Source organism: Miniopterus natalensis, chromosome 17 (assembly GCF_054644295.1).
Source record: "Miniopterus natalensis isolate mMinNat1 chromosome 17, mMinNat1.hap1, whole genome shotgun sequence".
In the NCBI taxonomy this organism is placed as follows: domain Eukaryota; kingdom Metazoa; phylum Chordata; class Mammalia; order Chiroptera; family Miniopteridae; genus Miniopterus; species Miniopterus natalensis.
Window position 1 is genome coordinate 43,675,482 of NC_142097.1, and position 120,138 is coordinate 43,795,619.

General features: G+C 53.0%; 1 protein-coding gene across 2 annotated transcripts; it reads left to right on the forward strand.

Moving 5' to 3' along the window:
- The first annotated feature begins 61,926 nt into the window (after nt 1-61,926).
- On the forward strand, nt 61,927-117,381 carry TNRC6C (trinucleotide repeat containing adaptor 6C). 2 transcript variants are annotated; one of them, XM_087826378.1, is made up of 21 exons: nt 61,927-62,374; nt 63,119-63,140; nt 77,614-77,937; nt 82,862-85,444; nt 89,210-89,425; nt 91,049-91,215; nt 93,805-93,885; nt 95,112-95,169; nt 95,982-96,124; nt 97,579-97,725; nt 98,915-99,055; nt 100,219-100,338; nt 102,638-102,721; nt 102,976-103,207; nt 105,309-105,476; nt 106,379-106,570; nt 106,981-107,124; nt 111,462-111,656; nt 112,380-112,450; nt 112,963-113,102; nt 114,525-117,381. In XM_087826378.1, the coding sequence occupies exons 1-21, from the start codon at nt 62,234-62,236 to the stop codon at nt 114,883-114,885; spliced, it is 5,730 nt and encodes a 1,909-aa protein (XP_087682504.1). In that variant the 5' UTR covers nt 61,927-62,233; the 3' UTR covers nt 114,886-117,381. The 2 variants fall into 2 exon arrangements, with proteins under 2 accessions (XP_087682504.1, XP_087682505.1); XM_087826379.1 differs by lacking the exon at nt 63,119-63,140 and having other exon boundaries at nt 62,282-62,374.
- Nucleotides 117,382-120,138: the final 2,757 nt, after the last annotated feature.

Below are 120,138 nucleotides of genomic sequence, written 5' to 3' on the forward strand. Positions count from 1 at the left end.
ACCCACATTGAAGGTCATGAACACCATAGGCGGGATCTTGGGAATCAGCCTAGAATCTGTTCACCACATCTTCTGTGTCTCCCATCTCTTTCCAAGAATCTCCAGCGACAGGTTGCTCACTAGCTCCCAGGGAAGCCTATTCTATTCTGATAGCATCAGAAGGTTAGAAAGTCCTTCCTAGTATCAAACCCAAACCCAACTCCCTATGACTTTGATTCATTGGTCGAGGCCCTGCAGTCTGGAATGACTCAGAAAACATCTAACCTGGCAGGTACGGAGCTCTAGGAAGGCAGTGGTTTGCTGTATTCTCAGAGAGCGGGGTGGCCAGAGGCCCATTGAAGGTGCTAGTACAAATGTGCTGAGAGAACACAGAGCACAGAGCAGTTCAGCAGAGTGGTCCCAGAGGCTTGCTGGCTGGCACCTGACACAGAAGTAGCTTCGCATGCGAGTTGCTCACCCAGATCTCGGAGGACAGACCTTCACTGTCTGCCTGAGGACCCTCGGGAACTTGGTGCTTTAAGAGGATTCAGCCCAATCCCATTATCAGAAAAACCACGACTCGCTCAAGGTCACCCAGCTGGTACACAGCAGAGCTGATATCCAGAGCCAGGCCCCTTGTCTCCTCGGTCTCTCTGCCTTTATCTTTGCACGTGACTGACTGTGGGCCAAGGACACCAGATGGGCCTGGACGCTGCATCCTGGGAGTTTGCACCCAAGGCGATTTCTCCCCTTCCTATGAACTGTCTTGATCCCCAGCCAGGCCAAGCAGATGTGGTCCATCACTTCCTCCCTGTCGGAAACAGGCGAGCAGAGGGCCCCTGCGGCTGTCACCAGGATCTGAGGATCGAGGCTGCTCACTGTGCCCCTGCTCCCATCACCAGCACACGGCCTCTCCCCCAGGAATGGCCACACCCAGTGTGTTTCCTGGGGTGCCCGGCCTCCTCGGTCTCTCGGGCCTCCACACTCCCTCTGCTCTGCGGGTTCTGCAGGGGGTCCCCCGGTGCCTTCCTCCCTGCCCCCACACCTCTATTCTTTCCTGGATATGGACGTCCCTGTAAGGGTTGGGCCTCAGGTCAGAGGGCCTCGTGCACCAAGGGGGGCAGCCTCCCTCCTTCTCTGTTCTCTGAGGCAGTTAGGGGAAGGCTGTTCCCATGGGCGTATTCATGGTTGACTTGGGGAAAGGCCCACACAGCTCATCTTTGTTGGGCCTGGGGACTGTGCCTGGGGTCCTGTGTCTGTGGTCTCTTCTGCCTTCTGAGCATGGGGGAGGGGCCCTAGGGTCTCGCCTTACGAACACCCCTGACATAGGCTTGAACAGGAGGGCGGGGCTGCCCCCAGGTCCCTCTGGAGGCCCTGCTCTGCCTTTTCTCCCTGCTCCTCAGCTTCTCTCGCCCTCGGCTTCCAGTGCTTTCCACTGCCCTCCCTGCTTAGCTCTCCTGCTCTCTTCCTGCTCCCTCGAGGCCTTTAATCTCCTCTCTCTCTCTCTCTCTCTCTCTCTCTGCCAGGACTGTGTGTGTGTGTGTGTGTGTGTGGCCAACAGCAGTGCCCGCTGTGCTGGGAGATGCTAAATGCTGTTGCTCCACCTGCCCTGGTCACAGTCACTCACCTGCTGTGACCTGGACTCAGGCCTGAGGCCCCCTCCGTGCCCCTCCTGCGCCCCCTGCCCCCGCCCCTGCCCCCGCGGCTGCTGCCCCGGCCCCTCCGTTTGTAGGCTCTGCCTGCAGCGCCTGTGCTGCTCTCAGACCGTCTGCAGCACCATGAAACATTCATGAGGCCCAGCGTGCGCATGTGCTGACTGGGCAAAGGCTGGCGCTGGCTCTCAGTGGGCAGGAGGGCGCCCTGGGCCATGGGCGCGGAGCTGGGAAGGGCAGCCTGGCACGGTCCTGGCCATTAGAGGAGGGGAACCACACCGTGGTGCCCCCAAGTCAGCACATTGCCACTGGGGGGATGGGGCACCCTGTCACTGAACATCAGGCGAGCGTTCCCTGACCAGGAGCTGGCTGGCTGTCCCCAGGGGTCCCCCGGGAAGCCCACCACCTCTTGAGAGTGTCATTCCCTTAATGCTACTGAAAGGCTAGTGAGCCAGTGTGTGCAGCCGCCCGATGCCTGTGTGTCTGATGAAAACGCAGCTCTGCCATCTCAAGGATGTACCGAGGGTGGGCAGTGAAGCCAGGGGGTGGATGGCTGCTCCGGGAGTCGGGAGCCTAGACAAGGGAACATGTTCCAGAGCCTTCTGCACTGGACTCAGTGAGCTGCAGAATGAGGCAGCTTCAAGTGTGAAAGTGGCCCCCAAAATGCAGATTCCCAGGCCCCACAGGGGTGAGACTGCTGGGAAGGCAGGTTCGGAAACTGCAAAAGAGGCGCAGGGGATGTTCAATTTGGCCCACGAGGCCACTACAACTCCCAGCTCGGAATCTCTGCTCACCCGTGAACCTCACCCGTGAGCTTGGGCAGCCCTTGAACTTGGCTCCATCTCAGGTTTTACCCCTGAACATGGAGACCGTGTATCGGTCCTGACAGCCGGTCAGGCTGCTGCAGGTCGGGCGAGAAACCGGGCTGTGAAAGCACTTTATAAACGGTTTCAGCACCGAACAAATGCAAGGTGCTGTTGGAATTACGTTGCGTCCCATGAGCTGTGTTGAGGGCTCAGCCTCACCTGCGTCAGCCCCGGCCAGCCCTGCCATCTGCGGTGCCCGATGCCCGGCCTCCCCCACGGCTGCCTCCTCCAGTCTCCCCAGGGTCCCGATTGTGTTGATCCCACCCCTGTGGTCCACCCGCAGCAGCCGATCGGGTATCGATGATAGTAGCCGACCTTCCCTGAGCACATTGCAGGCGTTAGTACATCCACTCTCCCGGCAAACCCATTTTTCAGGGGAGGAAACTGAAGCTTACAGAGGATGGGAAATGGTCCAGAGTTGGTGAGGCTGGGTCGCCACCTGGGATGCGTCCGGTGGCCACTGTGCCAGGCTTCACGGGCATTTGCTGTTCACCTTCATGAGCTTTGCCAGGTAAATGTCCCACCCACAATGCCGTGTATAATGGGGCACATAGTAGCTTACGGACAGCCGTTCACTCAACGCATTTTTAATGACCTAATATGTGCCCGGCGCCATTTCAGGGACTGGAGATAGAGTGTGAACAAAACAGACTAAAATACTTACCTGCGAGGGGCCGACCTTCTAATACTGTTACCTCTTTACTCAATGGTTTTTAATCACTTTTTAAAGTGAAAACCCGGTCTTGATGATTCCACTTATACATGGAACCTAAAGAACAGAAACGAACCAACAAGGTTGAAACAGACTCGATGGCACCGGCAGTAGGCGGACGGTTGCCAGAGGGGGGGTGAAGGGGTTGAGAAGCTCGGATCGGCACTTAGAGAGCAGTCGAGGGGGTGGAAAGTGCGGCGTAGGGGATACAGTCAGTGATACCGTAATAACCACGCGCGGTGCCAGGCGGGCACTGGAAATAAATATCAGAGGGAACGCTTTGTAAAGTGTATGATTATCTAACCACTGTGCTACACACCTGAAACCAATACAAAATAGTACTCAGTGTAAACTGTAATTGAAATATATATTAAAAAAGAAAGAAAACCCAGTCTTAGATTTTTCTGATCCGCAAATATCAATACCACTAAAATCAAGGTCATCGATATTTAGCCGAGTGAGCTCACCTGCTGAAGGCTTGGAGCCTGGAGCCTGCCCTTATTTGATTAGAAAGGGAGATTTCCATTCCTCAAAAATGTAAACAGAATGGACGTGGCCCAAGAACTCCACTCTTAGGTATATACCCCAAAGAACTGAAGGCGGATATGCCAACAAAGGCGTGTCCATGGCAGCCCTCGTCACAACAGCCAAAAGGTGGAAATAGCCCCCGATGTTCAACAGAAACATGAAAAAACAAACCGTGGCACATTCACACCATGGAATATTTTAGGCCATAAGCAGGAAGGATGTTCTGACATGTGCTGCAACATGGATGGAACTTGGAAACATTATGCCGAGTGAAAGAAGCCAGACACAGAAGGTCAAGTATAATATAATTGCATTTCTATGAAGTATCCAGAATAGGTAATTCCACAGAGACAGAGCGGACTGCTGGGTTCAGGGGTGAGGGACAGGAGAGTGGGGGAGGGGAACGGGGAGGGGGGCTTTCCTTTGGGGGTGATAACGTCTTAGGACGGGACAGAGGTGTGGCCCCACGGCATCGTGAATGCGCTACACGCCACGGAGGCGTACAGGCACTTTACAGTAGCTCGTGGTTAATTTTATGCTATGGGAATTCTATCTCAATTTTCTTTAAAGGGAGATTTCCTGGTGTTAACAAGGCAGTGAAGAGCTATCTTTGCTAAATGAGATTTTCTCCTTAGTGGAATCGAAAGGGAAGGAGGAGAATTGCATTTTGCCCTGTAATCCCCACGCTGCTTTTGGCTGCAATATCTCGGGTCTTCGCAGTGACCTTGGGCTACGCTCAGGAGGGTGACGGGCTCTGTGTTACTCGCTCAGGTCGCCAAGGGTGCTGGCCTCTGAGCAAGGCAGTGCCCAGCCACCGTGAGGCCTGGGAGGGGAGAGGGGACGCGGCCTGCACGTTATGGGAGGCCTGGCTCAGCCACACTGGTCCCGGGCATGTCTGTCCTTTTGGTGTCGAGCTCCATCCTGGAGCCTGTGCCTCTGTGGCCACCCTCAGAGGCTTGGCTTCGGGTCACCCTGCCTGTCCCCATCAGAGGGCTGGACCCGTAGCACTAGGCCAGCAGTGCCCGGGGGGGGGTGTCCAATCGGACAGATGGGGTGGACCCCAGCATTTCCTCTGTGACATCGCGGGCATGTTCTGAACCTCCCAGAGCCTCTCTTCTCTCACAAAAAATGGAGATGACAACGGATGGTGCCTTAGGACTAAAAGGGACACGGGGTGGGAAACGCCCCACTGAGCCGGCACCAGTGGTCACTGCTTCTTTCTCGCTCCCCGGCGTTTCCTGCAGACCCGGGGAGCTACTGAGGGGTCCCCGGCCCCAGGCAGCCCACCCATCATCTCACTGTCATCTGAGGGCCCTCCGCTCCTGGCGCCACAGCTCCCCCGAACCCCGGCCCCGCTTGGCGCTGAGGGAGCTCAGCCCGCGGAAGCATCCAGACCGGCTCCAGCCCGGCCACCCCGACCACGCGCTCCCGCTCACTCTGCCAGAAAGACCAGCCTGTGGTCAGGAGGAGCAGCCATTATGGTTTCCAGAAAATTCCTCCGCGCAGGGCGAAGCTGCTTGCCATTCCTGCGGCCTCCCGGCCTGCGCGAGCGGGTTTTCCACTTAGGCCGGGGCTGCTCCCACGGCTCTGCCTGAACAGCCATCGGCCGCTTTCCTTCTAAAGAGACAAAGATCCTCCAGCCGCGGACACTGACTTGCTCTCATTTTAAAAACGACTTCTGGCTCTTTCCTGATGACCCGAGTAGCGCCTGTTCTGCCGTCCGGGGTGCCGGGGGCCTGGCTGGGTGGGAATTGGGGGGCGGGGGCGAGGCCACACTGCTCACCGGGTGGACTGGGCCGGGGGAGATGGGTCTGGGGGGAGGGTGCTGAGCTGCTCTCCAGGTGGGATGGGCGAGATGCTTCTCTGAATTCTTCATCCCGCCTCCGGGCAGGAACATCTGGGAGCGGGGTGGCTCCCCGGGGTGGCTCCCAGGTCCTCGGTCCGAGAGAGGTGCCAGGGGCTGGACCCGAGCACAGCGTGGGCGCCGAGTGAGAAAAGAGATAAGAAGGGGACTCACCGGAGGGGCCTGGAGGGGGTGGGGAGGAGGGAGAGACAGGCCGGGGAGAGGGGGATGTCGGTGGGCAGGGAGGGCAGGCAGCCAGGTCACGTGGCCAAGTCCATTTAGCTGTGGCCTCAACGGTACTTCAGATGTCACTGGACCCCCGCGAGGTGCTGCGCCAGCCCTGGGTCCAGCCTCTAAGAGGACTGCAGCTTCCAGTTCCTCCTTCCTGAGATGACCTCTCTCCGGACACTCCCTAGGAGAATGAAGCCACCATGCTGTGAGCCCAGCCTGGGACTCATGTGGCCTCTCAATCAACAGCCCCAGCTGAGCACCCGGCCCAGAGTGGGCATCGAATTCCAGTCATGGGAGTGAGACATCGGGGGGTTCAGAGCCAGTCAAGTTCATACGTGACCACATCCCAGCCAGAGACACCCGCCCCCCCCGGCTGAGCCCAGTCAACTCGTAGAGTCAGGAGACTTTTAAAATACAGGGTATCCCCAAAAAAATGTATGCACACTTTTGATGATTATAAAGTCAGTGTTTATTAACATACAGTGCATTTTCAAAATAAAGTGAGTTAACAGCTGTTGACGTGTGTATACATTTTTTGGGACACCCTATATGTCATCAGAGACTTCACCAGGACAAGTTTAATGGCTGTGTGGGGCTATCCCCCCACTACTAAGAGGGACAAGCGTGAGCAGGCGTGTGTGGTGTGTGTGTGTGTGCGAGCACACAGGGACTGGAGACAGCATTAGAAGCTCTTCGCTGAGGAACTTGGCCGTGGAAGGAGGAGAGGGCTGGGATCTGCTCTCGTCTCTCACCACTCACAACTTCGTTCTTCCCTGGGGATGAGCCTGAAACGGAGGTGTGTGCCCTTGGTCGGAACTGAACCCGGGGCCCTTCAGTCCACGGGCCGGTGCTCTAACCACTGAGCCAAACCGGCCAGGGCATTTATTATTATTATTCAAAGGAAGGAGGAGGTGGGTCCACCCAGGAGCTCACAGCCTCCTTCAGTCTACACAGAGCATTTAAGTGAAAGAAGGCTCTGGGGGAAGGTCGAGGCTGAAGGTCACAGAGCTTTGGATCTCACGGCTGCGCCGAAGAAAGGCCCCAGTCGGCTGGATGGGACCCCGTGCCGAGAGCCCGCCCAGCCCTGGGCCCCGGGGCCTGCTCGGATTTACAGGTGAACTGAGCTGCCTCTGCCACCGGGGCCGACAGCGGTCTCTCTGGCAGCTGCCAGGGGAGCTGCACCCTCTGTTTATCATAATCCTGTTTTCTGCCTCCAACATCTGCAGCTTAAAATCCGAGCTGCCTCCCGGGGAGGAGCATCGGGCACCAGGAAACGAGGCTGGAAACAGCATCGAGTTTAAACAAACGATTGGCCCCGGTACCCTGCCGACCTGCCCAGCGGCCTGCGTGAGCCTGCGAGAAACCCGGGAGAGGGGATGCGACACCCAGGGAGAGAAACAAGTAAAAGTCACGCATCGCGTTAGGGACAGGGTCCAGGTGGCCAACCAATGGCGGAGCCGCCTCCCCTGGTGGCTGCCGCTTTCGGGGCTTTCCGAGTGGTTTCCATGGCACCCGCGGCTTCGTAATCCTCCCCAAACAGCTCTCCTTCTGCTCACCTGTGTCACCGAGCCAGGGGAGCAGTGGGCGGGAGCGACAAAGATGCTGTATGGAGAAAGCCGTGTGTGTGTGTGTGTGTGTGTGTGTGTGTGTGTGTGTGTGTGTGTGAGAGAGAGACAGAGAGATAGAGCCTGGGCCTCTAACGGTGTCCTGGGTCTGGTTTAAAGGCGCCGTGACTCAGGTGCCCACAAGGCTTGGAGGGCACGGGGAGCCCCTGCCGTGGGGGGCCAGGTCTCACACGCAGGTCACACGTGAGCGCAGACGCTGAGCTCTTCGCAGCCTCGGAGCCCCTCAGAGAAAGAGATGCGGAAGGTCCCCGGAGGGCCCAGCCGCCTGCCCCCTGATGTCTTCGCCCAGCCATTCGTTGCAGCCCTAGGCGCCCGCGCGGGCGGGGCTGGGCGCGGACAGGGTGCAGGCAGAGTTCCCGCGCCGACGCTCTCCTGCCACCTCTCCCCGCGCCCGGCTCAGCGACAGGAGGGTTTGCAATGAAATCCTGCCCCTGAGCATCCGCCAATTTCCTGCCACTCAGCTCGGAGCCCCAGCGGCTCCTGAGAGGACTTCCAGGGGCTCCTCTCTCCCGTTCACCCGCCTCGCTCTCTGCCTTTTCGTCTCCTTTTAAACACACTCTAATCGTGGGAAAGTTCACGTGAAAGGAGGGGAAAGGCTCAGAGAGAACGTGTCTCATGTGCGCCGATTTGTTCACCCGCGAGTTCTTTCTCCCCGAGCCTGGACGCAGGTGCCGGAGGGCCCGGCACTGCCCGAGCCGAGGGGAGGCGCCGGAGAGGGCCTCCCTTCCCCCTCCCGAGAGCAGAGGCATCTGGCCAGGACCGGGACGACCGGGGCCTGCTGCCGGGTCCCTGCTGTCTCTGTTGCACCCGCAGGAGGACCTGGGAGAGTCTTCTCCATAAGGCATTGTTCTCTGATGTCAGGGGGTGGCCAGGAAGGGGGAAGGGCCCTAGACTCAGGGCGTGTGCCCCAAACTGACCAGGTCATTCCAAGGACTCGGGCCACGGCTGCCCCTCCTTCGCACCTGGCAGCTGGCCGTGTGTACCACGTCCTCTGGAGAGCCAGCCGGGGACCTATCGTGGGCTCCCCCAGGACCCCAGCTGGGCAACCCCCTGAACCGACCCTCCTGCCCCCCTCTCCACACAAAAGCACCAGGACCATGTCTGAGAAACAGCAGGCAGAGAAGGCCCCCCCCTCAGGCCCTGCTTTCTGGGGAGGGGGCTGGCTGCCCACCATATACGACTGGGGTAAGCAGGCTACTAGAGCTCATTTCCTTGGGAACCACTGGAAGGGGGTGACACAGGTGAGCCTTGAGTCTGGAGAGAGGCTGGATGGACCAGTGGTTAGAGCGTGGGCTCCGGAGCCCACCTGTCTGGGTTCACATCAAATTCTGTCCGCTTCCCGCTCATTAGCTCTGTGACTTCGTCTCCAGTTTCCTACCCATAACCCGGGGCAGCAACGGCATCATCTCTGAATGGTGCACGGGTTGCCTAGCACAAGGAAAGCACTGTGATGATCCTGGCACACAGTAGGTGCACAGCAAAGCCGTGGGGACAGGTGCACTCAGCAATGTCCTGAGCTGGGCACCATCACAGCCTCACCCTGAGGGCCCCTGCCTCGCTGCCTCACTGGCAGGACACGGGGATGGAGAACAGGATTTCCCTTCATAGGCCAGGGGCAGCGCCTGACTGGGCTGAGGGCAAGCCCTGGAGGAGGCAGGCAGGACTCACCTGAGGGCCATTTGCCCAGCTGAGGTTGTTTAAGGGCCCAGAGGGTGAGCCCAAGAAGGGAGAGGGGCGGGGCGGGGTGAGGACTGCCTGGGAGTCCGCTTTGCCAGCGGCCCAGGCTGGGGGTACACGGGGTTTCCCTTCTCCTAGAGCCCCATGGACTATTTGTCTTTGGGACTAAAAAGGGACAGTCTGCAGAGGGCAGAAGCCGCGGGCACCTGAGGGAGAGCATGGTTTCCTCTCGGCCTCTGCCCCTTGGAGACTTCTGCTCAGCAGAGATGCTGCTGGGATGTGTCAGCCAGTCCTCATGAAGCCTTCCTGCACTGGGGAGGACAGACAGAGAGACAGACAGACAGAGAGACGGGGGCCAAGGCCAGGCCCCTTCCAATGGAGGGACCACAGGTAGAGAAGGGTACCTGGAGGGCTGATACAGGGGTGTGTGCACGTGCTCGCGGGTGAGTGAGGCTGTGTGCACGCACATGGGAGCGTGCATGTGTGTGCAAATGTCCATGTGTACATGTGTGTGTGTGTGTGCAAGCGTGCATGTGGGGGGAGGGGTCCTGGGGAGAGGAGTGAGTGCAGAGCAAACACCCACAGCGAAGGCCCAGTGGAGGCAAACAGAAAGCCCTGGAGGCAGGCACAGCCAGGCTCCTGTCCTCGATGCTGGTCCCATCACAGAACCTGGTGCACAGTAGGGGCGTGTGACTAGCTGAAGTCCTGGCCCCCCCTCCTAAGTGCACTTCTCCCCCTCCCTTGGTCATCCAGCCCCCTCCCTCCCTGCCAGCCTGCTCCCAGCCCCCCCTGGCCCTGAGGGGGCCCAGGGGCCCTCCTCCTCTCCCAGGAACAAGGGGATTTCCTGACCATTCCTCAGGGGGTGATGTAAGCCTTTTTCCTAGCCTTCCGCCCAGCAACCTCGCAGGCCCATTCATCTAAACGCGAGGCCTTCCTCGGGGAGCTGGTTTCCCTGGCTCGCTTCCACTCCGGCATCTGGGAACAGCTGCTGCCTCCAGATCACTGGGACCTGAGAACAGGGCCCTGCAGCGCGCCCGGTGAGACCAGATCCTGCCTCAGACCAGGCCCTGTCCCCACCCCAGCCCCACCCCAGTGGACGGAGTTTCCATGTGACAGGCGTCTGGAACTGAGCCTTCAGAGGATGGGGAACCCGGAACCACAGGCTGCAGCCCGACTTCTGGGTGCACTGCCCGCCCCGCCCCTCTGCATAGCCTCCTGCCCCCCTCTGCATAGCCTCCTGCCCCCCTCCGCCGCCCCCTTCATCCTCAGTGCCGCATAGGCCTTCCCTCTCCTGGATGCCTTCCCTGCCCGACTCTGGGTGGGGCGCCCGTCCTAGGGGCTTACACTGCGCCCCAGCCTTCCGCTACCAGCATCATCACGGCGACCAGGAACTGCTGGGTCACCTGCCTCCCTGGACTAGAACATCCTGCGAGCAAGGCTGGGTCCCGCAGCCGGTTGCATGGCCAGTACCCGGCACGGGGTGGGCGCCCATTAAATGTACGAGGCGTGAGCAAACTTCCCCAGCGCATAGAGGGGAACCCGCCCCAGAACCGATGACCCAACCGAGATGGGACTTGGGCGTCTACGCAGGGTTCCCCCACCCCTTGGGCTCCTCTCCCCTCCCCCACGGTCCTGCCATCCTCGAAGCCCGGCTCCCACTCCCAGGCAGCCCGGGATGGCGGCCCTGCTGCTGGCTGATGCAGACTCCTCAGCTGTTGCCATGGAGACCAGCCAGCCATCAGCTCCGAACCCTCCAGCTCCACGAGGTGGGCAGAGCAAAGGTGGCAGCCGCCTGCACACAGAGAACCCGCCAAGCAGACGCCCGATCTGGGCTCGGACCAGCCTGGGTGCGGAGCTGCCCCCGCTCCCCTTCCCACGGCAGTGACCCCGGGCAGGTCACGTCACCTCCCCAAGACACACAGGTTTTGAGGGACGAGATTGGCCATGGGGGCAAGGGCTGTCGCCGTGTCATTTTGCTGTGCCGGCCCCTGCAAGGCCACTGATGTGGTCTGGTCTGGGGCCACGACCGTGTGTCACGCTGGCCGCTGGCTGAGAGAGACTGCGCTGCTCACCCCTCAGCCCACAGACACCCTCCCCCTGCTCCCCAAAGGGACTCATTTCGAAGGTCTGAATGCAGAGTGTGCCCACCTCGGGGCTGCTGTGAGTGTCAGATGGGAAAATGCCTGGGCAGCGACCTGAGACCACTGGGCCCCCAATTCTGCTCCGGGCCAAGAAGGAAGCCCCTGCCAGCTCCACTCGTTTGCAGAAGTTGGTCAGTTTTCTAGTTTCCTTTTCCCCCTTCCGAAGCTCTGCTCACCCGAGAGAACATGTGAACACCGGCGACAGCGTTTTAACCGGCCCGGGGGCACTGATCATCATTGTGAGTCTGAGAATGGCTGAGTTATTATGTCCGACCACACAGTCGCGGGGGTGATACGTCGTAAAACCTTAAATGCCGAAAGCTGCGTTCATTTTCCAAGCTTTTCTTCAACCTCAAGGGGAGGAGTTGTGATCTGACAGCAGGGTCCGAAGATCTGAGCACCTGCCCGGGGAGCAAAGGGATCAGCACCCAGCAGCTGTCTCTGCCTCCTGCTGGAATCCTCACCCCCAGCTCCTCAAAGCGCTTGTCTCTCTGTCCTTCCTGTCCCACCTTGATCCCCAGACATGTGTCCTGGTGCCTGGGATTTGCTCCAATTAGCTCTCCAATTAGCTCTTTCCCATCTCCTGCCTCTCCCTCTGTGTGACCACCATCCTGCCTCTGTGTACAGATATGTTCACGCCTCATCCTCCCAGACAATCTGCTCTCCATACAAATACCCCCTACAAACACACGGGTCCCCTGCAAACACACAGGTCCCTCCTACAAACACACAGGTCCCCCCTACAAACACACAGGTCCCCTGCAAACACACGGGTCCCCCCTGCAAACACATAGGTCCCCCTGCAAATACACAGGTCCCCCCTGCAAACACACGGGTCCCCCCTGCAAACACACGGGTCCCCCCTGCAAACACATAGGTCCCCCTGCAAATACACGGGTCCCCCCTGCAAACACACGGGCCCCCCCTGCAAACACACGGGTTCCCTCTGCAAGCACATGGGTCCCCCTGTAAACACACGGGTCCCCCCTGCAAACACATAGGTCCCCCTGCAAATACACAGGTCCCCCCTGCAAACACACAGGTCCCCTGCAAACACACGGGCCCCCCCTGCAAACACACGGGTTCCCTCTGCAAGCACATGGGTCCCCCTGTAAACACACAGCCCCCTGTGAACACTCAGGTCCCCCTGCAGCAATGGCTTAGGCTTCCCCAAAAGCTGAGTGAGGCAGGTTCTTTGGGAGGTGACTGCAGGACGCTGGGAAGGGGGCACAGGGAAGGAGAAAAGAAACAGGGGGTGCATTGAACGGCTGCACCTGGACACCTGGGCGCAGCCCCTCTCAGGGCCTTCTGAGGAACAGGTAGCATGGACTCCGAGCTGTCTCTTGGAAAGAACCAACCACCATGCAACACAGTAATCATTTTACTCAAAAAATGGGGTATGGGGGTGGTTTAAATAATTCACAGGCCTCTGGCCACTCCGGCCTGCCCTCCGGACCCACAGGGCCCTGCAGTCTCTCTGCAGCTTCTAGAAACACCTAGCCCTGCCCGAAGCACCCTCACTCTGTGTGCCGGGCCGCCTCTACCTCCCTGCAGGCCCCACTCCAGACGCCAGGCCCCCTCTTGGTCCAGGGGAGCTAGTTCCCAGCCTGTGAGCAGGAGGGAGCCTGGAGCTGCGTGGGTGGTGCCTGGGCCGCCGCTGAAGCCACAGCCCAGCCTGAGACACGAGGACACCAGCCATTAATCATTGCTCACCAGTGTTGTCGGCTGGTGACCTCCAGTAGGTGCCATATAAATACACTTAACCTTTAAAGGGCCGGGTGGTGGCCCCGGGGAGGGGGAGCTAAAGATCCTCAGCCACGGGGATGAGCCACCGGCCTCCTCTGCTCCCTGACTCTCCCGGTCACAGAGGGGAGAGTTTAGAAGGGGAAGGGCTCGTTGTAAGTCCAGCCCCATCCATCACCCTGCCCGAGCTCTGGCCTCGGGGAATCCAGGGAGGTTTTCCAAGGAGGGCAAAGGCCAAGGGGTGGTGTCAGCCTGAGCGGCCAGCCTGTCTGTCTAACTTCCTGGGGGGACCCCTGAGGACAGGGCCTCTCCTGCCAAAGGGGCAAGAGGCTGGGAGGGTCCTGGGCTGCCTGGCACCGAGGGCTCTGCCTGGGCCTGGCACCCGAGGGCCTGCTGGGCTGGAGGACGGCGTCCCAGCTCCCCTCCGCTTGCCCTCGCTCCTTCATCCGTTCCCGGCTTCTCCTCTGTGGCAGAACCACCTGAGATGCTCATTATGAAGATCCCTTTCCAGCCGCCCCCCCGCCCCCCGACACTCTAGGCTTGGGGCCGGTCCAGGTGACTTTCGGCACGGTCACCTTTGAGAACCAGTGGTGACCAGCATGAGCTCCTGGGTCAGGTCTAGGTCAAGTTCACCATCAGGCACTCGGCGCTCACCTGTCCTAAGCCTCGTTTCCCCAGCCTGTCCAGGAGGAATGATAGCCATCAGTAGCTACCTCACACGGTTGCTGTCGTCATTTTAATAACAGCGTACTTGCAAGGCCGGGCAAATGGCAAATGCTCAAAACAAGGTATCCTTTATCATTGTTATTATTGTTATTATTACCAGTAGCTTAATCCCAGTCCCTGCCTCGTGGGAGTGTGGGGACAACGTGGGTGCACTCCCCCCCCTCCCCTTCTCTCTCCATATTTGTCTAATACTCCGGTTCTCAGAGCGACACTGAGGGTCAGGGGTGGCCAAGGGCTCCAGCTCAGAGGAGCTGGGACAGCGAGAGACAGACCGACAAGGACATTCCCACCGCGCCCGAACCTTCCCGACCCTCAGCCACTCCAGTGGGAGAGGCGTTGATGGCAAACTCGGCCCCAAGGCCGGGCGCCCTTGAGTTTCTCTGGAGAATCTTCTTCCACGACAAAGGAAATGAAAGCTTCAGGGACAGTGGCTGCTCCTGTGGCCTGTCCTCACACCTTCGTTCTCTACATCGCGCCTCTGAGAAGCAGCCAAGCGGAGGATGCTGAACCGGTCCAGCCCTCTCCCTCGGGCCGGGGCCTGCAGGGAAGGTGTGACCCGCTCCATCCATCTCGCCTACCCAGGGGCAGGTGGCTCACCAGCCCCTAGCAGCCCCCACTTCTCACCTTCCAACCCGGGACCCCACCCCAGGCCTCTCTTGCTAAGACGCCCCTCCCCCACAGCCCCCCACTTTCTGTACCTGGAGGCTGCCCCGGGAATGAACAGAGGTCATCCTGACTCTCCCCTGCTCCGTGGCCCTGCCACCCCATCCCTGTCCATTCGGGGTACAGGGCAGACTTTGGTGCCTTCCTTATAGACCAGAGCACAGAAAGCGTAATAAAATAAAATGAATCTTTTCTCAGTGAAAACCCATTAGATGAGTTACTGTTGTAATTTAATAATGCGATGGGAAACTACAGCAAATTACCGAAGTACATAATTAAAGTAAATCTATTTTAAAGTCCTTTCTTGCTTGGTGTTTCTCAGATCTCGGTCTCACCACTCACACCCCCTCGCACCCCTTCCCCTCTTCCGAGTGTGTGGCGGGGTATGGGAGCCGTGGATTCCTTTGAAGCTGTGGGTACCTGGTGGCATCTGGGACTCCCTTGATCTTTCCGAGGGAGAGCTGCGCCTGGCAGTGGCTGGGCCCCCGGCGGCCTCCCCTGGGCAGGGCAGGGGAAGGATGATTGACATGTGCAAGCCGAGGTCGGATCCCAGGACCTGCCTCTGCTAGATCCTCAGGAGTACAGCTTGATTTTTGCCCTAAATGCTGAACAGATTGAACTGAGGAGTGGGTGGCGAAGAGAAAGGGGAGGCGTGTGCCCTGAGAATACCCTCCCTGACCCCTGGACCTCAGATTGGCTAATGATTGTCAACTTCAAGATCGTTTGGCGGTTAGGAGGCGAGAGGAAGCTAACGCTTAGAGAGGTGCCATGTCCTTCCAGGGTCACCCAGCGACAAGGGCAGAGCCGGGATTTGGCCCATCAAGCGCTTGGCACCTCCTGTGAAGCTCCAGACAGGGATTCCTACCCGCTGGGTGTCTAAGCCCTCTCCGATTCCTCTCCACCCCCAGTCAGTTACGGCCATGGTCAGAGGCAGAAAGAAGAGAGGTAAAATGCTCAGCTTGCTTCCAGGGCTGTTTCCCACTTTCTGGGGCTCAGTGTCAGAGGTGGGGGGTGCCCAGGGTGGGCACAGTCAAGCCAGGCCTGGGATCCCACATACACAGCTCTCTGCCCCCACCCCTCTGCTTTCAAAACTGGGAAAAGCTATAGGCTCAGACCCTCTGGGATGAGTCCCCTTTGTCAGAAGGCCAGGGGCCGGTCCTGGGGGCCTCCCTGAAGCCCCCAGACCCCCAGCTTGGCCCGGCCTGGCCTGGCCTGCCTTGGGGAGGGGGCTCTCTGGGGCCACGGAGTCTGTGGAGCCTGGAGGATCGGGATGTAAGAATTTCTGTGGTGCGTTCAGACCGAGGATGGTGCGCCGCCCCTCTCCTGAGCACCTGGTACCTCTGTGCTCCTGGCGGCCGCAGAAAACCAAGTGACCCGAATGGAGATTAAGCCACAAGGCCACTTTTTAGCACCCCCGAGCCCGCTCTTGGCTTAAGAGAGAAAATGACCCCCAAGGAAAGAAATGAGGACCCCCCTGCCCACTGGCAGGTTTTCTGGAGAACACTGGACCTCAGAGAGCGGGTCCTGCCCACAGCCGCCTGGCCAGGGGCCCTGTCGTCTTCTCCAAAGGGGAGGACCTGGAGGGACCCCCTGCCACCCCCCACCCCCACAGGAGGATGAGTGAGAGGTGTGGGCTCACCGGCTTCGGGTCCTATGCAAATGAGATGCAAAGCAGATGCAAATCGGAGCTGCTCCCTCTGAATCTCCAGTTGTCATCTGGTAGTCGAGACGCTGAGCCCTCCGGGCGCTCTGAAGGCCGCTGTCTCCTTCCAGCTTCATGTCCATCAAGGACATGAAGGGAGCTCTGGCGAAGGGACAGGCGAGCGGGGCTTCAGAGACGGCAGGGGGCTGCCCACCCACCGCGGGCCTGGCCAGCCCTCCCAATGCCGCCTTACCTGGGGCTCAGGCGGCCAACACTCCCTTCTCCACAGCCATTATTCTAGCTCCGGGGCTGTGCCCAAAGATCTGCACCCACAAAGTCCCAGGGAACACCCGCGTGGAAGGCACAGTGACTCCCGAATGCAATGCCCCCGTGCCGCCCTCGAGCTGTGCGGGCCGCTGTTGGGCGTGGCAGTGTTGGGGATGAGCCTCCAGCGGGGTTTCCCAGATGGGAGCCCTGGGAGAGTCGGGTGGGGTGCACCCCTGCTCGTCTGGGACCGCGCCTCGAAACCGCTCTTCAGTGCTGCCCAGGCCACACGCTCAGCCGCATTTAGCACCTGCTTAGAAAGTGCTTCGTATTGTGTCCGAGAGCTGCAGAGCTCTGTCTTGGAGAAGGAGTCAAGGTCCCATGACCATGTTCATGGGCAGAGAGAAAGGAGGTAACGTGGCCAAGAGGAGGGAGGCTGGCCTGGGGTCAGTGCTGGCAGGATTGGGAAGGGGAGGCCCCAAGGGAAGGGCTCTCAAGGCAAAGGACGCACGAGACTGGGAGAAAAAGCCAGAAAGTTTACAGGGGAGCAGCCCAAAGACAAACTTTTTCCCCACCCCACAGTGTAGCAGCGATGTCACTGACCCGGTGAGGGTCCGAGACCCCTCGGAGAAGCCCTGCAGCCCAGGCCAACTCCTGCTCCCAAGCTTGGTTAAGGATTCTGGCCTTTCTCTAACCCCCTCCTGCCCCAATAGGTCTGAGACGAGAGAGCAAAGGGGACAGAGGGGAAAGAGTGGAATAAACAGGCCGGTTTCCCTCTTTGTATCTGCAGCCCTCCTTGCCCCCCATGGTAGTGGGCTAGAACCCAGGGCTGGGGTGCTGTCAGGGACGCAGCCCCTTCCCCAAGCTCCCCCAGCTGGCACCGTGTTGTTTTGCGTGGCCTGAGCCATTTCCTGCCCTCTTCCAAAGGCTCCAGGGGAAGAGGGACCTGCTTCGGAAATCGCCCTTGGGGCAGTGGATGCTGTGGCTCTTTATACCCACAGAGCTCTGTGCCAGGGCGAGATGCGCTTATCGGGGGGAGCAGGCGAGGGCGGGGCTCCGTGCTGGCTCCGGGGTCAGGGCCGGCGCAGCAGGAGAGTCTGCTGCACCCCTTCCCTCCCCGCCATCGCCCACGCTGGTTCTGTGCCTGCTGCAGTCAAAACTTCCAAAAACAGGAGGTTCCCAGTTACTCCGAGGTGAGGCGCGCCCTCCAAGGTGAACGGAAGCCGAGACCACACAGCCCTGGCGAGAGCAGGGTCACTCACTAAAGTGGCCGGGACAGCCAGAGTCCTGCCGCCGGAGGGGCCCTCCTAACCCGAGGGGGCCGGCTTCTCCACCCAGCCTGCGGCAGCCTCTCCGGATAACCCTGGCTGCCGCAGACCGAAGAGGACTTTTTAGAGCAAAATGAACACAGACATGGGAATAAGGGTTGATCCAGAGGCCACACATATCTCTATAGAAACAGAACATACAAACAAGACTCTAATCTGCCCGGACCCCGGGACAGGCGATGTCCTGGAAGCCTAGAGTCTCCATTTCCCGCCTCCCTCCCGTGGGCCCCTGGCGGGGTCTGGCGGGGCTGCGGTCTGCCTGGGTCAGCTGCTGGCCGGCCCGCTGCGTGCACAGCCCAAGATTCGTGTCCTTGGCCAGCCACGCGGGGCTTTCCAGCCCGGCCAGCTCTGAGCTGCGCGGCAGACAAAGAACCCACAAGGGCAGCCTGAACCGTCCTTCTCGCTGCCCCGAGTGCTCACCCCACCTAGGCAGCTCCTGGAAATCCCACCAAGTGCACGCGTTGGTTCAGAAAATGCCACAGTTGCCACCATTACAGACAGGCGGGCTGCGGGAGCCTGCTCAGGGAAGCACACACCTGTTAAAGGGTGGGGATCAGGTCCTTTGATTAGCTGTGTGACCTCGGACTTGTTCCCTAACCTCTCTGAATCTCCGTTTCCTTGTAAGATAGAAAAAACCCATACCTTGCAGCTTTGTTACGTAGATTGCGTTATTTTTTATGTATCTATTACATTATTATTTATTTATCACTGAGAATTCTATGGACCAAGCACTCAGTTCAATGCTCTCATGCACAGCATCTCGTTCATCCGTTCAATGAGGAGGTGGTCCCTTGCACTCAGCCCCAGGCGGTCCTACTCCAGGCCCCGCCCTCTCACTCACTGTCTCCTGGCGCCGTCCTCGCGGCTCAGCGCCTGCAGCAGCCTCGGGTGCGTAGACGGCTCTCAATAAACAGCAGCCACGCTCTCACCCCAACCTTTGCTATCCTAGCATTGCCCATTATTTAAAATTAACCAACCTGTGTACCCACGTAGGTATCTACGTGGCCTTTTCAGCGTCCTATGGCTGCATAACCAATTACTCCAAAACGTATGAGCTCGAAACAATACGTGTATTCTCTCGCAGTTTCTGCGGGTCAGGAGTCCTGGCACGGCTGGCCTGGGCCCTCCAGGCCAGAGCCTCACAAAGCTGCCACTGAGGTCAGGCTGCGGCCTCACCTGAGGCTGGACTGGGGAAGGATCCACATCCAAACTCACGTGGTTGTGGGCAGAGTCGTCTCAGTTTCATGCTGGAGGTTACAGCTTGGAGCAAGGCCCAGCAAAGGCAATTCACAGCATGGCCACTTGCTTCATCAAAGCTGGCAAGGGACAGGGAGTCTCCTTGCTAGAGGACATCACAATGTTATGTAACATAATCTCATGCCACAGGGGAGGGGCCACAGCAGGACAAGAACACTGGGAAGAGAGGATCCTGCCCCTGAGAATCCACCTGCCACACCGGACATGACAGTCGCAGAGAGTCACGTCCCCGGTTCACGGGTGCAGGAGGAGAGCGCAGCAGAGGAAAGATTCGCCCGAGGCGGGCACAGACTGTGCGCTCAGGGCCACCTGTGATGTCGCTCAGCGGCACAGACACAGCCGATCAATGCCGGCCGTGTCTCCATGGAGTCCCGGCGTCGTGGGCAGGGCGGGGCCAGAAGCGATCGGGGTGACTTGCAAACAAGCTCCGTGAGAGGGAGAATTCGGGTTTGACTCCCCGCCGCATCCCCGGCACCTGGCAGAGCACAGCGGCCGCGGGTGCCGAGGAGCATTCGCAGAACGAAGGGAGCAGTGTGCTGCTGTGTTGATGTGCTGGTGGCTGTCGGACTGGCGTGTACCCATTAATTTTTTGGGGGGGGGAGACAGGACTCACTTCTGTCCCCGTGCCTGTCTTGTCATCACGAAAGGCTGAGTAAACGAATGGCCGTCCAGGCAGCCGGGTGTGTTCACCCCGCGCCTTGCAGCTGGCTGCCCGGCTCGGGAAGAGGCCACGGCCGCAGAGAAGGCGGGTGAGCTCCGCTGAGGAGGGCACGTAGGCAGCTGACCCCCCCCAGGCCCCCTTCCAAGCCACGGCCCTTAAGAGGAAAGAAACGGCTTTCGTTACAAGAGCCTCTTTAACGGGAAGGAGAGCAGTCGTGTCCAAAGCCCAGGGTGGTAACCCGTCCCTGACACAATGCGGGCGGGCCACAGCGTCTAATGAAGACTTTTACGCTAGGAGCGTAATTGTGAAAGAAAGAAAAAAAAGTGATTAAGAAATTGGTTTCAATCTTGGCGATCCAAGAGTTCATGTGTTTCTTATCCCTGCGCTAAATAAGCCCCTAATGAATCCTGAGCCTCGGAGAAAGGAGGCGAGACTGCCGTTCGCTCCACACGCACACCCGTCACGTTTGGGGAAGCTTGAAGAGGCTCTCGAGCGTTTTTTGCTCTGGTGCTGTTTTATCAGCGGCTCCGAGCGGCTTCGCCAGGCCGCCGGGCCTGCTAACTGCATTCCCATATTTTTAAGCCTGGTAGGTGCAGGTCAGGTTCGGCCTCCTCGGGGGTCTCCTGTGATTTGCTGGTTTGAGGCATCAGGGATCCGGAGCTTGGTTTGCTTCCCGGAGGAAGGCAAGGTGAGCCCTGGGCCGCTGCGGGCTCCTCAGAGCTGCCAGCTTTGTGACCGCAGAGGACAGAGGCCACCTCTCACACCGGCAGGGACCCAGCTGCTTTCTCTTCTAGCAGAAAATTTAGCTCCAGGAGTCACTGTGACGGCGCTGTTCCTAGAGAGGAAGAAAAACCCTCCAAGGTGCCAGCCAAGAAAAGAGAAACAAAGTAAGCATGTGCATGTCCATGTGCTCACGTGTGTGTGTGTGTGTGTGTGTGTGTGTGTATGAGACGGCCCTGAACCAGAAGGAGCTCCGCGCGTCGGAAGGGCAGAGAGTGGGCAGTGGGCTCAGACAGTGGGATGGGGAGTGGTCCCAGCACAGGGCACGCACTCCAGAAGTGGGGTTCCATCAGGATGCCCCGGCAAAAAAAGTGCCTGGCAACCACTGCTCCCCTGCCACCCAGCGGGCCTCCCGGGGGAGCTGTGTCCCTGCCCCAGGATATAGTCACAGGAGACAGAGCACCTGGCGCTGCAAAAACTCACGCTCCGTCCATGCCCGCCACCCAGCCTCAGATGGGGGCCAGGGTCTAGGAGCACGGCCCCTGCTGGGGGGTGGGCAAAGGGCCAGGCCAGGAAGGCGGGAAGGAGGGAGTGAGGGGAGGGGATCATGATCTGAGACCAAGACGCAGAGGCTGAGACCCCGGGAAGGCGATGCTGGGGGGTCCTGACCAGGAAGGCCACCGAGAAGAAAGCTGAACCCAAGAGCTGGGAGCCGCACTTGGGATAGGATTTCACCTGAAAAGCTGAGGGAGAAACTGAAGTCTTAAAGGTTCCCTGTGGACATTGAGATTCTCTCAGCTTCTCGGTTAAAGAACCGGAGACAAACTGTGTTCAAGGCTGGCTCCCAGGCGAAGCTCTAATTTTATACCGACATGGTCTTCATTTCCACGAGCTTTGGCCTGCGGAGCCAGAGCCAAATCGAACAGAGGACCCCACTTCCCCAGCCACCTCTCTTCTGCGCCCCCACAGCCACACTGTGTGCCGCCGGCTGAAGGAGCCTAGACAGCCAGCCCAGCCCCACCTTCCTCCCTCACCCCGTCACTGTCTGCCACACACGCGTCCCCCGAAGGTCCCCAGCTTGTGGCTCTTTCATTACCAGATGACGTTGAGAAGAGAAGGAACTTTGCTGTCTCCTTGCCCCCCTGCCCTGCCTCTTGCATTTGGTTCTCAGAGACCTGTCCCCTAAACCCAAGGAAGACACATAGTGCAGGGTGAACCCAGGGGCTCTCGGCTCTGGCTGCGCATTCGAACCCCTGGCGACCCTGACTTCGCAGGTCTGGATGGGCCTGGGCCTCCCTGCAGGTCCTGGGGGGTTGGTTCTGGGGCACAGCTTAGTGAGAAATGTGGCACTAAAGGCCACTTAGGGGACCGTGTTAAGGAACTACCTCTCAAGATTTGAACTCTGGGCTTTGGATGGCTCAGAGCAGGGCAGGGTGACACTGGGGGGCGGAGGCCTCCTGTTGAGGAGTCGCCCACCCACCGACCCACCGAGGCAGGTGCTGAAGGGACAGAAGGGGCCTGTCCTTCCTTCACGTGCATGTCCCATTCCCAGGCCCTTCCCTCCTCCCTCCCTCAGTGGCTCAGGGCTGGGGAGTTGTCTGGACTGGCAGCTGGGGGCTGGCCTCCCCTGTGCTCATTGTGAGAATTAAAATGGGACGTCCAGTGTAAAGCGTGTGGCACATGTGGGAGCTTCGATCACCTCAGCTCCTCTGTCTCGGTCCCCACTGTGGGCCTGGTCGCTCCCGCAGGCACGTCAGCTCCAGGAGCCGTGTCCCCAGCCCCTTGCTGCTGCGTCCCAGCACCTGTCTGTGGAGTGACACAGGCACACACCCAGCAATTCCAGCTCCCTGTGCTTAGCACTCAACCGCAGAGGCAGAAAAACCTTCTAAGACGCACGAAACAGGCCTGCTGGCTGCGGGGTGGGGGCAGGACAGAGAACGTAAAGGAAAGAACCATCATCAGAGTGCGGGAGCAAAATATTACCCTAATTAAGCGTGGGGGAGGAGCTAACTCGTAAGGGTGAGAAATGCACGCTTTCGCTTTCACTTTTTTTTTTTTTCCTTGCAAATTGTGTTCCCGTGTGTTTCGTGGTGACTGATGTGATGTATTCTGGGCTTTCGGAGCACGAGAAGTCATCAGGGTTTCATTTGTTAGGTTTATGCCGATGGAAATAAATCTCGGCCGTCGCGGGAAGGTTGCTCACGCTCGGAGGGCGCCTGGGGAATCCGCGGGCGTCCGGGACAGGCGGGCGGGCTGAGCCGGCGCGGGGAGCACACGCTCTGGCCTTATTGATCACGGTGCTTCTTCATTACTTCTGTGGGGCTGCAGATCGATGGACAGGCCCACAGAAACAGAACCGATTTTTTCTCGGAAAAATCAATTAAACAGAATATTTTTTTACAGACTTGAGTTTGCATGGCTGTTGTCTGGGGTGTGCCGTTTAACATTTTTTGAATGTGGTTTCTCTCCAAAAGCTGCCTTATAATGACCAAGGGGAAAAAGCCTCATTTAAAAGGTCATATCTGGCCCTGGCCAGTCTGTCTCAGTGGTTAGGGCGTCAGCCCAAGAGCCCCAGGTTTGATTCCAGCCAAGGGCACGTACTCTGTTAAAGGCTCCATCCCAGGCCCTGGTTGGGCTCGAGCAGGAGGCAACCAATCGATGTGTCTCTCTCCCGTGGATGTTTCTCTCTCTCCCCTCCCCCTTCCACTCTCTCTGAGAAAGCAATGGAAAAAATATCCTTGGGCGAGGATTTTTTTTTAATTAAAATTAAAAGGTGGTACCAGAAAGGAGAAGAAGGAGTTCTCGGGGGAAACAGGGCGCCCAGCGCAGCCCCGAACCCCTGGCTTGGACCCTCTGGCCTTGCTAGAAAGCACTGGCATTATCCTAAACCCTGTGTGTCATCCTGTGGGCAGAATCTGTCAGCGTGCCACCTCTCGGGCTCAGAACGTGGAACTGAAACTTCTTTGAAAGCTCCGACTGACGGCCAAATGTCCTCATTCTGAAAGCAGAAGGAAGCTCAGCAGGCTCAAAAATACAATATGGCCAGGCTGTGGCTGCCCAGATGGGCCACAGTGCCACACATGTGCCCTTCTCCCCCAAGGACACGGAGGAGCCGCTGGAGGTTCCCGGGGACACTGAGCTCAGGCTTCGGAGCAACGACGGAGGCAGCCAGAGCCCGGAGCCTGGGCCAACTGGCCGCACACATTTGGGCATTTTTAGTTCACAGATATTCAAGCAAATCTCCACCACGCCAGGGGGAGTGGGGGGGTGGGGGCTGGACAATGCCGCTTGCAGACACGGGCACCTCCCCATCCTGGCCCCTAGCAGACAGAGGTGGACACGACCCCTGTTCCCGTTGCTTCCGGTTTTTGTCGTTTTTTAAATATGTCTTCATTGATTTCAGAGGGAGGAAAGGAGAGGGAGAGAGAGAGAGAAACATCAATGATGAGAGAGTCATTGATTGGCTGCCTCCTGCACACCCCCAACTGGGGATCAAGCCCACAACCCGGGCCTGTGCCCTGACCGGGAATCGAACCGGGATCTCCTGGTTCCTAGGTCGATGCTCAACCGCTGAGCCACGCTGGCCGGGAACCTTTGCTTCAGTTTTCTTGCCTGTCACTGTCTTCTGGGCTGGCATGATCCCAAATGACATCCATTAAAAGAAAAAAGAAAAATTCTCCTTCCACTTAGAGAATCTCCACGAGAATGGCTCGCCCTGTGCCAAGCCCAGCAGGACGGCCCGGCGGACAGCGCTCCAGCACCCGGAGCAGAAGGAATTAGACGCTCCCGACGGGCTGTGATAGGTAACAAAGCTGTGATTCCACAGAGCAGCCTGGCGGTGACGTTTTCAAAATCTCCCCTGGCTTTGTCCTGGCGGTTCATGTCATCGGTCACCAGGCTGGGATCTCAGCCGGAATTACGTCCATCGGGGAGGGTCTGTGTTTTAGTCTCGCCCCCTTTCCTCTGCCTCTTGTCTTGGGCTTGTCTTTCGGTCACTCGGGTGTTCCATCTGGGCCTGTGTCCCTGCACACTGCGCCCGGGGCAGGTGGCGCCAGGCTGGGACCTGGAGTGTTGGGATCACCCGAGGAGGGGAAGGCTTCTGCTTTGTCCCGCCTCTGTGAGCTCTGCCAGTTCTGTCCCTGCGTTTCCCTCTGACTTGGAAAGATTCTGAGTTGAACTAGGAGAGCTGGGCTGAAGTACGAAGCCTGACCCCTTTCTGCAGGACCACGAGGATCAGGAAGATCCCCAAACAAATCTAGAGCCACGGGCTGGCCGCCTGGGGAGAAGCAGCCACCTGAAGATGGAGACTCCTGTCCCCTTGGGTCCGGAGAGTGGGGCGGGTGGGGACCAGGGGTGTTGGGGCAACATCCCTAGTTTAGGGAAAGAGGAGCGTCGGAAACAGCGCAGGGCCTGAGGCCAAGCGGAGAGTTTTAAAGACCCAGGGATTTGGGGGAAATTACTTCTTCCGAGACCATGCTTTTGGCTTGTTAGATTGCTGGTCTCAGCCAAATGGCGAATGGGCCGCCAAAGGCCCGCTTTCAACCTTTCGAGTGTAGCTGGTCAGAAATTCGATGTGATCCACAGCAGACGCTCACTTCCAAGACTTTGAGGAAACATGAAAGGAGAGGCAAGAGCAAGGCCTCGATAAACATGCAGAAACAAGGAGACCCACGTGTATCACCTGCTGGGACGTTTTCACCTGGAGGCCCGGAACCCCGAATCCCTACGGCCCAGAGACAACCCAACAGGACGTTAACCCACGGGGTGAATGGTCACCGAGGCCCGCAGCCCGCCGGGCACTCCTCTGGGAAGCTAAGGAACAGGGAGAGGCCCGTCCTCCAGGAGCGTGTTCTCTGATCTGCACGGGCAATGCACAAATGCACACGCTGTGACGTCGGCTCCACGAGTGCAGGGATTGTCCATGTGTCCACTGCTCGTCTCCAGGGTCCAGTACCTCCAGCCCTTCTCCACACGGTCACAGCTTCCAAGGCAAGTGGTGGCCAGTCTCTGATCACTCCCCCACCCCTTCTCCCCTGAGACCCCTGGAGTGCAGGTGGCCTCCTGCTGGCCTGCGGGCTTTGGAGTCGCAGATCCGGGATTGGAACGCTGGGCCTGCAGCGGTGCAGGGGGGGCGCCCCACCCAGGGTGGGCTGTGGGCCGGCCCCTGCTCCCCTTCCTCTGCTCCTGTGGGCCTATGGAAACATCCCATGGTAGGGCACAGTGTCATTCGTCCCTACTGCACCCCCCCTCTCAAACAGAAGAGGTCCCGCTTGCCCTTCAGAAGGAGCTTTGACATTTTACAGGAGACTTTTGGAGACGAGCAGATCATTTTCAGCAGTGTGGGGGTGGGGGAGCGGGTGTTGGAGGACCTTAGGACGCAGCTCAAGGTGGCCCTGGGGCGGGCAGCCACTGGGAGTTGGGCCAGGATGGGAACCTGGGAGGAGAGGGGAGAGGGGAGCAAAGAGGGAGGTGGTTCCCACCTGTCAATATGCAAATCGCCTGAGCTGAGACGAGAGCTCTGGCGGGAAGGCGGGGAGGGTTCCCAGCGGGAGCCGTTTGTCATTCCTACTCCCGGTGGGGGTGGGGAGAGTCCCAGGCCGGGGAGCCAGATTCCTGGGCAAGGACGGCCAGGGGAGCAGCCCCAGCCCAGGACCTTGCTGCTTGTTGGTGGCAGGCTGGAGCCTAGAAAAACCACCCAGGGGCGATGTGTCTGGAGACCACGGAGCCTCCTGGCGTCCACTGAGGAGCCACTGTGGCCAGAGCCAGACATGACCCCGAGTGGGAGCTGCAGACACACGACTGGGGCACCAGGAGGGAGCCAGCGACCAGACGTCAAGTTTCATAAAAAGACTCTAGGCCCAGGGCTTAGTGCCCAGTTTGGAGGCTTCTCCACTCCCCTCGCTGGTCTCGGTCTCCTGCCCTGTTCTCTCTTTTCCCAGCTGCCTCCCTGGAGCAAAGGGAGGCCCTCGGGTGAAGCATGATGCCCCTGCCTTGCCTCAGTCTCCCCTTTTGTCAAATAAACCATCCTAAGGCCCAGCATGAATGAAGAGCTTGAAATGTCTCCATTCTCTAGTCCCTGGTCTCGGCTTTTCCCAGCCCGTGACGCTCTGCGGAGAGGCCTGGCCTTCCCGCCTTCCCGCCCAGCCCCCACTCGGCTCCCGGGCCTCCTGCAGTCTCCTCTTGCACGCGGAGGGCCTGCTGCAGATCGTAATTACCGCGTTAGCCCAGCGGCCTGAGGAAAGGTGGGGGTGCGGTGGGGGTGGGGGCAGGTTGAGAACGGGGGAGAGGAAGGTTCTTTATTAAATGCAGATGTTTTTAAATCACTGTAATTAACTGGAATGGACACTGCGAATCACAGGCATAAAAGCTAAATGGGCTTTGTTTTAACTGTTTGTCATTTATCTAAAAGGGTCACTGGAGACTGCAATACGCAGAGACGGTCTCCTGCGCTCCCTGTTTGCTTCTCCCTGGCAAAGGCTTTCCCTGGGCCCATAGGTGAGCATGCGGGTGCGCACCCCCCCACCCCCACCCTCTCTCTGTGTCTGTTTCCCGTGTGCACACGTACATGCGCACACACACCCCTCCATCCTGTCTGTCCCTCTCTCACACGGGCGTCACACCCCTCCCTGTCTCACACACGCATATGCTCAATGGGCTGTCCCGATGGGTCCCGGCTGGAAGGGGGATGGGGTTCTAGTCATGCAGGGGCCACAGCTCTTTCCATACTGGAGACCTGGGGCAGGTGGCTCTCAGTGGACACAGAGGGTGGGGCTGAAGCGGCTGCTCTGATCAGCATGTGCAGGGTCTGTATCCATGGAGACTGGCTGCCTCCACCCCTCCCTGTCCCGTGAAATAAGTGGGGAGACAGGTGCATCCCCCTTTGGGGTCAGACTCCCCTCTTTTCTCCTGGGAATGCCTTTTCCACGGGGCAGTCCTTCCCAGCTTCACGGTAGCGGGGAGGCAGGGTCAGGCCCCGGTGAAGATGACAGAGGTGCTTTGAGAGGCTTTGAAAGGTCTCCCTGGCCAAACACCAGTCCCTCCCCTTCCCCCCTGGCCTGTACCCAAAACACGGGGACACAAGGTCTGTAGCTTTTTTGTGTTTCCTGGGAGAGAGAGAAGAGTTAGGACGGGCCGAAGAGTCTGCAGCAGGGGTGAGATCTGCCCAGTTTCTTGGGGCAACCCAAGCCCTCCCTCCCAGCAACCCCCCTGTAGGGGGTTCAGCCACTGTCCTTTCCAGGAGAGCCCACCCCATCGAGTCCACATAGCCAGCAGCTCTGCTGAGGGAGAAACTGAGGCTCTGGGGCTCGACGGGCGCCCACCTCCAACCCAGCCACCAGGGCCCTGCCCGTGTCAGCTAACATACATCTTGCAATCATGGTAAACTGGCGCAGGGAAAAATACGTGGCTCAGGGCCATCCCTGAGGCTCTCAGGTGCCTGTCACCTAAGCAGCCTGGACTCCACTGGGCAGCAGCTCTAAAGCACAGCGCGTGTGGCTTCTCTGGTTGTTATGGGAACGGTGGCACCGAACCTGGTTACCACGCTTTCCACCACTCCAATTTACAGGGAAGGCAACTGGGGGACTACAATTAGATTTCTTTCTTAAAAAAATGTTTTTATTGATTTTAGAGAGAGAGAAAGGGAGGGGGAGAGAGAGACAGAAACATCGATGAGAAACATCAACACCGATCGGCTGCCTCCTGCATGCCCCCCTCTGGGGATGGAGCCCGAAACCCAGACACGTACCCTGACCAGGAATCCAACCGTGACCTCCTGGGCCATGGGACACCACGCAGCCGCTGAGCCACACCGGCTGGGCGCACAATTATATTTCTGTTTGCACAGTCTCATGTCTCCATTTTCAAATGTATGTCCCCGGCGTCGGAAGCTTGTTTGTTTCCTCGCTGTTTACAGTAACAACTAACCTAATAACTGCCGAGTGGATCAACCACTTCAGAGAATATCATTAAAAGCTTGGAGCTTTGCATTCGGGCTGAGTGATGGGGGCAGTTTTAACTCCGCGATCCCAGTAATTAGAGAGAAGAGGCCCCTCAGGTGACTGCTGGGAAAGGCTCCTTAATCTGACCCTGCTTCACACAGTCCAATTTCCAATAAAATGAGGAGCTCCAGCACCGTCCCTGGGGAAATCACCCCAGAGCCCATAATCCCCGGGCCTTCCTGGGCTGATTCCGTCTCAAGTCCTCCCTCCTGAGCTGTTTGCATCAAACCCTGGTTCTGCCTCCCGCTTGGCGTTTACCCAGGACCCGGCCTCCCTGCCCCGTGGCAACATCATCAGTCAAGCGCAGGGTCCTCCCTCCTCCGCTTGGCATCTCCCTCCCTATCTCTGCTTTGATGACCCACTTGAACTTGCCTCTCTTCCTGGCTGTCAGGGGAAACCCAAAGCAGCATTTGATGGTTTACCCATTATTGACCTATTTACTTATCGAGCGGTATTTCTATTGCAAATACGCTTTTACCAGAGGTCAAAAGAGAAATACACTCCAGCTTTTCTCACCCCCAAACTCCCCTCCCCGGACCAACTCTGAACCCAAAACCACCCAGACTCACTGTAAAATCTCCTCTACAGGTGCATTCGTGCTAAATTTGTTTTTTTGTCCCCAAATTTCCCTCCTTGAAGTGTGATCTGGCAGGACCTTCAGGCAGGATTCCCCTCTGGTGGTGCATAAATTTTCCACTCTGGTACCAGGAAATGCGGGTGCTCTCTGGGGAGCCCCCATGCAGGCTTCTCTGCCCACATGTCTCCCCAGGGCCTCTGGGGTCTCTGGGCCAGGGTACCTGGGAGCTGTCAGGGGTCCAAGCCCTAACCACTTCGCAAGTTCGACTCACTCCCCTCCTGCAGAACTTAGCTCAGGCATCACTGCAAGAGTCTGCCCAGCTCCCTGTCCTGCAGGCCCCTGACCAAACACCCCACCCTCACCTGCACTCACCTGTCTGTCTGTGTACCCCACAGGACAGAGGCTCTTCAAGGGCAGTGTATTGGAAAGTGCTCCTCCTGCTGAAAACGACAGAGAACCAACCCAGTGGGTTTCAGCACGAGAGAAAATGCACCGGCTCCAGAGGCTGCAGGTCAGGCGGGCTTCAGGTGTGGCTTGATGCAGGAGCTCAGACGGTGTGATCGGGACTTGCTGCCATCCATCTCTTGGCTTATTTCCACGGGCTTCATTCCCGGACAGACTCTCCCTCTCATGCTGTCAGCTTCGGATCCAGGGAGTGGGATAGAGTCCTGCAGGGCTGGGTGGGCTCCCCTGGGCCTGCACCTGCCTCACAGCAGCGCAGGGGGCCTGAGGCCGGGGGGGAAGACGACTTGAGCTGACCGGATCCAGGAGCTCCATGGGACCACAGAATAGTCATAGTAATAATAATAACAGCAGCTCACTCTTAGTCTAAAAGTAGGGGGCAGGTCTTCAAATAAAAATGGGGTGATATTACCACAAGGGGGGCAGAGCTGAGCCACAAACCACAGGCCCACCGTCACCGGCGTGGATGGTGCTAATCCACACCTGCCGAGTTGAGAAGATTTTGAAATCACACACAAAATGGAAAACAGTGGCCAATAATGTCATTGTCAGAAGACAACTATTTGCAGGCGGGCGCGTTTCCATCCAGCCTGTTTTCGGGGTGGGGGGGTGGGGGGGGTTGTGTAGCTATGTGTTGATGTCCTGCTTTTTCTCACTTAACCTGCAGTTTTGTAAACACGAAACAACTGCGTGATAATGAAACAACTGCGTGATAACACATGGAGAAGATAGGTATTAATCTATTTAATCGTTTTATAATGGGCTGTTTGGTTAAATATGTGCTGTTCTAAAAATACAACCGGAAGCATTTTTCCAGTTTTGAATGGGGTCTTAGAGGCAACCCTTTCAAAGGCGGGTGATAACCTGACCTCGGGACCCCGCCCTGCTGGTCCCAGAGCTTCCAAGCCTCTTCCCCCGTCTCCCGGCTGCTTCTCTTTGGACCGGCGGCGGGCGGAGCTCGCTCGGCCTGGCTTCTGGACTGCTTGCCGCGCACCCCAGGAAGCGCGCCGGGCCCTCTGGCGATAAATTCATCTCCGGGCTGTGCCTGCCCTCCTGAAACCCTCTTCAGGGAACAATTTCCTGAGGCCTCACGTGGTGCCTGATTGAAGACCCTCTCTAATGGGCTGGGATGACCGTTCTTTCTTTAAGCCACAGATGATGATGGACGGAGCTCCAGCCGGACGAGGTCCTCACTTTACTTTCACCTTCATGATTTGCATCTCTCTCTGAATCGTTGCCTAATGGGGCAGTGTTGCTGTAAAATTCTGAGAATGGTAGGCGGGTGTCTATAAATCCCTCGGAATCACAAGAGGTCCCCCCACTTGATCAAGGGAGCCGCGGACAGGCTCAGATCGAGGGCCGCCTGCCCCGCGGACGCGGGAGGGCGAGGACACCTGGAGGAGCCAGTGTGGACCCGACCAGGAGGAAGCGGCGTGACTTCACCTTCCCGCAATGGCTCAGAGTCAAGCTATTCTTACTCCTGTGGGAAGGGGTAACGAGGGGAGGTTGAGATGGCAATTTGGAGACTGTCAAGAGTACAAAGGGTTGTGAGGAATTAATTAAGAAGTTGTCCACTGATTCATTCAATCATTCAGCATTTTATTGAGCTGCTTGGCCTGTGCCAGGCTCTGCGCCGGGCACTGGGAAATCAAGATAAATGGAGTGGTCCTAGCCCTCCAGAGTCTCACAGCCTCTGTGTGGAAAGGAAAATCTGCAATCCAATAATGATCGGATTGAGCAAAGCGCTGTAAAAGCGCCATCAGCTAGCAGGGCGGCTTCATGGACGCGGGACCCGGGCAGGCACACATGGCCCATGCAGCAGGACCTCAAGCTTGGTTTCATGTTCTGCTGGTGGGTATTGCTCCACTTCAGAGTCATTCATTCTGCAAAGATTTATTGAGTGCCTACTATGTGCCAGGCACTTCTCTGGGCACTGAGGACCAAATGGACACAACCCAGGGCAAGCAAGAGCAAAGAACTATGTAAAACACATAGGGTGTCAGATGGGAGTACGTGCCAGGGAGGAGAGCAAGACTGGGGACAAGGCGAGGGCAATCTGAGTGACCCCCCGCCATGTGCCACCACCTTGGGCCCCTAGATGGTTGTGATGGTTAATTTTACATGTCAACTTGCTGGACTGTGGCACCCAGTTGTTTGGTCAAACGGCAGTCTAGATGTTACTGGGAAGGAATTGCTTAGATTTTTTTTTTTCCACAGGAGATTAACAATTAAATCAGTAGGCTTTGAATAAAGCAGATTACCCTCCATAATAAAGACAGACTTCATCCAATCAGGTGAAGGCCGTAAGAGAAAAAACGGAGGTCCGCCTGAGGAAGAAGGAATTCCTCCTCCAGAGGGCCTTCCATTCAAGATTGCAACATCGGCTCTTCCCCAGGTCCCCAGCCTGCCAGCCTGCCCCGCAAACTTCAAAGTGGCCAGCCCCTGCAATCACCTGAGCCAACCCCTTAAAATCTATCTGTCTATCTATCATCTGTCTAATCTCCCTCCCTCATCTCTCTCCCTGTCTCTCTCGTGCTATCATGTATCCGCTATGTATCTATGTATCTATCTATGTATCTATGTATCTATGTATGTATCTATCTGTCTCTCTCCCATTAGTTGTTTCTCTGCAGAACCCTGACCAGCGCAGCGGTGCACAGGCCTGGCTGCTGGCTCTGCTCCCCTCCCTGCTCCAGAGGAAGCTTCTACCACAAACAGCCGCGGCAGCTGCCCCTACCTGTGCCAGTGGTCTGGCGCAGGTGCCCTCTCATTGCCCTCTGGCTCCAAAGCCCTGCCCACAGCACCTGGCAGGGTCCTCCGTGGGCTGTTTGTGGGGAAAGGCGGCTTGCTCTCTCCCTGATGGTGACTGCGTTTGGCTTGAGTTGGGCCGGGGTGGAGGGACTCTGTGGCACATAAGGCCCCTGAATCAAGCCCGGTAAAGCCCTGCAGGCTGCTCATCACAGCACTGTCTGGCACTCACGCCCGGCGCTCGCACAGGCCCCACACGGGGACGGGCTGGCCGGGTGGTGGGAGGTGGCCACTGCAGCCATCTGGACATGAGTAACAAGGTCTTTCAGTGATAAGTATAGGATTCTTCAAAGCGATTTTTGCTGGAATGTCCAACTCTGCTCCTTTTTTTTTTCTTTGACATGGAAACGCGTGTCATTGCTCAGAACGCTGTTGTCTTCTGGGAACAAACACAGAGGCCCATTGTTTACACTGCCAATTAGGAGCCACGGCTGACCCCGACACACAAAGGCCCGGTTGTGCCCTGACGGCTGAGGGAAGCATCTTGGGTCTTTGACACGAGTCTCTGGACAGAAAAGCTGGGCTCGTCGTTTGTGGGGTTCGGAGGAGCCACCTTCTCCTGCTCAGCCAGCCGGCGGTGCAGCAGGAGCTGGGGCTGTGGGTCCTGACGCTGGTCCCCAGGGCTTTGCTCCACTGGGGCCTTCCAGGGGCTCGCGCCACCAGCTCCGGGCAGCTCGGCTCAGTGCAGAGCTGACTGCGGGCAGCAGAGAACCGCTTCGGCTCAACTCCTTTCAAAGCCAACCTGCTGCCTTCATCTGCTTTAAACGCGAAGACTAACGGCAAAAGGATTCTCCGAAGAAATGCAAATTGCGGCAAATTCGTCTGATAAACAGTATGTCTGCTATCAAGATGGTTTTTAAAGAGTTTATGGTAATAAATGAAAAATTATAACGTGAACAAGTTTCTTGCTCCGAGACAGAGCAGGCTCCTCTTTCCCGAGAATAACTGAAAAACAATTCGTAGAGCTTGACCGTGTCTGTGGCTTTTCAACTTAGGCTGTGGTCTGGGAGGAAGCACTTTTTAAATATGAACGTGGGCTTCTTGGAGGATTGGGGCCGTGTGATATTTTCCTTCTTTTCACCTTTCTGTATTTTCTCTCTCTCTTTTTTTTTTTATAAAGAGCATGTATTATTTTATAGTTGGAAAGACTAAAATAAACAAAAATAAACCGACAAGCGGTTGCTAGGATGAGAGGATAGGGTGGGAGCTTCATTATCTCCCTTCTCCCCTGGTCCAGGATCAGATTATAGCCGAGCTCTGACAACTGGTGGCTGGAACCCTGCCCGGGCTGTGCGAGAAGATGCCCAGGACCTCTTGGCTGACACCAGGTCATGCCAGATGCCAAATTTAGAGGTTTGGCAACCTCTGAATTTCACCAGGTTTGGCTCTTTTTTTTTTTTAAAACCACTTCTGGCTACACACACACACACACACACACACACACACACACGTGCACACACACCCCAGAATCTGTGCATTTTGGTTAGTGAGGTTCGATAGGGTTGGATCCCCTGTGGGAAGGAGGTTCCCGGGGTACCCAACACAGTCTCTGCGGGAAGATGGACTCCTTTTGTCAATGTTGGGATTCCAATTCGGTTCTTTTCCAGGGGACACTGACCCTTGAAGCCCAGCTGTGCATGAGACAGATGCTGCGATCACTCCCAGAGTCACGCCGTCTAACACAAGGCTGTGTTCCAGGGGTGACTTTGGGAATCAGCACAGGGCGCCTCCCCAAGCTCCCTCCCCTGGATCTAAGGGCAGGACCGGTGCCCAGGAGGAGGGAGCACACTCATGTCCCAGCAGATTAGACATACTGTGACAGGCTCTGGGGAAACCTGCCTCGTTCCCACCACATCAACTGATTGAAATCTGTGGCTTGGGCAGCTGCAATGAGCGTGTGAATGTCTCCCTGGCCTTGCTCCTGTAATTATTCACCCTGTTGATTTTAGCAAGAATTGCAGCCGAGAGTCTGAGGTCAGAATTGTTTCCATTACCTAAATCGCCAAGAGGAATCTGCTCTGTTCCCCAAACTGGCTTCCCCACCTTCCAGTACCTGGAGCCCTGAGCCTAGAATGCCGGACCCTCCCTTGTTCCGGATACTCACCTATGCCTTAGTCCCAATGTCATCTCCCAATGACACCTCCTCTGAAATCCACGGGCAGAGGTGAACCAATAATACCTGGTACAGAAAACCATTCCTTCATCCGACAGATATTTATGGAGTACCTGTTATGTGCCACACACCGGGGACACAGCAGTGATCAGTCTGACATGATCCTGCTTGTGCGGAAATGGTTAGGCCCTTAATCAAACGGCCAAAAGGAACCCAGGGGGTACCCAGCCCCACAGTTGGAGCATAGCAGGCTTCCAAGCCTAACGCCGTGCCATCTGGGATCACAAGGTGAGGAAGTATCTTGGCTGAAACCAGGTCGAGACTCCCTTGGGTTGAACTTAATCACAAGACTTAAACGTGGTTGGCAATTTGTTTACTCAAATATTATTACAGATGAACTGTCACCTGAATGCTAACCACACCCCTACACACACCCCCCAACCCTATTTCTGCTCCTGGCACTGTTCCATGCACCCGGGCTCATCATCTGAGTCACTTGGACCCCTCCAGTCTCCTGTCCTCCAATGAGTGGCCAAGTTCATGTCTCTCTCTGAAATGCTTCCGGTTCTTTCATCATGGCCACTGACCTACTTATCTTCACATTATCAACATCTGTCTTTCCTTCCTTTCACAGACATCAATTAAACACCTACCATGTGCCAGGCACTGTGCCGGTCCTGGGGTAGAGCAGCAGACGAAAGAACGAGCCCTCGCTGCTGTCACGGAAGGTCCAGCCCAGTGGGCGAGACAAACACTGACCACGTGCAGAGGCACATGAGGAAGCTGACGAGTAAATGAGTGGGTGCACGAATGGCCAGTCGCTCGGGCCGCCAGGATCCCAGCCTGACCCGTGCTGCCTGAATGACCATCCCCTAGCGCACCCTGCAATGCTTCCCGCTGCGCACCAGGTACGCTCTGCTTCCCGAGCCCGCAGCTCTCCGCGCCCTGGTCTCAACCGACCTTTCTAGCTGCGCTTCCTTCTAACCCTCTAGGACAAACTCCGGACTATCCTCACTGTTGCTGTTTCGTTTGCCCGCCCACAGAGCTCACCTCGGAGGGAGGGGAAATGTGTGGGATGGTGGGATTTGGGGTAGAAGAACCAAATCCTCATCTTCTAAAGTAAGTGAAAATAGAAAAAAAAAATGAGGAAGAACAAGAATAAGCATGTTATTTTTAGAAATATGAAGGTAAACAGCTAAAGGACTTGAAAATAGTTGCTCCTGGGGGTAGAATCCAAGAGGGAGAAGGGATGGAACATGAGACTGGGATTTGTTCGTTTGTTTGAAGGCCAGCAGTGTGCAATCGCCTTTTAAAGCTGTATACATGGATTAGACTTTTAATGTTATGAATGCCTACAATGTAGCAAGATAAAAATTGAAACAAGAACTAAAAATATTAAATGAGGTAACATGTGTCAAGTGCACAAGGAATGCCTGGCATGTAATAAGCAAAGGAGAGAAGGTTCGCAGCTCTTTTGTCTTTTCAAGGAACCCTTGCACGACATTGGGTCACGTGGAGGTCCCAATGCAACAGCTTCCTACTAATTCCTCTGCCTTCGGTGTTTCCTAACCAATCGATGGCATGGTCATCTTCTGAAGAGTATTTCTCTCTGGAAGTCCCTGTTGAAAGGCTTTACAAAGGTTTCCTATGTGTGTTAGGGTGGTGGTAGCTGCTGGAACACACAACTCCCAAACTCTAGAAGCTTCACCTAATACATTCCCGCTCATCTGGCGTTCCTGGTTTGTAGGAGGTTTTTCTCCTCTTGACTTTTCAGGAGCATAGGCCCTTTTTATTTTGAGGCTCCTCCCTCCCCTGGGGCCCTGAAGTCCTCTGCATCCCCGCTGAGGGAGGAAGGCGTGAAGGGGAAGGTACAAAGGCTTCTCAGTTGCCTAGGTACCCAGCCCATCCCTCCTGCTCGCATTCCATTGGCCAGAACCAGTCATGTGGCTCTACCTAGCTGAGAAGGGGGTGCTGGGAAATGTAGTCCCTGGCTGGCCAGCCTCTTGGTGAAAACCAGCAATGGGGAAAAGCAGTATGGATTTGGGTGGAGGCATCTCTGCCACGTTCACAACTTACGGAACCACATCCAAACTCTTGGCTTAGCCCAATGGTTCACTTATTTCTGCAAACCCTGTGGTTCCTCCCTCCCAACTGGAACCTTCCATAGTCCCAGCCGCCAGATCTTGCCATTGCCTCTGCCACTTGGTTCTGTACATTCCATGGGGCATGACCCATCCATCTAAATACAGTGGGATTTTCAAGTACAAATTCTGCCTTCTCTCTGAAGACTTTTTTTATTTCTATACCCCTCTACTGACTGAGCCACTGAAACTGAATTTCTGAGCCATAGAGTTTGAGAGTCAGATGGGACCTCAGCAATACGGTTCCATTCCATTGATATGAGAGAAGAGAAAGGAGGCCCTGAAAGGCTAAGGGAATCATGGCATTCACAGAAGGTCTGTTTCTCCTTCAGGCCAACAGTTCAGCAGGAACCTCAAGGGCAATGAGAAGTCATGATCTGAATTTTGCTGAGCCATAAATTCGAGTTATACATGCTGGGAGTGAGCCTAATTGACCTCTGGGGATTTGCACCTCCATGTGGATTTGTTGGAAAGGGAGCCAGCCTACAAGATAGCCCCATGAGCTCCACCTGCTGTGCAGTCCCCTCCCACATGGAGCCAGGGTTGGCCTGTATAGCAGAAGAGATAGAACGCTGCTTCTCCCAGTAGATTATGGGGGACTTGGGCTTCTGTCATGGTGCTCTTGCTCCTGGATCACTTACTTTGGGGGAAGCCATGTCATGAGCAGGTCCACGTGACAAGAAACAGGAGTCCCCTGCCCACAGCCATGAGAGTGAGCTTGGAGAAGATGCCCCAGCCCGAGCCAGATCTTCAGCCACCACAGACCCCATCAGCTGCTTGACCACAACCTCATGAAAGATCCTGAGCCAGAACCTCCCAGGGAGGCTGCTCCCCGGGTCCTCACTCTCAGAAACTATGTGATATAGCACATTTGCTCATTTAAGCTGCTGAATTTGGGAATAATCTGTTACTCAGCAACAGATCATTAACACAGACAGTTCTGCTTTCTACTCACAATCAGGTATGCGTTTTGGTTTACTTGGGCTGGGGGAGGTTACCTCCTAATCGGGGAGATGAGACGCAATAACCACAATAAAAAGCAAGTTACACATTGCATAAGGTGATCGATGCCATGAAAAAAAAAGGAAAGAGCAGACCAGGGAGGTAGCATAGCTTCTATCTTTCTCATGTCTCCTCTCTCAGGGGTGCAGGGTGGCCGGGGAACTTGGAGTGTCTGCAGCACTTTGTATTGATAGGTAGCTGCTGAATTCATGCAAGGATGAAGGAGCCAGTCCCAGAGCGGGGAGTTCATTCAGATGGCAGCTCTGAGAGTTACTGATCATCAGATCTATGAGCAGATCTGGGCCACACAGAAGCCCAGCCAGGGGACAGCCTGTGAAGGATCCTTCTTCCTTCAACCCCCACTGAAACTCTGCCCCCTGAATCACCTATCTGCTCCCTTGGTGCACCAGATGGTCGATTTGGCAGAACTGGATCATCAAAGACACAGCAGTGCCCCCGAAGCTGTCTGCCCAGCATCACAGGACCCTGCTAAACGAGGCTGTTTGAAATACCTGAGCCCCCTGGACGGGTGACAACCTCATCATGACTCCATCAGTCATCTTATGGTCAGTACCCAGGTGGCCTGGCACAGATCTTCACCCCCTCGTCTGGTAGGAATAGACCCAGGAGAGAGAGAGGGCACTTTGATGTGCCCACGTGTGCTCACCAAGGCTCACCTCCAAGACATCCAAAGTGTCATGACTCAGACCCAGAGAGACAAAGGCAGGTGAGGCATGCCTCCGAGGATCGGATGTGTGGTTCTGCATCGGGTGGGGGTTGGCCTGTGTTTCAATAGCCGGCAAAGATACAAGGAGTCTGCTCTCCTTCCTATTAGGTTTAATACGCCTCAGACAATAAATTAAAATGCAATGCTATTAATATAGAATAAAACAATAGTTTGTATTCAAATAGCTATTGTGTTCCCAAAGATACAGGAACAGAATTTTAGACCCAGAAGGAATCTTACGCCACTTACAACATCATCAAAAAAAAAAAAAAAAAAAGGGTGGCAATGTCTTCCATTTTTTACAAACTTCCCCTCCCCCATCACACGCACACAGGCACACACATCACACACATGCACACTCACACCACACACATGCATGCACACATCACACACATGCACGCACACATTACACGCACACACATCACACGCATGCACACTCACACCACACACATGCATGCACACATCACACACATGCACGCACACAGACTCACTGTGCAGCTACCTCCTCGCCTCCCTCTGGTCTCAGTAACAGAAGGGAGCCCTCACAGCCCCTGAACACAGAGCCCCCCCCCCTCGCAAACCGGCAGACAAACTGCCTCCTCTGTGCGGTGTCCTCTTTACCGACTGCCTCTCCTTCTCGGAATATTAACATGCTCACGTCTCTCCCTCTAAAAAAGCAAAACGAAACAGCAGCAGACCGCTTTCTTGGCCTCACATCTCGCTCTCGCGGAGTCCCCTCCTTTCACCGCTACGTTGGTTTCCTGTGGCTGCAGTGACCAAGTACCACACACTGGGCCGCTTAACAGAAACTTACTGTCTCACGGTTCTGGAGGCCGGGGGGTCTGAGATCAAGGTGTCAGCAGGGTGGGTTCCTCCTGAGGCCCTGGGGAGAACCTGTCCCATGCCGCTCCCCCAGCTTCTGGTGGTTGGGGACTTGAGGAAGCAGAGCAGCCCAGTGTGGTAGGAAGTGGCTGGGATGGACCCGAGGCAAGTGCCACAGACAGAACCCTAACGAAAGTCCCCTCTTTATTATTTGCTTTATTTTCAAATTTTGGCGAGCGTCAGAATCACCTGGCAGGCTTGTTAAGAGGCACATAACTGTCCCCCCACACACACACACACACCCACTTCTGATTCAGCATTTCTGGCAGTCGGGCCCCAAGAAGCTGCATTTCTAACAAGCTCCCTGGTGGTGGTGAGGCTGCTGGCTCAGGGAACACACTTTGAGAACCGCTGAGCTAATCAACCTTTGCATGCAGCGCAAGGACCTATTATTCTGCGATATCCGTGGAGATAGGGTTGTGATCACCCCACCTTTCCGCTTAAACCAGGCGTGGACCTGTTACAGCAGACGCTGGAGAGCGGGCAGTGAGCCTGACTGCAGGCGCGCTCACAACAGGGCAGGCGAGGAAGGGAGCGCACCGGGCTCCTGGGGCCCTTCAAGGAGAAGCTGTTGTATCTCTTTCACCGACACACGTTTCAAAGCATGACGCTCGAGGTAACAAAGTTGCATCGCGAAAGCGGTGTGTCATTATCGGCTCTCTTGGCGATAGAGACACGTAGACAGGAATGGCCTCCTCCCTCCAACAGCGACTTCCCAGCGGCGCCGCCCCCGCGCCAAGGGGAACGCTGGCCCGCCGTGAACATGGAGACCCTCCTTCTCGTGACTTGAACAGAAAGTTAAAAGGGGACTTTTTAAGTTGCACATCGCCCCAGACCTTCTGCGATGGATGACTAGTGTCTGTCGAAGACGAGCGGCGGCATGGAGGACCGCGACCCGGCGCCGGGCGCGGGGGAAGCAGCCGGACGCTGTGCCAGCCGAGCGCCAGGGTTCGGCCTGGACGCTGGTCTGCGCGGTGGGGCGGATGTTCCCGCTCCCGGGAAAGGGACGTCTCCCCGCGGGCCTGTTCCTGAGCGAGGCGTGTTTGGCTCGAAGTAGGGGGCTCCCCGGGGAGCGGCGGCGCGCACGGGCGAGCAGGGAGGCGCGCGGCCAGCGGGATGCTCCCGGGCCCGGGCCGGCGGGTGTACGTGTGTGCGCACTGTGGGGAGATAGATGCAGGGCGTGTGCACGGCGCGGGCCGGACGCGCGCCGGAGCAGGGCCGGGGGCCGCGCAATAGAGGGCCTGCGCTGCCGGGTGAAAATAACGCACAAAACCCAGGCCCGGGGAACCCAGCGGACGCGCGGGGCTGTATCTGAGCCCGGTGGTTGAGCTCGCTGACACTGAGCCGCTACACCAAGGGACAGGGAAGGAAGCTGCGCGGCTCTCCACGGACCCTGGGCGGGGCGCAAGCCCCCGGGACCCTCGCGCGCCCGGGCAAGCAGAGCGCGCGCCCACTCGCTCGCACCCCGGCGCGTTCCCCGAGCGATTTGGAGAACCGCGGCGCGGGCGGGCATTAAGGGTAAGGAGGGGGCGTGGCCTGATTGAGACCAACCAATGGTCCGGCGAGGGGCGCGGGGGGCGGAGCTGAGGCACGGAGCGCCTATTGGCCCGCTCGCCTCCGGTATGCAGATGCGGTGGGGTCACGTGCCAGGGGCCGAGACGACTTCCTGTTGGAGGCCAGCGCGGGGCGGGGAAGGGGGCGCGAGCGCCCCGTCTGGCTGGAGCGGGGGGAGGGGGGTTCTTGTCAGTTAGAGCAACAAGATGGCCGCGGTGGCAGCTCCGCACCTCAGCGCGACGGCCCGGGGAGCCGCAGCCGCCGCCGCCGGCCCCGCCGGCCCCGCCGCGCCGCAGCCCTGAGCGCCGCCTCGGCCGCCCCCGCCGCCCCTGACAGGGCCGCCCGCGCCCCCGCCGCGCTCCTGCCGCCGCCGCCGCCGCGGGCCCGCCCGAGCCGGAGGCGGACGGAGCGCAGCCGGCCGAGCGCCGAGCGCCGAGCCCCGCCGCCGCCTGGGACCCCGGGCCGCACCGGAGCCGTCGTCCCGCCCGCGGGCGCGAGGAGCAGGGCGCGTCGCGGCGTCGCCGGGGCCGGACCTGGACCTGCCGGGACGCGCCGCCGCCCACCCGCCCGCGCCGGGACCTGAGCCCGCGGCGCCGGCGCTGAGCGGGCCCCCGCCGCCCGAGCGCCCCGCAGGCCTCAGCGCGGCCGCCCGAGCTGCTGTGGCCGCCGCCGCCAGGCCCGCGCCGCCGGAGCCCCGCCGAGGAGCCGCCGCCGCCGCCGCCGGGGACGGAGCCCAGGTGAGCGCGGGCCGGGCGCCGAGGCTCGCAGCGGCCGAGCCGGCGGCGTCGCCTTTGTTCGGCCGGGCCCGGAGCGCGAGGGGTCGCGGTGCCGGCGGGAAGGGGTGCGCGGCGCCGGGCGGCGGGCGGCGGGCGGCGGGCGGCGGGCGGCGGGAGGCGCTGTCCGCGGCGCGGGGCCGGGCGCGCGCGCGCGCGCGGCGGGAGAGGTTCGCCTCCGCCGGTGTGCGGGGGACCCGGCGGGGTCGCGGCGGGTGGCGCGGTGACACAGCCGCTGTGGCGTGTGTTGAACCGACGCGGTTGGTGGCCGCGGGCTCTCCCCGGACGGCCCCCCGCGGGCTCCGCACTTCCGATGGCGCGCAGGCACCGGAGCGCGCTCGGGGCGGGCGGCGGGGCCTCGCGGGGCCGCCCGCAGTCAGCCGGGCCGGGGGCTGGGCGGCGGGGCCGCGGGGCCGCGGGCGGCGCGCACGGCGAGGGGAGCCCCGCGACCCGCTCGCGCGACCCGAGCGCCCCGAGCGCCCCGGCGCCGCCTCCGCACCTTCGCCGTGCGGACCAGATTCGACTGACTGACTCGCAGCCGTTCAAACGCGCGGATGCGAACGCAGGGGCTCCCTGCGGGGAAGCGCGACGGGGAGGCCGTCCGCCCGCGGGCCCTGCGGAGCGTGGGGAAGGGGTCTCGCCGCGGACGCAGGCCCGCGGGCGGGGCCGGAGCCGGGGGCCCCGCTGCGCCTCCTGCGGTGTCGGCCCGAGACGCGGGCCCCGCGGGAACCCCGGGCTCTCCGCGTCGGACTGAACCTCCATTTGGCGCGCTCAGTTATTTCTCGGCGTGAACTGCAGATTCCCGACTCAAAATGGTGCTCCGTGCACGCTCCGCGTCCAGCTCGAGCGCCTTGGAGGAGTTGCAAGTTGGAGGCGCCTGGCGGGTTTGAGCCATTGTGTTGCCGAGGTTCGGGCGTTCTCCAGTTTCCCGTGTTCGGGTCGTTGTGCTTCGCCCGGTGTAGGGGGTCAGCTTATGGGGATCCCTGAGGAAAAACCGTTGCTGCGTCTCTGGACGTAATTGACCCTGCACAAGGCTTATTGTGTGCAAGCTCTTTCCTACGTGTAGGATTGAGTAACGATGGGGATGAGTTGAGACACTGGAAATGTGGCCTGAATGGTCTCGGGGGACAGCAGTGGCCGGTCTGAAGCTTGTAGGGGCGCGGACCATTGTGCGCACAGGTTTCAGGCTTCCTTCGGTGCCCTGGAAGGGTCAGGCCGACACAGCCCAGGCCGGGTGGACTTGCCTGGCAGAGGGCACCTTGAAGAAGTGCGCGTCATTTCAGGGCCACGGAGGGGCGAGGGCTGTGAGCACCTCTCAGCTGGCACCTCTAGGATGCTTTGTTGGAGGAAATGATGCAAAATGAGGTTTTAAAAATGACCAACCCCGTTATATTATCCAAATTAGTTTCATTGTTGCTGTTTACAGAAGACAATAGCCTAAATAATGGTTACTTTGTTTACCTATACTGAAAGTTTGTTTTTTCTATAGAAAGTTCTTAATATTAGTGTTTTCATCAGAATAGAAATTCTTAGACTCTGTTAGTAGTTGTTGTTTTTCTACAGGTTGGGTCATGAGAAATTGATAGCCTAGAAAATGGTAATAGTAAAATTATTAGTTAAGTTAAATCATACTTATGGTGATACAAAATTTCTTCTAGGCAGCACATCCTTAACCAGCAGAGTGGCTCTACAGTCCTAGATATCATATAAATGTATAAGGATTTTATTACGAGGACCTCATTTTAGAAGCCTGATTCTGAGTCTTCCATGCTTCTTGTCCAAGTCAAAGACCTTATTGACCAGTAGTATCTCTGCTTTACTATTAAGGTGTGAAATTAAGTAACGTTCATACTAGGCTGTCATAGGGCTCAGTTCTATTTCATTTGGGTTCTGGCATTTAAATATTTTAGTAGTAACCCGGGTTATATGTAAATGTTGGCTTTAGATTTTCCTCCCTACGGGGTTTATTCTTCTTCAGGAGGCATATGCTTTAACACTTTCACAAAGATCCTTTTGTAACAGGTTTATATTTATACTTAGTTGGCTCAGGGATTTGGGAACAAATAGTTGCATTAGAGTGCTGATTGTGAGGGAAACGGGGAACCGTTTCACTTGACTCAGTGATAAAACATGTCATGGAGGAACATAGGAAACTTTAAATTACAGTATTTCTCGCCACCACCACCTTTTTGTTAAGAGGCTGCTTTCCTGAGATAAATTTGTGCTTGTCCAAGTGCTGTCATCTGGCTCACTTCCAAAACCCAGCTTGGAGGGGGTGGAGGTCAGGCTGCATGGGGCAGCTTCTCCCCAGGGAGGACACCTTTCTCTGGAAAGACATGCAAGGTAAATCCTACAGTATTGGCTGGGAATGGGAAGTCTGCATTACTTCCCCAGCTCCCAGTGAGGCAGTGAGGCCTGAGTGGAAACTTATTCTTGCTGGACTCAAGAAAGTGATGCTAATTTTAAATTTAAAAAAAAAAAAAAGGTGACTAATGGAAATCTGCCTACTTGTCCGTTATTTGATTTGAGTATATAGAATGTCTGGCATCATATAACTTCCCTGACAACTTGGCATTTTAGGCCTAACAGCCAGTTTAGAGACTGTGGACCTTCCCAAGTAGGAATTACATCCACAAGATTGCACACTTATGTCTTAGATGCCTAGTTACCACTCACGCAGGGTTCATTGTGCACAGGTGATACCCGAGAAGGCTTAAAGAAGGAAACAGACTGGCTGTGAAGTCTGAGGCTGTTCCACATATCAGAATAGCTTATGAAATAATTAAGATTTGGAGATGGAGCAAGTGAAGATTACTTAGCCAGAGTAATTGAAGCCTGTGGGAAAAGCATGAGAAATGGAGAAACAAGGGACAGCAAGAGGAGGCCGTGGCACCCAGGGACGGCTGGGCTGAGGGGCAGGAGGAGGAGCCTGAGCACGGGGTGCACAGGAGGTTCTAGGCAGGTGGGAGGAACCAGGTAACTGTTTTTGTTTTATTTTGGTTTTGTGTTCTTTAACTGACATTATCTTGGCTTCTTACTCATGATTTTGAGACCATCAAATGAGTTTTTGCCTTTCATTCCAGCTTTATTTCTGAGTCTCTTGGTGTTTTAGAGATCTTGTGAAAGAGTATTGGTGCTGTGTTCTGTTTTCTGTGATGACTGATTTCACAGTGAAGGTGACTGGACTTCAGTTGCTTAATTAAGACACTTAACATCTTAATAGTTTTGTTTGAAGATGTCATAGACTTAAGTAGAGAGAGAACATCAAATGAGAGCTAGCCTTTTTCTGAGGCAGATTTCACATTTTCTTTAAGCCAGTCTAATTATGATTATGTAAAATTTTGCAAATTAAATAATTGTTCAGTCATGAGGAGAGTATCCTTCACTTCGCAAAATAATATACAATAAGCTTTCTTTAAATAGACTTTAATGCAGTGAAGATGTTCTCAATTATAAACATTCAGCTTATATACAACTTTTCAGGAATATAATTGCTTAAAAATATAAAGGTTACTTGTTGTCAGAAATAACTGTATAACCTTGTGTAGAGATTGTGTGCCTGATGTTGAAACCAAGAAATGCGTGATCCTTACCCCGTGAATTTGTTTGAATAAGCTGATTAATATAATCCTGTAAGTTTTCTATTGTGTAAATCAAGCATTTGAACTGTAACTTATTGAATGAAAGTAAAATGTGTATTTTTTAATTCTCCAACTGGGCTGTGACTAGCTTTTGCATGTTAAAAACATGGTGAACATTCATACCTTTTATGCCATTTTTGGAGTTTTACTAAAAACGAATTCTTTCGTGGCCACAGATGCTTTCAGAGAATGGAGGAGCTCTTGCAGGGATGAGAGCTGTTACAAATGTGCTCTTCCTCTGTGGCTCTCGGAGACTGTAGGGCTGTGTGCAGAGCTAGACAATCTGGGCACCCAGCCACGGAGCATCATCCCTGCTGGGGCGCAGATAGCGGCTCACCCCTCCTGAGCCCCCGTGGCTGCAAACCACAGCGGGAGGGACGGCTTTGGGAAGCAGCACCGCTGCTGCTCTGAACTCTTAATATTCTGTGCTGGCTCTCGGAGCTTCAGCCACACACCGGGACTCTGGTTTTCTAAGATACAGTAAGGATTGAGGAGGGGCTAGAATGTAGCTTCTGAAATATGTCTCTTCAAGGACAGGGGGTTTATTTATTTATTTATTTTTAAATATATCTTCATCGATTTCAGAGAGAGGAAAGGAGAGGGAGAGACAGAAACGTCAATGATGAGGGAGTTGTCATTGATCGGCCGCCTCCTGCACGCCCCCGACTGGGGATCAAGCCCCCAACCCGGGCATGTGCCCTGACCAGGAATCAACCCCTGATCGCCTGGATCCTGGGTCAGCGCTCAACCGCTGAGCCACGCCCTGCCGGGCTAGGACAGTGGATTTAAATGTCTGCTCTAGGCAATACGGAGTGGTGAGCTATCTTTGCACAAGGCCTCCCTGCTTATTTGCCTCTTTGTTGAGACACTTCTGTTGGGAGTGACAGCCCTGATCCTGGGGCCTCTGGGCAACAGCGCAGAGGGCCCCAAGCTCGCCTGGAGCCTTTCTTCCAGGTGGATGGATCTGATGTGGCTTGTTCCCACTTTACTTCCTCATAAACCTTTTCTGACACCAAAATTTTTTTAATTTTTGTACAAAAATAATAAAATTAAAGCGCGCACACTTGTGTCTGCTCATCATCATTGTACAGCGTTTTTTGTGACCAACAAATATTTGTGTAAATCAAGATGACCCCGGTGATCTCTAGAACACAAACACCGAACAGCTCTTTTTCTTTAGAGACTGGTTTCCTTGTTGAGAACGTCTTAGGAATCAGTGCTGTGCAGGCCTCCACAATGCCTTTCCTCTGGGGGCCTGAACAGGCTGTGGTTCCCCCTCTCAAGGCAGACTGTTCGGGCAGCGTGCAGCCCGGCCAGGGCCGGACGCAGGTGTGTGCCCAGGTGGTTGGGGGGACGTGCATGCCGCTGGCTCCATTTTCTGGGCACAGTCTAGTTTATTAAGAACAAGGTCTCAGAGGCGAAATCAGTTGCTGGGGTTGAGCCTGGCAAAGGTGATGTTCACTTTTTATTCCCAAAGGTAATTTCTTTTAATTACTCCTTTAATAAGTGGGGAATCTAAGTTAAAGCAGCAGCCGGGAATTAAAGTAGGATCTGAAATTAGAGCTCTCACCTCCCACTGTTGGTGCTGTGGAGATGTTAGCAGCAGAGCTGTTCGGGATTCACGGGGGGGGGGGGGGGGGGGGGGGGGGGGGCGTGGAGCTACTGTTTTGACTGCAGTGTCCTGTCTTCCTCTGGATGGAGGGGGGCGGGGCAGGGAGTTTCACAGGCTTTGTCCTGCAGGAGGCTGGTGTTGGAGGCCGTCCCTGGGTGGGGAGATGAGGCGAGGAGGAAGGGGGCCTGTGGAAGCAAGTGCATTTGAGTCACTGGGACAGCTGAGGGGCGAGTAGTTAGACAGCAGCCCCCTGGGCAACCCAGACCTTCACTTAAGAATACTCTGCCACTAGGTGCAGCTCCTGTTTGAGCACTCTGGTGATGCCAAGGGCATGCGTGTTCTCTCATTTCACCTTCACTGTGCTCCCAGCAGAGGGTTTACTTACTTCATTTTACAGATGAGGAAAGGAACCTCTGTAGGGTCCCACGGCTTGTAGGGAGGGAGGCCAGAATTTAAATTCAACAGTCCACTTCAGAGCCCTTCCCCATCAGTAAATAGCTTGGATTATTCAAATAGCTTTTAAATTAGTCTCTGCCTCTGACTTGTGTCCCAGCAACCCATCCGCTAACATTAGCTGAGTGCATTCTGGACACTTGGTGAGTGTCGTCTGTTTCTCAACAGTAGCTTGCAAGGCAGGTCTGTTACTGTGTTCATCTCCTTGGTGGGGAAGCTGAGGCTGATGGAGGTTGAGTAATTTGCCGAAGTCAGAGCCTTCGGAAGTGTGTAGGTCCCCTGCTGCCCGAGTCTGACTCTTTACCATCCCCGCGCTGCCTTCTGAAGCCCAGGCTGTGTCACTTCACTCCCTCCTTTTCTGCACAGCAGCAGTAAGGCCTCAGGTGTGCAGAAGCCACTGTGAGGAGCTCGACATCACCTGCCCCCCCAGAACCGTCCTGCCAGCGAGGGAGATGGGCACCGAGTGAACGTAACAGCGCACATGAGAGCAGTTAAACGTTGTGAGGCTTCCTGGAGTTAACAGAAGTCTGTGGTAATTAGGGAGCCATGTACCGTATCTCTCCTCCTGAAGATGCGTATTAATGGATTAGACGCTTAGAGAAGTTCAGCAGCAAAAGAAATGTGTTAGATTAGCCAAGTCTTTCCCAAACTTAGGTGACTACCAAACATTGTTTCCCTTTCATGCCATCTCCTAGTGCAGTGGGGTGGACTTTGGGGGGTGTGGAAGGAGAGGGAGGAGACCCAGTGGTCAGAGTGGTCAGGCAAGACCTCACCTGCAGCGGGTCCTGGGAGGTGGGCAGAATTTGGCTGGTTGGAAAGGGATAGTCTACAGGGAGGTGAATGGACAAGCCATATTTGGGAAACATCCTGGAAAGTGACTGAATAGCAGCTTGGACTCAGTATTTTTATTGAGAAAATGACACTGAGGTCTAGTTGTAAGTGGAGGTTCGTGTTGGCAATAAGGGTGGGAAGGGGCTTGGTGGCGGAGCCTCCTCTTTGGCAGGTCAGCAGCTATTGGTGGTGGTTGGTGGGCATGACATAAACTCAGTGGTAGATTAGGAGCTGCCACTAATCCAGGATGTAGCAGAGGGTTGGAGGCGAGATCAGAAGCGGGAAAAGAATGGCTGTTACGGCTGCCTCCGTACGGTGGTGCAAGCTTGGACGTGCACGGGGTAGCCAGGGTGGGCCTGGAGGCTGCAGGGGAGAGAGCAGACAGAACTTCGGGGTGCTTGGTGTAGGCCATGGGGGGCTGAGTTCTGCCAGCTCAGGCGTGTAGTGCTCTGCTCTCTTGGGGTGTGCAGGGAGGCTCTAAGTAAATAAAGAAGCCAGCATCACAATGTTTGCTCATATGCAGGCGGTGAGTCCTCTGTTTATTTATTTATGTCATTTTTGTGTGAACCCACAGAGAGCTTCTAGACTCCTTCCCTCTTCCCTCAGTACTTCTCCCATTATTATTATTTTAATGCTTACATTTTAAACTATAGAATGCTTTATTTAATGAGATATCCATTATAACATTACCATACAGGAAAATACTTAAGAAAATAAAGCCCGCATGATATAGATAAGTCCAGATCATGTAGAGCCTCAGACATTTGTCTGAATGTTTTCACAAGCATGCACCATTGCCAAGCCCTTTCAGCACCTTCTGTTGCTGCTGTTCAGAAACCAAACACTGTGCTACTTTCATGTCTCACAGTGAGTCCTTTCGCAGTGCTGGTGGGGAAGGTGACAGAAGATGGCAGTTGCAGGAGTTTATTGTGTGCAGTTCGGGGTAGAGATCTGACTCAGCAGAAATCCACTCTGTAATGAGCCAGGTAATAATAGGGTTCTCCTGTTAATTATGGGGATACTCTCAACAAAATCAAATTTTCTCAGTACCATACCCATAAAACCGCCTAACTCAGACTTTATATAACAGTCCCAAATATATTGTAAACTTTGTGGATATTTCCAGAATATTGACAGAAAAGAGAGAAAACAAATCATCGATGTATTTCCAGGAAACATAAGGTCGGTGTTAATAGTATCTGTGTTGAAGCTACCAGAGCTTTTTAAAGGTTAGATAAATTTAATAGATTCCTTAAACTTAAGTGTTATAGATTCTTTCTTAACAAAGAAATTAAAACAAAAATAAATGGACTTTTTAAAAAACACTCCTGGAGAGTGGGGTGGAGAAGCTTTAAAACAGACAGAAGTATTTCTTTACGACAGCCGGGTGCTGAGTGGGAACCTGAGTCACTGTCGCACCTGAGCATACGCCACGGTTTCATGTCTAATTGATGAATATTATTTTTCTCGCTGTTCGCTTTAGACCCCAGCCCCCAGAGTGGCCCTCACAGATTAGTGCTTCACAGAGACCTTCCTTGTGATCATTCCGTTAGATCTTGAGTTGCTTGACAGCAGGGTAATAATGTGTTTGTATCTGTACAGTTTTGTGGATCTTATACTAAGATTAAAATTTTCATTTTTATTTTGAATCACCTATTTCTTCAGAGATTTTGCTTCCACAAATGATAGTGGGGGAAAGGAAGAAGTTGATAAATGAGTACTTTGCCTCCTTTTTTTAGTTTTTTTAGGATGGTAGCCAACCATAATTTCAGATAGTCAGCCTTCCCTGTGGGGCGTGAGAAGGGGGCCTGGCTGGAGGAGTGGACCAAATGCCCGCGGTGCCCCTTTCTGCCGGTGCCCAAAGGAGTGGGTGGTTCCTCTTCCCTGAAGTCCCTGGGTAAGTGCCACCAACCAAATTGTGACATTTCTTAGGGACATTTGAATTTTAGGTAAGGTAAAGTTATACAAAATGCTTCCTGGTTTGCCTTTCACAGATCTGGTGACTGTCTTCAGATACTGTCCATTGGAAAAATGAGTTATAACTCAGGGATCATTCTGGCTGACCCAGAATGCCTGGTTAGCACGTATTAAACTTGCTGTTCTTGTCTCCGCTGGGGGGCTCTGTGGAAATCAGATCACATTTTAAAAGGATATTGTCAGAATTTGTTTCTTGAAATCAATTTATGTTCACTCACAACTTAAGTGCTCCTTTAGCAAAATCATTAGATGTGGTTATTTAATTAACTATACACATTCGTATTTAATAACCTTCGGTGGCAGAATTTTGATTACGCAGATCCCACAGCCTGAGAAAGGGCGGTTTCTCTTTAATTTGTGATTTTCCAACTAAATCTCAAATTAGTGGACATCGATTTCAGGATTCGGCCTTTAGCGTCACTCAGAAGTTTTTCTAGCCTTTTATTTGCATTTCCCATAACCTTTCCCTCCCCCCTTTTAAATTTGCTCTTTTCATGTTCTCAGGCTTTTGGGGTTTGTTTTGGGTTTGGGTTTGTTTTGGGGTTGTTTGTTTTTACATGTTCTCTCCTAAAACTTTGGACTTCAGGGGTGGGGGTGAAGGCCTGGCCTGAGGCGGCAGGGTGAACGAGCAGTCTGCTTCCCGTCATTTCCGCGTGTAGTTGTGTTCTGGAGCCTGTCGCTCTGAAGATACAGGTTCGTAGCTAGGGAAAGGGCTCTGAGACTTCACAGTAGCTGTAGTTTTTGAGTTCTTATCATGTGCCAAGCACAGGCTTAACGTATTATCTCATTCTCATCAATAGGTGGGGAAGCAGAGGCTCTGCTGTCAGCTCCTTCAGATGGGGGGGCTGTCCTGGCTCTAAAGATCTGAGAGTTCTTTGGGGCCCAGATATGATTGGTGCATTTGATTTGTTTTAATTAAAAAGTTATCAAATGTTAAATTACCTGTCTAGTGGATTTGCAGTCCCAAATAGCATAATTTTGGACTCTAAAAATATATGAAGGGAGCACTGACTTTGATGTGTTTTTAAGAAGCGTCGTCTGTATTGGAAAGCTGGATGGCAAATCCTGCTTCTCCCTGACTCCTCGCTGGCATCTAGCACGCAGCTTGGGCAGGCGTGTGTCTGAGACGGAGCTCTCACAGGTGGTTGTTTCTGCCACAGCAGCAGGGTTTTCTTGCAGCATTATTTGAAAATTAATGTTACGGAAAAAATTAAGCCTATTTAAAGGGATTCTGGCTTTGATCCACATTATAAAAAGTGGGAAGACAGTTCTATGAAGACCTGTGTCACCTTGAAACTGGAGTGTGTTAGTTAATGGGGTGAGCTGGGAGCAGGCTGCCTTTGATACATAAGAGCAGCATCTGAATGGGCGATAGCTGCCTTTTTTCTGTCTAATTCAGCTGCTGCCTGTTCAGTCTCAGCCTCAGTTGGGAAGCAGTTTCCCTCACTTGACCCATTTTCCTCCTGCATTATAGCCTCCTCCTGGCTCCTCAGCACAAGTGGGAAAGCGTGGCGCCTGTAAACCCCTCCAGACTGGGGAGGCGGGGAGGTGCGGACACCCCTTTAGAATGAGCCTGCCGTCTCTCCTTCATTATTGACTCTGGTTGGCGGGGTAACAGCTTTGCTCCTTTACTTAGATATCAGTTTCCAGAAGAGATACATGTTAAGTGCCTGAGGTTGGTAGAGAGGCTTATGGGTGTAGGAAAAATAGGCATGTGGAGGTAAGGATCTTGTTTGGTAAAATGGACAATTTAAGGATGTTATAATTTTAGTAAACATATATGCAGTAAGCCTGATAGTAATATATGCATTTTTTTAAATGTCTCTCTGGACACCTAGGTCTCTTGATATAATTATCTGGTAATTATTAACACCTCCGTCGGTCGCAGGTGTGCCATGCTGTCATGGGGCGACATTTGTTTCACATCCATGGCTGGCTGAGAGCTTGAATTGGCTTCTGTCCTACCAGGTTAAATTCTGAATGTCCTCACCTAACGTAATGCCAGTCTCCATGAAACCTCCTCCAGCTTTACTCGTGGGAACCTTCTCTGCGCTGTCCACACTCACGTTTTGGTGACCTCATTCAGTCCCGTGACTTTAAATGCCACACGTACCTGAAGACTGCTGAGTTTTACATCACCAGCCTGGACTGCTCCCCAGACTCAGTATTTGTATATCCACTTGCCTTCTCCACATGCCGTTTAAAGAGCGTGTCCACCTGCTCTGGCCTGTGCGTTCTGCTGCACTCCTCCTGTCTCACCTGAGAGCATGTCCCACCTTCCTGTCGCTCCAGGCGGACCTGGGGAGTCCCCTTCCTCCCCTCTCTCCCTCTCTGTGCGTAATCCATAAGAAATTAAACAAGACATTGGAGAGCTTTCTCCTCTAATATAGACACTTAAAGCTATAAATTTCCCTCTTAGTGCAATTTAGCTGCATCACATGAATTGTGATATGTTGTGTTTTCTTCTTTTTTAATTCAGTTCAGAATATTTCTAGCTTTCCTTGTGGTCTCGTCTTTGTCCTTGGGTTATTTAAAAATCTCTTGTGGAACTCGAGGAAAGCTGTCCAGGGTAAGCTCTAAATGGCCAGAAAGAGAATGTATGGCCTCTAAGCTCTAATACGGAAGGAAAGGGCATGTGAAATAATAAAATATTTCCTGGGCCAAAAGGAGACGAGAAAGGAGAGGGAAAAGTGGGGCCTAGAATAGATGGGACACAAGTGTAATGAGAGGGTCAATTTAAGTGACGTCAGACAAAATAGACCCCCAGGCAAGGCAGCCCTCGAAATGGAGAAGGAAATTTCATAATAAAAAGTGAGGGAATTGCCTGGCCAGCGTGGCTCAGCAGTTGAGCGTCAGCCTAGGATCCAGGCTATCGGGGTTCAATTCCCGGTCAGGGCACATGCCAGGTTGTGGGCTCAATCCCCAGTCGGGGGCGAGCAGGAGGCAGCCCATCAATGATTCTCATTGATGTTCCTCTCTCTCTCCTCCCTTCCTCTCTATGAAATCAATAAAGGTATATTTTTTTTTAAAAGTCAGCAAATCCACCAGGAAATTTGTACACATATGACGACAGCTTCAAAATACAAAAAGCAAAAATGAACAGAATCAGAAGGAATAAAGATAAATGTGTTGTCGCTATTTCCTCTTTTAGACACATTAGAAGGAGCAGGCTGTTTGTTTAACATTTAAGTTCCCAGAAGCAGTCTCTCACTGTCCTTAGACCTAATCACTCACTCGGAGTTGCTGCTTTCATCCTGGCAGCGTGGGCTCTGTGGGGCTTGGTGCTCTTCCTTTCCAAGTGGTGACTGCCTCCACTTGGACACAGTAGTTTCACTGAATTGGAATATGAGGCTGCCACCTACCTGGGGCTCTTTATGCCACTGAGCCAAAGGTTCCTCTACTGACTGGAGTGCTTAGTCATGATTACCAAGGAGAAATGTAGGTGACGCCACACGGCGGGGTCAAGGAAGACTGTGTCTGCAACGAGGGGGTTCCCTGGAGTGTCTCTCAGTAAGTGCTTCCTCACTCAATATTAAACAGTCACGCAGGTCTGCGAGACGCCCCCTCCCACAAGGCAGGCCTGTTGCGCCAGATCCTTCAGGAAAGGGAAGGCGGCTTGGGCCGCCCTGTCGTGTTGAGAACCCTGACTAGCCGAGGACAAGAGAAATCTGGGATGGACAGTGGGAAAGAAAGCCATGGACACCACCATGCCCTCACGACCAGGTGCACATTCTTTCTTTGCTTGTCATATCTGTATGTTTAACTTTTCCTTTTCTCTTTATTTTATACCCAAGTTGTGGGAGTTAGTTTGGCAGTGTAGTCTCTAGAGAACAGAATATTGAGTGGGACTGCACTGAACTTAAGGCATAGTCAGTGGAGCCAGTGATGGGTGCATTGGCTGTTCGGACTATGGCTCCTCACTCGGGAGAGGGTGAGCGCATCTTCATTTATAGGAAGATGGGTACATGCCATCAGGTGGAAACCATTGTTTTGATGCTCTGTCGGGTGGGGAGCCTTTTTTCGACCAAGGGCCATTTGGACATTTATAACATCATACATAGGCCATACAAAATTATCAACTTAAAAATTAGCTATGAAAAAAGTTCCTAAATGTATTGAATTTTGAGTCCCACCTGCGGTTGCCTTGGCAGCCAGACCATATGATTTCCAGTCCACGACGACACTCCCCACCCCTGCTCTGTGTAGTTAGTGTTAGAGGATGTGTATGGAAGCCGAGTGGCCAAAGCAGTGGACTGTGCCAGTGTCTCTCAGCTTCCATTCTGTGTAAATTCAAGTCCACCTAAGCCCAGCCTTGTGATGCTGGAGCTGGAGCAGGGGTGTACACCAGGGGCTGGAGTCTTGGCGGTGGAGAGGGAATCTCGTCCTTCAGAGCCGAGCTCACTTCCGTAGGAACCTGGTGCCTTCCTGACCAGGCCAGATCCTGCCCCTTCACAAATGAAGGCAGGTGTCTCTCTTTCCCATAGAATTGAGTTGGTTTTTTAAATTCATGAAGTGTAGGTATGCCTCGATGTATTATTTATGTCATGGTCATAAAGAATGGCCTAATAGGAACTGTAATAGTTTGTCTTCTAAAATTTAATTGACTTTTACCCAGTAATTTCACAGGGCAGATAAGTTTGATTTGTTATCTGAGGGGCAAACGGCATCTTCTTGGTTCCAAGAACACATTCCCACTTTTAACACCTCTGATTGTCTGCCTCTTACAGTCGTCGGCATGTCACCGTATTACGGGCAGCATTTTTCTTTCTTACTGATGCATGAAATAGCCATGCCCCTTAGAGGTGGAGGCATCTTAGACCAGATAAAATCTAATTGGTATTTTGAAACAGATTAATTCTGGAAGGTTTACTGGGAACCTGGTGATGCCCAGTCATTCTATGGAAGCATTTCTAGACTTTCATCTCCATGTAAAGGTGGGCAGGCCATCCGTCGGTTCCCCAGGCCGTTAATTTTCCCTGAATGCACTCTCCCCTTCTTCAGTTTGGAAGAAGCTTTAGGTGGGAATATCCAGAGACATTTCCCCCAGTTTTCCTCGTACCCAGCTAGGACATATGAATAAGTTCTGGTTAATTGGGTGTGAGCAGAAATAATATGTGCGCTTCCAGGGTGTGCTCTGAAAAGGAAGTGATTTGCTCTCCAGTTCCTCTTTTTCTTCCTCTAGTGAATGAAAAGAAAGTGGAGTCCTCATGGAACAAAGGTGCCCGGTCTACCTCTGGACTATGGAGGAGAAGCCTCTTGGGGTCTCTGTTATAGCAGCTTCGCCTGTACTGTAACTAATGCATCATCTCAGAGATTGTCTTGATTGGGCTCTTCAGTTTCCAAAAAATGAGGTCATCCTCGCCATCGTAGGTCCGGAGCAGATGCTCTCGCTCTTGGGCTGCAGTGAAGAGCACATGCTCTCTAGGGAGGCAGTGTGGTGTGATGGGCGCGGCACCTGCTCCAGGTGCAGACCTCGGTTCGGCTGACAGCTCTGCCGCTGACTGTCACCTCGGGCTTCTCACTGGGATCCTCTGGGCTTCAGAGCCCCCCCCTTTAAGATGTAGGTGCTGTCCGTTGCAACAAGGTTGTTTAGAAGAGAGAGTGAGACCATCTATTTAAAGGGCCTTTCTAGCCCAATGCTTAGTGAATGACAGCTATTGCTGCAATTGGTGTTTCCTAAGACTACAGCCTCACGCTGTCTGCTACCTGACAGTTTTTCAGGTGGAGCTGGTATCTTTGCAGACTTGTTGCCTTGGCTCCCCAGAATTGCTTAGTTTTTGAGAGTTCCCTGAGTTTTCCCACCAGGCTTTTGTCTGGGAGGATGTTTAGGAAAGACTACCCTTTCACATTCTCCAGGGTGTGAGAGCAGCTTCCAGCACTTGACTGTCGCTGTGAGGTGTCCCCTAAAAATGTATGGTTGGATCTGAATGCCGGGGGCACTTTTTCTTCCTCTATAGAACTGGTGTGTGTTCTCATGGTTAATGAGAAGCCATGCAGGACAGAGTGAGGAACTGGATCATAAGTAGTAATGGAATTGGCAAGCTGCTAATCGCTTTCACTACAGGGCAGATGTAGGTCAGCTCCGAGCACCCATGTTGATCTGTCACTGGGTGCTCTCCCGTTAAGGTTCTTTCTAGACTGTTTCTTCTTTTCTTCTCTTTTATAGGAAATCGGAAAGCCAGGCTGGTGGCAGCCAGCAGTGAGTTGACTCTGAGAGAGCATAGGAAACAGTTGCTTTTTCAAGCTGCTCTGTAAATACAATATCGGATACACTGTTCATACAAGTGTGCGTATTAGAGTTGATTTAGGACAGCGATTCCCAGGCAGCAGCTGAAGGTGCAGAAACCACCACCTAAGGCTAGTGAGTGCTGCTTAGTCACAGAGGCTGTGACGGAGTGGGGCCCGCTCTCCAGCCTTGGCTTGTCGAAGGGGTGACCAAAGGCTAAACCTGGCTCTGCAGGAGCCGTGTGGCAAGTTACAGGACGCTCGCTTCTCTTAATGAGGCAGTTCCCCGGGATCTCTGGCCAGAACTTTGTTTTTATCATATTAACCTGTTGTGTTTAAAAATAAAATAGAAAAGTAATGTTTTTTCTATAACTGATATTTTTGAGGTAGGTTTTCTTCCTCATCATTTCTGAAATAGGAGTTTTTACATTTTAATGTGAAATATTAATAATCCTTTCGGTTTCTGTGGTATTTTTCTGCACAAATATAATTGGTCACATAATTTTTTTCTACCTTAGGTTTTGTTATAGAATCTATTCAGGCAGGCATTTGATTCTGGTACGTTACCCTTGAGACCTTTCCGACCACCCTCACGCACAAACCCTGGACTTGGCCGATGTTTCCAGATGCGGGGACTGGGTGAAGGGCACTGTCTCTCTTTATAGCTAACGGTGCCCTTGCCCTGGTTGTCATAAAGCTCTTCTGCCCGTCTGCGTGTTTGCCTGCTCTCCCAAATAAGAATTGAACTTTGAGCAGTTTAATGGCTCCTGAAACTGAGTCTACAGTTAGCAGTCCTTTTAGTTCACAGAATTGTGGAATTTTTAAATAGAAAGTTACCCTGGGGATCACCTACAGTCCAGATCTCATTGATGGCTGCCCAGGCAGCTGGTTCATGGCTTCCGTGACTGGCCCATGGTTTTACGGTGCTGGGACTCTGTCCTTTCCTTTTTATAACCACAAAGGAGAGCCTTTTCTAAATTTGCCAAATGCCCCCCGAGTTTTAGACCACAGAAATACTGTGGAGTTTAAAAAAATACCGGGGAATTGATATTAGCCAAGTTCAGGCAAATAGTCTTCTCCTCTCAGTTTTGATGTTTTAGGTTTGTGGGTTGTTAATTACATTTAACTTGTAGTTTTATACTTTGATGTCATTTGGTATATCAGTGAATTTTACTAACTTATTGGTGTCACAGTATTAAAAAGTCTCCAGTTGATTGACAGGATTAAAATAGGCTCTAATTTAAGGATCCTTCAGAAAGAGAGAAATCACACAGAAATGTGAACAGGGATCATTTATTGAAAAGAATTGCCAACTATACCGGGGGTTGAAGTCATGAGGAGTTGGCCAGTCAGAAGCAGAGAGCTTTAAAGAATGTGGGCACAGCGGGCAAAGGAGGGAGCCGCTGCCCCCAGGCGGAGGTCAGACCTCACTGGGAGGGGGGCGCAGCTGCGACTCATGGGACAGATGGAAGCTGCTGGACTGGAGGCCAGGGTGCGGGTGGGCTGCGGGCGCTCGGCTCCCACTGCCCCTGTGGCACCCTCCACTGGAAGAGCTTAGCGTCGTGCCAGCTGGCAGAGACAGCGGTGCTTCATCGTCCCGGGTCCACTTCCAGGGCTGGGGAATCAGTGTGGAGCCGAGAGACAGCAAGTCAGCAAGGAGCACGCTCCCCATCTCTAGATTCCGCTGGAGTTGGCAGGAGGCACTTTTGGGGACAGCGTGCTTATCATTGGTTACACACTAAATATTTAAAATTTTTCTGGCAAACAGTGGAATCCTGCTCATTTTTAATAACCACTCTGTAGCTTGCACACCGGGTTGGGCAGCAGGGACTGACTGCTCTATCTGAGACAGTTGGAGACGTGCTTCTCTTATTTTAAGCCTATTTAAAGTACACATATTCAAGTATCATTATATAAATTGACTGAAAATGGAATGACATTAAAAAGTGTAGTGTCATTTTCTGACTTAATTTGAGGCAGCTTTAAACTCAGAAATGAAATAAAGAAAAAAGGTTTTAAAAAAATATTACTTATAACCCCTGTACTTGTAATTGACATGTTAATATAGTGATACTAAAGCACTTTTTATAGTGGTTAAAACTGTCTACTGAACCCGATTCGTTTTGAGACAAATCATAATTAAATAGTGCTAAATCCAGTGAGCACTTGCTGAGTAAGCCTAAACTAAATAAGCAAGACTGTTGAGAAGCTGTATTTATCAGGAACCTTGGTTATAAGCAACAGAAAGTGACTGTGTAACTTGGGGGGAAGGGCAGAGGGACTTTGGGAATGATGGGAAAAGCTGAAAAGCTCAGCAGCCTTCAGAATCCGGTAGCAAGTGCGAGTGGACGGGTTTGTAGGGGGCTGTCGGTGAGGTGAACCTGTTCCAGCTGTTGCCACTCACTGGGGATGCAAATTCCAGCTGAGGTACCAGCCACAGAAACGACTCGTTCCTGGGCCCGACTAGCATTGTCACAGAGACTGAAATCTCAGTTCATTTCTTAGCTTGTCTTCTTGGCCTTGGCTTCATTTTCAGGCGCTCTGTTGTTAAGAGATGGCACAGCTGTGGCTCACAGGATGGCGGAGAAGTCGCTGGCAGGGGCGACCGGTGAGGGGGAGCTGCTGGGCTGGGAGGCCAGAGTAGGGGTGGGGGCTCCCGTCTGCAGGGCCCTCCCCCGGGAGGCCTGACCTCTGCCCGGGAGCAGCGGCTCCTCCCTTTGCCCGCTGTGCCCACCTTCTTTAAACTCTGCTTCTGACTGGCCAACCCCTCATTTCTTCACGCCAGCACCTGGGAGGAGACTAACGGCAGTCTGCTAGAAAGGTGATCTTCTCTAGTGTTGTCAGGGAGGTGGCACTTCATGGCCTCTCCGGCGTTCTAATGGTGAGAAGCAAGTCACAGGTCCCTCCCCCACCCTAGGGGGCCACTGTGCACAGGTGTGACCTCCGGAGATCTTAGGTCTGTCGACTGCATTTTTCTTTCACCCTCCAGTAAAAACGCCTTCCACCCTCTCTGCACCCACTCATCAGGGCCTTGGTTCCCTTGTCTTGCCCCCCCCCCCCCAGTGCCACAGCAAGTGACTTAATGGTTCTTATAAGCAGCCCATCCAGTCCTCGGGCCTGCGGCTTCCTGACCTCCGTATGTGCTGTGACATTTACTTTGGAACCCTGTCCTGTGACTCGGAATCCTAACCCCACACTCTCCAGTGCATTGTTCTGTTGATCCCCAGTCTATCAAGTACTAAGGCTAATTCAACACCACAATAAGTAATCAAATTAATAAAAACAGAAAATAGAATGGTGGTTGCCAGGGGCTGGGGAGTGGGAGCAACAGGCAGTTGTTTCAGTTTTGCAAGAGAAGAGTTCTGGAGATTGTACAACAGTGTGGATGTAATGTCACTGAACTCTGCACTTAGAAATGGCTAAGATGGTAAACTTTATGTATTTTTTACCACAATTAAAACCTTTTAAAAATAAACTAAGTAAGAGGGTATTAGCAAACTCTGGCAGAGTGCTCCCAGTCCCGAGCGGGCGGGGCTGAGGGCTCAGGACAGAGTCGGGATGCAGCAGGGAAGCTCGTGTTTCTAACTGGGGGCGGATGGGGCGTAAAAATCAGAAAGAATTTTTGTAAGGAAATTAGTACAAGAGGAAAAGAGAAACAGAACTCTAGGAGAAAGAGCTCCACAAGAAGTGTGCTCTCTAGGGAACATTTAGAAAGCAAGTGACATTTATGGATTTAGCTAAAAGTCATGATGGGGTGGAAGATAGGTTACTATCGTTAGAGGGATTCGATGCTGATGTCTCAAGTCCGTGAGTCAGGAGACAGCAGTCCAAGCTGGCGTTTAGAGATGTGGCGGGATGTGTCCCCATACGTGGTGGAGGGTGTAAGAGAGTGGCGCAGAGGCAAGTGACTGCACACTGCCATTGTCCTTTAACGGGACAGGCCAGTGTGTAGTCTCAGGTAGAGGTGCTCTGGAGATGCCCGAGGAGGGCCTGTGGCCCTGGGGAGGGGAGTCCTATCATAGACCTTTTGTACCGTGTGTGTGTTTTCCATGAGCATGTATTACTGTATAGAGAAAATGTAATTTGATGTTGGCTTTTTAAGTTATTAATAAAAAGTGGCAGAAATTGTACACTGAGAGCTAGAAGTGGGAGAAATTACTGCTTGTTGCAGGGAATTGGATGAAACTTTATTGACGAGCATACACTGAGCTGTGCTTTGTCATACAAACATGAGCTCGGTGGGGGGGAAGTGTAAGACACCTCACAGCTACATGAGCCGTGAGCTCTTTATTTATAGCATTTTATTTCACTGTTACAGTAAAACCTTAACTGTACTGCTGGGGAATCGCTAACTTTAATTAATCTAACTTTCAGAGTAATAGAATTAAGTAAAAATCATTTTTATTCCATCTCTTATCGAATACCTTTTAATAATGTTGCTATGCTTGCCTGCTTTATTAGGTTTAATATCGGAGGAAATTTAAGGCTTTCGTTGTGCTGTATGTGGGTTAGGAAAGTGGAGCGGTGCATGTGGACGGCCGCTGCGTGCTTGGTTTGTATCTGTTCACCTTCCCGAGCCGCGTGGCAAAGCCTGAGGATCACAGCACCAGCCCATCCCTCACGGGGCCTGGACCTTGTGAGAATACGTGTCGCCTGGCCAATAGCTCAGGTGGCTCTGCTGGTTGGAACTTTGTCTTTACACCAAAAGGTTGTGGGCTCAAGCCCTGGTCTGGGCGTATATGGGAGGCAGCCAATCAGTCTCCCTCCCTCCCTCCCTCCCTCCCTCCCTCCCTCCCTCCCCCCTCTCTCTCTTTCTCTCTCTCTCTCTCTCTCTCTCTCTCTCAAATCAGTAAAAACACACCCTTGGGCGAGGACTTAAAAAAAAAAAAAGAATGTTGTAAATGCAGATCTCTAAGTGTCTCTGCACCTTTTAACTTGAAAATACTCCTGGAAGTATCATCTAAGATAATGAATTGTAACTGTTTTCCAAACTTGGTGAATGTATGGACCTCCTTCAAGTAGTTTTTCTCAACCCTGGTGGAACGACACGAGCCATCTGGACACTTCAAAACCGACTAATGCCCGAGTTCCACCCCAGAGACTTCCTGAGAGGGCTGCAGCCTTGGCATTGGAAGTTCTTAAAGCTTCATAGGTGATTCTGATGAGCAGCCAAGGCTGGGAACCACTGTTTAAAAGAAGGAATATTCTCTAAGCCCCTCCCCCCATGCTGATTTAAATTACTTGTCTTATGATGGCCTGTCCGTATGTACAAAGTGACCCTAGGGTGAAATTCCTTATGCCTGTGGCTGTATATGAAACACATTTACAAATTAAGAGCAAGCTCCAAAATGAGTAAATTCAAAGCCAACATGAATGGGTGGGTGATGACGTTTTGCTAAGCTTTTGTGATGTGTCCTTCTGCTTAGCCCATTACTCCCCTGCCTGCCTGTGTCAGTCTGGGTGCAGCTGGGAGGTAGAAACCATACAGTGCTATAAGCAGGGAAAATGTAAAGCATAATTAAATTTTGTAAAAGTAACTGTAGGAAACCCTGTGGTGCCTGGAGCTGAGAGAGAGTACCCGAGGGAAGGCTGACTGGACGAGCACCCATCCCCAAGGCTGGGGCCTGCTCTCCTTGAAGAAGGCATAGCTGCGGCCCACGGGAAGGGGGGCCTGGTGGCAGCCCTCCTGGCAGCCAGCTGCAGCTGCATGGCTGGACGTGCGGTGTGCAGAGGAAGTGGGGATATTAATGCAGTGGGCACGGGCTGCACGGTGTCCCGGCTGGGAGGGCCGTGTCGTTGGGAGGACCATGAGAGACGTGTCAGAGTGGGACAGGAGCAGGAGGCCTGGAGCACACAGTGTCTGTGCTGAAGAGGTCACACCTCCAAAGATGCTAATTTGGTTGGGCTGGCGTGGGACCCAGGAATCTGTGTGTCATAGGTACCCCCATGATTTTGATGACAACACTTGAAGGAGTGCTGGCCTGGGCTGACTGTAGGAACTATGTCTCCATTTTTGTGCCCTCACCGCCTGATGAAAGGCTGGTGTCAGGTGTGGGCTGAGTGGACGAGCGGCTGGCCCTGGAGGTGAGGGCGTGGTGCGGCTGGCTGGGGGCTGCGCATCTGCCCCCCAGATGCCCTAGACACCCAGGAGCACCGCCGACTTAACGCTCCGAAGGTGGTGTGTCTTACTCTGACTTAAGATGGACATTGTACTGATGCCACCTTTCTTCCTTTTTAACAGGGAGAAAGAGCGAGAAACACAAAAAGAGGAACGTTTGATGGAAGAAAAGAGAAAGAAAAGGCAGGAAGACAAGAAAAAGAAGGAAGGTGCTCAGAAAAAGGTCCGCTGACGCCCCACCCGCAGCCCCATCCTCGCGCGTCTCCTCTGCATGGCCATGGCCCTCACATTGCAGTTGTGTTTCATTACTTTTAGAAGTCAAGGCGCTAAAACTGTAATTAGCACACCAAAAAAGCTGTTGTGCTATAAAATAAATAGAGGACGACAGCCACACACGTCTTTCTAGGGACCTGAGGTGGTGGAGCTGTGTTGCAGAGACACGACTCCAGGCGTCGTGGTAGAGGGCGTCCCTGCTGCCCTACTCAAGGTGGCCGCGCCAAAGAAGCGAGGAAAGGGCCAGTCAGTGTTCTGTTAGAAAAGTTAGAAGTAGTTTTTGCAGCTTTGGCAGATGTTCTCTTACAAATCCTATTAGTAAATGTTAAAAATTAAAGGTCCTAAATCTTATAGTCATTGAATTTTATGGCATTTAACGTACCAAGTTATTCCATTCGTTTTTGTTCTTTCCTAGCTTAATGTATCTTGTAGCTTAAACGGTATACCTTTTAAACTCTATTAAAATACAGAGCTCTGGTGAGCTCCCAAGTAGATCCATTTGCCTTTAGGTCAATACTGGCACATAGTTAGTAGCATGTAGACAAGGCAACATATTCCCAGTAATAAATTTTAGTAAATGAATTGGGCAAACACTGGTTTTTAAGTTTTCCAGTATTAAAATCTGCTTATAAACTTTCATAGATGTGTACATTCTACACAGTTTTCCTAAAGAGTTTCTGATTTTTTTTTTCAGGCTGCTGATCAAAAAACCAAAGGTAAGTTTATTTTATTTGGGGGCACATTTTATGGCAGCACTAAACTTTTTATGAAGATGACTTTTTCCCTAATTGATGGTTGGAGACAAAGACTAGCCCTGCCTTTGAGTCTGCCTTTTGTCGTTCTCTGTGAAGTGCTTCCTGTCGCTGGTTTTGCATCTGCATCTCATTGGCATTTGTGTAACCTGAACGCCTGAAGAATGTCACAGTAGCTTTCTAAACAATGCTTTATAATTTTCCTTTGGTTTAATTTCCACCACATCAGGATTAAACTGATAAACTGCTTCAGTTCGATTAATAACAACCAAAGGATACGGAATTCTTTTAAAGCTTCCAGTTTCTCTTTGCCAACTATTTATGACAAAAAAAATACATTCTTTATTCCCTCTTTGCTTACTGATATGTAAGATTTCTCTTTACCCTCCAAGTCCAGCATTTGCTCACCACGGTCTTCGTGGGTGTTGGTGGAAACACGCGTGATGCTCACGGTGGCTCAGGCACCCCTATGATTTGCTGAGCGAAACGGAAGCGCCCTCCAAGCCTCTTCATTTTGTACTTGACCTGGGTAGGGACTGTCCAGTGGGGAAGAGCACATCCTTAGGAGGCTCGTGCACCAGCTCTGTTTAATTTGGGGCACTTGACTTCCCTCCTTTAAGCCTGAGGCATCTCATATCTCAATGGGAAAGGCAGTGACCTAAGGGTGCTCGCCTCTAATGCTGTTGTACAGACTGAGTGGGATCTCCCCAGAAGGGGGCTCAGTGCCTCGCACAGAGTTGGTGCTCGCTCGAGGTTTTTATTTCTGCTGGACCGTCACGTGAACACAGCTGCACACACAGGCACGTGCACTGTGGAGACTTCTGTGAGCTCGAGCTTGGGCGGAACCACTACCCATACTTGACTTTTGTTTGGCATTTTATGGTTTCAAAGTAAAGTTTATGTTCATCTCATTTGAACTTTATAGCTGAGCAAGGCAGGTGTTAGTTTACGATGAGGAAACTGAGACCGAGAGCGTGAGTTAGTGTGAGGATGGGACGTGAGGGGCCCGGCTCCTGACCCAGTGCAGCGGGCCTCAGAGCTCCTTACCCGAGGGCCGCACCAAGAGGTGGCGCTCATGGAAAGTGACTGTTAAAGGGCAGCCTAGTTGTCAGAAAGGATGTACTTTCTCTTGCACTCTCAGAAGCAGTGTGAATTCACAGTGCACTTTCACCAGGGTCCAGAGGGCTGTAGTATATGGTTGCATTGGAATTTATGACCTTGAATCAGAAACGATGACTTCTTTTAATTGTATTTTAAAAGTACAGAATTATTGCCCTGAATCTTCCATTTCCTCCTTTTTTTTAACATTTTGAGAAGTTTTTACAACGTGATTCGGTACCAGCTATATTCCATCATCGTCGTCACTGTAATTGTTTTCTCTTTGGATGGTAAGGAGTTACTGAGGTCATGTGCTGGTCGTGAATTACATTTCCACGCTCTCCAGTAATCCTGTCTGTTACTCTTCTGATGAGTGTTTTCATTGCTGACTCCAAACTCTGCTTGGCTTTACCTTCTCCCATCCTTCCTAAAGCACCACCCCTTGGGTACAATCTGTCAGCAACCGTACTCACTCTAACTGGCCTCAGGACAGACCGTAGTAATGATTAGCAATATCCTTCTAAACAAAAATGCTTTTTGGGATTATAATAATCTAACAGAGCTGCTATATAATTCATTAGTTCATGGTTTTCTCAGGCTCTCCATTACCACAGTTCACATGAACGGGAACTGCCCACAGGCCTTGGTTCCGAACTGACTGGACGCGCGTGGGCACCACCGACTGGCCTGTGTGCACATGAGCTGCATCACGGGGCAGTGCCAGGCTCATGCACATTGTGGGCTTACTTTTCCCTAGCCTGTAGCACTTGAACATGCTTTCCTGCTTGGTCTGTGCGGCAGGCCCTGCCCTCTCCATCAGCTCCCAGCACTGTGCACAGCCAGTGGGCCTGAGATTGGCACCCTCCCTGACTGGCTGCCTTCATGCCAGTCTCCATAGGGAGTTAACTATGCTTAAAACATTTTTATACCTGCTGTAACCACTGAACTTGAACATGACTTTTAAAAGGCTAATGCAGAACTAAATCTCGCTGGAAATTTGTGATGAGCTTAATCTTATATACAGCATGCTTCCCATTCCCCCCTCTCCCCCAAACCTTACAAATAAAGCAAAATTTTACCTCTCATCGTTTTTTCAAATCCCAACGTGTGATTTCTTTGGTGAGGTCATTTTCTTGCTTTAAGGTTCAGGCCAGTTGAAAAGTCGTTTGAAACCCTGGGCTCCTGGCACTCCCATCCAGCATTCTGCCCTGCTCTCAGGTGGAAACCGTGTTCTCTCTGGAGCCACTGACATTCTGGGTCTGATTCAGAGGTTTGCACCCAAACAGTGGTTTCACTCACACCTCTCCCAATTCTCTCTCCTGTGTCCCCCGAAGATGCAAGTCCTGGTGGGGTGAGGCCCTGTACTCCTGCCCAGAACCCTCATCCTTCGTGGTCTCCCAACCTCGGGGTAGTGGCAGCGGTCACCTCTTCCTTACTCTCCTTTGATGAGAAATGTAAGTGATGAGTCTCAGTGACAAGGACGGGCAGTTACGCTCCCATCAGACCCCTCCGTCCTGAGACACTTAGCAGTTAGAAGTTAGATGCGGCTCATGGATACGTACACACATACAGATTTTAAAGAACTCTGCTGCTTCCCCACTTAACACTCCCCACCTCCTGCCCCTCAAGGACCTGCGTTAAGCAATTTGGAAGCCTCTGAATGAGCCTATTTACAAACATAATTGTCCTTTGTGAATTCTGCTCAACATTGTGTTTATACTGGTGACTCAAGAAAGAGGCTGCCGAACACAGTTACCTGCTATGCCTAGTGAGACCCTAGCTGCCCTCATGCTAGGAAGGGGCTCGGGTAGAGTCCTGTTGCGGGTACTGTGATGGTGCGTTGCACCTGTGCTGTGAGCCACGTGTGTCTGTCTGGCTTCAGTAATCAGTCATCTCTGTTTGTTATTTGGGGCACTGCCCTTAATTTGGGCTCAGATAACAGCTTTATATGTGATGTGATGGTTTGTCTTCTGGGTTCTTAATGGATTTAATGTTGGTTTTTAGGATTAACTATAATAATACTCAGAAATGTGAAATGAATTGAATTCAGTGATTTTAGCCAGATTTTCTGAAGTTCATAAAATAGAAGGATATGTTTTCATATAAAAAGCTCAAAGTTAATTATTTTATGTATGAAAACGAATACCGTGATGAGCCAGTATGCCTCAAACTCCATATAATTAGTGATTTGTGATTTTAGGTCTTATACTTTTATAAATTCACACATTTTAACTAGCCGCCCAATCTTGCTGGAAAACGCCGTGAGTTCTGCAGTCAGGTGTTCCACGCTGCCATGCGTTCCCACCATAATTGTTAACTTTAAGGAAACCTTTCTGTGCCCTTGTTAATGCAAGTCACCTGAAGCCATATTTCCTTGGAAGCCTTATGCGGAATGATAAGGGTTTGGGGTCACGGGTTATATGCACTGTGCTGAGCTGCTCTTGAGGCTCATTCTAAACATGCATTTCAAGTGAATGAAGAGCAGTGACAAGTGAGCTTAAGGACGCCTTCCCTGCACAGTAACCAGCGATTAGCATTAAGAGCGTTGGCTGTGTCCTCACACGGTGTGTTCAGACTGGCCGCATTGCTTGAACTTACATGTGTTCCTGTCATATCCACGTAACCAAAGCAGGTATTATCCTGAGTGTATGAGTTACTCTCAAAGGCAGTAGACAAAAGTCTAGTCAGCATGCTCAGCACAATATATTTTATAAAACGTGGCATTTTATTTGCCTGTCTGCAAAATTAATAAAATCTTAGAGCTTGAAGGATCCTTGGAGATTAACTGATTCCTGTGTTGGATAGGAAATAAGATTCATAGAGGTTAAGTGATTTGTACAAGTTTTGACAGCTGGTTTGGCCAAACTAGAACTAGAACCCTTATCTGCTGGGTGTCAGTTATATATTTCTTCAGCTGTTGTTTTAGGAAGTAATTTAGGACCTTTTCAAATAAGGCTGAAAGAAATTCCCAAGAGATTTATAGCAGGATCTTTATAGGATGGTATCTCTTTTTTTAATTTTATTTTTGTTTAAAATATTACAGAGGTCCCTTTTTCTCCCCAATTATGGGATGGTATCGTATTAGGACTTCGAACATTGGCTGTGTCCCTAGCAGTGTTGCTCGGTGTTTAAAGTGGCTCCTGCCGGCGCTGCATAGCAGCGTTTCAGTCAGCGATGGCCCCGTGAGGTTATATGGAGCTGAAGATTCCTGTTGCCCAGTGTCGCAGCTATCGAAGGTCAAAGTGCATCGCGTTCCTTACCCGGGCGGTGATGCTGGTGTAGACAGCCAGTGGTGCTCCCGGTCCTGTAAAAGTACAGTGTGTACAGTGATGTCCAGTGTGTAACACCTGATAATGCTGATAAACCACTGTTACTGGTTTATGTATTTACTACTGTACTTGTAATTATTTTAGAGTGTATGCTTTCTACTTTAAATAAACAGTTTGCTGTAAACAGTAGGCATGGCGTGCCGGCAGCAGCCTGTCAACTAAGCAGAAATGAATCACAAGGCTTCACTAGAATTAAAGGGCAAAGCTTTATTCAGGGTGTTAAGTGAACTGTAGCCCTGGAGCACGGTTGTGGTAAAAAGCACACTCTTGAGAGGAATCAGCGCTGCAGTCTTAGCTAGCTTCCCAGAGGCTGGCCCGGGACAGCGCTCTCCCAGGGGTCCGCTGGTCCTGAGTCCCTCGGAGGGTGATCTTAGGGTTTCTGTGACTCCAGGCTTTGAGCACACCGGGAACGCTCAGCAGTGTAAGTTCCCCGGCCAGTTAGACTAAGGTGAAACCAAGTGCTCCTGCTCCGCCCACCCTGGCTCACGCGGTCTCGCAGGCCTGGCTGTCATGACTCCGTCCTGTGTCTTCCCTCCTACCTCCAGTGTCACAGGGCCCCAGGTCACTGCATCGCCTGATCGCATCATTTTCTCTTGTGCTTGATTTAACCTTGTGTTATTTTGTTCATATGGCCCCTAAGCGTTTGCACACGACAAAATCTAACGATGCATTTCTCAGAACATATCCCCATTGTTTAGTGGCTCATGACTTCACTTAATTTTACCACTAAATCCCTGGTGGAAGGACGATATAGTAAGTGCATTAATTTTTTTCCCCATGGGAACAAAAGAAAGCGTATTAAGATTATGGCATTTTCCCGCTAATTGTAGGCAGTTTAAAAGAATAAAAACGTATCCAAAAAATACCTAATCAGGTACGTAATACATATTCCTGATCAGGTTTTAGAAGAAAGGGAGTAAGCCCAGCGGAGCACACTGCTCCTCCGCTGTGAGCCCTCGGACCGCATCTTCTCGCGGCACTTCCAGTAAGTCTCAGATAGAGTGACAGTCCACGTCCCTATTTAGTATAACTTTTCACTAAAACGTTAACATAAAGGCAGTTTCCAAGTTAGAGAAAGTTCTAGTGTATGCCTCTAAAGGAAGCTTACCTCTCTGAGAAATAATTTATCACATTACCTGCTTTTGTATGTGTTATTAGCTTTATTGAGTTATAATTGACATGCAGTGAGCTGCACGTTATCTAAAGAGAACAATTTCATACGTTTTGGCCTGTGCACACCCATGAAACCATCCCACAATCAAGACAGCTCCCATCACCCTGGAAGTTTCCGCATGCCCCTCCCACCCGATCAGCGTGCAGGCCGACCCTGATCCCTTCCCATCACTGCAGAAGCTTTTCTTTCCTGGACTGTCATGTAGATGGAGTCCCACAGCACACACCTGGGCTTCTCTCGGCTGACTTGAGATCCATCCCTGTTGTTGGGTGTGTCGGTGATGCATTTCCTGTGTCGCCGAGCAGTAGTCCACTGTTTGGAATCGTCACCATTGTTACTTCCTTCACCTGTCTGTGGACATTTGGGTTGTTTCTGGTTCTTAGCTATCGTGAGTGCATCTTCTATGAACTGTCATGTGCAAGTCTCTGTGTGGACATGCACTGTCATTTTCTGTGGTAAATACCCAGGAGGAGGAGTTACTGGCAGGTGTAATGAGTGAGATGAGTGCCTGCTGCAGCTGTCACCCTTCCAGGTGCCCTGTGAGAAAAGGACAGGAGGGACGGCTCATCCAGTCCTGAACCTGACCATGAGGCCGTGGCAGTCGAGCACTCGTGACAGCCTGTGCTACCAGAAGGAGTTAAACTGGAGAGGCCGAGGGCACGGAGGCCAGCTCAGGGTCCTTGTAGCCACCCTGAGGACTTTAGAGTTGATGTTTTAGACCAGAGGGAGCCACTGGAGAGCTCCCAGTGGGAAAGCAACACCATGAGGCTTAGATTTTAGAGAGGTGACAGCACGCCAGACTGAATGGGAGTGAAACTGTTGGAGAGAGGCCTGGCAGCAGTGGGGCACAACTCAGACCCCGATACCTAAACCAGGGGTCAGGGGGACAGGAAAGGGCGTGTTGATAGATGGGAACAAGCTGGGCCAATCGTCCCATCCAGCAGATGCTTGTGAAACGCCCGCTGTTTGGCATTGTGCTGCTCACTATGGGGAGAGGAAGAGTTGAGAAAATAGACATGCTTCCCACTCTTGTGGAACTTAAAGACTGACAGGGATGGATACAGACACCTGTCAGTGCCATGTGTGTCATTACTACTGAGACAGCTTCTGTTGGGGGAAAGGGACATTGTTCCATGAGAGCATAGGACGGAGCCTGAGTGAGGCTGGGACGTGGACCGCCTCCTGAGTGATGTTTGGAGGTCTAAAGGATGGCGAGAACACACCTGGGCCTGGAGCGGAGAGGGCTGAGGCTTCCACATGGGACACATTGGCCAGGACCGGCTGGCTGAGTGTTGCATTTCAGGACCTAGAACCACAACAGCCGGCATAGCATGTGAGTGGTCAGCAAGGGGGAGAGTGGTGTCAGGAGGCTAAAGGGAGGTGGAGGCAGCCCCGGCAGGGCATGATACAGGGGACTGTGCCTTTTCCTAAGAGTGGGACGAAGGTCTTGTTAAGATCAGTTTGCATGTGGCCACTTTTCCTCCCCTTCCCCAGCATTCTCTGTCAAACTTGGGCTCCCTCTTCTGGCCGGTGGTTGGAGCCCACACTTTTAAGGGAAAAACATCCCAGGGTTATTGCTATTCCACAATTTATTAATTTATTAAAAAACACACACAATCCTACTGCAGGGGACAGCAGTGTACACGTCCCAAGAGGACAGGCCCTGGGAGGCTTAATTCCACTTCAACTGTCTGTGTTTCGAGAGAGCTGGGGGTCTGCTGTTTGGAGAGCTTGTTCAGAATGCTGCTGCGTGGAGAGATGCGGTCCGGGTGGCGAGGGGACTGAAGCTGTCACTCAGCAACTTCCCCTTCACGTCTGTCCCATGTGCGCTCTCACGGGGTGTTCAAGTTGACATCACAGACTGAAAGGTTATGGAAAAGCCAGTATGTGCTAATGCTGTATTGGTCACATGGCTTTAACACATGCTGTTACCACATTTTCCTGTTTAATCTAAATAAGCCGGCTGTTCAGAAAAACTAGAATGATTTGCCTGTGTGATAATCAGTACGTTTGAATGCCTTTTCGAGAGGGGGCCGCAGTGCATTAGGTAGGAAGTTCTCTCCAAGCGGCACTCACACTAGCAACAGACACGGCGGTAATGCAGGTAGCAGTTCATGAGTCCGTGCTCAGTTTGAGTTGTGCTCCTAAAGTTGCCATGGTGACAGATCAGCCAAAACCTGTCCACAGAACAGATAGAAGGCCACCGCTTTGCAACCCCCTGGGACTGCCGATAAGCAGGGCAGATGGATCCTTGTCGTTCATAGTTGTCCCTGCCGTGTCTCATTGTTCTGAGGGCCTTCTCGCCGCGGTGCGGGCCGCAGAAGGGATTGTAACGATGAAGATACTCCTTGGGACCACCCATTACTCTAGTGCAGAAGACTAGTTCTCTGGTATAGTCATATTTGCAAATAGTCAGGTATGTCTGATTAAATTTACATTTACAGTTCTAAGAAACTCCGAATCTTTGAGTATATATATTCTGAAATGGCTGGAATTAATGCATGAAGTCTGAACATTTTTTTCTTTTATTGTCTTGTGTGGTGTTTGCATAAGAGAAATTCTATGCTTTACATATAAAACTTCTTAAGTTGCTGTCAATTATAGGACATAGCATTGACTTAATAATGTTTTATTGGTGGAGTTTGAGGGTGAATGAGGGAACTATATTAAATTTATGCACCAATTGTAAGATGCATCCAAATTTCAGAAATAAGGCATGTTAAAATGTATGGGTTAAAATAAAATGTCCCTCTAGGTTGGCATTCACCTGTAAACAATTTCTTTTAAGATATACCTCTAACCCATTGCAGACCTACTTGTCAGCATAGGTTAAGCTAATGGTGGTGGCCTCTGACATTCTAAGTGAGGGGTGTATAGGTAATCCTGGTATTGTAAGCACCATTAGAAGGAAGCCACAGTTGAACGCCTAGCTCATACCATATACATGAGGTCCAAATGGATGAAAGATTTCAACGGGCTAGTTGCTAAAAAATCTGTGCTCCTCCCCACGGTTCAGCCAAAGGGTATAGAAACCACTCTAGCTATTTTAAGCAAAAATGAGTTTAAGTACAGAAAATTGGGCGCTTATAAACTGATTGCGAGGCCAGAGGAAGGGGCGCACCCTAGGCTGGGCCTCCAGAAAGGACTCCCCAAAGCATCCTTCCGGAGAGCTACTCCTGTGGAGGAATCAGGAGGCCCAGGGCACTGTTGATGTCACCGTACAGTGTCACTGCTGCAACCTAGTGATCCAGAAGGCGCCACCAGTGCTGTCTGTCACCACTCCCAAGGCAGTGACTGGGACCCAGACCCACACAGGAACTTTGACCACCATTTCCAGGGCTGTACTTGCCCTGGTTGTGAGCCTCACTCACCCGAGCTGTGTTCTGAGTGAGCCCCATCTCTCTCCACTGTGAGCCCCACTTACCTGAGTTGTGTTCCGAGTGAGCCCCGTCTCTCCACTGTGAGCCCCACTTACCCGAGCTGTGTTCCAAGTGAGCCCTGTCTCTCTCCCCCACTGTGAGCCCACTTTCCCGAGCTGTGTTCCGAGTGAGCCCCATCTCTCTCTCCACTGTGAGCCCCGCTTCCCCGAGCTGTGTTCCGAGTGAGCCCCGTCTCTCTCTCCACTGTGAGCCCCACTTACCCGAGCTGTGTTCCGAGTGAGCCCTGTCTCTCTCGCCACTGTGAGCCCCACTTTCCCGAGCTGTGTTCCAAGTGAGCCCGGTCTCCCCCACTGGAAATCCCTCGGTCCCATGGCCTTGCTGTTACTGAATATTTTTCCTTTACCATAATATAAACACAGTGCACTTACTGTGTGCCAGGCGCTGTTGTAAGTGGTTCTTTGTGTACATTAACACTCCTCAGAGACCCCCTCAGGAAGGTGTTACCCCGTTTTATCCCCATTACCCACATTTCAAAGGTGGCACAACGGAGGGATGAGAGTTAAGTAACTTACTCAGGGCCCCCATCCAGTAGGTGGCAGAGCTGAGGTTTCAGCCTCCTGTCTGTACTCTGCACCTCATGAGTGGAAGTGTGTGGCGTCACCTACCAGAGTGTGCGTGGCAATGGTCTCTTCGGGAAAGGTGGGGGACGCTGGAGGGGGAAGGGAAGAGGAGGGGGGGAGAAGAGGGATTTGCGTGGGATGGACGACATTTTCTCATTGCGCTGGAGACTGCGCACATGAGGTTTGATTATTTCATCTTTATGCCTTTTTGTACATATCAAATATTTCCAAATAAAGTGTTAAAGAAGAGTGTCTTGGCAGTGTGACTTGGGCGTTGGAGGTGGAAAGGCCCCAGTGCACTGGGCACCCGTGCCCCCCAGCTCCGTGGAGTCCCAGGTGAGGAGCGTCGGGTGCATCCGAGTGGAAACCTGCCACCCCAGGGTGTTTCTGCACAGTCTGGAGAACAGGCTGAGGGGGGTGCTGCGCCGTGGGCGTGGTGACTGTGGTTACTGTGTGTTCCTCACCTAGGAAGGCGATGACTGGCGGGGCTGCCTGGCTCTAGAGCCTGCATAGACAGGGTCTTAATCAAGGTCACCTGCTGTTGAGTGAACAGCAGTGATGGTCACATCAGTTCAGCTCTGCATGAGCTTGGAGGAGGAGGAGCCTGCCCCTAGAGAACTGCTCCCCAAAGCTGGAGTCTCCAGCCTTCTCCATCACTGCGGCCAGGACAGGAGCACCGTGGACCCCTCCTCCACCCTTCTGTCTGCCAAGTGATGGACTCCTAAGTGCTTACTGTCTACGCCCGCGTCTCTGGCCTCAGTCCAGCAGCTGAGTCCCTGAGCTCCAGCCACGCCAGCCTGCATCAGTCCTGGAAGACGCAGAGGCTCTTTCCCAGCCCAGCCTGCCTGCTGTGGGAGTGACGGGCATGCACACACAGCATTACCTGGACGAGTTGGCAGGCTCAGCCTGTGTCACTTCTCAGAGGCGCCTTCTCCAGGTCCCTCACCTAATTGGGGGTCTTCTGTCCCGCTGCTACTTTCATCATACTCACCGTAACTTGTAACTGTATTTGTAGAATCACCCTGAAGATATGTATCTCTTACTAGACTGTAAACTGCAGGGACAGGAGCCCTATCTGCACCCAGCGCCTGGCACAAAATGGACACCCATTAAGTACTTCCTAAATAAGTAAACAGCAGGTGAGGGAGGGTGCTGCTCGCTTTGTGAAAGAATGCAGACGGTGAGAAAACAGTATCCGCCCTGCCTCCCTGGTTCTCCCAGCGACCAGCACCTTCGGTGATTGGCTTTATGCATCGGGGTGGTCGTCTGTCTCCCCACTAAGAAGTGAGCTCTGCGGGGCGGAATGGGCCTTTTCTGTTCACCAGGGCGTCCCCAGTGCCTAGACAGCGCTGGGCTGGGGAGAGGCTTGGTGTGTGTGCGCTGGGCAAACGGGGACGTACTGCAGTAACCTGGAAGCCAAGGGCCAAGGGGGAGCTGCATGGGCTGAGGAAGTCCAAGGGCAGGGGAAGCTGTAAGTCACGGAAAGGAGGTTCTGGCAGACCACCTGCACTCACGGGCACTTCTTAGCAGCAGAGAGTGGGGCTTAGAACAGTGTGACCGGGTGGTAGACCTTGTCACTTCTGAGCCTGCGCTTCCCAGCAGTCTGGACAACAGACTGACGGTTGGGATGCCCACAGGTACGGGTGCATAGGGAAGGGACAGCTGGGGCTCGGCACCCTGGGCAGACACGCAGAGCAGGGCAGTGAACGGGGGTCAGAGTCCTCCACAGCCCTGGAGTCCAGCTGAGCTTCCTGCCCATGTGGAGCTGGTGCTGGAGGAACAACAATAGGTGGGCATTTATAAGCTGTTGGGACCCTGTTGTGACAGTGCCCTCTGAAAATTTCAACTGAAAGCAGAAAACTTTCTTGGAAAGAAAATTAAGACTTGTTTTCTTATATAATGATTTAACACACCACCTTTCACCAGCAGGTGTCGCCCTCATTTAAAAGAAAAAGGCAGTAAAAGCTATTTAGGCAAAGGAGCCTAACCAAAATTTGCAGCTTACTGCAAGTTTTTATTATTATTATTATTATTATTATTATTATTATTATTATTGGCTATGTAGTTAGTAGCTGGTTGCTATTGTAATTCTTTCTAAATACATATGATTCATTGATGAGTCATACAGAAAATCAAGCTGGCCCTGACCAGGTGGCTCAGTGGGTTGGAACTTTGTCCTGTGCACCAAAAGGTTGCAGGTTTGATTCCTGGTCAAGGTGCGTACCCAGGTTTTGGGCTTGGTCTCTGGTTGGGGCACATAGGAGAGGCAACTGATTGATGTTTCTCACATCAGTGTTTTTCTGTCACTTCCTCTTTCTCTGAAAAGCAATAAAAACATATCCTCAGGTGAGGCTTGAAAAAAAAAAAGCCAAAACTCCCCCTGCCTTCCCTTGTTCTGCTGTGTGTAGTGGGGTACAGGGCAGACACCCGGTTCAGGCCTCTGTCCTGCGGGGGCAGCCTTAGTCAGGCTGTGGAGAGGACTGTCGAGGTTGCTCCGATACCCTGCTGTGTCTTTGGGCAGCTATAGATTGAGAAATGTGGATCTGAAGACAGCGTATGGCTAACCATGAACTGCCCGTTGGATCCAGTGGATAAGAACAGAGCTAAACTTTCAGATCCTCCACATAACAGTTTGAGATTGTTTATTGGCTGCTAGTTTCAGAGATCTGAAAAGTACTGGATTAAACCAGAAAGGGATGATGGGTAACCTCTCATAGGAAAGAGGCCAGGAGCGCAGTCCATGGGTCCGAATTCTCGGTCCCCTCTACACCGTTGCTCTGCTGGGTGAGGCTTCTCGCTTTCCCCAGGGTCCCAGGCAGCTCCCAGGCCTCAGCCGCTGCCCCATCCCGGTCACCGTGGCAAGGAGCCACGGAGCTGGAAGTGACCATGAGAAGGAGCACGTGGGCAACTGGCTGAGAACCTGTTTGCTCTGTGCTCTGCCCTGGGTCTCTCTCGTTCAGCGAATACTTAGCCTCTTTTCTGTGTGTGAGATAAGGTGCTAGTACTCAGCTGGCAGAGTGTCTGGGAAAATCACAGGGAAAGCTTGTGACCTACCACAGCTCTCGGTCCTGTATGGAAACAGATAATTATTTACATTTAACACATTTCTGAGAAACCAGCTCAAACTTTACCTCTCTCCAGAAGACAGACCAGTGATTCAGTAGAAATACAACTCAAACCACAAGTGTGAGCCACATAACTAATTTTAAACATTCTAGTAGTAACATTTTAAAACAAGACAAGTGAGATTACTTTTGATGTTTTTAACTCAGCATATCCAAAGTGTTATCATTTCAACATGAAATCAATATGAAATTGCTAATGAGATATTTTTCTGGGTTTGTGCAAACTGAAATCCAATGTTGTATACTTACAGCTCAGCTCAGTTCAGACCCGTGTGCGCAGTAGCCACGTGTGTCGTGGCTGCCGTGCTGTCCACAGTCCTGTCTCCTGCCTAGGCGATTGGCTTCTGGTCAATACCACGTGCTCTGTGTCTTGTCATCTTCATCTCCTCATCTGATTGTTGGCCCACTGTAGCAGTCAGCACTGTCCTGGGCTCAGACCCAAGGAGTTCTGAGTTCTTGTCTGGCCTTTGGACGTGTTCAGTTTGAAGGGTGACAGCTTCCACGCTGCACTGTCCAGTAGGCAACTGAAGATCGAGGCTGGATAGAGCCAAGGGCAGCCTGGGACAGTATTTGGGTGTCAGTGGCATAGAGGTAATGGTCAAAATCATGAGACTGAATGATCTCTCTGGAGAGTCCAGGGCAGAGGAGTGAGTCCAAAGACTTGAAGTCCGTTTGAGATACATGTATGAGATATACAGAGAACTAGGTATGAGCTTGTTTCACACGGAGCTGTCACTCAGCTATAAAACCAGAAACATTCAGAAGTTAAGTAGAAATCTTTTTTTTAAATAAGATAAATGTAATCTTTGTTGGATATTAATGTTACAAGTGCAAGATGGGAGTGACTATTGAGGCTCCGATTCTTTTGCACTTGGCATGTCTGTGCTCCCATCCATACACGGTCACACTGCTCAGGTCGCCCCTCAGTACCCCCACTCCTCCTTGTGCTCAAATACTGTGAGGCCCTCGTGTGCAGCCGCCGCGGGTAGCACTGGGCTTTCACTTACTGCGGGTGCACCACTGGCCCTTCAGCCCCTGCCTTCTCCAGGAAGGCCGAGGCGGGCAGTGGTGCCCAGATACCCTCGGCACGGTGCTTTGGTTGTTCCAGCCATCCTGAGGCACCCATGTGTATGTTTTAGGCTGTCCTCAGATCAAAACGAAATGTTCATGGTTAATTGTGGACATCTGAACCCCTTAATTCTGAGGAACACTGACCGAGAGTGGTTCTCAGTATGTCCGGGACCAGCAGCAGCAGCGCCTGGGGCTTGTCAGAACATGTGGGACTGTGGCGGTGGGCACACGGTAATGTAGCATAATGTGGCGCACCTGGCATTTATAGAATGCTATTAACCACAACGTTAAATTAAAAATAAAGTAGGACACAAATTTGTCGCCTCCCCTCCCCTCCACCTGCTGGTTCCCTCAGCAGGGCCCAGGAGCCCTGAGCTGAGTCTGATACAAGCGGAGTGGGGGAGCTGCTCTCTAACTTAAGCACCCATTTCACAGATGAGGAAACTGGCTGGGGAGCTGCAGTCAAGATTGCGGTTAGTTTAGAGGAAAACTCAGTCTCATCCTGGAGTCTGGACTTCAGTTCTCTTCCCAAAGCACTACATTGTCATCTCTCTCAGTTGCTTCTTTTCTTTCTTTCAGTTTGGGTTGTGTTTTAAGGATGTTTCTAAAGTGTTGGGGTCTTTTCATTCTGTCCTTATAGTGCCAGAACCTACTAAGACCTGTTCCAGTCAGCCCCAGCCTGCCGGTACCGGGACCAGTACTTCCACCAGCACTCTCTCCAGCAGCAGCAATGGCAAGCGCGCACCTGCCGGCGGCCAGCAGCCAGCTGCATCCCGCTACCTGCCTCGCGAGGTGCCTCCACGCTTCCGCCAGCAAGAACAGAAGCAGCTACTGAAGAGAGGCCAGCCACTGCCCACAGGGGCTCTGACCAGTGCGAGCCCAACACAGGGCGCCGGGACTGCAGGGGCGAGCCCTCCTCCCCTCCCTGCAGCCGGCGTGCAGCAGCCCAGTAAGCTCCAGCCAGGTAAGACCACAGAAAGGCCGTCTTTTATCAGGAACTTGTGTGTTGTCTTCAGCTTGGCTTTCCAGGAACAAAAAGGGACGTATTCGGGTCTGTAGTCAATGTATGCGAGCGAGCTAGGTGGTGGTGACGATGAAGATAGATAGATGGTAGATGATAGATAGGTAGATAGATGATTGGTAGATAGCTGATGATAGATAAATAGATGATAGATGATAAATAGATGATAGATATATGATAGATAGATGATTGATTGATAGGTGGTTGATAGATAATAGGTAGAAGATAGATTAATAGGTAGAATTCATTTCAATTGGATTTTAAAGTTGAATTCTGCTTTCCCCCACTTATTCATATGATTTCTCATGTTTTCAGAGACATTAGTTACTTTGTTGCTCACCAGAAAGCACAAGTCTGTAATCAGAACTCGTGACTGTCAGGCAGATGCTTTAGAGCCCACAGTGAAACTTGGCAGTGAGACCCCCTCTCCATTTACTGGAGAGTGCAGGACCACACGCGCACACGCTGTGCAGGAAGGTAATGGCGTTTTATGGGAAGAGGGTGTTTCTAACTTAACGTCAGACACTTCAAGCCAAACCTGCCTGATGGCTCGCACTCACCCTGCAGTGTCGGGTTCTGATCCACCTGCTGCTTGCTGGCGCCCCTGCCTGCAGCTCGATGCAGCTTTCTCTCGGCCCCGGGAGAATCACCACTCGCTCCCTTGCTCTCCGGCTTCCAGAATGTGACATCACATCTCCCATCTCTCATTCCTGGCTTCTTCACCTTGTGGGTTTAGACTTTAAAAATTTTTCACGAAAGTTATAGAGAAATCCTTGGAAGGGAGCAAAGTGCATGTGTTGAACTGCCATGTTTCTGTTGTTTTCTTAAGCCTCAGTTTAACAGTTGACACTGGTCCTGGCGTGGAAACCCTATTTGCCGATGGTCATGAAATTCAGGTCTGTAACTGGAGAAGCAAAGAGGCTTCTTGTATTAGATTGGAATTTAAAAGAAACGTGTCACAGATCATATTAATTTTTTTTATGTACTGCCTTTTAATATGGGGGATCATTGCAACATGACACAGAAGTATTTATAGTAGCGTTTCTCAAAACCATGACTTTGTGGTATACTCAGAACAAATATTTTTAGACAGCTTTGCTATGTCTCTTCAAATAGTCTTGACTGTCCTCTGCTGAGTCCTGGTCAAGGGGGTGTAGGTCAGTGATTGTCAGCAGAAAGCAAGAAAGAGAAGGGATGGTCAGACATAGTCGTTGACCAGGAGTAGGGCTTGCCCACTCCACTGCAACAGTTACAATCAAACGTAGGTGATTCCCGGCCCGTGTGGCTTGGTTGAGTGTTGTCCCACATACACATAGGTCACCGGTTCGATTCCTGGTCAGGGCACATGCCCAGGTTTTGGGTTTGGTCCTCGGTCAGGGGGTCCAGACACGTGGCCTCAAGTTGTAGGTGTAGAAGGATTCCTGTGCCACGTGAGGCCAGGGCTCCTGCCAGCCCTGGTCCAGGTGCTTCCTTTAAGTGACAACCATTTGTCCTGACATAAAACGTGGCCTCTAACAAAATAATGCAAGGAAACTGGGTTTTTAATTCATGGATTGAATTGGCAAAACATTTTAACTGGTAAGATAAGTGTTTGTATGTAAATGTGCCGATTCAGGTCCAGAAAAATGTCATTTTTATCACATTATTTTCTATTCAGACTATGTCTTTGCAAGTCTGAAGCATAACCCCATTTTCAAACACTTGAGAGCTTTCATCATTTTTTAGAAACCTCCTTTCTGTTGTGCTAAAGGCAGAACAATGTATTGTTTTGGTGGCTGCTTGGTACATGTATAAACAGGCTTTGGTGACTACGTGGCTGGGTTTGCTACTTAGATCTTTTTTAGAGGGAGGCAGGAGAGTAATTAAGAAGTTGGACACTTGCCAATTTGCATGTGGCTCGGGAATATCGGCGAGCGGTGGTATGCCCGGTGTTTGGGGCAGGAGGAGCTCGGAGGAAGCTGGGGCGAAACAAAGGCAGTAAGAGCACGCGCAGGTGATTTGCATGCAGCCCACGGCAGCGCCGTTATTTTGTTGGCTGACTTTCAAAAACAGAAGCAGCCGGCTCTGGCACTCTCTGTAACTGGGGCCTGAATAAAAACGTTGTGACAATTGAAAGAATTGAAAGAGGGGGCAAGATCGGTTTAGTGTCAGCTGCAATTAGATAATCAAAGCTTTCCAGTCCCCTCCGTGCGCCTCCCCCCGCTGCAGGGGGTGCAGTGGGGCCTCTGAGTGGAAGGGCTGCCAGGCTTGTGCCGGCCGCCGCGGGCGCTCGCAGGTTGCCTGGGACTTTCCTGGCAGCGCGACAGGATGAGGCTGTCACTGTGCACAGCCGACATGGTGGAGCGGAGAGCCCAGGCGACCCAGGTGCAGGCGACCAAGCAGCTGGCTCGCAAGGTAGTGTCTCCCAGGGTGGAGGCCCCTCTGCAGGTATTTCTGCCCCCATCACCCTGGCGGAGGAGAAACGAAACACACACGGGCAGAGCGTGTACTTTTCCCAAGTCAGCGTGTGACGTGCCATCCAGAGAGCAGCTTGCGGCTCAGGCTTCAGTGCAGGTCACGCTGATGAAATGGCGTCTCAGGGCGGCTGCCAGCCCCGACCGGCCAGGCAGGGCCGCCCGCCGGCCTCCTCCGCCTCCTTGGCGTTGGCCAGCCGCCCCGGGGCGCAGCTTGTTCTGCCCCCACTTTGATTGTCGTTTCATAGGTGTCAGCCTGGAGGAAGCAAACTCCTTTTGCTGCTCATTTGAAGAAAAACCCAGAGCAATAAGCTTATTCCCCTCAGACACCTTCATTGTTGTTTCCAGTAAACCTGTTACTCTCAGACCTGTGCCTTCCAGCATTTCATGATTCCTCCTTAGCGAGGTTGACAGAGTGAGGGTTTTGGGGCCTGTGTGGTGATGGAATTCTGCATTCAGATCACCCCGAGACTTTCACTCACAGAAAATGCAGTCGGGTAAGGCGTCTGGGGTTCTCCAAAGCTGAAATGGTGGTTACGTGTATCCTGCCCCTTGGAAACCAAGTGGCAAGGGGTTTACCAGTGCACCTCAGTAAGCATGTGTTTCCAGCTGCAGAAGGAAGCCTTTGGAATTATTTTTTATAATGTATAGTTTATTCTGTAATTTCCATTGGAAGGCTGTGGTGATAAAGAATGAATTATGTCCTGTTTGTCAGTGTTACGACTAATTAAGCTTTCTGAACACTTCTGAGTAAATCTTGCCCACGTTTCCCTATCTGATTAATTTGATACCTAATTAGGATTTTGCTTACTGTAGCTTTTGGAAGCTCTTTGTTAAATACTTTCCCTTGAAAAATTTATCTTTTATCATTAACATTTTAGAATTTGAAAGCAAAAAAAAAAAAAAAGAAAGCCCTTCTCTCTAAACCAACCTATCATGTAATCCTTTCAATTTAATCACTTAAGACAGTTATGTTACTTAGATTTTTATAGATACCTATTTTTAGGATGTGTGAACCATTTAAACAGTAGAAGAAAAGACAATTTAACATTATATACAAATTTCATTACTTTTTTCTTTTTAAGGCTCTTTTAGGGGAAATTATTTTGATAATAGAATGGTATAGTGGAAAGAGCACTAGAATTTTATTCTAAAAACATGGGTTTTAGTTCAGTCCTTACTGGTTATTAGTTATAACACCTTTTTCAAGTTTGACCTCTCTGAACCTGCTTCCCCATCTGTAAAATGGACATAACTTGTGAGCTTTAGGTAGTTCATTGTGTGTTACGGAGTATGTGCTGTCTCATGAATATATACTCTTGCTATAAGCCCCCTCTGAGTAGGAGGATGGCATATGTTGGAATTGTTTTACAATATTGATAGAAAGATGTTGGCATTGTTTTGCAGTATTGCCAGAAAAACTCATTGGGTTTTATGTTTTTTCTCTCTAAATAATGTAGTTCTTTGTCTTCACCTCTGTTCATTTTAAACAAAATAAATAAGTTTGATTATAAAATACCTTTGCTTTACATATGAAAAAATGCTCAACATCACACTAATCGTTCAGGAGATACAAATCAAAATCACAATGAGATACCACTGCACGGCCATTAGGATGGCTGTTATCCAAAACACAGAGACTGGCAGGTGTTGGCGAGGGTGTGAGGCATGGAGTGCTTGTGTACTGTCGGTCGTGGTGTTTAAAATGCTGCTGCCACTGCGGAAGAGAGCACCGTGGTTCCTCAGAAACTTAGCCATAGGGCTACCTATGACCCAGCAGCTCCACCTCTGCGTATAGACCCCAAAGAATGGAAAGCAGGGGCTGGACAGAGATGTGCATGCTCATGTTTAGAGCAGCAATATCCACAGTAGCCAGATGTGAAAACAACCCAGGTTGTCCATGATAGGCAAGTGGATAAACATGTGGTCTATACATGCAGTGGAATATTCTTCAGCATTGAAAAGGAAGGGAATTCTGACTCATGCTAGGACATGGGTGAACCTTGAGGGCATTGTGCTAAGTGAAATAAGCCAGTCACAAAAGGACAAATATTGTTGGTGGTTCTAGGTGTTGCAGAGTTGGACATACTCCAAGTTACCACATTGCAGTGAAGCAGCTTCCTTTCCAACAAATGCTCCCAGAGACGCTTGTGTGCCCGTGTGCACAGTGAGCCTTCTCAAGAGGAAGGAGAATACAGTGTAGTAGTAAGAATTAATATAACTATAGCAACATTAACTCGTTTTTAAGTAGGAGCTATTAAGAAGACAAACAACTTTTTTCTTTAAGTTGTTTTTTTAGCATTTGTCATTTAGAATGGAAAGCTTGAAATGATGAGCTTCCCCGACTAGCTAACCGTTGATCCATTGACAGATGGGAGGAAGGTCTAATTCTGGATGTGTTTCATCTTTTCCAGATCTTAGTCACAGTGGATTGGCAGAGCATTATGAAAGTGCCCACTGGGGACAGCAGCCCACTTTCAGGAGTGAAGCCAGCGGCAGCTGGGACAAAGTGATAATAGACAGGACTGATAAGGAGGCGTGGCCGTCCATCCCAGGAACAGAGACGGAATCGGCCTCAGAATGCACCACAGACACTGACTCTGCCTCCAACTGCGGCTCTGAGAACAGTAGCATGGCTACAGGGAGCGCCCCAGGCGGCTTCACAGGACACACCAAGAAGACCAATGGCAATAACAGCACCAACGGCGCACTCATCCAAAGCCCTCCAAATCCGAGTGCCCTTGGAGCAGGGGGCGCCAATGGCAATGGCAGTGCAGCCAGGGGGTGGGGTGTAGCCACGGGCTCTAGCTCCGGCCTTGCTCGCTGCTCTCTTGGCGGGGATGGGAAGATGGACATGATTGGAGATGGGCGAGGTCAGAATTGCTGGGGCGCTTCCAACTCCAACGCTGGCATTAACCTCAACCTTAATCCGAATGCCAACCCCGCTGCCTGGCCTGTCCTTGGACATGAAGGAACTGTGGCCGCAGGCAACCCCTCCAGTATTTGCAGCCCAGTCAGTGCCATAGGCCACAGCATGGGCAGCCAGAACGGGGACCCGGCGGGCACTTTGGGTGCTTGGGGAAGCTTGCTGCCGCAGGAGAGCACAGAGCCACAGGTGTCCACTCCTCAGAATGTGTCTTTCAGCGCACAACCTCAGAACCTTAACACTGATGGACCAAATGACACTAACCCCACGGACTCCTCACCAAACCCTGTCAGTGCAGTGCAGACCAACGGACTGCCAAACTGGGGCATGGCTGTGGGCATGGGGGCCGCCATCCCACCCCACCTGCAAGGCCTTCCTGGTGCTAACGGATCAGTCTCTCAAGTCAGCGGGGGCGGTGGCGAAGGAATCGGCAACTCTGTGTGGGGACTGTCCCCAGCTAACCCTACTACAGGAAATAGCAATTCTGGGTTCAATCAGGGGAATGGAGACACTGTGAACTCAGCATTAAGTGCTAAACAAAACGGATCCAGCAGTGCTGGGCAAAAGGAAGGGACTGGAGGGACCGCCTGGGATTCGGGGCCTCCTGCTGGCCCTGGGATCCTCGCTTGGGGGAGGGGCCGCGGCAACAACAGCCTCGGGAATATCCATTCGGGAGCGTGGGGCCACTCCAGCCGAAGCACCACAAATGGTGTGAATGGGGAGTGGGGAAAGCCCCCAAACCAGCATTCCAGTGGTGACGTCAATGGGAAAGGATCAACAGGGTGGGACGGTCCCAGTGTCGGCAGCCAGAGCCCGGCTGTGCAGCCTGGCAGTGAGCATGTGAGCACGTGGGCCAAGGCAGCCTCTTCTGGCACCACAGCGAGTGAAGGCAGCAGCGAGGGCTCTGGCGGCCACAATGAAGGAGGCGCCGGGAGGGAAGGGGCTGAGGGCCGGAGGCGAGATAAAGGGGTCCTAGACCCAGGGCACATACAGTTGCCAAGGAACGACCTTGACCCGCGAGTTCTGTCGAATACTGGCTGGGGACAGACTCCAGTAAAGCAAAACACTGCCTGGGAATTTGAAGAGTCCCCGAGGTCTGAGCGAAAAAATGACAATGGGACAGAGGCCTGGGGCTGTGCAGCTCCTCAGCCTTCACACTCAGGGGGTAAGAACAATGGGTCCATCGTGAACAGTGCAAATACCTCGTCAGTGTCCGGGTGGGTCAGCTCGCCCCCTGCTGCTGGGCCAGCAAACACAGGCTGGGGGGACAGCAGCAACAGAGCGCAAAATGGCCCTGGGGTTTGGGGGGACTCGATAAGCTCTACTGCTGTCCCGAATGCTGCTGCCGCCAAGAGTGGCCACGCTTGGAGTGGGACCGCAGGTCAGGAGGACCGATCACCCAGCTGGGGTGAGCCTCCAAAGCCCAAATCCCAAAACTGGGGAGACGGACAGAAATCGAGCCCAGCCTGGAGTGCAGGAGGGGGAGACTGGGCCGATTCCTCCACCGTCCTTGGCCATTTGGGGGATGGGAAAAAAAATGGCCCTGGATGGGATGCTGACAGTAACCGTTCAGGGTCCGGCTGGAGCGAGGCTACACGGTCTGGGACCAGTGGCTGGGGCAACGGCACAAACACCAAGGTGAATCCAGGGACGAACTGGGGAGAGTCGTTGAAACCTGGCCCCCAGCAGAGCTGGGTGAGCAAACCCCAAGACAGCAGCGTGAGTAACTGGGGAGGGGCCGCCTCCGTCAAGCAGACCGGAACTGGGTGGATCGGGGGGCCCGTCCCTGTCAAACAGAAGGACGGCGCTGAGGCCACGGGCTGGGAAGAGCCTTCTCCGCCCTCCATTCGACGCAAAATGGAAATCGATGATGGTACCTCAGCTTGGGGCGACCCGAGCAACTACAACAACAAGGCCGTAAACATGTGGGACAGGAACAACCCAGGCCTCCAGGGTGGCGCCACGGCGGCCGGCACCGCCGCCACCACGAGCAGCAGCGCCAGCGCCGTGGACGCGCCGCCCCCGCACCCCGCCGGCGCCCCGTCGGCGCGATCGCCGCTGCTCGGCCCAGGTACGGGGGGCCTCGGGGCGCTCAGCAGATGTGCACACGTCCCCGCCAGGGCTTTGCAGCAGATGCCAGCGAGCGCCCTCCACCTCGTAGTGTGGTGTTAAGCAATGTCCACAGACAGTGCGTGAAGCAGAGTCTCTCCGGGGGGGAGGGGGGGTCCTCAGGACTTCCAGTGGGAGGGGAAGACAGGAAAGACGGGCCACCGCACCGGCCTGTTCGCACGGTCTTTGTCTCTTCTTGCGGCAAAGCAGTGGCTCTCGGCCTCGCTTGCATTAGTTGCCTGGGAGCAGGGCCTGGGGGTGCCTACTTCAGATTTCTAGTGTCAGTGGTCTGGAGGGAAGCCCATTCACTGGTCACTTTATTTTATTTTTGTAACCCTCACCTGAGGGTATTTTTTCCAATGCTTTTCAGAGAGAGTGGAAGGGGGAGGGGAGGGGAGGGGAGGGGAGGGGAGGGGAGGGAAGGGGAGGGGGGAGTGCCAATTGGTTGCCTTCTGCATGCATCCCGACTGAGGCCAGGGATCGAGCCTGCAACCGAGGTACATGCCCTCAGCCAAATCGAACCCCAGACCCTTCAGTCCGTAGGCCAGTGCTCTAACCACTGAGCAAGACCAGCTGAGCCTATTCGCGGTCATTTTAAATCTCCACCGGGGTTTCTGATGTGCGGCCCCCTGAAATAACCCTGGCTCTGCAGCGTGCGTGGCCTCGTGCAGCCCCGAGCAGCTCGCCCTCTAGTGCACTTAGAAGTGAACCTTCTGGACACTTGAAGTCAATTTGCAGACACAGGAGAACACTGAGTATTAATTAAAAACACTTCTGGTGATAACAAATCCTCACAAACTCTAGTCTAACAGTGAGACTGAGGGAGAATCTGTAGAAATGGATTCTTTCATCCCTGAACACTCAGGTTTCGCCAAACCATTTAGATAATTTGAAAGGGACTGAGGGCTGGAGTGGAATCAGATATGAAGTCCATTGTGGACGTGGTCCGAGCTCCGCCACAGGGAGTGGGGCACATGCTCTGGCCTGGGTTGCCTCTTGCAGCAGTGGATGGAGGGGAAATATTACTGCCACGCAATCAGAAAAGCCAAAGTAACTGCTAGCGTTGATCTTACCCCAGAATATTTTTATCTGTTTCACTACTAACTATTATCAGCACCTCGGGAGGGTCGCACCGCCCAGCATTTCAGCAGTGACTGCGACAATCACTGGGTTTGTTTGGGTCCAGTTAGAGGGGAACATTCCTTTGGGTGGGAGCACTTACTTAACCTAATGATCTTTTATTTGCTTAATCACATAGTTTTCTGGCACAAATATTATAACCAAAGGCAGAGGTCATGTGAATTAATCATGGAAGAGGCAGGTCAGCCATATCCTAAAGTAGCACTTGGAGAAATTGGTTTTAGCAGTTCTCTACCTGGGTAGGTAAGACCTGTACGTTGTTTCCCTAAATGTTCAGAGCAGAAGCTGGGAACGTGGTCCTTCCTGTGAGTCTCCATCCCAGACACTTGCCTCTCCTTTATCATTTGGTGTAAAAATTAGACCAAAAAGCAGTCACCTGCAGAGGGAGTGAGTTGGCGAGGTGCTGTCCGAGCTCAGCCTCCTTCACACCAAGCTTCAGAAATAGACCCACCCCCTCCGCCAGAGGGACTCTATTTTAAGCGCTGTGCAGTAGTCACCAAGAGAGGGATGACCTCAGCAGCCTCTTTTCTGTGGGGGTGGGGTTTGGTTAGGGTGTTTTTACTTTTCTGTGATTTGGGGGCATGGTAGGTGGGGCTGAAGCGGGGACAAGGGGGCCCCAGTAAAGAAGCAGGAGGAGCTTCCCCTCCATGCCAGTCCCAGGATACACAAATAGGACAGTTAAACATACAGCCCGGCCAGCGTAGCTCAGTGGTTGAGCATCAACCTAGGACCCGGTAGATCTTGGTTTGATTCCCAGTCAGGGCACATGCCCGGGTTTCGGGCTCCATCCCCAGCAGGGGGCGTGCAGGAGGCAGCCCATCAATGACTCTCATCATTGATGTTTTTCTCTCTCCTCCCCCCTTCCTCTCTCTGAAATCAATACACATTTAAAAGAAAATATTCTGTAGACATTTCTGCTGCTTTAATAGGGATTAAAAACTCTTTATGAAAACCAATTAACTACAATTACCATAGTCTTAAATATTTACTCTTAAGTTGGATTTAGTTAAATAATTTATAGTATTGCCTTTCAAAGAGATGGAAGTAGAAGGATGATAAGTTTTAGGTGAATTTTTTATTTAATTACCTAAATAAATCAGTATTTTGACAAGTGATTGGCCTTTAGCAGCCCCTGAATTACTTTATTGTTTTAAAACACCCATCATTTTTATCAGCTATGTTAATTTTCCTCATTTAATTTTGTCCCCTCAATTTGTAAAACTACTTCTCCCAATATACACTATTGTTTTCTGTGTAATTGCAGGTAATATTCTAATGCAGTTGCCGACAGTGTCTGATTAGGGGTAACTTTCCTGTTATTGGTAGTAATTTACATAACACATTGCTTAGCATAGAGCTTATAATTTAAAATGACTCAGGTTGCATGCCCTCTGGTCGTTGATCAATAGTGTTGTGTTTTGTTAGACTAAAGAGCATCAAGGGCAGTGACTCCATGCTAATTTCAGTCCGAGAGTTAATGCTTTCTGATTGAGACAGCAATGTCCATGTTGCAACCAAGTGATTTAACATCTGCAGTTAACTATTTGCATGTTATGCCTTCTGTTCTATTCAGTTAGTATTTAAAATACATTTCTGTCTGAGAAACTCTATCTATCTGAAAATTACAACTGACACAGGCCATCAGTATGACTGTCAACAGTGTCAAGTGAGCTTATGGGCATTGACACAACGATCAGAATTTTTGTTGCTGTGGAAGTGTGACATTTACTTGTGTAATATGCAGTGTTTTTCTTGCTGGAGCGTAAAGAATGGGAGACCTTGTTGCCTGGTCCCATGACTTCTCTTTGCCATAGACGGTAATGCCATAGCCTGCTGGAATCATGAGGTACCTGATCAGGTACCAGTCCCTGGTCAGGGTGCTGTGCAGCAGGACTGGGCAGAGGAACAGGAAGACTTCCTGGAGAGCCCTTGCGGTCAGCGAGCCTGCTTGAGCTGCCCTGCCCCACAGTTCCTCACTGCTCCCGTCTTCACGACAAGCGCCTGGGCTCTGTCAGCCCAGCGGGCTGTACCTGGGGCCTGGCCTGTCTGTGTTCTCAGTTACTACTTTATATGTACCTGTTTAATATGCCATCCCCCTTTTCTTTGCCTGGATCTGTGTCTTTGATGGTTGGTCAAAAAATAAGCAGGAATCATTTTCAATATATATTTGCAACTTGTAAGTTTTTCTTGTAGGAAAATAATGTAACAAAATTTACATAGAATACCAGAAGTAAAAAAGCTACTTCTTAACCATTAGTCTTGTTACATAGAATACCAGAAGTAAAAAAGCTACTTCTTAACCATTAGTCTTAAACTGTTCTTCTAAATCCTATTATGTTGCAAATACTGTGAATGTAACGATCTTTAATGTTTACTGGACTTGCAGTTTCAAGTGGATGGGGGCCAGGATTGAGAAAATTGCCACTTTAAGAGGCTAAATAGATCTGATTAGATTTAATGTTTCCCTCTCACTTTCTACTGAAAGCCCCCCTGAAGGTAGATCATCTGGAGGTTGTTTGGGATTTGGAATTACTGTTTCCCTCCCTGTTTCACATGTTCTTTCTCTCCCCTGCGGCATCCTTTTCAGTGTCGTCAGGCTGGGGAGACATGCCTAACATCCACTCAAAGGCTGAAAACTCGTGGGGAGACCCATCCTCCCCGTCCACCCTGGTGGATAACGGCACGGCAGCGTGGGGCAAGCCCCCCAGCAGCGGCAGCGGATGGGGAGAGCAGCCCGGGGAGCCGGCAGTGGCGTTTGGGAGAGCTGGCGTGCCCGCCACCGCCCCAGCCCTGTGCAAACCAGGTACGCGGGCGCGGGCTCGGGCTCGCACTCGGCCTGCCCTGAACTCACAGTTTAGTGGTCAGAGGGTTTTATTTAGACGGGTACCTTCCATTGAATTTTAAAAATTAATTTTTAGGACACTTTCCTTATTTTATTTACGTTTCAACATTAAACTAAGGCTGTAAAGAAATACTTGCCACATCTGATACATGAGCACCACAAGCTTTAACAGAAGCCCCACTTTCCCTTGTAAAAAATAAATAAATGAAAGAATCAGAATAATATAGCACATGTGCCTGACATATGATTCGTGGCAGCCACACTTCAGCTGGGTCTTCCCGCTGCTGCCTTGAGCAGCTTCAGTGTGCCGTTCCCCAGCACGTGGGGAGAGCAGGCTGCTGCTTGCTGAGGTCAGAGAGGAAACACTCCACAGTCTGGTGTCTTGCCCTCCTTTTGTCTTGGAAACAAAATTCTGCTTTGGGTACTCCAGGTTCATACATTTTCTCTTTTTTTTTTCTTTTTTCTGTGTGTGTGTGCGTGTGTGGTTTTTTTTGGTGTTTTGTGTTTTTTAAAAGGGAAGAAAACTGTGCTGCATTTTCCTCCCATTGTCTGGAAGTGTGAGAAGTGCATATAAAGTATACAGCATTACAGATGCTCGGCACCATTGCCAGGGGGATCCCCTAAGGTTAGGTTAGGGTGTGTAGCAATATGGTACTTTTGACATGAGTGTAAGATTTCTGACTTCAGTCTGAAGTTAAAATTAATTGCTCACGCTGCTGCTCTGAGTTTGTTCCTGTGCTGACCCTGGGTGATGTGCTCTTTGCCCACCAACCTGCTGGGCTCTTGTTACAAACCTGAAGGGGCAGGCAGCTTCTGGTGCTCAGAGTCACGGGCCATTTGGAGACAGCAAGCTTGTGTTTATGACCTGTCCATGGAGGCTGGTTAGGTGCCTGTATGCCTGGTCAGCATCCCATCTCATGGCCTGACGGTCTCCAGCTGACTGCTGTCTCCTCATCTTTGCCCTTCTTCAGGCTTTCCCAGGGAGTGAGAATGTTACATAAATTTTACACCAAAAATCACTGTCTTTTAAGAAAGGAGTAAACATAGTATCCTGAAATGGAAACTCAGTGCCAGCTTGTAACTCCATCTGCCTGAGGCCCCAGCTGTCTCCCCAGTTAATCTAGAAACAACTCCTGGGAGCTTGTCAGGAACAGAGACGGCTGGGCCCAGCACAGGCCTGGCGCAGCCATCGTCCCCAGGAGACAGGACAGACTGCTGCAGGTTTGGATCAGGCAGCGATTAACAACCACTTGGAGGATGGTGACATTTCAGGGCTCTGCATGTTAGTGGCCAGTTTGTGCTGTGCAGAGACTGCCGCCTTCTCCTGTGGCCACAGGAGTCAGTGTTAGGGTGTCCCCGCTTCAGTGTGATCTGTGGTCAGTTACGGGAGCTAGGGCAACACAGACTGCACAGAGCTGGCAATTGAAGAGCAAAGCATGTGCTGGAGGGCATGCAGCTGGAGGGGGAGCTTGAGTTCTCAGGTCTGGGGGAGGGTAGATGACAGCAGCCTCTAATGACGCTGTAGCAGCATTGTCTGCTTTGGGAAGGCTGAGTTTGACAAATTCCTGTTCACTCTCTTTCTAGCTTCAAAATCTATGCAAGAAGGCTGGGGCAGCGGTGGGGACGACCTGACCCTCGGCCCCGGTCAGTGGGAAGACGAAGAGGGAGGCATGTGGAGCAATGCTGCCTCCCAGGAAGGCACCTCCTCCTGCAGCTCCTGGGGGAGCGCCCCCAAGAAAGGGCTCCAAAAGGTGTGCACGCCAGACCCAGCGTCCCTAAAACCCATTTATTCCAACAGCGCATCTGCAGGGAATGGCAGTGGGGAGACCTGAGCTCCCCAGCGTCCCGGGCAACTTTCCAAGGGTCTCTCCTGAGCCCAGGGTGGAGTTTTCTAGCGACCACGCAGAATTGCTCTCACAGCAAAGCAGGGCAGAGGCAGTGCAGGAGTGCAGGTGCTCCTGCTCCACGGAGCCATGCACAGGCGCACCCGCCTCCCCGTCTCACTCTTAAAAAGTTGTTTCAGAGAATATAATTAAGCTCCACTTAAAGCATTATTTACAGTAACATGATGGGCTTATTATTATTTGTTAAAACAATACATAGTTTCTAAATTTCTCAGTTTTCATTTTGAATGCAGCAAATACTGAATGGCACAAGCCACACAAACCCAAGTTGCTTTGGCTCCTTCATCTCTGAGGGATGAAGGCAGTGCAGTGCTGAGACCCAGGCATCCCTGCTCCTGGGGCCGGAGCCAGGCGGGCAGCCCTCCAGAGAAGCTGGGTAGTGTGTGCACCACGACTTCCAAATGGATCACAGGTTTTAATGTGGAAAACAAAACCATACAAACGTGAATTTTAAAACTGTCCTGGAGTGGGAGAGGCCTTTCTAAGCATGTTGAAAACCTAAAAGCCACAGATGACTTGTAGGCTATAGGCAGTAAAGATACAAGCTGTGCATGACATAAAATGCAACAATCAGAGTCAAAAGACAAATACCAACTGGAAAAAAGTAATTGTAATTGTAACTCTGTCATGGAGATGGCTGATCTCCTGGGTACATAAAAAGGCCCTAGACACTGATTTTAAGTCAACCAGTAACCCAGTAGAAAACAAGAAGAGACTGTCGCCAGGTGATTTATAGAAAAGGAACGCACATCGCCCTTGATCGTGTGGAAGGGTGTCAGCCTGACCTGCGGAGAGTTCAGCTTAAAGCCCTGAGAGGCCGCTTTCATCTCAGCAGACATGCAGGCATTTAATAAGCATGCTCTGCTCGCAAAGTGTGTGAATTAGCACCGCCCAGCAGAGGGCAGCACTGTGCCCACTGGACAGGCTCTGCACAGCGCTTCCGCTGTCCTGGGCTAGCAGATGGCATTCGTGCAGTCTTCTATTGCAGCGTTTTTGTAGTAAGGGGGAAAAAAGAACATAAGTGTGCATCATCACTGGGGTAACTAGTCAAATGATGCTGCATCCATATTATAGAAAGTTAGATAATTATTTCAGAAGAGATTCTATACATACTGATATGAAAAGATCACCAGGTTGTACTGTTGAAGACACAGGAGAAGTAAGCACACTGTCCCTGTGTGGAGCACTACAGGGTCGTATGCTTTGCTGGTGGAGGGAAGAGGTGAGTGTGATTGTGCACATGTGTGGCTTCCATGGAATTAAAAGTTCTCCGAGGGGCAGGTAAGAAACTGCTCAGAGTGGTTTTTCCTTGGAGAGAGCAAGAACTGGGCTGGTGGAGTGGGAACAGGGTGCTTTCATGGGCACCTTTTTTCTGCTTTCAAATCATATGAATGCAGTCCCTGTACGGAAAAAGTTGAACTTAAAAGAGCATTCAGTTATCAGTAAGCAGAACCCAGAATCCTAAACCAGGGCTCTCTGCTCACAAGAAGTAGATGTGATCACAGATGTCACAGAGAGAAGTCTTTTTACGAGCAGGCTGGCAAATAACTGAGCTATGAAGGGACCAGAAATACCAAACCGGCCCGTGAGACTGGGATGCTGGCCCTGCTGCCCAGGAGCTTGGCGATGGGTAGAGCAGCCTCCAGCCGGGCTGCCCCTGTGAGGAGAGACCCGTTAGCCCCTCACGTGCCCCCGGCCGGGCACGGCAGGCCCCTTGAAGAATGTTTTTAGAGGAGGACTTGTATACTTGTGTTACGGCATCATTCGTCTTTGTAGTCTCAGAATGAGAAGGAAGCTTCTGAGGAGGGAGCTCAGGTCTTGCGCCCGGAGCCCCGTCGCAGAGCCTCCCATGCCCTCCTGTTCTGCGCTCTGTGCATTGCGTGCTCTCTCTCTCTCTCTCTCTCACTCTCACTCTCACTCTCACTCTCACTCTCACTCTCACTCTCTCTCTCCACCCTCCCTGACATTTACCTTCACTTTTCCCTCTACCCTCAGGCTGTAGGGAATGAGTAGTTAGTAAAATGAGCAGGTTTTTTGTTGGAAGGAACCCCCTGTGTTCTGTGCTAAAGCTTATGAAAGGGCAAAACACAGTTTTTAGTCAACTTCACATAGTGTTAGCAGACGGCTGTGTTCAAGGGAGCACTTGCTGCGATTATTTGGTGATGGAGTGACACAAGCCTGTGATCTGAGTGCATCCTCTGGGGAGAGAATTATCTTGCTGTTTTAAGCCCATGAACTAAACACAGGCCAACCCTCAAGTGTACCCGAGGCGTCCCCAGGACGAGCCCTGAAATGCTGCTGGGGACTTTCCAGATACAGCATTATTCAGCGTTAATACAAAAATGTTCTGTGACTTTAAAGTCCCCTGAATCTAGGCCTCCCCGTGTCTAGAAGAAAATGTGACTCATGGGGTCCCTTGCCCACACTTCCTTCCAGGGCATGAAAACCTCTGGCAAGCAGGACGAGGCCTGGATCATGAACCGGCTCATCAAGCAACTCACGGACATGGGCTTCCCGGTGACTGCATCTTCTCTGCTCACACCCCCCCCCCCCCCCCCCCGCATGGCCCGTGCGTCCTATCCATGCTCGTGATGTGTAACAGGAAGGGCTGTGATTATGGTCATGGCCCTGACTCGTAGGCTCCCTTTCACCTGGCATTGTGTTCAGGGTCATTGTTTGAAGCACAGCGAGAGCCGTACCCTTTCTGTGAGGGAAGTGTGAGAGCCTCTCTCTAGATCAAAAATGCTGTGCTATTTTTACTTTCCATTGGTTTATAGTTTTATATTTTTATTTGTAATTGAATGTGAGTTTTCAGTTTACGTAATACATTGACAAAGATCATAAGAAAAGACTTGGTATACAGGAAAAGCTTCGTGTACGGGAAAAGAACCCTGAGTTTCAGGTGACGCGCAGGGAGAGTTCAATGCCGAAGGATATTCCAGAAAACGAGTCGCAGTCTGCAGTGCCTGAGACCAAATGGCAGGAGTCCAGGTAGCGAGAGAGACCACCTGTGTCTGCCGAGAATTCTCTTCAGGTGTCCTCTTTCCATGTCTCAGTCAAACAGGAGTTTACCTTTTGATTATTGTGGATGCCCCTAAGGAGAGAGGCCAGAGTGGCCCCAGTCCTGAGGAGAGAGCCACCCATTTCACGTGGGGCACAGGCCCTCCGCTGGGCAGACTCATGGCCTGTGTGGCCCCCTCGTCACATGAAATGGAGGCCTGCCTGGAGTCCAGTCAGTGTGTCAGTCACAGGGGTAATTATCAAATGAATCCACTTGTTTTTTACATTTCTTGGTGAAAAGTAGTTAACAGTAGAGGCTGGACCCCTGTGCTCTGACTCTCCCAGTGACTCCCGCAGCTGTGGGCCTGCGGGGGCAACTGGAGGGGGGCCGTCCGCCCAGGGCCATCCTGTCCTCTGTCAGCAGGTGGCCGTCAGGGCTCTGCCGTCCCAGAGATTTCACTCAGGGTTGCTCAGGAGCAGGTGCGGGCTCTGGGCCCTGAGCCTTCTGCTGTTAAAGTGTGAACAGAAGTTTGCTCCAGAAATCAGCTCAGTGCGTTTTCTCAACACAGGTGTTCTGTTTGCAAGGCCTTTGACACTAACCTCAGCGATGAGGAAAAGTGTTTCCAGTTCCAGAGCCTAGTAGTGCTAGCTTGATAGTGATCACTCCCGAGCTGACAGCGGTGAAGCTCCGTAAGCTTCTCCTTTTGCTGACACGTTCTAATGAAGACCATCTTCCTCCGCAGAGAGAGCCAGCTGAAGAGGCCTTGAAGAGTCACAACATGAGTCTCGATCAGGCCATGAGTAAGTAACGCCCTGAAAGCAGTCAGGGATGAGTGGCCAGGTGCGCGGGGTGGGCAGGGGCAGGGCCGGGCCCAGCGGAGAGGAACTGTGCCGTGTGCCCAGCCACGTAGCCAGGCTCCTGGGGCTGCTGGGCGCCGGGACGGATGGCTGTGCGCCACGTCGAGCTTCAGCGAGTAGATGAATGTTTCCCATCTTTTCTGAGGGAGCTGTAGGACACCCGTGCTGGGCCGGCGGAGCCCTCGCTCCTGTTGAGACTGTCCAGGAACAAGCAACCCTAGTTCTGGAGCTGGCTGCCTTAGAAGTCATATTACATTAAACATGTTCGCGCAAAATACAGGGTCGCTCGTGGGGGCTGTGGCTGCTGCCTGCACACCTCTGGCCACAGCATTCTGTCACCAGCCAACACACAACCTTTTTTGACATGCGGTCTGTTTAAAGACCTTATTTAACATATTTCTTACAAGCAGTCATGTGGCACATTTCTTTATGATGAAGCATTAGCTAAGGAGGGGCTGACGTTTTCCTGACCCTGGGTAATGTCACCGTAAGTGTCTTTGGCTTTTATGCTCACACCAATGCTACTGGGGCTGTGCTGGATGGTCCCCAGGGAGAGGACAGCTGGGCCCTGAGGGACAGTGTGGCCGGAGGAGCAAGTGCAGAGGCGTGGAGCCAGGGCTGGGAGCAGGGCCGGCAGATGGTCAGGCCTCAGCCAGAACCACACCAGGGCCTCCCTGTCTCCGGGGCTGGGGGTCCCATGCTCCGCGTCAGGACTGGTCCTTGGCACGTGTGTCAGGCTGTGTCTGGGGCTCCAGGTGCTCTGCTGGAAAAGAAGCTGGACGTGGACAAGCGTGGACTGGGGGTGACTGACTACAGTGGAACGGTCACCAAACCCCTCGGCTGCCGCCCACCAATCTCCAAAGAGTCTTCCGTGGACCGCCCCACCTTTCTTGACAAGGTATGAATTTAGGTGGTTTCTGTCTGTTTTACGGGAGGTGTTTTTCATTTTATCTGTGTCCTTAAGGGAAGCCAGATTAAAAATCGGCTGGACTGTGAGATTTACGTGACTTTGCCCAGTTTTTGTAGCATATGTAAGTGTTTAACCCAAAAGACGTAGTGCTTATTTTATATGATGTGATGAATAAAAAGTGCCAGAACTGAAAACTGATTTCCATGTTACTGGGTGACCCTGGCCGGGTTGTCTGCTTCAATTTGTGCAGCAGACAAGGGGCGTGGGATTCCTGCACTGTCCTATTGTATATGCACACTTCTGGCCAGAGGGATGGATTATCATGATGAGTCTGAGAAAAGGGACTGGGCCTGGGCCGGTGTCCGGCTGGCCCTTGCTGGGATCGGCCACGTCAGAGAGCGTGCTGGTGTCTGTGCGGGTCTCCCCTGGGTGTTTAACATGTCCAGTCACTGGGTCAGACCTTTTAGCATCATCCTGGAGTGACGTCCCCTCCCCAGAGGACATGACTGCAAAGCGCCTCATTCAGTTCAGTCAAGTGGGGAACCTGAGAAATGAGATGGGAGCCAGAAAGGACAAGTTAGGAAAAAAGGAAAGGTTCGCAGGAGAGGAGATGGGGCTCCTCCCTGTTCTCAGAGAAACAGGGTCCTTGGCCCCACATTCCCCGCAGAGAGCTGGGTGAGGCCCACGTCCTGGCCCCGCCCTGCACCAGTGTGCCCAGGGATCAGAGCCACGGTGCCCAGTGACTTTGGAATTTCAGATGAACAGGTAATTTGGGGAGCATACATATTCTAAGATATTATTTGTTGTTCGTCTGGAACTCCAATTTAACTTGGCATTCTGTAATATTTGCCAAGTGTGGGGGCCTGACTGGTTTCCTCATCTTTAAAGTGGAGTCATGCTGCAGGCTTATTGGGAAGTTAGATACAATAAATCTGCAAGGGGCCTGACACATAGTGTGACCTCAATAAGTGTAAAAAAAATTAATAGAATTCTGCCTGATTTATAACTTACACGATTATTAACTTAAACCACATGAGGTTGGTGCATTTGTCCAAAACTTGGCTGTCAGCAGAGCTCCACCCAGCAAATGCCGAGTGCCCGGCAGTGGCTTCTCAGGGGCGCCTGTTTGTTTGGAGAGAGTGGCAAAGTGTTTGAAGTCAGCCTCTGCCTTTCTCCCCACTCCACCCCTGGGTAGGGTCGGGACTGGGTGAGAACATTGTCAGCTACCATATGTGTTTGTAAACTAATCGTTAACGTGAAAACAGCACCTTGACCTGTCTCTCTCTTCTTTCCCTCCTTCCTTTGCCCATGTTCATTCGTTTACCATCCGCTTCTCTCCTAATTCTGTCTTCACCCACGTCCCTGTGCGCCCGTGGGAAACGGCTCGGTGCTCTGTCTGAGGTGGACACTGCACACAGCTCTCCCTTTCTCTCTCCAATCAGGACGGCGGCCTTGTGGAAGAGCCCACGACTTCACCATTTTTGCCTTCGCCAAGCCTGAAGCCCCCCCTTTCAAACAGCGCACTCCCCAATCAGGCCCTGGGCGGGAGCGCCTCGGGGCTGGGCGTGCAAAGCTTGAATTCTCGGCAGGTAAGGCTGTGGGCAAGAGCCAGCGTGGCCTCGAGTCACCCGCCTGTGGGAATGCCTGAGGCATACCTTCCTTATTTTAATGAGCACCATGTTCTAAAGTGTGGGCAAATGTATAAGGCCCTTGAAACGTACAGGGTTCCCTTTCAGTGGTTTGCTGGCGTGAAGACTTGAACCCAGTCCTTGAGGGTTAGCCATGCTGTAGGAAATGCTTCACAGTCATGTTTCGTTTTCCACATAACTGAGATACACTTGAGCCAGCGCCTTTGACGCTCACTTACCACTCGTTTCAACGCTGCGTGTTGCAGAGCAGCCTCTGGTTGCCAGGTCTGGGCATAAATCAGAACCTTCAATATGTTGATCCCAGAAAGCACCATGCTCTCTTTTTCTCAGAACTAGAGGTGACATCTCTCATAAGGTTACAGTGGTTTTCAGGTCCGTTAGCATTTTTTTTCTGCCTTTGACACCCTGGGGGAAGTGAGTCTCTGTCAGACGTCACTGTGGGGAGGACCTGCGGGTTTGGATGGGTGGCTGCTCCATGTCCCTTCTTGGCCTAGATTCTTTAGAGGGAAGCAGTGTGCAGGCAGACTGCACTCATCCAGCTAGAGGGCATCCCCGCCCGCTGGTTTCCTCTTGGACCAGACTTCGTCATTAGCTGCTGGGACGCTGAGGGTGGCCCAGCAGCCCCGTGCTGCCTGGTGTCCGGGCTAGCTACCAGAAGCGTGTCTCCTGCTGTCTGCAGCACCCAGTCGGCCTGCCCCTCGGGGCCTGACATAGCTGAACCGGTGGTTCGGGGGGCACCTGCATGGCCCCGGTCCTGCCCACGGGGGTCCTGCTGGTCCTGTCACAGAGGAGGTGCAGTGTCCCACAGTTAACTGCCTGGGTGTCCCTTCCTTCACTTTGCGGTTTTGTTGTTGAAATAGCTGTTTCCTGTGTGGCAGTTGACTTTTCTCTCACACTGACTGTTGCCTCAGCCTCGGGGGAGCGTGTGGTGTCCACGGCCGGTCACCCTGTGTGGTTTCCTTTCGTGTGACGGCCGCAAAGACACAGGTGCGCCGCCCTGACTGGCTCCCACCCCGGTCGCCAGTTTGAGCAGCACTTCCTGAAAGGCCCTGCGGCGCGAGGTGCGAGGTGCCCGGGGGCGCAGCCGTGCTGCCCTGGCCGCGGCCCTGGTGACCCGTGTCCCCCGCAGATCCCGAGCGGCAGCCTGGGTGTGTTCGGCAGCAGTGGAGCAGCACAAGCCAGGACCCTGCAGCAGCCGCCGCCGCCCGCGCCGCTGACCCCCTCCCAGCCCAGTCTCCGTGCGCAAGTGCCTCAGTTTCTATCCCCTCAGGTCAGGCCCGTTGACCTGCGGCTCCCGGGGGCCCGGGGTCCCGTGCTGTCGGGGCTGCGCTGCGGCTAGGAGGGAAGGCATCTGCTCGCCCCTGGCCTGTCCCAGCCCAGAGGCTCTGAGAGCCGCTCCTGGGGCACCGCAGCCACCGGCGGGGGGGGGGGGGGCACACCCAGCAGCAGTGCGGGTGGAAGCCGTTGATGGAGCGTTCGTCCCGGTCCAGTGACATGGTCGCTGCAGCCGGAGGGGCAGGACATTCGGTCCCGGGGCGGACAGCGTCTCCTCGACGCCCTGCACGCAGCCACCCCGCACTTCACCCTCACAGATGATTCTGTCGACCGACTCACCTTCCTCCCTTAGCTACATTTATTCTTCAAGGAAATGTAACATATGTACCATAAATAGAGAAACCAACACATTTCTAGGGCCCATTTGACAACCAGTAACATAAAAACTGCTCGCCCATATTGAACCTGCAATGGTCCTGCGTCCGTGCTGTGGCATGTGGGCAGAGCACACAGTGGGGACATATCAGCAGCCAGTGCCCAGCTCCGGATCCGTCAGTACAGCAAATTCCAGGCAAAGAGGCACCCTTGACAGTCAAGGTCAGGGCTGGCAGAGCCACACAAGTGCCGTTGCCACCAGGGAGGCTGGGCATGTCCCCACCAAGGGTGTCTCCATGAGCAGGGGGACCCCTCCCCAAGCACGTAAGCTTGAGGAGGGGTTGCTGCCCGCCCTGGATGAGACCTTCTTGTGGGGGGCGTGGTGCCATCGATGGGGAAGGGTGCACCTGCCCCCCTTGAGACAGCTCTGGCCGAGTGAGAATGGCTCCTTCCCTGCACACCTTTGATTGGGCCAATTGATTTTCACTCTGGCAGGCAACCCAGAGTCACTCCTAGAAGAAGAATTGGAAAGTTAATTCATAACTAGGATATTTAGAGGAGGCCTCTCTCCTTCCTTTCCCCCTCTTCCTCCCCTCTTTCCTTCCTTGCTCTTTACAGAAGTGTGTAACTCACATTAAAAGTCCACACATTTCTAACGGCTTTTGAGGTTCACTCATGAGACAAATATAATTGTCAATTAATCAGTTTCAATTTGGAAACTACACAGACAAGTAAATATTTTAATAGTGATGCAGTGCCTCTTGGTGTGTTTGTATTAAACAGGTTCAAGCACAGCTTTTGCAGTTTGCAGCAAAAAACATTGGTCTCAACCCTGCACTATTAACCTCGCCAATTAACCCTCAGCATATGACGATGTTGAACCAGCTCTATCAGCTGCAGCTGGTGAGTGGACAGCCCGTCCAAGTTCACGCTCTGGCGCGAGGAGGAGCCCTGATGGCCACAGAGATGCCGCGTGTAGCGATGCCGCAGCGCACACTGGCTGATAAGAGTAGTCAGAGAACACTTTTTTGGCGTTTACATTATGAACTATAAAAAGAATTTAGGAAGCGTTTCGCTTACGGGTGTTTTACTAAGGTCTGTAAACTCCACCTCCTCCGTGTTCACAGAACCTCCCTGATCTCAGGAGCTTGAGCTCTTGACCAGACTTCTCATCTCAAAAGTCAGATGACAGAACACAAAATAATATCAGTGGCTATTTTCTAAATTCTTCTAAGGATGGAATACACAAATACTCTACTATGAGAGAAGCTGCTTTATTATAAAGTAGATGCTGAGGAATCCCCGAGGAGGACAGCTGGTGGAGCCCAGTAACTGTTTTTCACCCTCACCAGGAACATATTTCCATTGACTTCAGAGAAAGAGGAAGGGGGAGGGTGGGGAGAGAAATGCCAGTCGGTTGCCTCCTGTGTGTGCCCTGACCAGAAAACAAACCCTGGACCCTTTGGTGCACAGAACAGCACTCCAACCAACTGGGCCACACCAGCCAGGGCAGCCCAGTACTTCTTGAAAGTTTTATAATTCAACATATCTTGAATTTTGAATTGTTAACAGTCATGTTGCTTTTACTATAAAATAACGTGTGATTGTGTCGCTAGACGCATACTGAATTTACATCCACTAAAGGACCACTTGTATCTTTCCTGCTTTCATACGGTGACGTCTGATTTATTTAGAAGGGTGGTCCCACAATGTCATCTCATAGAAAATGACCGGGAATCATAAAGAAAAAGGCCTCCAGTAGACAAAACCATTGTCATCAAACCATTCCTTCCAGGAGAATGTCCTGGAGACAGGTCGTAGTGTTCAGGAGTACTCAGAGCTGGGGCGTGGGGGGAGTCAGGGCACCAGGACGGACTGGGCTCTCCGGCTGTTTTTTCATCCATAAAAGGGAGGTGGGCTCCTTTCCGTGTGGTGGTAAGCCCTCCTGAGGCCTGAGAGCCACGGGCAGTGGCTCAAGAGCACAGTATTGTTGCTTACAACCGCCAGCAGTAGACCTTGACCTCAGGTGGGGAGGAAACCACCACAAAGCATATTATTTCCAACTCTTACTAGAGAGGAAATGGTTCTCTGCTCCTGAGAACACGAGCACACTGCTGTGTTCTGACGGGACACGGTGCTGGCTGTCGCACTGATGGTCTAGGATCTTCCTGTCAGTCAGTGTTATCCACCCTGTTGTGTGAAAGACGCCACAGAAATGTTCTGATTTAAAAGCAGCGTACACTGTTCTTATGTTTTTTCCAGAAGAGTTGGTAACGTTTCGGTGCATCCTAAGGTTCTGTTTTAGGACCTATAAGGATTCACTTAAGTGCAGTACTTTATTCGTTCCTACTTTACATATTAATGAGGCACGTCCAGTAGTATAGTTTCTACATGTATTTACGATATTTCAACCATCATTTTGAAACAGTCAGATGACCAAACCTGCGTCTGTGTACAGAAGAGCGCCACGCTGTTTCCCCGGCCCCACAGGTGGGGCCTGTGAGACACGCCACGGTCTGGACTTCAGACTCCGTGTGCACCGAGCTCGTCACACAGCTCCCGTACCTACGAGCCCTGGAATGTGGCATCCTGCGCTCCGGCAGCGCGCCCGCGGTCTGCCCCTTTCCTGAGCCGCTCAGACAGCTTCAGTTTGTGACAGCATAAGAATAAATATTTCTACATTTTACTCTCCTTTTTATTTTTATAAATTTTTTTATTGATTTGAGAGAGAGAGAGAAGAAGGGAGAGAGAGAGACATCGATTTGCTGCTCCTCCCGTTTGTGCTGCACTGGTTGATTGTTGTGTGTGCCCTGACCGGGGATCAAACCCCACCCTTAGCGTGTGGGGATGACACCGTAACCACCGAGCTGCCCGGCAGGGCCTGTCCTCATTTCTTTTTACTTTTAGTTTGTGTGACTACAGCAGAAGTTTGACCTCTTCGTTAAATTAACTGAAAGTTATTTACGACCGACTTCTCCAGCAGCACTCCGCAGGGCCCTGGCCGGGGTGCGCTGTCAGGACCCATGTGCTGGGGGTGGGAGGGCATTTCTCTTAAAAGGGTTTCTCGCCTGCAGTGTGAGCCACAGCATGGGAAGGGGACTGAGACTCCTGGCCATTTTCTCTTTTTACTTTTTAACCAGTACTGAAACTGAACACTCGGCAGTGGCTTTTTACGGTGCTTAATTGCTCTTTCTGTCTGCAGGCGTACCAACGTTTACAAATCCAGCAGCAGATGCTACAGGCCCAGCGGAACGTGTCCGGCCCCATGAGACAGCAGGAGCAGCAAGTGGGTATCGTCGAGGCGTAGCGGGCCCCTGAGCTCTAGTCCCCCTGTTCCAGGAGGCACTAAGAGATGGGCTGTTCTGTTGCCACTGGGTTTTCTCTCGCTAAGCCTCTCCTTTTACAAGTCTTGGGGTCACCTAGGTTTGGGAGGAGGTTGGCCCAGCCAGCAGTGTCCTAGGCGTAAACGTAATAGAGACTGACAAAAGGGTGACCAGCCGGTGTCACTTCTCCCGCTAACGCGCACGTGTCCACTGCCAGGTCGCGCGCACAATCACTAACCTGCAGCAGCAGATCCAGCAGCAGCAGCGCCAGCTGGCCCAGGCCCTGCTCGTGAAGCCCCCACCGCCCCCGCCGCACCTGTCTCTGCACCCATCTGCAGGCAAATCGGCCATGGACAGCTTCCCCCCGCACCCCCAGGCCACCGGCCTGCCTGACCTGCAGACCAAAGAGCAGCAGTCTTCACCCAACACCTTTGCTCCTTACCCTCTCGGTGAGTCTCCGCTGGGTCAGAGCCACCCCCAGCTGGGGGGTGCCTGGGTCACCATGTGACAGCCAGGGCTGGAAGGTCGCGTGGGCCATGCCGTCCCCAGCAGTCTGAGAGTAGCTGTTCCGGCTCCTCGCTGCGGAGCAGGAGCTTTGCTGTAAACACCTCCAGTGATAAACCTGCGGCAGCAGCACGAAGGCCCACCGCCGCCTCTGCGCCCAGCACGCAGGAGAGGAGCAGTGAGCCCTGGCTTGGGGATTAGACCGTCCCAACTCCGCCTCTGCTGGCTCACCTCCTATTTGTGCAACTTGCCTGATGCCCTTTGCCTCAGTTTCCCCATCTGTAAGGTGGGGATGCTTACCTCAGAGGTAACTCATTCCTCCAAAGAGAAAATGAGTTAATATGTGATGCTCTTAGGGCAGCGCCTGGCATGGCGATTGCTTTGTGGAGTGTTGGCTGTCCAGGGAAGAGCATCTTTCTTAAGACTAGTAGTTTTAGGAGCAAACTCCACTCCATCCTTACCCTAAAATGCTTTAGCTTCAGCTCCCATGCATGTGTCTGTCTCAACCTGTTTGGAGAGTGACCAACTCTTCAAAATTAGATGAAAAATAACTTGGATAAAATTGCCTAGTCTTCACGTCAAAGTGTATTAACAATAACTAGCTAACAGAGTATAGGAAACAGCCTGTGATGTCGCCCCCTAGGGTCAGTGCCCAGCAGTGTCTCAGCCACTGTCACTCCAGCCACCTTCCTCCACGTGACCTCTGCTTGTTATGCTGACTCCTGGAGGTGGCCGTCCACACAGGAAGACCAGACGCATAGAAACGAGAGAACGCCCCCCGCAGGCATGGCCACCCTAGAGCGCTCTGGGGAAGGGGGCGCTCATGCTCTCCTCACACAGTTGAAAGGAAACTCAGAGCAGGGTTTCAGCTTGGACCTCGGGCCAAGTCAGAGTCAGCAGAGGAGGAGGGAGCCTGCACAGAGGAGAGGGCGCCCCGGCTGTCTACCGACAGGGCAGTCTGGTGGCCGGCGGAGGGAGTACAAAAATTTGGGAGAGGTGGGCTAAGGCCCAGCTTGGGACCTGGAGCCCTTTGACCCCCTAACCTCACCAGGTCTGTACAGTGGAAGCGAAGGCAGGTGGTGAAAGCAGAGACTGCAAATGGCAGCATCTCACAGAGGGCTTTTGTTAGGTCTGCACGGTGTGTGCGTGTGCGCATTTAAAAATTGGAAAGTTTCAAATAAAAGTGGCCCATGGTTTCTCTTGAGAATGGCAACATTGGTTCTGATTTTGTGTGGCACCAATAGCACCTGCCAACTCAGGACAAGCCCTGTCCAGTTGCCACAGTCCCCACCAGGCCACTTCCCCTGCATTTGCATTGCCCACTTGGCCTGTCTAGGCATTTGAGTTTGTAGCCCCTGACTTTAAGCTAAGAACAAAACTGTCGAACAAAACTGCCCTGCTTAGGAGTAGAGACTCGCCTGTGCTTGTGTGCCAGGGCCTGCGGGTGGGGCCTGCAGCTGGCAGTGATCCGTGAATACTAAGTGGTGCTCCCGTTGGTGATTCTGCCCAGCTCATAACTGGTGTCCCCACCAGGAGCTCTTTTCCCCAACCTTCTTATCACCCATGTCCTCCTACCTCTTCATTAACCTGGCACAGGGATGGTACTCCACCGAAACCCAGTACCTGCTTTTCCTGCAACAAACAGCCAAGGCTGGCCCCACACTGCCGCCAGCAGCAGCGCCCGCTCTCAGTTCACTCCCTTAGAAGGTGTTTGTGTTGAACTCACAAACTCCCACCAAGCAGTTGGTAAAGGCCTTTCACTGAAGGTGGACTCAATTATCCCAGCCAGTGCTGAGCACTGGAAAAGTAACATAAAAGAGACTTGTTGGTCTTAATCAACGGCTACTCGTTACCATTTCACCTTAATCCAGGGATGGTATTCTTAGAAATGTGTGGTATTAAAAAGACAAGGTTTCTTTTCCCACCAGCACTAAATGCTCAAATGTTTGGCGGTGAATTAAGTCTTAGATTGGTTCTCTAGGAGAGCCTTAGAAAGTGACTGTTTTGAGGACAGTAGGCCTGCCCTAACAGTGTTTCTGTTCTCAGCTGGACTGAACCCAAACATGAATGTCAGCAGCATGGACATGACTGGCGGTCTGGCGGTGAAGGACCCGTCTCAGTCCCAGTCGCGCCTCCCTCAGTGGACACACCCCAACCCAATGGATAACGTACCCGGTGCTGCTTCTCCTCTCGACCAGAACCCCGGCAAGCACGGTACGGCCGAGCCCTGCACCCAGTGATGCCCAGCACTCTCCTTCATCACTTGCGCGTTTCTCTTCTAAGAACTCAGCTCAGAGGACACAAGGTCCCAGATAGTCAGTGATCCAACTTCTTACAACCTCAAGCCCCAGATCTTAGCTGCAAACCCAGAAGAAACTGAAAATGCCCCAGGGCAGCAAACAGTACAGGTCGCAGCTGCATACTTTTTGTCTATGTCTGTGTTCTTCAAAAAATTTTAGCTTACTGAACAGGAAGTTTTTTCAATAAAATGATAAAGCGCAGTAGACAGCCAGTGGTTAGGAAGGAGGAAGACACACACGTGCTGGCGACCTCAGAGGTGACCCCACTATTGAGCGTTGAGTTCAGCTCTGGATTTCCTGGTAGCATGAGCAGCACAGAAAGTGAAGCTGGGTATATAATTCTCTCTTGATATAAAGCAAGGGTTTATTCTAAGGGTTAATTCTCCAAGAAAGTCATCACGTGCTGTCTGGCACTTTCCTTGGCACGAGAGAGCTCGGGCCTGTGGCGAGGTGGGTTATTCTGTGGTCAGGGCCTCTGAGTTTACACGCCAGTTTTTCCTTCCCTAGTGAGGGCAGCATCTGGAGGGAGCCAAGGACAGAGACACCAGCTCAGCATACACTCACAGGTTGTCCCAGGAAAGGCTCCGTGGGGCCAGCTTCCTGTTGGCTGGGTACATGTTTTATCAGGACATCCGACTGGACAAACTGAGGCAGTTCTTGAAGAGTTTGTCTTTCAGGGACGAAGTCACTTGTCCTCAGAGAATGCTGGGCTATCCAAGCCCAACAGTCCACATTCCTGTGCAAAGGACAAGACTGGTGCTTGGCAGGGAGGGCTTGGGCTTGCCCGGCTCACGCTGTTCCCTGTTGTGCCCGCAGGTGCTATCCCTGGAGGTCTGGGCATTGGGCCTCCAGCCAAGTCCTCCATTGACGACTCCTATGGCCGGTACGACTTGATTCAGAACAGCGAGTCACCAGCCAGTCCTCCAGTAGCCGTCCCCCATAGCTGGTCGCGTGCCAAATCTGACAGTGATAAAATCTCAAACGGCTCCAGCATCAACTGGCCCCCAGGTAAGAGGGGGCGGCACTCTGCAGCCGCAAATCAGAATGGGCTCCACGCCCCATGCCCCGGCAGAGCGGGCAGGCCTAGCTGAGAGTCCTGCAAGCACCAGCCCACAGCTTTGGCTTTTTCTCTGGAACCCACTGGTCAGATCAGTTTTGGGGGTGGTTGGCGCCGAGTGCTGTAGCCCCTTAGTTCAGCTAAAGGACTGACGGGGCGTGGCACTGGATTCCACCTGGGCCAGTGGCTTCCAGGCTTTAGTTGTAATGCCTGCTTCTCATTGGTTCAGAGGATTGATGACTGACTGAAAGAAAGTCTTAAATTGTTCCTTTCCATTTAATTAGCAGATTATTAAAATTCCCGTCAGTGTGAAGGCTCCTAATCCTCCTGTTTTGATCTCATTCTGTTTGCAATTTTCCAGAATTTCACCCTGGAGTTCCGTGGAAAGGACTTCAGAACATAGACCCCGAGAATGACCCTGACGTCACTCCTGGAAGTGTCCCCACTGGGCCCACCATCAACACCACCATACAGGACGTCAACCGCTACCTCCTCAAGAGCGGAGGTGAGGAGCCCATCTGCATTCCTGCGGCAGCTCCGTGGCGCTCAGCGGTGGCAGGGGTGGCAGGAGACGTGCGGGGTGGGCAGCTTCTCCAGCCATGGGCAGCAACACAGGAAGAGGCCAGTGGTCCTTACGGTGAAAGTGCAGGTGGATTTGGGCCAAATGTTTTTGCTGGGTTTACTCACACACCGTGTTTTATAAACTTTGTGTTATAAAACCACAGTATTAACCATTAAGCTTTTTAATGAAAAGATTTCCACTTGAAATCTCTTTAAACTGAAAATGAACTAACAACCTTCATTCATTCACCTCAGTCTAGTTTTCATTTCCACAAGAGATCTGGTAAAGAGCCTGAAATCCATGCCCAGGACCTCCTCCCTGGATACATTCACGATGCTGAGCCTGGGCACAGCTGTGTCAGACTTGGGGTTGGGTAGAAGGAAGTGGGGGCAGAGCTGTGCAATTAGAGAGCATCATAGATGTCCAGCGCAGCACTGGGAGGGCAGGACGGCTCTCCCTGGGGCCTGCAGCCAGTGCCCTATGGGTGCCACTGTTGGGAAAGGTTGGCACCCAGCGCTCAAACGGGGGAGCTGCCGGATTCCCATAGATGTCATCACTGGTAAAAACCCAGGCACAGTCCTCAGGGGGGGCCTACGGGAGAGGTGCATTCTTTTTATGGCTCTTTAAGTGATGGGATCCTGAGTGTGTCTGGGGTTGGGGAGATCACCAATGTAAGTGCAGATCATCCTTCCCACTCAGTGCTGCACCTCCTCACGTTTCCATGTGGTGGCTTCTTCTGGTAGAGCGTTGTGTGCATCCCTGCTATCGGGGACATATGGGTGGTACAGGGGACACAGAGCTGTGGGAAATGCAGCCTGTATGAGAGGGCGGGGGGCCAGGGCGAGGCACAGCAGAGAGGAAGGACTCAGTCCTCGATGCTCATCACTCTGAGTGTGGCGGCACGGTTGTGTCCAGCATATCTGGAGGGTTGTGGAGAAGTGTGGGTAACTGCCAACCTGGGCATAAAAGATGTTGAAAAGAACTGGGGTTGCTGGGTGTAGAATAGAGCTTCCTGCCAGAGGCCCAATGGATCATCTGGTGCCCCCTGGTCTCCAGGGCCCGGGGGCATTGTGGGCGACCTCTGCATTGGGATGTTGGTGTCAGAAAACAAGGAGGCGGGGCCTCTAGCTCTAGGATAGAAATCAGACACCATCCTACTGGGTGACTGGAAGCTTCACATGACTTTCTTCATGTGGTGTCACGTGTGGCATCGTGCGACATCTTTGGCTTGACTGTTAGGGGCAGCTCAGCTCAGGTACTTCCTCTGTCCCAGCACCAGGCCACCTCCTGGAAAACCCTGGCTCCTCCACTCCAGCGCCCAGAGTGGTTTGTTATTTGGGAGAAGGGGAGCAGAATGAGCACATCTCTGTGGAACCGTTGTTTACCAGAATCGCCACCACAGCAGGGCAGTGAAGAAACTGCAGAGGCTGCACAGTGCCGACCCCTTTCTACAGGGCAGGACGTGCTGCCTCACACCAGGAGCTCCTGAGCGTCCCCGCTGGCTGACCCAGCTCGGACCGGCCACGCAGGGCCCTGGTGTCTGAGTGACCAACTGGATCTGAAGTACAGAGAGTGTGAAATTAAGAAAACTTGCCCTGCCCTGGGTGACTGGAAGGAGAACAGTGAGAAGCAGCCACCAATTTTATATATTTCCGCAGTGGAATTTCTTTTATTGAGTACACTAGGTCTTGTCTTTCTTACATTGTTGCTTTTTATTTATTGGCATTAAGCTCTGACTTGGTACTAAGAATTTACACTAGCCCAGTGTTTGTTCCGGTGTTGGAGCTTCACCTTCGGAGATGACTGTGCCAGGCTGCAGTGCACTAGGCTCTCTCCGACGCTGACACTAACACTTCCTCAGGAAAGGAAAATTGTAGTTTATGGGATAAGTTCCGCTGTTAAAACCAAATATTTCCAAACTAGGACACGGTTAAAATATAAGTTCTCTGCTGTTAATTATAACGTGAAAAGACATTCACATAGGATGAAATAGTCTGCTATCTTGGGCTCTAGGGTTGATCGCGTGTTGGTAAACAAAAGGAGGGGGTTTAGGAAGTGAGCTTAGGGTATCCACAGGCCTCTGTCCTTTAGAACTGAAGACCTGCAGATATCAGTGAGTTTTAATGTCATCGACTCAGGCGTCCTCGGTCTAAGGAGGCCGGGTACTGGCGGGACAGCTGCAAACAGCTGTGCTGTGAACAGTGGACGCTGCAGCAGCCTGGAAGCCTCTAAGGCTGCCCCGGAGATTGTTTTCTGCACTGCCCAGGAGGGGTCCTGCCATGGGGCTCCCATGTCAACTGAGAGTGTTTGTGGTACAGAACATGACAGCCACACTGTAAGTGCCCATGTCCCCTCCCCCAGCCACCTCCACACAAGTCAAAGAGCTCTGGCTCCATCCTGACCCTCCCCAGCCTCCAGCTCCCTCTGAGAACTGTGAGGGGGCGACATAGAAACACGCCAGCGGCAGAGACGGTGCTTCCCGGGGAGCAGGGTCCCTCTTGGGTGCAGGCGCTTTCAGGGCAGGAAGCTGCTGTCCTGGGGCCATCGCTCAGGTTCGCAGTTAAGAGCACAGGTTTCTCTTCATCACCCCTGCAGTTCAGAGAAATGTGGGAGGTCGTGAGGGGCCTGAGACATTGGAGTCAGAAAAGTGCTCATCTTTCACGGCAAAATTTATCAGGAAGCTTGGAGTTTTGTTTTGTTTTGTTTTGTTTAATTTTGTAATTTTGTGGATATTGTTTGAGGTGTAAGAAGATGGCGACTGCCCCGTCTTTGTATTTTTATCTTGTTTGCAAGGGGAAGTTGATGTGACGCTTTAAAGCTCTGGGAGGCACTTTAGACATTCCAGTGACAGGGCCCTCCCTCCTCTCGAGCGGTTGCCTCCCGGCTGTCAGGAAGGGAAACGCAGCCACGGAGTCTGCGAGTCTCTCCAGTAAGAGTAGAGAACGGTCGGTGATAAAGCTCCTGCGGAATTTCATTCTGAAATGTTAAGGCCAGGACGTAGGAAGCACGGATGCGCAGGAGAAACCGGTAGCAGGGTCGCGGACAGAGAACTTACCCGGAGGGTGCGCTGTGCGCAGGCTCTTCACCTGGAGCTCTGCGTCCACCACGCTCCTCACGCGGACCCTCTAAACCCGGGAGCACACTGCGGGGTGCCGCCCCCGGCCCGGGAGAGTCGTCCCCACGGGCTCCCGCATCTTATTCTAGAGAGAAAGAGACAGAGAGAGGGAGATGGAGAGAGAGGGAGAGACAGAGAGAGAGGGACAGAGACAGGGAGATGGAGAGAGAGGGAGAGACAGAGAGAGAGGGAGACAGAGGGACAGAAAGGGAGTCCGAGAGAGAGAGGGTGAGAACTTCTGCATCATTTTACTCCTTCTAGCATTTACTCTTCCTGATATTTGCAAAGGGGAGGTGTTTAGACCTTTAATACTTCCATGATGTCCAGCTAAAGAGAAGGGGTGGAATAAAGCCATCTCTCCTGTCCTGAGGCAGGTTTGGCGTTTGTTTCTCTGACCAGTGCCTCGTCTGCTAAGATTGGCATTGTTTGTTGTGGGGTCACTGTCGACGCTGGTGGCCAGGGTTGGAGAACTAACTCGGGTGTGTTGGCCTGGTCCTGCCGTGGGGTCCAAGGAGCACAGGGACAGAGACCCTCTGCCTCCAGCACCTCCTGCGCAGGACGGTGAGGCAGGCGTGGCGACATCCAGGTGTCTGCATGTCCAGCTGAGCCCTGGGTGCAGCCAGGACTAGGGCTGAGGGTTGTGACCTCTTCTGCTTTTCTCCAAAGAGCCCTAAAACACGCTTCCCCCACCCAAATGCCAAGATGCCCAACCGCCCAGTTCCACAGTGTGACACGGAGGGCCCGTCTCAGAGCTGGACAGTATGACAGTGCAGCAGGTTGTGTCACGGGCCTGGCTCTGAACAGGCTGGTACCCAAAGAAGCCCAAACAAGATAGATGCACATCAGCCTCTGACCTTGATTAGTTTGTTACGTCACGTATCCTTGCAGAATGTGTCGATGGGTTAGCTTTAACACCAAACTACAAAAATGCTCTTTCCTTGATGGCAAACTTGTGTTTGGCACAGTTAGCAAACTGGTTAACTCTCAGAAATGCTAGCCAGATCCACACTGAATACAGGCGAAGTTGGAGAGGGCGTGTCCCCTGGGTCTCACGGTTCCTTTTCACCACGCAGCCGCGGTGCCAGAGAGCCCTCGGCGTGGGTCCCAAGCACGCGCTGCCTTCTCTCTCTCAGGAATGCCTGTGCTCCTGTCCCTACCCTTCCAGGTAAACTGTCAGACATGAAATCGACCTGGTCCTCTGGCCCCGCCTCCCACACGCAAGCCTCTCTGTCTCATGAGCTGTGGAAGGTGCCCAGAAACACTACTGCACCCACGAGGCCACCTCCGGGGCTCACCAATCCCAAGCCTTCCTCCACCTGGGGAGCCAGCCCCCTTGGCTGGACCAGCTCTTACTCCTCCGGTACGCATCGGTCCTCGTGTTCCAAGGGGGAGGGCCCCACACCTACTCTGCTCACCCTCTGGAATATGCCTGCAGCTCCTTTGGAAGGACCCCAGCCCTGGGCCCTGGGAGGGCTTAGAGGGGCCAAGGTATCCTAGACTCTAGGACATTGTCTGGGCCCAGCTCTAGCTGCCAGTGTTATCAGCATCGGCCCTGGGTGGCCAAACACACGGCAGGTTTGCTCTGAGCGGGGGTCCCAGTGTCACAGCACATCCAGGGCTACACTGGTCCGGGGAGAAGTCTGTCAGCCAGCACAGGATCTCAGTTCCACTCTGATGTGACCTTCTCCACCATGCTTCTCTGGAGCATGTGCCGCGCCACCCCCACCCTCCACCCTGTGTGAGGCCAGCCTCCTAGTGCCACAGCTCAGTGGCTCCCAGTAGACACCCTCTGCCGACCGGTAGGGATGACACAGGCCCCAGGAATCTGAGTCTGAAGTCACTGAGGCTGAAGCCAGCCAGACGGTGGAATGGCCGTCTCCGCCTTTTCATAGCAGCCCTGTGCTTCATCTTACTAACAGGTAGACAGTTCCAGCTGAGCAGGGGCGGCCCAGTCACCCCCCCGGGTCTGCAGGGCTGTGAGGTTCAGTTTAGGCAGTGACGCTCAGTGCTGCCATCCTTGTTGGGAGGTGAGAAACTGTCGGCTAGGAAGGAGCTGACCGAGGTCCTCCCTGGTCTCGTGCAGGTTCTGCTTGGAGCACTGACACCTCAGGAAGGACCAGCAGCTGGCTCGTTCTCCGCAACCTCACGCCCCAGGTACCGTGGGGAGGGTCACCATGGCCCAAGGGTGCCCTCACTCAGGACCCAGGGGGGTATGGGCAGTGAGGAGTGGGTGTGCCCAGGGGCCTTTTAATCGTGTTCCTGGAGAATTGTTCACGTTTTACTCTTCTGAGGCTTGAAAGCTATACCTTTGTAAACAGAGTTGCTCGCCTCTAACTGTACTCACCCACGAGGGGTTTGGCCTGTGCCCCCACCAGGGTTGCGGGCCATGGGCTGCCGGGAACCACGGGCTCCGTGTGGTGCGCTCTGGCGAGGGGATCAGGACCAGACGGGCTTCCTCCTGGTTGGCGTCACCAAACATAACTGAAAGTCCCAGGTTTTTAAATTATAGAGCCGTAAGGGTTGTACCATAAAGTCATGCATGTTCAGCGCTTTGAAGGACAGGCATTTCCCAGCAGTCAGTGCAGGATTTCATGTGCACTTTCTCTGAAGAGTATAGTGGGAGCAGGCACAGGACGCTCGTGACCGCCCCTCTGCTTCTCCCTCAGATCGATGGCTCCACCCTCCGGACGCTGTGCTTGCAGCACGGGCCGCTCGTCACCTTCCACCTGAACCTGACTCAAGGCAACGCCGTGGTCCGGTACAGCTCCAAGGAGGAGGCCGCCAAGGCCCAGAAGTCCCTGCACATGTAGGTCTCCTCTGCCACTCCCCGCCCCGTGTCAGCCCCGCAGGCACAGACACGACTGACTGGTGGCTCTGGGGCTGCAGTCTGAGTGCCCGGTGCCGGCAGGGCTGCTTTCTTCCGAGGCCGCTCTCCTTGGCCTGCGGACGGCCACCCTCTCCCTGTCCTCACGTGGCCGTCTGAGCATGTCTGTGCCCTAACTCCCTCTTCCTGTAAGAACAGCAGCCATTGGGTGAGCACCCACCCTGTGTCCTCATTGTACCTCAATCTCTTCAGAGACCTCTCCCCAAATACAGGAACATCCAGAAGGGTTGGGGGTTAGGGCTTCAACATAGGGATTTGAGAAGAACACAGTTCACCCCTAATGGTATCTTATGCATCCATTTCTGCTGCTGCTGAGTTGCTGTGGCGGTGCCCTCCATTAGTGGAAGGCCCCCAGGAGAGAGGGTGTAGAGCCAGTGACCCCCCCTGTAACAACAGGCACATGCCCTGTTCGTTCCCACTGCTGGGCTTGGCAGTGGTCCTACAGCCAACTCCCCCCCGAGGAAAGCCGTTTTGATGAGATGTGTGAGTAGACCTCCTCAGTGACATCATCTGAGATGCAGACCCTAGAAATTAGTTGTCCGTTTCAGGCCAGGATGTAAGTCGCTGGTCCTAGGCGATGCTCGGGGTGACTTGTGGGTTTCCACACTTCCTTAGGAATGCACTGTCTGTAGCACACAGTGCACACAGTGTAGCTGCTGGGGTCCAGATGAGGAAACAGTTCACCCCCTGGGCCATGAAGCAGCAGCAGCAGCCACCGAGTGGGCAGAGGTTTCTGGGTGACCTGTGATGGGAACCTCGGCTGCACTTTTTCTGTTCCAAGAACCAAGCCAGCGAGGCAGCCGCAGGCAGAGCTGCTGGGTGTGGTGGGCTGATACTTCGCTGAGAATATTTCCATCTGTGTTCAGCCATCAGGGATGTGTGTCGGTAGTTTCCTTCGAGTGTCCTCTCTGCCCTTGGTGTCAGGATAATACTGGCCTCGTAAAATGAGCTGCCTCTCTTTTGTTTCTGGGAGAGTTTGAAGAGGGTGGGTCTTAATTCTGCTTAATTTGCCAGTGAAACCATCTGGACCTGGGCCTCTCGGTACCAGCCAGTCTCCTTGCTTGCAGGTCTCTTTAGATTTCCTGTTACTTCATGGTTCGGCCTTGGTAGGTCAGTGCTCCCAGGAATTCGTCCATTTCTCCCAGGTTATCCATTTGCCAGCACGTAGCTGTCCCTGGTCTGTCAGATCCTGTGCGTTTCTCTGAGTCCGCTGTAATGTCTCCTCATTTCTGATTGTATTTATTTGTCCTCTCTCTCTCTCTTTCTCAGCCTAACTAAAGGTTTGTCGGTTTTATTTATCTTTTCAGAAAGCCAGGTCTCAGTTTTGTTGCTGTTCTCTTTCAGGTGTGTTCTGGGAAACACTACCATCTTGGCCGAGTTTGCTGGCGAGGAAGAAGTGAACCGCTTCTTAGCCCAGGGCCAAGCGCTGCCGCCCACCTCCAGCTGGCAGTCCAGCACCGGGACCAGCCAGACGAGGCTGGGCGCCTCGGGCAGCTCCCACGGCCTGGTGCGGAGCGACGCCGGCCACTGGAACGCCCCGTGCCTGGCAGGCAAAGGGAGCAGCGACCTGCTGTGGGGCGGGGTCCCCCAGTACTCGAGCAGCCTGTGGGGCCCGCCCAGCAGCGACGACGGCAGGGTGATCGGAAGCCCCACCCCGCTGAACACTCTGCTTCCCGGCGACCTTCTTAGTGGGGAGTCCATCTAGGACCAAGGGGACCTGTGGGCACCACAATCATCAGCACTAGGAAGAAAACGCTGACCCTTTCCAGTCCGGGCTCGCTGAGGACCCTGCTTGGCCCGAGCAGCCCGGCAGCCCTTTCAAGTACCTCTGTCCAGTACTGAAGACGAACCCTCGCCACAGCCCTTGCGAACTGTTCCCAGGACAGTGCGGGCTGCGCGTGGTCAGTGTCACATGCTAATGACAGGATGTTTCTCATAGCTTTTTATTTTGTGTCGTCTTATGTTTGTATGGTGTGTTGTTATTTTGATTTTTTAAGTATAAAAGCTGCTTAGAATAGTTCTATCATGAAGGGCACTTTTCAGATTGTGGGCTGGAAAGGGTTATTTTATCAAGGGGGGCGGGAGGGAGGGAGGGAGACGAGAAAGCCTATTTAACGAGCCTGTGACGATTATGCACATTACCAGAGGCGGGCCGTAATCGGGGGCTGGCGCTCACCATGGGCCGCAGCGCGGGCCGCGGCGAGCGGAGCGGGAGGCACGGTCTGCGATCCGGCCTCTGTCCCCACGGATCCGCCTATGCACATTTCCCTTGTTTCATTACTTTTCATGTCATTTTTTTTATCCCAAAAAATATTTTTTAAAAGTAAAAAAAAAGACATATCAAACATGCAAATACTTGAATCCAGCAGGCCAATAACGAAATGTGAACACTCTCTAAGTCTAATTCCACACTTCCAGGTCGACATCGACGCAGAAACAGGCTCCAGGAAAAATCGCTGAGTTCACAGCCTACGTGTGTGTGCGGAGACGCGTGCGTGTGCGTGTGCGTGCGTGTGCGCACTTCCTGTGTCCGTGTGTCACGTGTGAGGGACCTAACTGGGTCTTCCCTTTCATTCAGTATATGCTTTTTTTGGCGCATTGGTCAGACGTTGGTTATTATTAGCTTCTAACTTTGCACTGAGTGTCCCTGCCCTTCCTCAGCTAATCCTACACGTTAGAACTCACGGGACAGGGCCGGCGACAATTCACGTGTAAATGTTTACTCAAGGACTCTGTTACCGCGTTACAGTTACAGTGTGTATCTCTGGAGAAATAATATGTATACCTACCTTTAGCAGCTTTTTATTGTGGACTAATTAATGCAAGAGAATTATTACCAGAGTGTTGCACCATTTTTCCATTTGGAACATAAAGTTAAAGAGAAAACTGTTGTGAACTGTGGCCATAGATACTTTAAGGGTGGAGGTTCCACGCAGGAACGGAAACTAGCACTTGGGCGCGGGCTGCGGCTGCTTCCCAGGGGCCCGTGGTGGGGGCTCCGCCTGTTTACAGACCTTTTTTCTCCTTCAGACTTATAAAAATTTTAAAAAAGGAATTTAAAAAAAGACAAAAAAAAAGACTTCGTCGTAAAGAAACCTATTTTCAGAACGCAGAGGCGCCACTCCGAGCTCTGGGATCGAGCAGTGTTGTCTCCCCCGGCCGCCGTCGTGGGCGCCGCCGCCCCTCCCGGGACGGCCGCCGTGGTCAGTCTTGCACACGCGGAGGCTCTCAGGAAGGCCGGGGCTCCGAGGGCAGCTCCACCCGTTCATGGATTTTGTAACCCGACTCCTAGCACTGAAGATGTTATTAAAAAACGAATCAAAAAAAAACAAAAAAAGGAAAAAAAACACAAAGAAGAAAAATACCTAATCTCTAATGTGTAGCAGTTACATATTTACCAAATAACGGACTCGGAAGAGGTGTGGAAGAGTGCTTTATATATTAAAAATTGCTTTATGTTTTAAAAATGATCAATGTTTTGATTGTTTTGCAAGAAAGAAAGACAATGGAGTAACTAACATACCCTCAAGTATGTTTTAAAAAATATATGGACATTGTGCTCCCTGCCTGCTTGATCAGGAAACTTGTGCATTACATTTTTTTTAATTCGCTTTTTAAAGGTTTTATCAAAACAAAACAAAAAAATAAATAAAAAAAGAAGCCGGTCCTGCAGGCTGGCAGGCCCACCGGAGCCGGTTTATAGAGGACCGTGAACTATGCACAGACTGGGTTCCAGACCTGCCCTCAGCTCGTCGCGTTTCGCTACACAGACCTTCCTCAGCGCGGTCGCCTCTCGTCGCCACGACCTGCGTCCTCTGTATTTGACGTATGTATACCTGCATATGTATATCAAATACACGTGCGTGCGCGCCCGGGCACGCGGCCCCCGGGCGGCCGTCCGTAGCATTGAGTTGTGGAGAAACTCCTGATGTTTGAAAATCGGGGATGGAAGTAAAGAATCTGTCTGTCTGTGTTTGTTTTCTGTTGGGGGGAGGGGTTTTTGTTTTGTTTTCTTTCTTTCGACCTTTTATTTTGAACGGAAGATGTCTGTAACTCTGAGATTAAGAAACGAGTTTGTGGCTTTTAATGTTTTCCTCATAGAATGTGATTGTTGAACACGCACCGAAAGTTGCTTTCAAAAGTACAACGCTTTGTTGAATCTTAATAAATTGCAATTTTTTTTCTTGGCTGTTGAAGTAAATGCGTGGGGTTTTTTTCTTTTTCAAAGACGGGTGTCATCGGCCTTCACTGCGTGCGCACTGGGGGAACGCGCGCGGCCGTGAACCCCGAGCCCGCCCTGGCCCACGCCACGCTCTGTTGGCGGCTTGCAGTTGGCGTCGAGAGCTCGCTCGCGGCCACGGGGAGGCGCCGGTGCTCGCGGGCTCTGCACCAGCTGCCGCCGCCCACATCAGCCCAGGCGACAACCACGGCTCCGGTGACCCCGGTTGGGTATCAGAAACGTTGGGAGAGAAGAGAGCGAGGAGGGTCTTTGTGTTTCCTGGAGGTTTTTTCCTTCACTTCGGTAACAGTAACATCGCCTTAGTCACTCTCACAAGGCACTTTGTCAGCGTTGTCAGCGGGGAACTCGCGGCCCTGGGTAAGGGCAACACTGTTGCCAGTGTCCAGGCACTTGGTTCCTTCCTCAGGCCCCCGGGCGCCCTGCCCTCGACCTCAGCGCCGGGCCTGTTCCGCCAGGATTAGAGCTGCCTCTTGACAACAAACCAGAATGTCTCCGTGGCCCCTGCTCGGACCAGCAGGCGGAGCGCCTGTCTCCACTCTGAGGGGCCGCGTCCTTGTTTTATCAAGAGTACAGGTCAGGCCAGGCGGCAAGCTCTGGCTGCCTAGGAAACTGGAAAGGAAGGTACTGCGTGGAGAAATGAAAGGCCGGGAGCATGACCACAGCCCGACGGTGCACTTGCCCTTCTACACGGAGGCCGCCGCTCCGCCAGCGCTCGCCCAGCGCGCATGCCCGGCTCCTGAGGGGGTGGACTGCCAGTGCCCCCGGGGGAACCGGCCGCGGCCTCGCAACATCCACTGCGCACGGCGGCTTCCTGGAGGCGGCGGCATTTGCCCCGGGCCTGGGGCCGGATTGGATTGTGAAAGACGGGGTAGCGAGGGAGGGACGGTTGGAGGAACAGAGAAAGCTGAGATCTGAAGTGACTGTCCTGTGACCGGGGAAGGGGTGTCTGGTAGCCACGGGTGACAAGGAGGCTGGCTGGGTGGGGTCAGGAAGATGAGCGGTTCGGGGCTGCGCATTCTCATTGCTCCGGCAGGACCGTGGAGAAGGGCACAGAAGGCGGGCAGGGTGCCCGGTGGTGGCAGCGTGATGCGCATAGCGAGGCAGGAGGAGGTGTCACGGCAAGTGACCGAGAAGCAGAGTCCGAGCTGCTGGGGAGCTGAGCACGTCCGCTGGAGGAGGCGGACGAGACAGGCGGGCGCCTCGGAGGAGCTGCGGCAACGGCACGTTTGGGACGGGTCGGGAAAAGCTATGAGGAGTCGTGACAGACATGTAACTAAATAGCTTTGCTGTGGGACTGTCCCCTGCACGCGCCCGGGCAGCAGGCCTGCCCTCGGTCCCGCTCCCGGCAGCTGTGAGGGCCAGAGCAGCTCAGGCGGCCCAAGGGGGCGGCGCTGCCGAGGGCTTCAGGGACATTCAGGCGTGGGTGTGCCACCCCAGGGCTGGGGCACATCCCAGACCAGTGCAGCCAGCACCCGGGGCGGCCCAGCCCCGGCGCGTTCACTCTCCCCCGTGGCTTCTGCTGAGCGGCCACAGTCAAGAAGCAGGGTGTGGAGGGGCCTTGTCATGGCGCTGAAATAGCTGTCACCTCCCCCGTCACCTGGTCTCCTCCGGCAAGCAGAACGGGTCTTTGTTTCCGGTTTGTTTTCAGAAAGACTGTGTCAGGCATGCGCTCAGCACGGTGCAGGAGCTTCGGCCTCTGCTCCGGCAGCCCCATGAGGCAGGGACTGGGCTGGGAGGTCACAGAACGTGCCCAAAGCCAGCAGCTCATAGGGTCAGAACCTAGGCCCAGAACCCAGAACCGGAGGGAGCGTGGCCAGGTGCTCCGGCTGGGGGATTCGAGGCCCCGGGCGCGTCAGGAGCGGCCCCGGCAGATGTGCCGGCCCGGCCACACCACGGGCTGCCCTCCGACTGCAGGCCAGGCGCCCGCTGCGACCTCGGGCAGGAGCCAGTGCTGTGGCCTCCAGGCGGAACCTCCCCGGAAAACTGCTGCTCTCCTGGTCTTTCACAAGCTCGCTGACATCGGCTTAAACACACCTGCAAGACACCTTCCACCTGGATTGGTGCTCGAGGAAATAATTGCCCGTCACGTGATAATTCCAGGAACATGTCCTGGGCGGGTCGTCCACTTTCACAAACAGCTTGTTCCAGCCTCGGAGTTGTAGCCAGGCAGGCGAGGGTGTCGCCACGTCAAACTGGAAGTGGTCCCTTAGTCCATCCACCCAAAAGTGCGTCCTGACAGTCTGAGGAAGGCTTTCGTCTGGAATCGACCACAAGCCAGGGATCCTGATGTGTCGGACAGCAGGGGTGCCACCCCCTACCCACAGAGCTCGGGTTGACGCTGGGTGAGCCTCAGGCCACATCAACAGACAGCATCGGCCCCTGGACATCTGCCAAACACGGAGCCGAGCCCCCCAGGGGGCTGTCCTGGGGAGGAGGCCCGGGCTCTACAGATGGAGGGGCACCCTCACTGTGGGCAGGACCGGCCCTCCCGCCCCTCCCAGGCCCAAGCTTGGCTCTTCTAGGTTCCCCCCTGAGGTGCAGAGCCCTGAGGCCTAGTGCGCTCGACCGGTTCCCCGCCCAGGGCCATTGCCCCAGCTCCGGCACCCAGGGGACACTGCGGCTGTGACAGACTAGTCCCCTCCTCCCTACACCCTGGGGCACACAGCATCCCACAGGCTCTGAAAACAGCCTGGCCGGAAAAGGTCACCCCCTCCTGCC

Bases quoted from the DNA above. Each gene is read 5' to 3' on its own strand.
- TNRC6C (XM_087826378.1), top strand. From the start codon at position 62,234: ATGGACATTGTACTGATGCCACCTTTCTTCCTTTTTAACAGGGAGAAA. The intron at 91,216-93,804 runs GTGTGCACGCCA...ACTTCCTTCCAG, and splicing joins CCAAGAAAGGGCTCCAAAAG to GGCATGAAAACCTCTGGCAA. The intron at 111,657-112,379 runs GTACGCATCGGT...GGTCTCGTGCAG, and splicing joins GACCAGCTCTTACTCCTCCG to GTTCTGCTTGGAGCACTGAC.